Raw genomic sequence first — 143,753 nt, 5'->3', positions numbered from 1 at the left:
GAATGGGCCCATTTTATTATTTGAATAGACACTTACTTTGTGGCACACCATTGGCTTTTTTTTACTTTCTATGTTTTTCCCGTATTCACTACAAACGAAATGATAGCAGATATTGTGTTAAATGATATTTTATTGACAAATTTTAATACTATCATGAGATAAAAAAGTTATTGTCATCATATTTTTTGTTGTTAATTTGTAAAATAAAATAAGAAATTTATACCAAAAGACGTTTAGTTTATTAATTATTTAACATTTTACACATTTAAACTATTCCATTAATGTTAAGTTTAAAACTTAACATTGCATTTAAAAGTTTCAAATAATATCAAATGCCTTGTTGACACATTAATGTTAAGTTTCCTTTGTCATCCATCAGTCATCGGCATTGTGAGAAGCTTTGTGATACCAATAAAGGTTCAAATCCACTTTGGCTATGCATAATAAAGATATGGGCTAAATGAAATGAATTGTATAGTTTTGTTACATCTCAAGTTCGTTTCTTACCATTAAACTACCCAAAAAAAGAGAAAATAAATGGAATTATATACCATATGACTGTTTACCTTTGAACAAGAATGTCACGATCAATCCTAAATATTACATATAAAATCAGGTGGCATACCTCTAGTTACCCAATTTTACATTTGACAGCTTGAGGATACTATGTCATTCTTATACAAAAACAATCATATGGTATGCAACTCAAAGACATTTACCATTTACACATTTTCGCGTATTCAGTTCAAGAGTACAAATGTAAAGTTAATGCTTTGTTTGGGACGAGCTCATTAAGAGTTTGTTTAGGAATAATTAGCTCAATATGTTAGCATCACGGCATGATTCAGTGCCACACAGTATCCTTAACCCTTAAACGTTAATATTTATCACTTAAAATTTGCATGAGAAAATTAGTTTTGGCTTCGAGAAACCCCTAAATATTAGACCCCAAATAAGGAATTTGAAGCTCAAAATATGGTATGGATCTGACAAATTTACGGCCGCTTATAATGAATAACCTATATAATGAATCAAAATGCATACTGTTTTTTGGGGCTTGAAATATGTATTTATTCTCTATCATTCAAGGATAAGACACTGAATTTGGAGAATTTCTAACATCAAAACTACAATTGATTTTACTTTCATTAATTACATAGTCCGGCCATACACTATCAAGAGCTCACATGTATTATTGAACTCGGGGATACGATTGTAATAAACAATTTAATTAAAGGGACTCCTAGAATATACTTTTTTTTAAGAGGAAAAACTTTATAAAAGGTTGCAACCTTAAAATGTAGAATTAAAGGTGCACCTCAAAAATATCATAAAACGTTTTTTAGATGTTGGAAAACCCCTCTAATTGATCATCTTGACTCCAAGATGTATGAATACGAAAAGAAAAAAAGATTTTGAGTCCACATAATAGTGTATCTTGCAACATGTTATCTGGACCGTCAATTTTCAAGATTTTCAAATATTTATAGATCTACTTGATTTTAACTATTTATGGAGTTTCAAAATTTGTAATTAGAGATAAAAATAGATTTGCAAGCCATCCTAAGAATTTTTTATATAAAACTTATATTTTTTATAAAATTTAGAGGTGCACCTTAATTGGATTGTTTAAGGTTGCAACCTTATGCAAACCACACCCTTGTCTATAAAGAGACTATTTATCTTTTTGTGTATGGAGGTCACAATCATTTTTGTCCCTTAAATTTCAAAATGAGTGGTAGCAAGAATTTTGTTGAATAGATCCAAAGTTCCCAAAACCATTAGGAACTTCGTGACTTATCTAAGCCATCCGATTTGACATCTCATGCATGGAAATGACTGTGACATGCACTTCCAAAAGATAAAATGCCTTCTTACTTTTTTAAACCTATCATTTCTCATGAATGTTTATAAATCCTATTTTTTTTAAGGTACATTGTTTGTTGCGTCCAAGCCTACACCTATTACTATGCGGGCTTGAAGATCTACACCATCCACCAAAATCAGGTTCCATAAATAAGGGTGTGGTTTGTATAGAGCCTAAGGATCTAAACAATCAAAATAAAACACACCTTCAAATAATGTCGAGAAATGTGGTTTCAATAGTAGAAATCTTTGTGACAGCCTTAAAATTTACGTTCATCTTTAATTATAAATTTTAAAGTTTAAAAAATAGAGTAGATAAAGTAGATATATGTAAACTTGAAATTTGATGTTCAAAAAATGTGTTACAAGATGCACTATTTAAAAAACTTGAAACTATTTATTTATTTTCTCATATCCATGCATCAAGATGATTAATTTGAAGATATTTGGGCATCAAAACAACCTCAGTGAAATTTTTGAGGTGGGCTCTAATTTGATTATATAGAGCATTGACTCTATATAAACTTTTTCCCATAAATAAAGTCATCCAAAGAGAAAGTAAAATGGTACGGTTTGTATAAAGCCTAGGCCTTAAACAATCAAATTAGAGCCTACCTTCAAATACTATCAAGAAATGTAGTTTCAATACCATAAATCTTTGTAATAGCCTTAAAATATATTTTCATCTTTATTTATAAAGTTTAAAGCTTAAAAAAATAGTGTAGATCGATAGATCTATGGTAACTTTAAAATGTTGAAAATTGATGGTCCAAAAATATGATACAAAATACACTATTTTCAAAACTTGAAATCTATTTTTTTCTCATGTCCATGCGTCTTGATGTCAACAAAATCAATTTGATGATATTTAGGCATCAAAGCAACATCTTATAGTGAAATTTTTTAGGTGGGCTCCAATTCGATTGTTTAGAGCCTCGGCTCTATATAAATTTGAAACCGTAAATTTTTTTTAAGGGAGAAGTTTATATAAGGTTGCAACTTTAAAATGTAGAAGTATAGATGCACCTCAAAAATCCATTGAAAAATGTTGTTTTAATATCGAAAGACCCTTTAATCGATTAATCGATGTTCTCGATATCGAGATGTATGAATGTGTAAAAAAAAAGATTTTGGGTAAAAAAAATAGTGCATCATAGTGCATCTTGTAACATATTATTTAGATCTTCCATTTTCAATATGTTCACATTTTTATCGATTATTTTAATTATTTTTGAAGTTTAAAATTTTATAATTAGATATGAAAATATATTTTTAGATAACCTTAACAAATTTTTAAAAATTTTTTACACCAAAATTACATGATATAATAAAATTGGGTGGTGCGCCTTAATTGGATTGTTTAAGGTTGCAACCTTATGGAAACCGCAACCTTTTTTTAAACCGGGTTGGAGAATTTCTGCAATATTTTGGTGCGAAGGATTCAAAACCCTAATATCTGAAGAGGTCAGGGTTCCTCAGAACAAGGAATCAGAATCCTAAAAACTAAGAGCTAGGGTTTTCCAGAGCTTGAATCTATCGAAAATGGAGAGTGCCCTAGCCAATGCAGCTTGTATATCGGATCAGAGACAGAAGATCGAGCAATACAAGCTCATATTATCATCGGTCCTCTCATCGAACAATGTCTCTCAAGCCAAGGGGTTCATTGATCACAGTAATTCCCATCTCTAACTGCTTTCTCAAGTATCAGATATTCAGTGTTTCTTTGAATTTTGCTATTTTTTTTAGTGTATGCTTATTATTATTTGTTTAATTCACTTTCCCTATTTATGCTACGGGTTGTTGTGCGCTGATTTCATTCAGTGATTTGGGAACAAAGTGTGTCTAGGGTTTTAAAATTAGTTTGCTTGTTGATCACGGTACTTGTCCATGAACTAAATGTTAGTCAACTTTGTTGATCACAGTATTTGTCCATGAACTAAATGTTAGTCGACTTTTTAACTCTTCATAATTAAATTTTACACTGTATTGAACTCCATTCAATGTAAAAGGTGTTTTTTTTTTTTTTTTTTAAAGTTTACTGAATATAAAATAAACTAGGTTTTACTGTGCGAACATGATCTCTGAAATTATTGATGTAATTGTATTTTTCACTGGTTGGTAGGTTTCTAGTGGATTTGTACTCATATTATTAATGTATTATTGTATTTTTTGGAGAAAATCGTTGACTTGATGTGTTATTCATTTTATGCTGGTTATTAATTGCTCATTAATGTCTAATTATATTCCGTCGTTTTTTTGTTAGTTTCTGCAATCAACGTATTATTTTGTTAGTTTTTGAAACCAAATAGCATTTGAATATCTAATATCCGTGTATCATATAGTATACATTTTTTATTGCCCAGTGTTTTAAATATCTGATGATTGGGCAATTTTTCTCTATAATTTATTCTCCTTCTCTAAATAAAAAAATAGTTAAAAGAAAAATTTACTTATAGTTAAAAGAAAAATTTACTTATAGAATTCCATGATTTTTTATAATTTATTCGCCATCTCTAAATAAAAAAATAGTTAAAAGAAAAATTTACTTATAGAATTCCATGATTATTCATGACAAGTTTCTATTTAGGATTTAGTCTGTTTAGTCTACCTCTTATAAGGTGTCCTGCAGCACAAGTTTCTATTGACAATTTTTATCCTACTATTTTGAGCTCTCCCAAATAATGTTTTTATTTTAGGGATTCATGTCTTACTTGGGTTTGTTCAATTGCCTAAAGCTCAGTCATGTAAGTTTTTAATGTTCTTATTTTTTGTCACCAGTGGTTTCGGATGATGTTCCATTGGTGGTCTCAAGGCAGCTGCTACAAGCTTTTGCCCAAGACTTAGGGAGGTTAGAGCCAGAGACTCAGAAGGAGATAGCTCACTATGCCCTTACTCAGATTCAACCTCGGGTTGTCTCGTTTGAAGAACAGGTTTGATCTTATTATTTTTAATGTTTATTGTCAATGTGCTCGTGCCATAATTTATGTTCGTTCTTAAATGAGTAACTTTAATATTGTCATTGATGTTAAATATTATTATACGATCGGCAACATATTCAAATTATATAATATTATGACGTTATTCATTTCATTGTTCGTTAATAGTAATAGAATAATGGCTAATATTATGGTCATGTTTATCATAATAATATTACAAGGTATCATGTTAATGAATAATATTATATTATTGTCATGCTTATCGTAATAACATTGTAAGGTAAGATCGTTAACACTTTCAAAAAGAAAAAATTGTAAGGTAAGATTAATCACGTGCTCTGTGCTATATTCCCTATTATCTATGTATTATACAACTATTTATATTTCTTTGTAATTTATTTCATGTATGCTTTTATTATTTTTCTCTTTGATATCAAGATTAATCCTTTTTTTTTTTTGTGGTTACGCATTACTCTTTTTCGTGTAATGCACGTAAATCTACCAGTTAATACTAATTTGTCAACATTTATCAAAGAAAAAGAATGCCATTTTGAATGTTTGATTTCATCTGATTTCCCATTTTGTCAGTGGAGATCTCCAGTGCTGTTTTTACTCTAACCTATAGCATCAGATATTTTGACAATTGTTGAATTGTAACTAAATTTAATGATCAACACAGGAATATTGCGACTTCATTGTTGTTTGGCACTGCCTTTTGGTGCCAAGGAGATCTCATCTGAGTTATTCGCTTCTGATGTTCTTTCTAGAATAATGTTTTTAATGTGGTCCTTTTTCCCATCTTACTGGGAAGGTTTTCAGGTGTTGATCATCAGAGAAAAGCTTGCTGAGTTGTATGAATCTGAAGAGCAGTGGTCAAAAGCAGCTCAAATGCTCAGTGGCATTGACTTGGACTCTGGAATCAGGTTCAGTACTCAATTATATCAGTTGTGGCACTTTGATGCTTGAGCTAAGTGTATTAGCCATATGTCTAAGGATAATTAATTCCTATCTCTCTATAGTTATATACAAATATGTAAGTTCACCTGATACATCATTTCTCCTTTAGGATGCTTGACGATACATACAAGCTGTCAAAATGCGTCCAAATTGCTCGTCTTTATCTCGAGGTACCGTGTTGCAGTAGCTTTTCATCCCCAGTTATGTGTCCGTGGGTAATGCACTATATATTCATGCACATGTCAACTGTTCTGTTTTATGCCGTGGCAGGATGATGATGCTGTAAACGCAGAATCTTTCATTAACAAAGCTTCTTTCTTAGTGAGCAATAGTGAGCAAGAAGTATTGAATTTACAATACAAGGTGCGGCTTCTGTCTTTTTAATACTATAGTTCTTTTTTAATTTGCAAACATTGTGGAGACTGCATGTTGCATTCTTAGTTACGCTTGCCTTTTTTTTATTGATAGGTGTGCTATGCTAGGATCTTGGATTTAAAGCGGAAGTTTCTGGAAGCTGCACTTCGTTACTATGACATTTCCCAAATTGAGAAGCATGAAATTGGTGATGAGTATGTCTTTTTCTATGCTTGGAAATTTCTGAACTTTATTTTAAGTTTTTTCATATTACATGTGCACGAGATTCCTGAATGAAGTTATTTGAGATGTATTGCACTTGAACTCAGTGAGTGATCAATGAAGTTACATCTTGTGTGTTGTGCTTTCTGATTTGTCTTACGGCTTGAGCATGAAAAATCTATTTGTTGGTCGTACATGCTGGAAATATTGATGCTTTTCTTGGCCTGACGGATTGATCCATTTGTTGTAAGTTCATTAATGGTAATAGTACAGAGATTTATGACTGAAGCTTGGGAATGGTTGTATGTGGTCTTGTTTGGAAGAAATTTGTGGGGCTGTAAGGGAGTTAGTTGTAGTCTAGACTCCAGAGACTCTAGACAGAGAACATTTTATGGGTTCATTGTGACCTGTTCGCAGGTTGGTTAGGAAAGTTCTTTCTTTCCTGGTGTTGGTTACGTTTCTTGAAGGGACCAGTTCAGTGGGAAGTCGGTCTCTAATATATGTAAGGGCGGATGATTCCCAAATGTATCACTAAGAAGCTTAAGGCATTTGAGAGCTTTAATGTTTTTCTTTCTCTGGTGTTGGTTAGGCACAAGGATTTTGGAGGGATCTTACTGAATGTGATGTGTTCCTCTAAAATTGGGGAAGGGCATATGAGGCTGGGCCAGTTGGGATTATGGGATTCTGAGGATACAAGGGTGGGTGCTGCCATAATCGTTAAAACATGTTTTTGTTTTGGAACGAGGTCGTTCATCCTTTAGGGCCTATTTTGATGAGAATTAATTCTATCACCAATATATTGTTTAATCTAATATTAGTACATTCTGCATAATTATACTTAGTTAGTTGTTTGGTAGGTATTCACATACCCAATTATATCTGCATATGACATTTTATATTGTTTGATTAGGTCACCTTGATACCAAATTGGTACCAATTCTTTCTCTTGTGCAGTTTCTTTCTTCCTTTTTAACTGATTCTAGAGCATTGTTTTAGGGAGAATGTTTGCTTAGGAACCAAACATTTGTTCAACACCACCAACAAATTCAGGTCGTGGTTTCTCTTCAAATTTCAGAGAGAGAAAAACCGCAGTTGACCATAATTCCATTCTGTCCGGTCCATGATTAATGCTTAATTTTAGAGACATATAAGAGCCAACTAAAATTTATTCACACCCAATGAGATTCGAGTCCAACACCAAAGTGGTTACAATTGAGGACATGGATGCAAAGGATTGTGAGACGTTTGGTACTTAAAGCTCCAGTGGAGATGCTGATGAAAGATGTTTGATGCTTAAAGCTCCAGTGGAGATGCTGATGAAGAGATGTTTGGTACTTAAAGCTCCAGTGGAGATGATGAAGATGGAACAGTAATGAAGATTACGGGGAAGACGATGAGGGATTGTCTTTTCAGTCCCCCATGTCTGATGAATATCGGGAGATGCAGAATGTTGATGCCCTTCTGAGGAATAAGAAGGTTTGAGAGAAAAGAAGAGAAGAGGCGGGGGGGAGTGTTATTTGAAGAAACTGGGGATTTGGGGATTTGATGCGCGACAATGTGGGAAGAGAAAGTGGGGTTTTAGATCAGAAGAAGTGGGGTTTCTGATAAGGGAGAGTGTGTGGTTCTGAAGGAGAGGGTGGTTTTTTTGATGAGGGGGAATGTGGGGTTGTGGATGATAAAGAAATTGGGGTTTTTGACGAGGGTTATGTGGGTTCTAGTTGAGAAAAATAGGTATGGATCTTTACCTATTCCAGAAGTTGAGAGTTGATGGAGCATATTGAGAATGGTACCAATTCTTCCTGCTTCTTTCTTCAAGTTACCATGGACTCCTCAACCAGCTTTACCTTCATATTTTCGAGGCATACGAGCTTCTCTCTGCAAGCTTGAGTCTAAACCAGGGTTATTGATAAGCTCCATGGTTGATTTCAATGGCCTACGGTGGCCAAACCTATGAATGATTTTGGTTTTCTTTAGAGAGATACCTGCTTTGAATTTGTGCAGGTTTGGCTAGATTCTATGTTATTGTGGAGCTGTTTCTGGAAAGCTTGAGGGAGAGTTGCAGAGTGAGAGTAGGCAAAATGGATGAAGGGTGTTTTGGAGAGAGTTGTGATGAGTGAGAAAGCTTTGGGGCCGTCAGATTTGCCAGAAAAGAGAAGTGGATTTTTTTTTTGCCTGGGATTGGGATGTTAAGGTGAGGAAATAGGAGAGGGTCTGAGGCTAGAGATTGATAGAGAAGATTAAGAAAGAGAGAGATTCCTCTGTTGAAAGTGCCCATAAATTAAAGCTGTCTTATTTATTTTAAAGATAAAATCAATATCTTACTTGTGTAGAGTTATATGGTAAAGGGCTTGTGTCTCTGTGCCTGACATTGTCATATGTGCATCACCAAACAGTTTTTGGCTATTCTAGATTAGTGAATGGTTAAATCTTAGTGATATCTGGTGCATCCAAACAAGCCTTTTATTTTCCAAAATAATTTATGCGATTAACTTACCCATACATAAACTGTTGGTTGGTTCTGAATTGCTCTGTTTACCTCTTTTTCCATGAAACCATATGTGCAGGTCCATTAAATGTATGCTTCGTGTATTCAACTCATTTGATTATCATTCTTCAGGGTTATTGATGAGGAAGCCCTTGAGCAAGCTCTGAGTGCGGCCGTGACATGTACAATCCTGGCTGGTGCTGGTCCACAACGATCTCGTGTTCTGGCAACTCTATACAAGGTACGTTTGTTCCTTTAGAGTTGGATATAACCATGCAAATGTTGCCCTTTGACCTTTGGTCTAAATGCTCAAAACCTAGCTTTCTACTTTGGGCTGTCTTTCTTGCTTCATAGTAAAACTATTTTACTTTCTGGCTTAGCTATCTTTGTGAGCGCAATATGGCATGTAAGAAACATTTTTTCTTATTTCTCTGCCATATCTTTGAGTTCGATGTTCAGGATGAGCGGTGTTCAAAGTTGAAGATTTATCCAATATTACAGAAGGTAGAGTGATGATCTTTAGTGGTGGTTATTTTAATTTGATTGTATTTGTATTTGTTACCTATTGACTTTAATGGTATTTGATAGGTCTACCTTGAGAGAATTTTGAGAAAGCCAGAAATCGATGCATTTGCTGAAGAACTCAAACCACACCAGGTTAGACATGATACAGTCCTCTTTTTGTTTTAAATCATCTGTTTCTTTTTGTGTTTTTATTTCATTGGAAAGATCATATCAGTTGTGTTTTTTGAATATTTATTTCAATTTTTTGTTTCAACAGAAAGCTCTTTTACCTGACAATTTTACTGTTCTGGATCGTGCAATGATTGAGCACAATCTTCTAAGTGCAAGCAAACTATATACAAATATTAGGTTTGTATCATGACTTGAATATCTTAGAACTACAAGGGGTCTGCTTTGGTAGTGATATATTTTCAACAATCTTTATGTTCTTTATATGCATTCTTGCAGTTTTGAGGAATTAGGCACCCTGCTTGGTATTCCCCCACAAAAGGCTGAGAAGATAGCTTCACGGATGATCTATGAAGATAGAATGAGGGGATCCATTGATCAGGTATGACTGTTATGATGTATTACTTATATGAGTTTGTTTTTCAAGTTGGGGAAATATGGAATTTTTTGATTTGTTTACATCCATGTTTATTTCAGACTAGGCCTGAGTTTTATTTTCAGGCAAAATAATGCTTTTTCTAGCTTCTATGATGGAGAAAATGGATTGACTTTGAAAGTAACTTATAAAAAATCGCATTGAAATTATAAATGAAAATTTGACTGTTCTTCCATCTGGTCTTATAAGAAGCTAGCCTTTTTTTTTTTCCCCCTTTTGAGGTACATGAGTCACTTAGAATTGATAACAGCTACGCATCTTCTGAGGGGATTCTAATTTCTAACCTGATGAAGTACCCTTTTTTTGTCATTTGACAAAAGGACAATACTTTCTAAACCTGTGGGATGTGATTTTGGCGTAAGAAAGATTATAGAATTGGACTCGCCACTTATTTAGATGTTTCACTGGTTGTTGAATCATAAACTTCCAAATCAATAGTATTATGGCCTCTTCTATTGTAAAAACAAAAGTTCAAGAGCCTGCTTTTTAATGACAAATGAGATTCTTATGACTAATATTTCTCACTGTTAGTTCGGCATTAGATGTCCTTCCCACCCCACAATAATGCCTAATGTGATAAACTGCAGATGATTGCCTCAATAAGAACAGTATAAATTGAGAACCAAAAAATAAATTCCATTTTATTTTTTTTGCAGGTCGAAGCAGTCATACACTTTGAGGATGACACGGAAGAGCTTCAGCGGTGGGATCAACAGGTGCTCTTTTCAGATTCACACATATAACTCATAATTAATTAAACCAATTAACATTTACTGAATAATCATTATTAAAAAATTTATTGAAATGGGTTTCTAATTGCCGTGTATTTAAATTTACAGATAGTGGGCCTCTGTCAAGCTCTCAATGATATCCTGGATAGTATGTCAAAGAAGGGTGTCGCCGTTGCTGTCTGAGCTAATTTCTCAGTAGGATTTATGGAACAGTGAGATTATGGTTTTTGGAGGTGGTACATATTGGCATGGGGTTTTCTTTTGTAGAAAGTGGTTGTATCTAATGAGCATTTGCTTGCTGTTTGGGAAAACGGGGATTGGTTCCTTTTTTGAGTTACATTACATTCTGATTTCTAATTCCCGTGGGGTCGAGTTATCTGTTTCTCTCTAAGGTGAAAGGGTACTGCTGATGGAGGGGAAAAAGAGAACGGAAAGGGATCTCTCTCTAAAAGATCTGCCTTTGTTTTCTCTCTCTCTCTCTCTAAGGTGAAAAGAGCATTACATGAACGTTTTTGGGTAGGATAGAGGGTAAAAAGAGAGTGGAAAAGGATAGAGGGGAAAAAGAGAGTTGGAAAGGGTTCTCTCTATCTAAGGGCACGTTTGTTTGGTGTGGAAATATTTACATATGTAAATATGGTAAGTAAATATAAATATTTACGTATGCATATACTTTATAGGAAAGTTTTTTGAAAAACTTTTTTTTTCTCCGTGTTAACGTGTTTAAAAAGCACTGCTGACGCCGTTTCTGCAGCGGCGATAAACATGGAGAAAAGAGAATACAATACTTTTTACATACAAATTTTTTTCTTTGCATATGCAAATGCTTTTGTCTAGAGCTCATACTCGGGATTGGTCAATCACTGGCCGTTCTTGATTTGGCCCGATTCTAACGGTCCGTTCTTGATTTGGCCCGATTCTAACGGTCATGTATGTAGGATTTTTTTTTTCAGTACACTAATCAGATTAATTAGTCGATTTGTGCACTAATCGGTGATTTGTTTTAAAAATGGGCAGATAAGTGCAATGTCACAGCAAAGTTGTTTATATATATATATATATATATATATATATATATATTTTTTTTTTTTTTCTATGGACATGGTTTTTATACGGTTAGCCTGCATATTATAGAAGGGCTTGGCAATTAATATATTTTTAAAATGAAAAAGTTTATATAAGGATGCTACCTTATAATTTAGAATTACGGATGTCCCTAAAAAATCTATCGGAAAAAGTAGTTTTAATGTTGAAAAACCCTTTGATTGGTCATCTCGACATCGAGATGTATGAACATGAAAAATAAAAAGATTTATAAGTTTCAGAAATAATGTATTTTACAATATATTATTTAAACAGTCCATTTTTCAGGTTTTCATATGTTTATGGATCTATTTCATTTTAATCATTTTTGAAATTTAAAATTTTATAATTAGATATAAAAATAGATTTAGAGATAATCTTAAGAACATTTTACATGAAAATTATATGCCATGATAAAATTTGAAGGTGCACTTTACCTCTACACTTATGGATGCATCTGTATACAAATTGCACCATTTTAAAATATAATTTGATCTTATTTTTGTAAATTATATAATTTTTAATATGGAGATCATGAATATGAAAAAAATAATAACTTGAAAAATAGAAATCATAATTATATTAAAAAAATATTTGGACAGTTAGTTACACTTGTTTTTAGATGGACTACCTATTTGCATCTATTTTTAAGATGGATGCTTTATACGTCTATATCGTCTATATCGCATATTGTAGAAATGCTGTCCAGCCCACATGAAACAATTTTCATTTTTCTATTTTTCTACTGAAAACTTTATATATTATTACACAATGTTTTATTTGCTAATTACAGGGTTTGCCGCTTTGGGTGAGTAGGCTCAAACGCACAAGTGTTGGTCAGACCCGATAGGGTGCCAAGCCTGTAGATCCGGATTTACAATTTATTCGTTGTTCATCTGATTTGATCTTCAATCTAATGCCTACACCACCAATGCCTCGAGGGGCACATAGGCATACACATAGACACAAATAGTGAGATGGAAATCTATCAAAATTGTCATAAATAGACGAACAATTTTATATTTTACCTACATTTTTAATTGAATTAAAAAATACACAAAAAACAAACATGGCCTTGAGTTGAATTATAATAATATTATATCATATTATATTATATATTATGTATTTATTTTATCAATGTAATTTATATTATATACTATATATTGGTTATACATTATATTTAATATATAATATTTATATATATTTATTATATATTAATCACTGAAAAAGTATTGCTTCATGTGCCTATTCATTTTCTCCGAAACCCAATTATGCTTATAATATTTATTTTTTAAATTTTTTTATGTGACAATATAAAGAAACAATACATAAAAATTTTAAACAGTTTTTACACTTTTTTGGGATTTTTTTAACAAAATTGTATTTTTCAAAAAACATCGGGGCACTAATCGGCCAATCTAGTCGGAATTGGTCGGACTAATCGGATTAGGCTAGGACCGACTAGTCGACCCCATCCATTGTTTTGAACACTAATTTTAGTACAACTTTTTTTTTCTTGGCAGTTTAATGGTTAGGAACTTAAGATGTGTTGTTCAGTCAGTTGCTAATCACTCAAACCCACACTCAGATACCACATTGTGGAATCTATTCCTACAGTTGACAACCCCCAATTAACACTCTTAAATGTAACTCCCTAATCTATTGAAAAAAATGAGTAGAGCTTAAATTACAAAAAAAAAAAAAAATCACTCAAGCCCATGCTGAATTCCTATTTTAATACAATATTGTCCTACATGTGGCGCTTTTTACTGCATGTAGTCATTTTTTCCCACATGCATGTTATTCTACCTTTGCAAATCTGAAGAGAGGAACAACAGCTAAATCTAAAGAAGACATCATATACATTTGTGAAAAAAGTTTGGCGTGCATCATGTGGATGTTGTGCACTGCTGCCTTTTCAACCGTTCAGATTGCATCCGGGCTGATTCGAATTTTATTTTTGCATTTCAATTTTTTATTTACAAATTTTATTATATAAAAATTGGGATGTACATTCATTTTTAGATGTTATACAATAACAAAAATCATTCATGTAAAACTTGATTAAAAAATTCCAAAATTATGCATAACTCATCATCATCATAACTATTTTGTCTAATTTTTTCATTGATTTTTTTTTTGAATATGCGCTTACTGTACTTGAATCAGTATTTCAAGCAACAGTAAAAAGCCCAGTCAATTGTTATTGCTACCACTGCAAGTGCAAAAAGATATCAGAAAAGAGGGTTTGGGTGAGACCTGGGTACTTAGCAAAACAATTCCTAACTCAAATCCGTCGGTTCTCAACTTTGGTATTTTGAATCAACTTATAGGTATGGGGAAGGCCGAATTGAAGTAATCCTGAAGAGCTATTGAAATACCAAAATATATAAAACCACTGAAATACCGAAAGTGAGCAACTATTCAGTTTGAGTATATAGAGGTTACAATTATTCTCAACTTTTAATATGATATAAAACTATTACAATGTTTGAAAAATTCTATTATGTACTTTGTGTCGAGACACATACCATCGGAGCTTTTTTCTAACTATTTTAAAACGGTTAATAATGATATGCCCTTCTGCTCTATCAAGAGATTACTTCCTGACTAACTCTTATTCGTTTCTAACGGCACCAAAGTTTCCCCAACCACATCCAATAGTGAATATGATGATTATGACCTTCTTACATCACAAATAAATAATTTTATTACTTACATTTCAATGTTTAAAGTCTCAAAATTGTATTATTTCCTTTCATGTTTGAGAGTAGGATAAAATGATAGCAAGCAGGAAACAAGTGTATCGTATGCTCCTGCAGGAGCACCCTGTGCAGGTCATATTTTAATTTCGAACGTGCATGTCACTTGCTGACTTGCCTGAGGGAGTGAAATTGGGTCTTTCTGTTCCCGCGAGAGCATAGATACAGGGCTTTAAAATTTATCCTTTTTCAGGTGAAATTTCTGGGGAAAATTGGAACTCAAAAGCGAGCCCTCTGATTCTTCTATACCAGGTGCGCTGATCCATCATTCTCTCTTTTGGTCTTGGTCTTTTGTTTCTCTCTCTATAATTTCTGAGAGCTCAGCCTCTTGTCTTGGTCTTGGTCTTTTGTTTCTCTCTCTAAAATATTTGAGAGCTCAGCCCTTATTGAATCTTCAGATGGGTCTGAGTCTCTCTCTAGAACTTTGAGATTATTTTGGTCTGTCTCTCGACATTTTGGTTGGAGGTTTCATTCTCTCTCTAGAACTTTAACAAGGTTTTGCTGTTAATGTTGGTTTTGCTATAGAGAATCCCCAAATCTAATAGGTTTTCTTGTTAAAGAGATTACACGGAATATCAATACCCAATTTTAACAGGGTCAAGTTGGTTTATTCTACTCATTTAGTTTCTTATTTTTTTCTTCAAATTTTCTGCATTTTTGGTATTTTTACCATTAATGGTATGTTCATACTGCGCTGTGATCATTCGCGGATTATTTGCCTTTTTTGAGGTGCGATTCTATTTCTAATAAATTTTTGAGGTGGAATTTGATCATGTTCTGGTGTTATCTGATTCTGGTTTTTCATGATCTGCTAATAGTTGGCGACTTCGATGATCTGAACTGTGATGATGTTTATTTGTGTTTTATTGCATAATTCTGGTAACTGAATTAAGATTGTGTGTGCTGCAGAAATCCTTGTTGTTTTTTATCCACTTATTTCTTTGCTATTTCTAGGGTTTTATTCATATGTTATTCATATGTTATTCATCTGTTTATTGTTTGATTTCTTTGCTATTTCTGTAATTTTTCACATTTTAGGGTTCTTCCATCAATTTTTTTTTTCAGTTTATCCATGAATTATTCATCATTAGTGCTCATTTTTTCTTATGCTCATTTTTCTGAAATTTCTGCCCGAGATAAGTTGAGATTAGCCAATTATTTTGTTCCACAATTTTGTTGCTAATTATTGCTATTATTATGTAGAATTGCTATGGCTCGACTCTGTGCTTCAAATGACTTGTTGGATTGGAATTTGTTCTGCTTTCTTTTGGTTTTCTGGGAGAAATTATTCTGTTAATTTCATTCTTTGGATATAGTCTATGTTTTGGTTGAGTTTATTCTTGGTTTTTGGTCGTGTTTATTCTCAATGATCTATGTTGGATTAAGGAATTTTCTCGAGTAATTCAGTCAGGTAATTTGTGTACAATTTCTAGCTAATTTCAAAGTTAAGTTCTGTTTCTATCGTATACAAGGGCTTCTACTCCTTCTCTGTTAAATTTTGAATTTTGGCATGTAACATTTATGTAATTCTCTATTGAGCTTCCTGAGATTATTAGTGTGATCTCTGCCTCTCTCATCAGCAGTTTTGCTACCTCTTATGAGTCCATCGACTCTCATTTCATCTCAGAGACAGTGAGAACACGATGTAAGTTGAATTGGGTGTGAGAATTGTGTTTCTAGTTGTAGATATGCTCTGCTTGTTTTTTAGCATCTAAATGTTCAGTGAGCATTGCATGATATAAGAACAAACTTCAATCTCAACCATTACATTTTGTAAGATATGCATTAAATGGTTTGTACTAAGAAATCATATTCAAAATATACATTTTACACCTCAAATCAATGGAATACATAATGAATGGTCAAGACAGACAGTTTCAAGCTTTCACAATACCAAATAGGTGAAAATAACAACACCACAATTTATCAAATAGGTTTCCTAGCTTTCAGGCTACCAAATTTCACTTTCCTCCCTTATTCTAGGAAAATCAATGACTGTGGTTTTACTGGAGAAACTACAGATAAAGTTATCAAACGCAGCACCCTAAAAGGCCAGAGAGGTCACATTTTATGGTATTTGGAAATCGTCTCCTTTATCATTTCAACAAATCCATTTTCAGGTAAATTTGTTTTACCCTACTCTCTGAGACATTTCAGTGTTCCTTTTCTACATAGCCTGGATTGTATTTATATATTCCTTACTTCTACCTTTCTGGCATTTCGATTTTTTTTTAATAGTTTTTCTCTGTTTCATTTGCACAATCTTTGTCTGAGTTAAATATATTATCCATCAATCTGTTGATCTTCTTTTGGCACGGTTTTTACCCTAAACCATGAAGTATCTCTCTCTCTCTCTCTATCTTTTTTCTGTTTTGCATTTTGCCCTAAATCATTAGTCTCTTGCTCTCTCTCACTATCGTTTTACTAGTTTAATTTTTTCCCTATATTATGAAGCATCTCTCTCTCTGATCTAAAACCCTGCCTTTTTGCTCATGAGCTTTATTTATCACTTATTTATCATCAGGTTTTCTACTTTAATCTTTGAATTAGAGCAATTGAATCTTTCATTGCTTAAAAAAAAACTTGAATCCTTCATCGAATTTTCCCTGAATTATGAAATAGATCTCTCTCTCTATCTATCTATAACTAGAAATGTGAGATCCTCTCTCACTAGCTTATTTATCAAGGGTTTTTTTTCTATAAAATCCGTAGACCAAAATGGATACATTTTCATGCTCTCTCTCTCTTTCTAAGTTGAAGTGTTAGATTCTTATTTTCTAGATTACTTTTCATTCAAGTTGTTGTCGCCTTTTAGTTGTATCCTTAGGCTGAGATGGGTTTATTTTCCATAAATTTTTCCCTGAACCATGAAATAGGTTATTCTACCTCTAACGGGAAACTAGATCTCTTTATTTACCATATATATTTATTAGAAGTTCGTCATTGTGGGTTTTGTTTTTATAGATCAACTCAATGGATCAATCTTCTGTGAATTCTACGAAGATCAAGAAGACGGCAAAGAAAAGTGGAATCATTAACTGGGTCAATAGGTGGATTTACCTCTATAATGTCACCTTTGGGCTCTACATGCTTGATTGGTGGGAGCGCTGCCTTTTTAGTATCCTTTTAACTTCTAGAGTTTGATGGATTTGCATAAGGTTAAATTCGGTCAATATCATACAATTTGGCCACAAGTTTTGGTTGTTTTTTAAGCTTTTACAAGTTAAATTATGCCTTATTGTTGTTCATTTTTTAGATCACACAGTTTGGTTACGTGTTATGATTGGTTCTTTACTTTTTGCAAGTTACATTATGTGTGATTGTTGTTCATTTTGATTTTGATAGTTTTTTCTCTTTTTCTTGTTTTGTGTGTTGTGAATTTCTTAACTTTTTTAGACTTGCTGCTGTTTTTCTTACTGTGGTCTTGCTACAATGGGTCGGTTCGTGTAGGATCATATCTTTTAAGCAGGTAAATTTGATTTTTGTTGCTACTTTACTTAGATAGATAGATTAAATTTTATTATGACTTTATGAATAGGAAAGATTTTGGAGACTCAATAATGTCTTGTTCTTGGTGTTGATTCGAATCTTGAACATATAACTGACGTGAATCTCATGTAATTGTTGCACTATCTATCATTATAATCTTTGGGTTCTTTGATTAATTAGTTTTTGTTTGCTAGATAGTGGTTGTGAGTTTGAAGTTTGAGATCTGCTTACCTATCAAAAGGGGAAACAGATAGAAATTTGTCATTTGAAATATTGAGTGATTTTCATGACTTTTGCTTCATGCATGCTACACTGTGAATAGAGAGTTCTTTTATAGGTGGGGTAGCAGGATATTCCATCTACTTTGCTGTACTTGACTTAAGCTGTCTTAGAGGCCAAGCCATTGAGCTAACATCTGGCGATGCAAGTCATGCCTATAACATGATTTTGTGAAATACAACCGAGGGTTTTCTCTTGTTGTTGCTTAAATGGTTCACTGTTTATCTTTAAGTGTCTCATGTGAAAGCTGATTGTTTCGACTTTAATGTTATTTCCCCACCGTTTAGAAGTGACCTTGAGATGTCCTAGGCTGGTTAGACAGTTTTGCTTGAGTGGCACATCGGTTCAGCAGTTTACAAGTTATTTTATCTCTCAAGGGAATTAACAACAATTTGGATTATGAAAGACTTATTTGTTCATGAAATATAGAATTTTTTGAATCAGTTCATAGTTGTAAATTTGCATGCATGCCATTGCATTATTACTCGTTGTAAACTAACATGAAGAATGTCAATCATTCCCATAGATGAGGTCCAAACTTATACATTGGTTGCTTATGAGGACTCATGCTGGTCCTTGACAGAAAAAAAACCTGTAACAGTCGTCGCTCGTGTGAATGTTTGTCTTGAATTATGGCTCTGAGTTGTTAATGTGCCTCTGAGTCAGCGTCCCAATACCAGGCACACAAGAAATTGCTGTAAGACTGTTTCATGAATATTCTCCAGAAAGTACCGACATCTATGATAGAAACACACCAATTGCTAATTATTTATATTAGAAGCACATTATAACTAAAATTAGACTTGGGTTCCTATTAATTTGGAGAGACCTATTCACTTGGTGCAAAGCAGTGGATTGGAGATAAGCTGCTGCTTTTTTATGGTCATGTTACTTTTTCGGGTGTCTCCACATGGTTTCTCACATGCACAAAGAGAGAGACATTGGTGAAGAAATCTGGTTATGTGTATGCCTTTCTAATGTTCAGTCAATTTTTTTTTAAGAAACCCAGACTGAGGGAGTGAGAGATGTATAGGCCCGATTGACAATGCAGAATTGTACCTAAAAAAAATGTATTGCTGGCATGAAAACCATGCTGTCCTTTAGAATTGTACTTTTCCAATTCTTAACTTATCCAAAACTTCTATGCTTTCTTGTGCTGGTATCATTATGATCATAACTATAATTTGGATATCACATCAGCATTTCTTCTTTATCACATAAGCGGTTCTTCTTTTGCCATGGTATCAAGTGATTAGAATACTTATCAATGTCATAGAGGGATTTGAAGATTTTAGCTTATCTTTGGGGGCTATGTTTATGTACTTTTTGCTTGTGCTTTTTAAAAATATTCATGCAATAACATAATTGTAGTGAATATACATTTTGTCATATTGTGAATTTGTGACTGGATCTTGTTGTTGGATGTAAGGTAATGTCTAATATGTCTGACATTCATGGGATTAATGTTTCTCATTTACTCAGATTTGTATGATTTATAGAACAGGACCCTTATCGTAATCATAACAAACAACAAGAGTTCTTTTTTGCTTTGCACGTGGCACCTGGATTGATATGCCACTCATTTATTGCTTTGATGTTTCTCTCTCCTCCCTCTGGTAGACCCCACTTACACAAGTAAATAAGTAATTATGAATGCATGCACATGTATGTGTCTGTATCACATTCCAGGAAATGGTCTCATGAATTCTAGAAAAAACCGAACAAACAAAAGAGTATGTGAATAAGAAATAATTTCGTGATTGATTAGTCGATCTCTTATGTGCATTTTGAAAAATCTCCTCGCCAATTTTTTTTTGATTTTCTTAGCATTTTATTCGTAATTTTCCATGAACTTTTGGATGATTGCAGGTACCTACTTTCAAGCACATAAGTTTGAGATTGAAGGCATGAGTGGAGAGAACGTCTTATTCTATCATTTTTTTGAAACTTAAATCCTATCTGGTGCAATTTGGTGGTTTGTGCTAATTTTTTTAATTCTCTTAATCCCGAAAGTATACATGATTTTGGTTTCAATTGCAAAGATAACTTGCTTGAGTTTTCTCTTTTTTCATTGTTCTTTTCAAATTTATCTCTCATCTCTATGATTTGTGTGAGATTTAGGATTTCGGCTTATCTAATTCTGAGCCTGAAAGCATAAGTTGCATTAATACTGTATATTGTATATTTTCCGTACAAGTGGGTTACAATCACTTTTATTTATCGAATGTGAAATTAGGTGACTGGAGGTGTGAGTTACATTGAAGTTTGCAAAAAGTCCGAGAAATCTTTTCCTAAATTATGTATCGAAAAATTACATGTTATCTCGATGGTTAAGGGTAATTTTGACCTGTATATCAAAGTAAACGGTTTTGCAGCGTACAATCCCCTGTTAATAAACCGCTGATTTTAATTTGAAGCAACTAAGTTCTCTATGCTTGAGAGAGAGAGAGAGAGAGAGAGAGAGAGAGAGAGAGAGAGAGTGTTTTGAAGTGAGATTCTGACATTTAGAGAGAGAATGTGTTTTGAGGTGAGTATGGCAGTTGAACAATTTTTTGAGGTCTCTTGCAGCATCTAAGTGATCTAGAGAGAGCATTAGGAGTGGCAATGGCCCAGATCTAGACCCAGACCTGACCGGACCCGAAATCATTAGACCTGAACCCAGACTCGAAAATATAGTGTGGGATCTAGACCCTTAATTAATCCAAAAATGAAAATATCTATATATTTAATTATATTTCATAAATTGGGACCTGAAAATATTACCGAACCCAGACCTAAATAGTGTGGACTTGAACCCAGCCTGTTAGGTTCAATTTTTAGACCCATACCCTGACTCAAATTGGGTCTACCCTTTGGGTACTGGGTCCATTGCCACCCCTGGACATAATTATCGGCTCAAGTGAATGGGCCAGGGAAGACAGCAAGAGAGAAATTATTCTAAGTGGCCCGGTGTCCGGGAGAGGGTCAGCATTTGAAGGGGCCCAGAGAGAGACTATTGCAGATGGCCCGAAAGAGAGTCAGCAAGAGAGGGAGAAACGGTGTACCCAGAGGGGGTCACCGAGAGAAGACAGAGGGGGAGTCGCTATTCAAGGTGTACCCATGAAGCCCACTGGGGCCTCTACAATCCCTAGCCTCAAGTGGCTGCAATGGTCTAGAGAGAGAGAGAGAGAGAGAGAGAGAGAGAGAGTCTCCATCCCCATTGGGCCTCTACAATCCTCTTGAGGGAGAGACGTGGCGTGGTAGTCCACGAAATGTCTTTTCATTCTTTTAGGGGCCTTGCCCTCCTCCTGGGCCATCAAGACAAATTTACCATGTGTAAGTTTACTCTCAAAATTTAACAGCTCGTATACTATGCTCCTGCGGGAGTGTATGCATACCTGCTCAGTCATGTCGAAGCTCTACCTGGAAATTTCTTTTTTCTTTACCGAATTCCTCTGGTAGAAGATCTACTTAGGACTTTTTTGTTTATTTTAAATTTTGGAAATTACCTAAGAACTATTTTTTAAATGAAATTTTTGAATTTTCTACTACTTAGATCTCGTCTTTCAAAAATTGGATGGTTTTTGTTCAATCTTGAGATATTATTTTTTCAAATATATAGAGTGGAATTTGAAAAAATAATTGGTTGAGATTACTCTATGGCTTGATATATTACATCGTTAAATCTGGGGTCCTAAAATTACCTCTAGATTAAGTTTTAGCCGAGGGAGGGAGTAAATGAACAATATCCTCTTGTGAAAGTATGAAATCTTTTGGCCGTACTTAACTCATCCAATTGGCCAAAACTCTAAAAAAATAAAAAAAAAAGAACATAGAGCCTATTTGGATGCGTTGCCATCATGCATAATGTCACTATTTTAATAAAATTAATCTGGTTAATAAATTATCATGAAAGTATCCATTTAATCCAAGATAAATCTATTGGGACTTTTGTACATAAGTCGATCATTTTGAAAAGATGTTTTCAAAATTTGCTGAAAACTATAGGAGTAAGGTTTGAAACTTACTCCACGTTTGAAACCTCTTTGGTGATGTTGGCAAGTCACCTAGAAATTTTGGGGTGTTGTTAGTGTGAGTTTGCCGCTTCACAAATTTGAAAATATGCATCTGAAAACCCCCGCAGGAAAATGCCATTTCGGCACATAAAACCTTCATGGTGGCTTGAAAATCTATCTTCACCCTCGATGAAATTTGAAACTTCAAAAATGGTGTACAATTCACATATTTGGCATAAGAAAACTTACGATTGCTTGAAAATCTATTTCTATCGTTGAGAAACTAACGATTCCTTGAAAATCTATTTCTACAATTGAGAAATTAACGATTGCTTGAAAATCTATTTCTACCGTCGAGAAATTAAATTTGAAGCTTAAAAAATGATGCAAACGCTAATCTCAACTCCCAAACACTCGAGCCTATTCTTGATTCCTAGTGTGATACTTCTTGTTCAACAATAACAACAAAATTTGATTTCAATGAACTTTTGAGACTAGTAAATGCAAGTAATCAAATACCAAACCAAGATTGATTTCTTATCAAGTTTAACGAACATGGCAAATTAAAACTGATTGAACAAGTACTAAACGAGCAAGTATTAAGAGAAATCTAGAGAAACATAGAAAAAATAGATTAAAAATTGATCTAAAAAATATTACACTGTGGAAAAGGCCAGCACTCTGATAAATTAGTCAGACAGTCGCATTGAACTACTCATGGGCGGGCAAAGAGGGAAGAAAAGAGAAAAAGGAAGATTAAACGCATGGAGGGGGGAAAAGATTCGGTGGTTGAGAGAGAGAGATTCAAGGATGTCAAGTAGAAGGCAAAATTAAGAAACTTAGGGGGATTTTTTAAATAATATTATTTAACTTTGAAATTACAATATGTGATAGAGAGAGATAATTAATGATGTACAAGCTGTTAGATGTGAAATTGTATACATTTCCTTTGTTTAATTAACATCGTAAAGTTAATATCATAAAATCTGATCGGATAGCAATGATTGTAAACTCTTTGTACCAAAGCAAATAGCTTATTGTAAACATGGGATCATATAAAATGAGACAATTTACCTTTGATACAAAGTGATCACAATTTTTTACTTGACGTGAAATTTGATAGCTTCGATGTGTCACAAAGTTTGAAAAATTATCTTTTGAAGTTTGAACTTGATTAATGGAATAATTACAACCCTAATTCCATATCCAATAGTCAAGATTATTGTGACCATTATGACTACCTTATATCAAAGGTAAATGATCTCATTATGTACTTTCGCATATATTAATATGTCAAAAAGGTTTTATGCTTTTGTAAGGGTATACTTTCCATTTACTCAAGTAAAACCCAATCTAAGAGTTATTTTAGATTCTAAAGTCAGGAATGTAACCTCTTCGACCCATACTCGTCAGATTAAAAAAATTCCCAAAACTACTCGTTTTTTACGTAAAAATGGATGTATCATGACTGAATAGATACGATCTAATATTTGGAGGCTGAGATCTAAAAAAAATTAGACTTGAAATTTATTATTTTAAAAATAATCATCTAATAATTCTTAAGTAGTTTCCAAAATTTTAGGTTGAAAAATCATCGTAAGCTATTATTATGTGTGAGGGAATAAGTGTATGATAGTTTACCTAGGAAGAAAGTAAGTGTACAATACGCTCCAGCGGGAGCATATCATAAGCGCTAATGATATAATTTGGGCTCTCAAAATCCCATTTCCCTGAAACTGAATGGGTTTACCATTGCAGCTATGGAGAATGCAGGTGAGCGTCATCTCCATTAATTTCGAGGTTTTAGTTCTAGGGTTTATGGCTTTTCATTCTCCAATGGTGCTTTTGTCTTAGTTGCTCTCCGTATCAGTGCCTTCTCTGGATCATTGAGGGTTTTCCATGACCTGGAAAATATTTTCTTTCTATGAAATTTGTTCTCAAAACCCTAAAATTGTTTCCATTTCTTATTTAACTGCTCCGCATCTTACACTGAATGGACCATGAGTGGATTCCGCGTGATTGTTTGTCCAATGAGCAGTTGCATGAATCGTGAAATGTATGGTTTCTGCTATTTTATTTGATGTATTTATTTGGTTGATTGCCACGAATCCTGAATTCAAGGGTTATTTTTCTCCTTCCAATGCAATGCATCTGCTCGTGCTTTTGTGTTTTGGTTGTCTCATCTTTGATCCTTTAAGGCTTTAACTATATTACATTCTCCTGCAGTCCATATTGAGTTAAATCATTAAATCATAGATAAAGTGCAGATAGTGAGGTAAGTTGATCTTGATGCTGCTTGCATATGGTTTAGGAGTCCAGTATTCTGTTTTATTGTTTGCTTGATGAGTAGGAACTGTGAAAAAAAAGAAAAAGAAAAAACGAATGCTAGGTTAGCATGTTTTGGCTTTTAGGATAAGCTTCAAAAGGTGGAAAACTTGACGTACTTTACCTTAACTGATACGTCTATGCTAATACAAAGCCTAAGTGACTGAGTGGGAGTCGTGGCTCCCAATTATTTTCCTTTTTTCTTTTGAAATAACTTTTGATGTATTAGACTGTTTCAATTATTCAGTTCGATTTTGTCACCTAGGCATTTGTTTGTCAAGTAACTTATTTCTCTTCTAATCTGTATCCTAGCTTGAAATCTATGAGTAGTTTCTGCCTGTATTTGTGAAGACTATTTTCCATTAGAAGTCAAGAGGAAAGGTATAAATATAGTGGCACATATGATGAAAATACAGAGGGCTTAATGATAAAAGTGTCAAAAGAATGAGATATTGTCCCAGTGAAAGGGTTCTTGCTACCCACTTCTCCCCTAGCATTGGAGTCAGTCCCACTGGTGTTTAAAACTGAAATTAAATTGCTATTGACTTCGTTCTATCCACTGTTTTAAGTGTTATTCCATATTCTTTGAAAACAAAGAGCCCAAAATCAATGTTGCACTAAGAGCAAGCCATTAAGAGTGGCAAATATCTTGCACCATATATAAAATTGTTTCATGCGGGCTGGACCGCATTTCTACGTATGCGGTCCAGAAAGCATAAGGCATCCATCTTATATATGGATGCAAGTAGGTGTTCCATCTAAAACCAATGGAAACTAATGATCCAAATATTTTCTTACTAGAATTAGTATTTTTAGTTTTTAAAAATTATTTATTTTTTCACATTTATGATCTCCATATTAGAGATTACATGTCCTTAAAAATTAAATCTTAAAATCCATCTCAAAAATAATTTTATTAGGAGGCCCGCATTTCTACATATGCGGGCTTCGCCGCATGGAAACCAGGTCCATATAAAAGTCGTCATGCACCTCCATGTTTTATAGCCACGACTTGCTCATATTGATGATCCCAACTGTACATTGTGTCAATGAAAACTACGTTGTTTTATAGAGTGTCAATTGTACAAAAGCATGAGTCATACTGTCAGTGGTAACCTACTTTCAGATGATAAATAGTGGTAATTATGTACTTAATTACAGGAGACAGTGGGCAATATAAATGATTTGTTTTATTTCCTTAAACATGTTTTTTTTTTAACTATAAAAAAGACCCATGGTTTTAAGAAGAAAGTATTCTTTGTTGCTGATGCAATATATTGTCACCTCATTTGCAGAGAACATTTGTGCCCCACCTGTGGAAGGCGTCGCTGGAGGAGGGACCGGTTATGGATGGAATGAGGGCAGTTTGCGTTCTTCAACTTCTCTCAGTAAAGTAATTGACCCAACAGTTGTGCCAACATCTGATTTACTTCACGTGTGGTGTTTACCAAGCACTGCAAATGTTGGACATCAAGAAATTCCTAGACATCTTGAGGCTGTAAGCTGGCGCTTATTTATTTCCGTTGTTGGTGATAACCTATTGCCTTCCATAATCTTCCAGTTTTATTTGCTTGAGTTTGCTCATATTATTGTTAAACCAATGGACTTTCATGGTCTTCCATTAATGTTTAGGCATGATGCCACTTGTATGGAAATTACTGATGCTAATGATAGGGAAATTCATCTATTTATTGTATTATATGATTGATGAGTTGAAATGGAGTTTTACACTCTATGAGGTTTTTCATTTGATCTGGGAAACTTGTCTATGCTCAATTAGATGTTTATTGCGTTTTACTTGCTGTATGTTCATTTCACTCGTGGTTGGCTACTAAATGACCTTTTAAGGTCTTGTATTGACATTAGTGTTTCAAAACTCGGTTGAGTTGATTCAAACTTGGCTAAGTAACTCGGAAGTTGGCACCCTGCCGAGGCAATTTTTTTAGACAAACTCGGGTTTCTTAAATTTACTTAAAAATCAAAATTTGTTAATAAACCACCAATAAATGATTGAAAAATATGTTTCTCTATAATTTATACGTTTTTATGATGCTTTGACTTATTATATGATCTAATTTTCTATTTTTCCCTTTTTTTTTGGATTTTTCTGAAATGTTTCGAGCTATAAATCAAATTTTTCATAAAATCCATCTTCTATATACTTTTTTCCATCTTTTATATTAATTAGGTTTATAACTTATTTTGCTTTTTTACTTTTTTTAATTTTTAGTAATTTTTTGCATTTTTTCTTTTAGATATTTTGAGCCCTTTTTGGGCTCGTGTTGGACTCGGAAGAGTCCACTCAGACTCGCTCGAGTTACTTGGTTCGGGAACGGCCGAGCCCCAAGCATGAGCCGAGTTTTTGAACATTGGTTGACATTCTCTGAGGTAACAGGCTTGTCCTGCTCTGTTGAATTTGAATTGGGCTGTAATCATTCTGAACCATTTGATCCTGTATTCTTTGTTTTGTTTTCTTGAACATAGGATTGAGTTGTTAAAATAGGCTGGATTGTCACTAGTGTGCTTGATGTGTGTTATAGGTAGACCATAGTTAGTGTTTGGGTACTCCTTTTAAATCCACTCTTTTTAATTTCATGCTAATTATTCTCTTTTTTGATCTTCTGATGTCAAGTGGATAAAGAACTTCTATTTTATATGATGTGTTGCTATTCCTCTGAGGACATTCTTGTGCTTTATTGACTCACAATCTTATAGTTCTGAAATACATATACGTAGTTTTAACTGTATACCATGTTCATTCTGTTCATCGTTGGAAGAAAAGGCAAATGGCCGCCCATCATGTGCTGGTTTCTGAGTGTTTGCTTCTTGCATCGCAGATCTCTATGCTCATTGCAAGAAATGAGAGAGAAAGTGCACAGGTCGCTTTAAGGCCAAAAGTCACATGGAGTGGTTCTGGTATTGCTGGGGTTGTCCAAGTTCAGTGTAATGACCTATGCTCTAGTTCTGGAGAAAGGTTTGTCAGCAGCTATACTTCATTGCACGTCCAGTTATTCTCTTACATTGTTGTGATAGCACTTTTTTTTAAAGACAAAGGACTAAATGTATATGAAAACATTTTCAATATAATGTTTATTGGCAGGTTGGCAGTTGGACAATCATTGACATTGCGACGTGTGGTGCCTATCTTAGGTGTGCCTGATGCTCTTGTACCTATTGATCTACCAGTCAGTCGAATAACCGTATTTCCTGGGTACTGTTCATCTGAAAAATATTAAGCATGCATTTCTTGTAGTATACTGGTATGAGGTTGACTATTCAGCAATTGGATGAAATCTTCCTTTTTTGCGACTTTAGTAACAGGGTGGTTTTTTTTTTTTTTTTCCTTTTCTTCTTTTTTTTTTTTTTTTTTCCACTTTTTTGGCATTTTCTTTGTTTCACAGGGATACATCGGCCCTTTGGGTTTCAATAGATGTTCCTGTCGATCAACCTCCTGGACAATATGAGGGGAATATATTCATCACTGCTCTCAAGGATGACACAGAGTGATAATCTAGCCTTCTTTTTCAACTTTAACATTAGGTTATTTTGTGTTTGGTTTATGCTATGAATATTCTTTATCTGACCCTTTTTACTTTGGATCCAAATTTTGCCATAGTTTTAATAGGTCTAAGGCTTTATTTTTTTTGGTTTTTTAGTACTACAATATATTGTTTTGATATATGTTTCTTTCTAAATGCAGTGGATTTAAAGGACTTGCTAAAACCGAGAAGCATCAGATTCTAAAAGATCTTCAAACTTGTGTTGAAATGGTTGAGGCATTGGATGGAAAGCCCTTGAATGAAGTGGTGGGTTCGGGGAACATTTCCCTTTTTTTTCTTTGTGTGTATTTTTGTGTAAGTGATATATTCTTGAGGTGATTTGTTGTCCTTGTTTTTGTAGTCAGAAAAGATTAAAACAGCATCTGCAACCTTGAGAGGGGTTCTTCACTCACAGTCGTTCCCTCAGTTTGCCCTGGATAATGAGTCAGGGGACATGATGGATGAAGATACTCGAACAGATTTATCTGTGCGAATCAAATTAAGTGTCACAGTGTGGGACTTTGTTTTACCCTTGACACCTTCTCTTCCAGCTGTATTTGGTGTATCCTCAATTTTTTATCTGTTTTGCTGTTTTTGGTTTTGCCCTTTTAATCTATTTTTTGAGCGGTAGTTTAGATTGTACAGATGTGATCTCCGTTTGCACTTGTAAGCTCAATTTAAGATGTTGGTTTCATAATTCAACACTTATTTATTGCTATTACTATTGTGTTCATTTTAAAGATTAACCTTGTTATATTGGAGTTTGATGCAGACATATCAGGATCTGGGGCATAGTTTTTATTATATATTAATTATCTGACTCTATATTTATATGAAGTGTCCTGGTTAAGCACCAAATTGTCACCTTAAGCTGGGTGTCACCTGATGTGATATTGAATTCATGTGCTAGTTTGTCTGGAGTTATAATTCATCAATTTTCTGGACATGAAGAAAAGCTTGGATATAAGTGGTCTATAACGAAGAAATATGCTTTTCTTAATATTGATACTGGTTGCCATATCAAAGTCATACTCAATATTTATGCTACTCTTTGTGGTGTCATTGATTTCCATACTATGTGACATAGTGCCAGTAAAATTTATATGATATATGGCGTTGATATTTTTCTAAATGTTGCTTCAGGAAATTTTCCCATACCTGAAGCCTATTCTCGTTTCTTCTTTATTTTACATTAGATTTACTAACTGATAAAATCCCTTAATATGAGTTTCTTGGGTTAGTTGCATGGCCATGCACATGGTTATTGTTCATGGTAACCCAGATCACGTGATGATTATGTAATTCTAGGTAGTAACTAATTAGAATGCTGCATCCAATAAGCTTAAGCCTTTTTTGCACAAAAGTTATGCCTGGTTCTTAACTGCTAGTTAGATATCTGAGACTGTAATTGAGGATCGGTTTGGTGTCGAACATGGCAGTGCGGACTGGTATGATGCATTAAACATGCACTTTAAGTGGCTCCTTCAATACAGAATCAGTCCATTCTTTTGCAGATGGGGCAACCATATGCGTGTTCTAACTTATACCTGCCCTTGGCCTGGTAATTTAGAACTTCATATACTGTTTTTTCGGTAAATTTTTAAGTACAGTTTGACATTTATTTCTTGAAAAGAAATACAAAAAAGGTTTATGGTACACGTCAATTAAGTTTGTTGCTTAGCTTATTGATAATTATGAGGGTAGCTTCATGTTTACTGGTACGTTCCATGAAAGTTATTTACCCAATTTGTTTGAGTATGTAATGCAAATGATTGATTCTATTGTAATATTTAGATGGCATTACTCCCTGTTGGTGATGCTGACATTGTTTTCCAGCCGATAACCACAAGTCGGAAGAATACTATTCAGATCCAAGATTAGCGGCGTATGCTGTACCTTATACCCCAATTCTCTCTTGGTAAACCTTCACTGGTACTTGTGCATCTTTTTTCTGCTTGTCTTGAGTATCTTGCACTTGGCCAACCACTTCGTACAATGGAACAGTGATGATGCAGCAAAAGATGCCTTGAGGAAAGAAGTTGAAACATTGAAGATGAAGCCGCACTGGAAAAAGTCTTACTTCTACTTGTGGGATGAGGTATGGTCCTGTTGTATAGAAAGCAACTCTGCCCACTTCCATATTGGACATGTATATATTGCTTGGGAAAGTATGCTATGATATAATGGACTGTGGTTTTCCATGGTCTAATAGGTGCAGTAGTAAACTTTCATATTTTTTTTGAACTTTACAATTAGCTTCATTGATTTTCTTAGTTTACCATTAGGCACATTTTTGCACGGGATTTGAACCTTTTAGGTGTACCCCCCAGCCAACCTTACATAGAATGATATCCATGATGTGCAGTTGGGTTGGTCAGGGATAGAGGGCTAACTATCGCAATATTTTGTGCTCTCTCTCAGCCTTTGAACTCAGAGCATTACGATGCCATTCGCTCCATGGCCAGTGAGATACGCACATATGCACCTGATGCCCGTGTTCTTACTACATATTATTGTGGTATGCTTTTTTTCTCTTATAAGAAGGATCATGTGTCATGCTCATCTGATGTTTCCTTTCTTTTGCAATTTCAGTACTCTGGCTCCCATATCTACAGTTTCATGTGGTTTGTAACTTCTCATGTCCCAAACAAAATTTCATATCGTTGCTTGGGGTTAATTTGAGCAATTTTTTTTGGCATACTATTTCTTTCATATTGTATTTCCTATGACTCATTTCTGGTACTCAATTCTGTAGAGAATACATATATCCTGGAGTGGAAGCTTTATTGCGTCCTGTTGTTTCTTGGAACTATTTCTCTGAAAAAATGGTGTTCATGCAAAACATGGAGGCTATACTTTGTGTACTATTTTACTTTGTAGAGACGACTGATGTTTAAGGGAATGTCATTCATGGAGACTTTGGATTGCATATTCTTCTAAAATGTAAAAGCACCATTGTCTAATATTCCGATCTTCATACTAGAGTTTCTTTTGTTGTTCCTTCAGCTGGATCTTGTTTATCATGCAGGCCCAAGCGATACAACACTGGCACCCAGCACTTTTGAGGCATTTGTTAATGTCCCAAAACTTCTACGACCTCATACTCAAATATTCTGTACAAGGTATCCATAGTTCAATGTTTCAGAAATTCAATTAGGTTCCTTGCATGAATGACATGGGGAACCTGCTTAATCAATTCTAACTCTTTATCTATTTATTTGTATTATTTGTTAATGTTCCTGGGCCTGAAAAAGATCAAGTGGTGACATTGTGGAAACTGGCTGCTTAGATTGAGTTGAATCTCATAGTAAATTGAAACTGCTGCTACAACAATGGTATTCTGTTGTTCATGTGCTTTTGACAAACCTGGTGTTTATCATGTTGATATATTTGGACATAGATTTTCAATCCGCTAGTCATATAATGCTAGTTTCTTCACCCACCTAATCTGTCCCATATTTTATCGTATACATATATGCTTGATTTTCATTCTTAGCAAACAAAAAGAAATGGTGAAATGCCAAGTGAGACTATAGTCTTGCAGACCCTAAGACATATGATGCCATTGTCAAAATTTTATACCAGTTGGAAAATTTGAGGAAACACTGATTACTTTAATTGTTGTTATTGAAATTATACAGTGAGTGGGTATTAGGCAATCGAGAAGATTTAGTTAAGGACATCATGGCAGAACTACAGCCTGAAATTGGTGAGGTAGGTTTCTGTGAAGGTGGCTGTCATCATTTGCAGATACAGTTTTTGTTGAATCTATGATATATCTATAATTTCCTGAGTCAACAAAACATCCCTATATTAGGGTTTGTATTTCTTTATTAAACCAAGAAGAGAAAAGAAAGAAAAGCCTTAAATAGTTACTTTGCAAACGTTACCCTTATGGCTGGATCTAGTTATGCACATGAGTGCACATACTTAAGGAGGGCACTTGTGAAAAGAAGTGTTCCATATTGTAGGGTGAGAAAGAAATGTGGTCCCCCCACCTCTTCCAAGAGCATTGGGATGCCAATCCCATATACACATGCATGCAACATGCATATGTAACCTTGCAACACCATAAGGGACTCCCTTGAGATTATGCTTGTTGAAATTTCCGCCTTTGGTTGGCGTGTTTGGATTTTCATACTTGGGCGTATGTATCTATGTATGTGTATATGCATAACTGCATGGCTGAATATTTCTATCATGCAGGAATGGTGGACCTATGTATGCATGGGGCCTTCAGATCCTCATCCAAACTGGCACCTTGGAATGCGAGGTACACAACATCGTGCAGTTATGTGGCGGGTATGGAAGGAGGGAGGAACTGGTTTCCTTTATTGGGGAGTGAACTGTTATGAGAAGGCCGTTGTCCCTAGTGCTGAGGTATTCCTTTAGTTCATGTTGCCTTTTATATATGGAAAAGTATGCTATTAATTGATTGGAGCAATTAAAGATACTATTATCTAATGGACTTTCGTTTTTCATTGACCATTGAATTATTGTATTATCTGTATACTTCCCCATTATCGTCTCATGAATCTAATAGTGCTACTGATGACCGACAACTAGTAGCGGTCATCAAGAACTCTTCAAGTTATTACAGTAAAACTTCAAGGTATCAAGTTATTTAAAACGACCAGATTACACCTAATAAGAACTGACTTACTCTTATTGGTTAATGAGAGAGAGGTTAACAAAATGTTCTAAAGGTAAGCCCTTGAGCTCACGAGTGTTTTAAAATGGAAAATATTCATCACATTGGAACGTTTATCTCAGTAAAAAACAATTTGATTAAACTCTCTTTAAATTAGGTTGACAGGTTTATGTATTTCTTATAAGCTTACAAGAGCATCTAGTAACTTACTCAATTTGCATTCTCTTGTTTTGCTAGATTTCATTCTCCAATAAAAAATAATAATTTCATTTTTATAATTTTAGTGCTTATACAAGAATGTATTTGTTGGCGCTATGCTGTCTGTTTATCCGAATTATTTCATGGAATAAGAATTTCCCAAGATTTTTTTTTGAAAAATTTCCCAAGCTATTAGCTGCTGAAAATTTCCGAAATGCAAAAACATGTGATTGGGAAAAGGATTCTCATGTTACGCTGTCGAACAACTCATCAACCACTATGAATCTTAGAGATGTCGGGTTCGTATTTCCAAAAATATACTGTTATTCTAAGATTTTCACCCATTTGGCCATTTGATTAAAAAACTCGAACCACTTGCAGATAAGGTTTCGGAATGGCCTTCCTCCTGGTGACGGCGTCCTGTTCTATCCTGGTGAAGTGTTCTCTTCTTCCCATGAGCCAGTTGCCTCCGCTAGGCTGGAGCGCATTCTCAGTGGCTTGCAGGTGTGTAATCTTAACTATTTGTGCATTTTGTATCCCTAAATCTTCTATCATATTTGTTTATACCCTTGGCTGATGCTTAATTCAATATTGCTTCATGGTACTTGGATACCTCCATTTTTTTCACTCTTGACATAGACATCCTTTAAAACCAAACTCCATCTTTAGCAGGACACGGTTTTGGTGAGTAAGCTGACTCACCTATTACCGTATCTAACGTCCATCTCTAAGATGGATGTCAAAAAATGTTACATCCACTAAAATTTAAAATAGCCAGTGAAGAAAGGAATTAAAAAAATAACATTTGCATTTTTTTAAACAAAGAAAAAATCCAAATTTAGATCATTGTCATGGTTGAGATTATTGAACTCTAAAATTTTGGATTGAAAATACATATTTGAGATAAATTTTTTAGGAAGACCGCACAAGAATAGTGTGAGTTGGCCGAAGCACCAAATTCTTCTCCTTAACAGTATTTCCGGTTTTTAGTTATTTTTACGGGTTAATTTGTTTGTGTTTGTATGTTGAATGAAAGGGATGACCTTATGAGAACATGCTGGCTATAGTTTCCAACACTTCATAGGCTAGCCATAATATGAGACCTGCAACTTGCGTGCTTTATCATCCAATTCTTTTCACACACACACAAATGGAAATGCAAATGGGTCTACATTCTTAGGATTATTCCTCTGATTAGAGCACTGTATTTGCAATGCCCGCTTCCTTGGGTGTGTCTGTGTATATGAGACTTTCTTTTTCTTCTTTTTTGTGCACGCGCAAGCGTAGAATTTATAAAAGCTCATTCTTATAATGCCTTTTGAGTTGTCAGGACATAGAGTATCTCCGACTTTTTACTTCTCGATATGGCCGGAATGAAGGGCTTGCACTCTTGGAGAAAACGGGGGTTTATTTAGGGCCCGAGCGCTATACCCTCGATCACATGCCCATTGATGTCATGAGAGCTGAGATTTTTCGCCTATGTCAGTCATGAGTTCCACTCAATGCTCCCTGCCAGGTGCCCTATTTTTTCTTGGTTTGATTCCTTTGTGTAGAATTAGAGTGCTATTTTGTGGATTGCATGTAACTGGGGCATTTGTAAAAACGAAACATGGCTGCATCCTAACAAGTCAATCACAGAGAAGAGAAATGAGAATATATTTGATTTATGATCCTCCTTTAATACGGGCCTAACACATTATAAGATAGATTTATTGAAAATATCGGTTCACAAATGTGTTGATTCACTTTTATTTGAATAGATCAATTCACATATATATCTGCCTACTTTTATCATAATGTTCTGAAGTTTATTATGAATTTTCTTGATGAAATCATGAGATGGACTCACCTATTTTGTCAATTTTAATTGGATTTGAGCCTCTTTCTGCCTAACTCGTTTGTGGTCGACGATTAATTCCTAGTAAATTTTCAGTAGGTCCATGCTTGGATAAAATTAAAGGCTTTTATTGCTGGAGGCATCCGTGATTTTCATCTCTCTCTCACACACGCACACTCTTATTCTCGCTCTCGCTCTGCCTGCTCTATGCTCTTAAAAAATGCGAGCTTTTTTATTTGGTTGAGTCATCCTTAATTTTGGGGTCTCTCTCATCCTTGATTTTGGTCTCTCTAAATATTTGGGAAATGTGGAACTTAATTAATAGTCATTTATGTATTATTCAAGGCGTATTATTCAAGGCTTCAAGTTCTGAAATTTATACATGTTTTGTTTTGCTGACTCGCCTATACGAGTCAAGAAGTTACTTTTGTGACCCGAGAAAGTACATTCAAGTTAGGCAAGGCGTTATTTCCTGATTGAAAACTGCTGAATAAATATATAATGAACTTTTCATGACTGTAAAAAAAAAAAAGAATAAGAAAATATAATAAAATGGGCAAAGTCAATGAGATCAATAAATCAACTAATTTACTAATAAAACTGAAACCATTTAAAAAGCGTTCTATTCAGGTACCTATTCAACCATCTTGTAAGAAAATGCCTATATGTGTTGTTTTAGGGTTGTAACTCTAAAGCAAGTGATGGTATTTTGGTAATTTGGCCGCTTAAGTTGCTCGAGCCAAATTACTTAATACCGTGCACGTTTTGTGGAACGTTTTTATAATTGAAACATCATGTTGCTAGCCAAAGTGTTTATGTTCTTTTAGCTTGGGTGAACTCGAGGCTTAACTATCAAAATCCCCCCATTATTTCGGGTTCCAAAATTAAGACATAACTTATAAATGGAAAATATATTTGGGGTTGATGCCATTTGACTTTTTTGCGTTCAAGTTTACAAACTTTGATTTAGAGCAATTTGGATATTATTTATTTAAGAGAATGGATATTTAGGAAGCCCATTGTTTTGTTGGAAAGATTCTTGATTTGATCAACTTCTTAATAAATTCTTGATTTATTTACCTTGTTCATTTTTTTTGAGGTGGTTTGACCATTTACATGATATTTTTTCAAAAATAAAAAAAGGGCTAACCTATTGAGTAGGGAATTTATAGGAATTACAAGGGGACCATTTATGAAATATTTATAAGAGAAAATATTCAATATGTTACACATTTGCAACTATGTATTTTATAGGTATTTTGAAATTAAATCAAAAGATATTGATAACGAGGACACGACCAATCCTAGCGCCATCAAATGTCAAATTTGATAGTTAAAGAGTAAGTAAAGTTTTAGATTTTTTTTTTATTAACTTTGAGGTGTACAGAGTGCCGTGTACTTTCAAATCTAACCATAATTGATTGTAACCACCTTCTAGAGAAAGTAAATGATTTTATTGTATACATTTGTAGTATTAAATTGGACATCTTTTAAAGTATTTTGATACACTTATGTAGTTCCCACATATTTTGAACGTGCTTCAGTTTTTAAAGTCTTTTATCATATTTTGAACGTGCTTCAGTTTTTAAAGTCTTTTATACGGAAATGCTATGATATTTTTTAAAAGGATTGTTTACAAAGCGATCATTTATCTTTTGTGTATAGAGGTCATAACCATTGTGTTGGGTCATAAAGTTTAAAATCTTTTTTTTTTTAACTTTGTCTATTTTTGATATTTTTTAAAATTTAAAGGACAAAAACAATCGTAACTTGAACAAAAGATCAATGACGTCTTCATAAGCCGCACCTTTTTTAAAGGGTAGCATGGAAATTAGTAATTAATTTTATGTCCCTCTTTTAACTTAGCACCTTCTTCATACAAGATGTCAAATTTTCAATTATACATATCCAAAAGAAAAATGGTCGATTCCTACAAAAACAAAAGAGAAAAAAGAACACGTTATGGGAGACCAAAATGCCCTTTCGTTCAAGGAAAGAAATTATGATTTGCTTGAAAAAACATCCTGGTGGGAGGCACAATTATCCATGAGATGTACAGGGGAGATTCCTTCTGCATATTTTTAAGTATTTATTCATGGCCATGGTTTTTATAAGTCTTTGGACTTATATATAGATATGCATCCCCTCTTAGGAAAGGGGCGGGTCGTGGTGGAAGCACCCCATAGTTATTCTATCGTGGTTTTTTATCTTGCTGACATCACCCAAATAACACCTAAAAAAACAAAAAAAAGCTAACTCCCGCATCTATCTGAAAAAATGGGTAGGGGTCGGTTTCCGCACTGAATTACCTAAAAAAAATGTATGTGTATGGCTGTCTTTATGATCCATATTTGAGGTGGATTTTGGATTTTAATTTTTAGGTATATATAATCTTTAGTATGGAGATTATTAATCTGTATAAATAAATAAATTTTAAAAATTAAAAATAATAATTTTTTGAAAAATATTTTTTAGAAGGTTGCCTTTTTTTTTGGTGGGACCACTAATCTACATCCATCTTTAAAATGAATTTGTGATGCCTCAGGCAAACATAATGTAGTCATGTGTACGCGTAAAGCACTTTTTCTTCATTTAAAGGTTCTCATCCACAATGTAAATGGATTAGAAAGTGTGTTTATTTTAAGAAAATAATAGTAAATTGAAAATAAATAGTAGTACTCAATTATGGGATTTTCCTTGGAGAGTCCTTGCATTTGTAGGACCTTGTTTATTTTATTTGAACTTATTTATCAAAGAAAATGTATACAGTAAGACTATTTTTTTTTTTTGATGTAGGGATGTCCCGGTCATTATTGACTTTTAGACATGAAACTGAGTGGTTGGGGTTGTACCATCGATTGAGGACATAGTTCAAATTGAAATTTTTTGAAAGTTTTGATATGCTTTAATTTGTGGGATTAAACATTTAATGGTTAATAATGATTGTGATATCCTTATACTAAAAATGAATGATATCTCCCTTAAGGTATATTTTAGATCCGAAGTCTTTGGAAGACCAAATGGGTTTATGTGTCCGAGGGTGCAAAATTGACTTTTCCTTATATTTGAGTAAGTGGAAATTTGTTTAATGCTTGAGGGTTGAAATCGCGTACTTTTATTATTGCATGGCCATGGTGAAATTACTCATCATTTTCAAGTATATGATCCTTTTATGCTACGAAAAGCAGTTTTTATGTTGCAATGTATTTCCACATTTGTGTCCCCCGAGGCATAAACCATCCATCTAAAGATGCATGGAAGTGATTGTCCTTCCAAGAAAAGGGTAAAATCAATGGCTTAAACATTTATTTTTAAAAAAATATATGAGAAAATATATAATGAAACTATTTACTTATGGTACAAGGTCGTCACAATTAATCTTGACCATGGGATATGAAATTGGGTGGCTACATTTATTTCATTGACCAAATCCAAAATTCAAAATTAAAAAGAATTTTTTTCGAACTTTATGACACACCCAAGCCATCAGATTTCACATCAGATGGTTGCAAATAATTGTGACCTCCCTATACCAAAAATAAATGGTCTCATTGTATACAATCCCAAAAAATATATTTTCTTTTAGCTTTTATTTTTATTTTTGCACATTAATGATCTCCATTTTAGGAATTGCATTTCCTTAAAAAATCAAGGCCTAAATTTATTTAAAAAATAAAGTCCTAAATTTATTTAAAAAATCAAGGCCTAAATTTCTGAGTTTGGGGACTCATAGAAACTATGTCCTTTATAGTAACTATATCGTTGAATACCATAGACATAAGCTTTCGATGTGTCTCTACTCCTTAAATATAAATTATATTTATCTGAAAAGATCAAACTATCAAATCAAGATAAAGTAAGTGAAAGTAAGTCAATAATAACAAATACAGTTGGTAATAAGGTAAGAAGAATGTACTTAGCACACTCAAAGATGTGAGTTGAGAAGAGAATGGTTTCCGTGTATCAAAAATATAGGTGAGGAGTTTTCTTTTCTTAGTTTCCCTTCAATTTTAATTTTTGGTGGGTGGTTGGATGGAGATATTGTAGCCATTGATTGTGATTCGATTCTCTGTGACATCCTGAAAAAGTGAAAAGCCAGTGGTTGTAGAAGTTTATATCTACATTTATTAGAGTTTTACATTGACACCATCCTGTGTATTGGCGAGAGGGAGAGAGAGAGAGAAGGAAAGGGGGGGTACAAATGAGATAATAATTGAACATTGAGAGAGAGAGAGAGAGAGTAAAGGGAACCATAGAGAGAATAATTGAATATTGAGAGTACATGAGAGACAAAACTGAATATGACAGAGAGAGAAACTGTATATTCCATAGAGAGAGAGAGACTGTATATTCTCCATAGGACACTACAATGTCTTGTGAACAACTTGCTTCTCAACCTTAGAGAGAGAGAGAGAGCGTGTGTATTCTCCATATGACACTACAATGTCTTGTTAACAACTTGCCTCTCAACCTTAGAGAGAGAAAGAGAGATGGGGGAGAGAGAGTGTGTGTGTATTCTCCACAGGAAGCTACATCTATGTCTTGTTAACTACTTGCCTCTCAACCTTTCATCGATGGAATGGTCCCTTTGGAATGGTCCCTTTGGGCTTAGGAATGCCTCATTAGAGAGAAAGAGAGAGAGAGTGAATATTATTTTTGGTATTTCTCAAAGTTAGGTTCAGGGGGGACACATACCGAGGCATGTACTTATGCATTGACTATTAACAAATTGATCATAATTTTCAAGGCAGCATGGGTCCCTCAGGGCTTATCATACATAATAACAAGGAAAGAAACTCTCGAAAGTAAATGAGTACATGATGAGTAAGATTTGATGGCCTTCATGATTAAGAAAGGAAACAAAGTTTTTATGAGAGAGAGAAAGGATGAGGAGATCCAAGGAGAAGGCCCTCACCATAAAAACTTCAAAACCATATAAAGAAAGGGGGCCACACATGCTTTTAGCCTTCTACCCATACTTTTGGGAAATTCTTTAAAAAGAATTTATGAAATGTTTAAAACTTTACTCATTTTGGTTTAATGTCAAAAACCCATCAAAGTGAACTAATCATGAGTAACATTAGTTTGATATTCTACGTATATATTGATACATTTCTTTATCTTACCATGTAACTTTTAAGGGTTTCACCAGTTTGACTGAATACATCTTATTAGAAACAATCTTGGAGGTGGATTTTGAATTCAAAATTTTATCATTTAGATCACCACAACCATGAATTTGAAAAAATAAAAATTTGATCCTCAAACATAGTTTATTTATACCGCGTTGGACTTTTTAGTTTAACTTTTCAAAAATCACCAAATTTGCATGGTTTATGGAGCTTTAAATTTGGTGATTTGGGATGTGCATGGAGTCCTGAATCCCTTAAACACCATAGCAGATACATGACTAGGCCAAGCCACTTACGATATATATATATAAGGATTGTATACTATGAAACCATTTACTTTTGATACAAGAAGGTCATAGTCATTCTTGACCATTAGATGTAATATTGAAAGGACTGAAATGCATCGACATTGTGCCTAGTCAATAAAACAACCCCAATCACCATATTTCATATCTAATAGTCAATAATAATTGTGATCTTCTTGTACCAAAAGTAAATAGCCTTATTGCATGTATATATAATATACAATTCATAGCTCTTAAAATTATAAAGGTTAATAGTATAATGAGTTGTGAATGATAGATTTACTAAATATAAGATGCTTTTTTTAAAAAAAAATTTATTTTTGTGATTTATTATTTATCAAGTAAATATGCTTGTATAAATATTACTAAAAGACAATGTGTATTTTTGTAATTTTTATAAAAGTTAAAATTGAAATTCTCACTAAAAAACAATGATATTCTACAAATAAAATTTCAAAGCACTAACTTCCAAAATATCATTATATTTTTATAAAAAATTTAATCTAACTTTACTCAATAATTAAATTACCTATTAAAATAATTTTCTAAATAAAAAATGATAATTTTTTTAATAAATTCACCCATCACATTTCATTCTAACATTAACCGTCAAACCTTTGCTTTGTTCCCACCATATGGGCACCAATTCATCTCTTGGCGTCAGTGAAAAATATGAACGGTAGATGTTAGAATCAGGTGCCGGAGCCGGATGCCGGTATCTCGGCCAACAATTATTATCCTTTTATGAGTAACCTTTGCATTAATAGTAAATATGGTCCCATCAAGCTGAGCATAAGGGAACCCATTGATCACATCCTAGAAATTGGGCATGCTGGCATTTAGAAGAAGAAACATCCATGAGTGGTACCCACCCTACAAAAGTTTAGGGGTAGTTTAGTTAATCTTTAGCCCTAGTTGGGGCTAAAGATGAGTTGGTGCCCATATTATAGTCACCCCTAGTTTTGAAGGAGAACAATTGTGTGTCAAGGAAAATATGGAGCATAATATATGGTCCAAACCATTAGAGACCTCGACAAGCATATTGGTCATGTTTATTCATGGGTAGTAGGTGATCAGTTGTTTAGTATAAATATATGTAGAAGCATAAATAATGGATGTTTGGTAAAAAATACCCAATACTATTGTTATTGAAGTACATTGATCACATTGAAACTATAGAAATATCTTTTTTTTTTTTTTTTTTTTTGGAGTTTATGTACAATAACCACCTTGAAGGGACTATAAGAACATAACCATATCAACTACATGCCGGATGATCACATTTAAAATTTGGGTTGATTTATTACCGGTTCAATTTCCATAAGGTGACAACTTTGCTTGTACAAATAAGATTATGTTTTTTTATACCGTCCATTGTAAGTTTATGAATTTTCATACCGACTATTTTAGTTGGATAATAGAAATTTAACATGTCATTTAAAATAATGTAAAAAAGTGGTATGTCTTTCAAAAGGGTGCGGTTTGTAAAAAGATGAGGCTCTAAACAATCAAAGTAAAGTATACCTTCAAATAATGTCAAAAAATATGGTTTCAATACTGGAAATCTTTGTGATATCCTTAAATTATATTTTCATCTATAATTATGAAATTTAAAGCTTTAAAAATAGTGTAAATCCAGCAGATCTATAAAAACTTGAAATCTTGAAAATTGATGGTCAAAAAATGTATAACAAGATGTATAATTTTTAAAACTTAAAATCTATTTTTTTCTCATGTCCATGGATCTTGATGTCGAGATGATAAATTTGAAGATATTTGAGTGTCAAAACAACATTTTGTAGTAATTGTTTAGAGCCTGACACTTATATAAATTTAAAATAGCATCAAACTTACACCGTCTAAATAAGATGGACGTATTGCAACTTTATGTAAACTTTTTTCTTTTGTCTTTTCTTACGGTTATCTTTCTATCAAGTAGATGAGACAGGGTCCTTATCCATGAATATATCTTGGATCAAATATTGTATTTTTTCACTTATGAATGGATACAGGAGTGAATGGAATTATTCTTTTAATAAAGTGCCCCTCCAAAGAGGACCCTGATTTCCTCTACTCCTTATCAAACCCTCTTCTTCGAAATTTCTAATAACTTGGAAAAGGGTCACCAATACTTAAGTGAATGCATTACTTGTTCATCCCCCTCTCTCTCAAAAAAAAAAAAAAACAAAAAAACAAAAAAACAAAAAAAACAAAAAAAAAACAAATATTACATCAAACCATTTTGGCCATTTAAAAAAAATGGATTCTTCTTAATTATCAACCTAAGGATCTAATGTTTTGGGGTGTCTGGCCCGACCGACATGGCAGGGTTTGGGTAGCTAGGCCTTTATTTATGGCCCCTCAACTTAATGGGGCCCAAGCCTGTACCTCAGCATCAAGGTTAAATGGAGTCTAATTATATAAACTTTTAGGTCAAGATGGTGCAAACGGGCCCCGGCTACGCTATGAAGGCCTTACCAGACATAGGGTTCGGGCTTGGGTCCTTCATATAACCATCGGAGACCAGGCCTGAATTTAAAGCCCGTCAACTTAACGGACGGGGCCTGGGTCTGCATAGGCCAACCCGCGTACACCTGTACTAAGGTTTTTCGAATTTCCACAAAATGTATGATTTTCGTCTTCATGGCAAAACTCAAGGGCATAGATTTTTCTATGAGCTTTCAATTCTCTTTGAATTTTTCATTTACCAAACTAATTTGTCGTGTTTATAGCAGTGATTGGAGAATCACAATCATGCCTTGGATCCCCAGGCATCTGAGTATGATATGTCCATTTGAGTCCGGTAATTCTCGAGCTGAATCGAGCTATAAGTATCAAAGAAATTAAAAAAGAACTGGATATTCTTTTGGGGTTTCTCGAACTGATATCCTCCACCTCCCCATCCCAGTCCAAAATGAGCGAATCTGAGTCAAACGGGTCATATCAAACCCTAGTTTTTAGAACTCCCCAATGGTGATTGTATAAGGGGCAGTGTTCGCAAGATCAAACCGGACCGGTCAACCGCCTATGGGCTGTTGGAACTTGGTCAGTTTGGTAGGGTAGAATTTTTTTTTTTTTCCCAAATCGATAAAAAAACTCCCCCCTCCCCCCCAAAAAAAATTAAATAAAAAAATATGGATTTCATGTATACAATCTAAAGGCTCAAATTTTTACCGAGAAATAATAATAAAAAAGGTCAAAATTGATCGTTGGGCTGAAATTTTTCAATTTATAGACAAAAAAACTGAGTCCCAATCCTAAACTCTAACAATCAAGCACCAAAAAGGCTCTTTTCGACCTAATTAGGATTGAAACCTTGTGAGCAATCCTCTGATCTATAAAAGGCCCAAGTTTTGACTGAGAAATAAAAAAAAGAGCCTAAAATCGATCATTGGGATGAACTTTTTCAATACTATGAAGAACGACAAAAAAACAAGCTCAAAATTTTGATTTTTTTTTTTAATGTTTTTTTCAATTGCAAATTATTTGATTTATACATTAAGTTCAATTTTTTCAGTCAATAATTGACTATAAAAGACTGAAAAAAATTGTAAAAATAAGAAAACCGAATAAAAATCGAGCCCGTGAGTCACGGGTCCATTTCTACATCAAATAACAGCCTCCTTTGTCATAATGCCCGTTTTTTATGTTATTACACCTGATAGTTCAGAAACCGATCCGGTTGGCCATAAACCGTCCGACCAGTAAGAATTTCAACCTTGGTTCGGGCATTTGGGTGGGGGTCCTACCTCAGCTCCCCCAAAACTGGGGTTAATCAGGATCGGAAGGGTCTCACTTCTGATCCAATCTACTGGTTCCAATTCGAATCGGTCGATTTGTCGAACAATGATAATGCGAAACTTGAATTACATTATTTGCTTTCCTTTTCATGTTGCCCCTCCTATTTTTCTTGGTTGGGATGTTTCTTTCTCAACCATGCTAAATAGATTCCTTGAAAGTGATAATGCTATATAGGATAGGAATGAGAACTCCAATTCTTATTGTTTTTTTTGCACGTTATTTTCATCCCATTGCATGCTTCTCTCTCTCTACCACATCGAAGTCATCATTTACCAAATAATTTGTGTTGTCTTTAGGTCTTTAAAAGTGATTAGGAAGTATATTTTAGGGTTTAGAAACAGCAATTCTCATAGTTTGTTTTTTTGGCTTTATGTCAATGCGTGTCTCTCTCTACCTCCTAAAAGTTTTAAAATGTATGTTTCTCTCTCTATTCCCCCAAAAGTGAGACTTGCTGAGCACAAGGAGGCCTGAATTGAGTTCATTGGAATGCTAAAGGATAAGGAGGTTGATTTTTCCCTTTTATGGGGGCTAGGGTTTGGATGAGTGGCATCATTTTTTATTTTTTTTGGATTAAGGTTTTGATGAATAATTTAGCATCACTAGTAATTTTTTTATTAAGTCTTTGATGGGTTGGTTTGACAAGTACCTACAAAAAGGAAAATGGTATAATAAGGAATACCAAACTTCAAATGTTAGGCTTGGTCAATGAGTGTAATGATGGGATATGGAGGAAAAACATGCCTTACTTTTTGGTTGTATTCAGCCTCCCACCACCATAGCTATCATCACTCTGCCCTCTTTCTTGCATGGTCACATTAAACCCTAACCCTAATTTTTCAAAATCCCTAAAAATGACTATATTGCCCTTATCTCCTTAACAATGGCCTCTATCTTTTTTTGGGTTTGAATGGGCTACGGACACGGTGTTTTTGAGTTTTGTTGATTGGGTTCGACTCGGGCCAGTTATGGATTGAGTGATTTTTAGATGGATAAACGGGGTTTTTCAGGAGCCAACTTGTGGGAGTTTTGGAAGTTTGGCTTTTAAAATTGTTGGGTGTCTAATCAAAACTGACTTCAACGAGTTTTAAAAAAATTAAATGATTTAAAAAATTGAGTTGAAATTTGAGAAAAAAAAATAAAAACTCGATTGATTATACGATACGAGAAATACCACACATAACACGAATATAATGTAAGTGCTGTAATACCTCTTATTAATAAAATGCTTAAAAGAAATATAAGTATTTAAAAATATGAAACATGGCTCAATGTCTCGTATTCGTCCTAAGTTGGCTCATCTGAGTGTCAAGATCATACTTCTTAGAGAACACTCCCTAGGGTTTTTAAAGACTCGGACAAACTCGGGTATGCTCGGGTAGACTTGTGTGGAATCGAGCAAGACTAAGATGAGTCGAATTTGGCTCTTTCAAAACTCTTCTAGAAACTGACTTGGTGCCTGTTTTGCCAATCTCTGGTGTGTCTAACTAGCGACCTACGAATTTTTAGAAGAATGCAATTAACTAGCAAAAATGCTTCAATTTCTAGGGAAATAGCTCACGAGCACACTGTTTGATTCTTTTATTAAAAGTGTGACTCATGTACTGAATGATTATTTAACTTTAGGATGAGGAGGTTGCAATAACTCTTATTAACTATCAGAAATGAAATTTGACAACTTGGGATGGATCACAAAGTCGGACAATTTTTTTTTAAAACCCCGAGGACCATCAATGGCATAATTCCAATTGCCCGATTTCACGTCCATATATAAAATAGTTACCTCCTTATACAAAAAATAAATAGTGTTATATTTTAGGGGTGAGGTTTGTAGAAAGTATCAATCTTATACTATTGGAATAAACTACACCTCAAAACCATAATGCAAAAGTAATTTTGGTGATGCAAAGCCTTGCGATGGTATAAAAAAACTATTGTCGCCCCAATTATTAAATTTAAAGTTCTAGAAACAGTTACAATCAACCAAATCCATAAATACTTGAAAATGGACGGTCCAGATAGTATGTTAAAAAATGAGATTAGAATATGCTTTGTTTCCTATCTAAGAATCCCCAGGTTGAGATGATGGATTTAAGGGTTTTCCAAAACAACCTTCTCTGCATGGTTTTTTAAATGAACCTTACTTCTTCTATATATGGAGTCAACTTAATATAAATTTTTTTTATATATATATATTCTTTAAAATTCAGAAACGGCTCTCTCGTTTTGGGGCACTTATGAAATATTCTATGAGATTTGACCCTAAATTAGAGGGATTCAACAGCCAACACATTACACATGACAAATTTGCCTTTTCAAAAAAATGGAGCCATGGGCAAAGACGACATTTTCGAGAAAAGACGGCGCATTTGTCTTTTTCGAATTGACTAAGGGTAGTTTAGGAAATTACTACTTCTAGATTAAAAATAAAAAATTAAAATCCCGGATAAAAAGCAACCCGGTCGGCCCCACACGTGGCAAGGAGCAGGATCCGTGTTCAAATTTTTATTTTATTGTTTTGAATTCTCATTTTCCTGATTTTTTATTTTATTCCCATTTTTATATTTTAAATAAAAAGTTTATTTTTATTTTATATTTTAAAACTTATTTTTAATTTTTCGCTACACGACAAAGAGGAACCTCTAAGCCCGCCATCGTCCGACAAATGCCGCGAGCTCGAGAGGGGCCCTGAGGTTGCCACGTGGAAGGATGAGATCTTACACGATTAACTGAGATGGGATTAACCAGGGTTAAGAAGTGGCTAACCATGGTCGGTGACTTGGCGTCTTTGTGTTGAGTTTCGGCCTTTAATTATTTCCTTTCAAAAGGGGGTCCCCTTTGCCATAAAGCCGACTCAAAAATTTACACTTGCGTTACTTTCTCTCTCTAGCCCCTCTTTCTCTCTCTAAACCACATTTACAGTCCTTTTTTCTCCATCTAATGCATCTCTCTCTCTCTCTCTCTACATTGCCTTGCTTTTTTTACTCTATCGACCCTACACCTGCCTCTCTCTCTACATTACACTTGCCTTCGTCATTTCCTTACAGGGCGGGCACTAGGCTTCCTTACTTTCTCTCCCCTCTCCCCCTCCTTTCTCTCTCTAAAAACCCACCCAAATCCGCATTTTCTCTCTCCCCGCTCTTTTTAAACACATCCAGATTTCTCTCTCTAGCTGTCTCCAATGTAATATGAGAAAAGTTTGTATTTTTCTCTCTAGCTCTCTCATATGTATTATAAGTAAAGTTTATATAGCGCTCATGCTCTAAACAATTAAATTAGAGATCATCTTTAAAATTTTATTAAAAAAAATGGCATTGATGTTCAAATATTTTCAAATTAGTCATCTAGACATCAATATGTATAGACATAAAAAAAATATATATATTTCAAGTCTTAAAAATAATGTATCTTGTAACATATTTTTGAACTTCAAATTTTTTTTAAATTTTCAAATTTTTATAAATCTGCTTTATTTAAACTATTTTTAAAGCTTTAAGTTTTACAATTAAAAACAAAAATATATTTTAAAACTATTATAAAAATTTTTAATATTAAAAATATATTTTTAAATATTTTTTATTTTGATTATATAAACCACACCATGACGTCAAAAATCTTTTTCCAACCAATTAAAGCATGAGTTCTCCAATGCCATGGTTCGTGTCCTCGATAACTCTATTTCAAAATATTTTCTCTCTCTAACATAGAGACTATGAGATAAATCCTCTCTCTAACCTGTCTCTCTCGACTCTCCCCAAATTGGCATGCTTTCTATCTCTAGATTCTAAAGTAATGCGTTTTCTCTCCAGTCTTTATCTCCATACGAACTACATCTTTCTCTCTCTAAAACCTAACCCCTCTCTCTCTCTCTAGAGATACACTTCCACAAGGGGCCCCTTTACCCGCCCCTCAGCAAAGCATACTCAAAATTACGCTCCCCGCCCTTTCTCTCTCTAAACCTCTTCCATAACGGGTGCTGATTCTCTCTCTGGATTCCAAACTCCACAGCTCTCAAATCTCTGTTCTCTCTCTTCAATTTCTCTCTTCCATTTCCAGGAATTTTCCTCTATTAAAAGCCGCGGCCGCCTCTCTCTTCGTGGACTGGTCAGTAGTCTCTCTTTTGCCTGTTCGAGAGTACTTTCTCTCTCTAGACTTGCTGGTGCTCGCTCATAAACTCTTCCCTCCCTCTCTCTCTCTCTATGATATTATACCTGGAGGAGGAGCCTTATACCTAATCCTTCTGCTTTCTCAGAAAACCTTCACACCTTCGAGCTTCATACGCGATTCCTTAGCTTTTGAGCACAAGCTTTACAGAGCAGTTTTTTTATTGGTGGAAATGCCGGAATATACAACCCATGCCGGAATTTCAGAATTTTCCGGTCACAGCCATGCCAAAACCTGAAAGCTCTCTCTCTCTCTCTCTCTCTCCCCTTTTGAGTGCGAAAGTTCAGATCAGAGAGCATGATAAATGTGAAGGGCTGTAAACCCTTTCAGTTTTATCAGGTGGCCGGAATTTGATCTCAGGCTTGCAGGAAATTGCATTGTTTTGCATTTTGCGGTGAGCTGAACTGGTATTTGGAGCTTCAGAGCCGGATTGTAGAGGTAGGTGTTGTATCTTCTGTCGACTGAGATTGCCGGAATTTTAAGGATCTCTGGTAAATCTCGCTGGAGAATTGAGACCCGAGATTACTTTATAGCTACAGTGAATATAGCTTTTAAAGAGCGATACACAATTGGTATATACCAGTTATCACCGGGAATGTAGCCCTATCAAGCTTTTTTGAACTGCTTCTTTTAATGATGGCCTGAAAAGAGTGAAAGCTATATTAAAAGCTACTTTTCCAGCGAGCTTGGCTGGGAAATCGTCTGAAAATTGATCGTTCCTTATCTTTGGGCATTTGAAAAGCTAGGTTCTTTCGCCGGGAACTTTTTCCGGTGACTGAGAGAGGAGAGTAGTGATGCTTGTTTATGCAACAGAACTAGCCGAGAATTCATCCACCATGACGGTTTCGAATATTACATCGGCTTCAGGAGAAGCCAGTGTTTCTTCAGGTGCCAGATCTCAGCAAAACCAGAACCAGACCATGGTGGCCGCTACCACGAAGAAGAAGCGAAACCTACCTGGAATGCCTGGTACTTGTCTCTCTCTCTCTCTCTCTAAAAACCTGAGAAAAAATCTCTGTTCTTCTCTCTCTAGGTTACCTGTTACACTTGGTAACGATATTGAGCTCTCTAAAATCCCAAATCACACACATTCGCCTTCAATATTTGCTCTTCGTCTATCTCTAATATCCCAAAAATGCCTAATGGCAGCCTTCCCTTTTCTGAAACCCTAACATCCCCACATTCTGCTTTAGATGAACACTCTTGACTCCCCCATCGTAACATATTTCTTTTGTTTTGAGAGATTCCTTTTTATTTTTTAACCTTTTTTTTTACTTTTTCTTGGAATAAGCAGATTTATGCCCTCAAATTGGACCGTTCTCTTTTGCTTTTTGATTTTTTTTAATGTTTAATTTGTTGTATCTGCTTCAATTAATCTTTGTTTTCTTGTTCTGCAATTTTTTACTGGAAAACTTTTAGGGAGAAACCTAGTTATATTGCCCCCAAATTCATGCCCTAGTACACCACTTTTTTCTGTTTAAATTACATTTCTTCCTGGTCTTTTATAGAACTAATTTGTTTTAAGCTTTTTTTCCCCCTTGTAACCATGAAAAGAAAAAGTTGTTTTTTTTGTTAAATCTTTGTAACCATGAAAAAAAAGTCTTGAATAGATTCTCAAACTTGAAGAATGGGCAAGAAGTTCACACTGGAAAAGGAGAGCTGAGAAGAACATATCAATATGTAAACCATTTTCTCGAATTTTCATGATTATACCCATATCCTCAGATAGACTTACACAAGCAATCAAACCAGAGAGAACGCCTTTCTTTTTTTATTTTATGTGGTATTTTTGCTCTAATTTTTGTTGCCTTTTTTTCAGTGTGCATATCATTTTTACTGCAATTGCTTTACCAAATCGACCACCTTTTTTGAAAATTTTACACTTAATGTAACTGTATTTGATCAGACCCAGAAGCTGAAGTGATCGCGCTTTCGCCGAAAACCCTAATGGCAACCAACAGGTTTGTATGTGAAATATGTAACAAGGGTTTCCAAAGGGATCAAAACTTGCAGCTTCACAGGAGAGGCCATAACCTTCCATGGAAGCTAAGGCAAAGGACCAGTAAGGAAGTGAGGAAACGAGTGTACATATGTCCCGAGGTCTCTTGTGTACACCATGACCCATCTCGAGCTCTTGGGGACCTCACAGGGATTAAGAAACACTTTTGCAGAAAGCATGGAGAGAAGAAATTTAAGTGTGATAAGTGTTCTAAGCGCTATGCTGTTCAATCTGATTGGAAGGCACACTCCAAGACCTGTGGCACCCGAGAGTATCGCTGTGACTGTGGAACCCTCTTCTCCAGGTCTGGCTCTCTTTCTTCATTGTTGCCTTAGTTTTGAAGCCTGAAACCTTAGGTCGAGATATAGCTTCATGCTACTAGTCCATGGCTTAGATATATATTGTTAGCTGTAAATTGAAAGTTTTAGTGAGTTTAGGAAATTTGGGTCGTTTGGTTATAGTCCTTTGTTGGTCATTGTCGTTTACCCTTTTTTGTTGGGTTATCCTGAACTTATTTCTGAGCATCTTTGCTGTTATTTATATGCTCATTGCAATCTTTGATGGTATGCTATGCGAATCAGGAACAATCATCTCACTGAAAATTATTTATTACCTTTGCTTAAAAAAAAAAAAAAATCTGTAAAATTTATGTTTTCCTACCAGTTAATTTGCATTTGTTATCTTGAAATTGTTGTGAAGTAGGTTGCTATTTTGGGTGGGTTTGAGGAACCCAGAAGGAGGTTTCATATTCTTGTCAGTGTGAAATTTACTTCTGATGTCTGTCTAATTTGGTTTTAAAATCTGGTTGTCCTCCACCTTATGCCTATGTAGTTACTGTTTCTTGTTTATCATTTATGGCATAATTCTAGTTATTTTCTCTATTAAAACATGGAATCCCCATTATTTTGGCACTTATTTAGGTTTTCTACCCTAATTTTTTTCTCAGAAATAGTGTACTTACTTTTGTTTTTTTGTTCTTTACTCTTGAATTCAAGTTTGTAGAGCTTGGTCATTAAGGCACCTTTCTGATTCCCTTGATAATTTATGTTCCTAATTTTTCTTCTCATCCTAAAATAATATTTCCTTTCTAGATATTTGCTTTTATTTGGGGAGTTCTCTGAAATCCTCAAAAACAACACAAGGACACTATTTTCTTCCACCCCTGATTCTGTCAAAATTCTGTGCTTCCCATTGAAGAAAGGGACAATATATATTTAGAAAACCAAAAACAATCCATGGATGCTAGTGTTTTGTGATGATCATATTCCTTCTTCTTGTATTTGATATTACCTCACTTCCTTTTGTGGCTTTTTGTCAGGCGCGATAGCTTCGTAAGCCATCGAGCATTCTGTGATGCGCTTGCAGAGGAGAGTGCGAAGGCTCAGGCAGTGGTGGCTGCTGACTCTGCCGTGGCTTCCGGCCCTGCAAATTCTTCATCGGATGATGATCCCAAGAACAAAGTGGCTTCTACTCCTCTCTCTACTTCTCCTCCTAATGTGCCTGCCCCCTCTTCGCAGCAAGGTTAGTGTCCATGTCTTCTTTCATATTATTGAACACATAGCTTGTCATTATATGAAAAAGAAGAGATGGAACGAAAATTTTCCAGACTCCATCCTAGTGAGAGAAAATACCACGACCATTGATTGCCACCAACCACCCATTCATGGCTTACAAGAACTTATTCTATGATGGATTATTGTTGGCATTCTGGCTTCATTACTTTTCCTCTCTCTCTTTCTCTTTCACACGTGTTGATGGTTCTCTTGTTTTCTGCTATCTAAGTTCTCTCTCTCTCTCTCTCTCTCTCTCTCTCTCTCTCTCTCTCTCTCTTTCTTTCTCTGTTACTTGAAAGGTTCAGATTTACAGACTTCCATTCATTGATTTATGATTCTCGTTAAAGCCTTCATAATGTAGGCGATATGCTGTTTTCTCTTTCGTAACTTTGCCTTCTGGCGATTCAGATACCCTTGGTTGACTGGAAAAAGAGGGCTTTTCACTGATTTGGAAAAAGAAGGAAAAGAGGGGGCAAAAAAAAAAGTTGGTTTTTTCCTTGATCCTCTTTTATCTTTTGCCTACTCTCCAATTGCCTCAAAAGTATGTGGTAGGAACTGCACCAACCTTTTCAAAGTTGGGACTCCATACTGTGATTGGAGAGAGAGAGAGAGGGGGGGAGAGAGAGAGAGAGAGAGTTATCATTACTTCGCCTTTAAGCCTATGTTTTTCCTTTCCTTTCCCCACCCTTTTTGAGTAAGAGAGAGAGAGGAGGGTGGGTTTGTAAAATCAGCCTTCATTGCTGGGAGCTTGGTATCTTCATGGAAAATGATTAAAACACTCTCAAAAACTTTTTCTTAGGGATTGGAATATGCATATCCCACTTCAAATCTTGTCTGAAATCCCCATCATATCCTCTCTTTTTGGCCACCTATCTTTATGGATTCTTTTATACATCCTATATCTATAGTCCTAACGAGACTAGCATGTAGTATACACCTTACACTTAGCACTCTGTGGTTAGGGTATGCCATGGGGGCATCAATTGTGCATTCCCTTCAAGGTGAAGGTGCCTCATGAGGGGAGCTAATGTTGATCTCCAGGGCTGGCAGCAGGCTAGGTGTGGGCTTGGGCCCAGTGCCGTCTCATGGGCCGGGCCAAATACAATCTGGGGGGGGGGGGAAGGAGGAAGAATTATTTTTTTGGTTTTTTCGCGATCTTGACCTTGGCTTGGCCCAGCGGCCCTGCCCTAGGGCCACATCTTTTGGCCCCAGACCTTGTTTTTTAAGGTGGGCTGCCTAGCCCATTGCTTCCTCTATTCATCTCCACCCTCTGCATGCATGTGAGGGTATTTTTGTAAACTTTAACTCCTTAAAATGAATAAATGTTTGTGTAAATGTTAACTGAAACAAACTTGTAGTAAAATGCCCTTACTATGCAACAAGTCTTAATGTTTTGAGTCTACATTGCGGTTGCTTTTGTTGTAACGCCTGTGTTTGTCACTCTCTTGCCTTCAAGGTTTTCAAAATCGGAAACCTTTCTACCCGTCTCCCTATATATGTGGTCATATAATTGATATGTGTATGGATATCCACATACGTATGAACATGATCTGATGACTAGAGTGATGAGAACTAGCTCTTTTGTTAGGTTATAATTAATATGCGATATTGTTGTCCGCTCACTTCTAGTTGTCTAGAGATAGTTGGATTTCCAAACATATATAATAATGTGCTAGCTATTTTAGAAAGACATTATTATCTTGCTCATATGGGCATTGTAACAGTAAACATGTGTGTGGTTGTCTCATAAAGGATTTTCCAATCCTTTTTTACAGAAGAAAAAATACTTTTGAATATGGCCCACCAATTCACTGCTCGGGCCCAGGGCACTCACAGTTTTGATCCAAATTGACAGACACCATTTCGCTCTTATCATATTCTCAGTGATTCTTTTCTTGTTTGATTCTAAACTTCGGAATGAAATTAAATTTTGGTGTTTTATAGAAACCAGTCTCCCTCTCATCAAATTCTCTGTTATTCCTTTTTTATTTTGTTCTCAACTTCTCTATAATTAAAATTTTGATTTTTTGTGCATACGAGCTGATATCTCATTCAACTGCTTTCAGAGTCGGAGGGCTCTGCAGGGTTCATGCAGCCGTCACTCACTACCCCTGCCTCTTGTGGCCCGACTAGCACCAATAGCAGCAGTATGTTCGCAAGCCTCTTCGCATCTGCCGGCGGCCTTCAAAATGCTGCCTTCACCGACCTCATAGGTGCCATGACCCGTCCTGACCCCACCCCACCACCTGTATCCACTACCACCACCACTCCCGCCATTGCCCTTGCCCTCGGCCCATCATCACCATCGATCTCCGCACTCTTCTCCCAAAAACCATCATCATTGGAGCCAAACCCCCATCTCCATTATACCAGTACGACACCGGCCCATATGTCAGCAACTGCATTATTGCAGAAAGCTGCACAGATGGGAGCCACTGCGAGCTCAAACTCCTCGTTTATGAGAGGCCTCGGTTTATTGCCTCAGACTCATCAAGATCAACATCACCATCAGAATCAGAATCATCACCACCCACAGGAGAATTGGACCCACCATACTGGATTGGGTCTGGGCCTTTTGCCGCCAGAGTATGGTGTTTTGCCAAGAGAGGAGGGGGTGGTTAGCATGCAGGAGTTGATGAGCGCGCCCTTGTTTGGGCCTGGAGGTGCATTGGGCTCAGGCTTCAAGGGGGAGGAGATGGGGTGCAAGCCCACAACAGTGGACTTCTTGGGCCTGGGAAGCGGGGCTAGTGGGCCTGGGGGCCTCTCAGCACTCATAACCTCGATCGGGCGTGGGCTTGACATGGCGGCAGCACTGGGGGGTGTCGGGGGCGGGGCTGGTGCGTCTCCGGGCAGGCCTGGTTGGGATGGGAGCTGAGATGCTGTCTATATCTTCTTCTCACTCTGGATCAGGGTAAGAAAGAATTTTCATCTCTGCTCTCACACTAGAATCTAGATTTAGTTGTAACTTTCCTCTCTCTCTATATATATATTTATCTTTATATCCATAGATTTTTGGTGCAGTTTTCTTTCTTGATGTAGTGGTGTATATTTGATAATTTGTGCTTGTAATTGCTCCGGCTGATATGAATCTCTTTGCAAAGAGGTGAGCTGTGTACATAACAACGTATATTCCAAACTCTAAATTTTTGTTTGTTTCTTGCATGCTGAGGTTTTATGAAAGAATTAGAGAAACTGAGACTAAGTAGTTTAAATTTTGGAGTGATCTGGATTGGTATAGTCGGTGGGTGATCCATGACTGGAATCCGAGTTTTAAAATATTGGTTTTTGGCGTGTCTCTCTTCATGTAATGTGCGTTATGTCGTACGACCAATTCAACAGATCAAAAACGGGAAAGTCTTGTGCAATCACGGTGTTAAGACCAACTACTGTTTATAAATGGGGAGGGGTCTCCCATCGGCTCGTTGAAGCTTAGGCCCAAAATACTTTTGTTTGTTTTGTTGGTTGTAAGTCGCCCCGATTCAACTTGAATGAACTTGGTTAGGTGAGGTCCACTTTGAGAAACAAATTATGTACTATCAAAGTATTAATATTTAATATAAGGTTACAATCACTCTTGGCTGTCAGAAGAAAAAAGATCGATATTTAAAAGTATATCACAAAGTTCAAGATATTGTTTTGGAACTTCTAGAATAAAGGTCATTAAGTTTTTACATTTTTAAGGTATTTAAGTTTTTACATTTAATAATTAAATATTCACTGTGATCATGTGATCAAGGTAAAATGATCTTATTGTATATTTTTTTAGAAAAATATATAAAAGTAATTAGAAAAATATAATCTTAGCCGTGATAAAATATTGTAAGCCAGGTAGTTATTAAAGATTTATTATGATACTAGATGATTCTCTTGGGGCATACGACCTCACTTAAGTGCACTAGCAATGATCATATACAGGTGATAATGAAAAGAACGAAAACATGCCGCCTATGTTGGCTTAGACTTGCTGTGGTGATTCAACCTTGGTTGTCGGATTGATAGCTAACGAAAATTTCTCTTTATAGTAGATTACATGTTGCATATTTTGTAATCCGGGTTGTCAAATTTGAACCATGACCCGACCTGTCAGACCCTGAACTGGTTTCATTGGGAGATCTTGACTGAGACCCCGGTTGAGAGCTGCCAATGGCTCGAGTCGAACTTATTACCATCAGCTGGTAAACCATGGTAATCCACTCATTTGTGGGATGGTGATAAAATGCATGATATATATACATGTGACCAAAAACGTCAGAATTTTTATTTATAAATTTAGTAAAAAGCTTATGATTTATATAAGGCGGTACCCTTGTAAAAGCAAGGTCACAATATTTTTTAATTTTATTTAGAGTAATGGTCTTATGAAATTCTCTCACACCCATGTGAGTAGGATTCCAAATAATCACCATCAAATTTTATACAGATACGTAGAAAAGTCAAGTCTTACATCCATGTGATAGTTTTTTTAGAAGTTTGTATGAAATTTATTGATCATCTTTTGGGATCTTATTCATATGGGTACGAGAGGGTCTCATAGTATCATTTCTCTTATATTTAAGATATAGATTTGATATATTATTTGAAATAAATAAAATAAATAGTGTAGATTATTTATATACGTGAAGCAAGTTCCTTGAGGCCTATGGTTTATGAAAGCAAAGCCTCACATGACATCTTCATTCATAAAGCACTTTGGGTATTGGAAAACTCCATGATGACTCAAAAATGAGTTTTTGACATCAATTATGTGGATATGTGAATATTTATTTTTATGGTGAAATAGATGTTTTAGATAACATCTTACAATATACATTATTTTTGAGGTTTTAAATTTTAATTTTCTTCTACCACCATCAGGTAGATGATCAATTTGAAAGTTTTTTTGATGTCAAAACTAAAAGTTCACTTATTTTGATAGAGATACAACTCATTCAGAACATCTCTTTGGATGTTTAATTATATATTACTTCTAGAAGTGACTTTATATAAAAATTTTGATAAATAAAATTAAGGTGAGAACGATTAGTATCACCAACTAATTTTCTTAGCCTTTGCCGAATTGGTTCAATGCAACTGTGAATTTCGGCCTGGTATTTCGAGATGCTAATGTATAAACATTTGTCATTTCTCATAGCCCTCGTGGCCTTTTCTGACCATCTAGTAGAAGTAGAGGGGCAGTTTGGTCTATTATTTTTTGTGAATGGTTAAAGGTGTCGGGATGGGATCAAATGGGACGTGCTTTCTGCATTGGCCACCGACTTTCCTAAAAAGGGGTTTTTGATTGGATATTCTCTCTCTACTTTTCTCCCCTATATCGACTACCTTTCTCTCTCTACTTGATTACACCCTTTTTCTCTGCTTCATTTCTCATCCTTTCCTTTTGTGAACTTTGCTCCATATTAATTTTGGGGAGCCTCTCATTGCATCATTTTAGAGAGAGAGAGAGAGGACGGATTCACCCATCATCTCATTTTAGAGAGAGAAAGAGGAGAATGATTCACTCATTGAAATGTAAGTTGTCTATCTCTCATGGGACCCACTTTGGATGGTGGGCCACTATTTATCTTGATATCAAAAAGATTTTTCTATTTCTCATCTGTTTGATGGATGAGGGGATGCTTTCTCTAGATATGACTTTTTTTTAATTTTGTAGATTGTTAGTGGTTCATGGTGAAATGTGGTGTATTTAAATTATCTACAATCAAAATTCCAAGGGATGAAGTTTTTTATAAGGCCTACGCTTTATGAAAATAAAATGAAGCCTCATGTCAAATTTTTATCTGCAAATCACTTTCAATAGTAAAAATATCTATGATGGTTCTAAAATCAATTTTTAATACTGATAATAAAATTTAAAACTCAACAAATATTATAGATCTGGTGGATTTGTGAACACTTATTTTTAAGACGAAATGGACGGTCAGATGATTTGTTTCAATGTATACTGCTTTTAAAAATTGAAATACTATTTTTTTTTTTACAATCATAATGTTCAAGGAAATATGATCGATTTAAAGGTTTATCGAACGCTTGAATTACATTTTTCGATAAGTTATGAGATGTGGCTTTACTTATTTTGATAGAGCTGCGGTCCTACCAAACAATTTCCCAATTCTATGCCGGGATGCATGCGTTTGGAATGCTTGAAATTCCAATATGGATTTGTTGACGTCAAATAAAACAAATTTTCTTGGTTGAGGTGTCTATATGGGGTCGAGTTAGTAGGCTTGGGCCCTTTAGTTGGAAGTCCAACTTGAGTGTCTTTAAAAATAGTAATATATATAAATATATATAGAGGCAAGCTTTCTATGCTTCCTCTACAGCATAGAAGTTTTATCCTCCCTTTATCCAACTATCCGTTCTGAATTGGGGGTTAAGATTGTCTCGATCACAATGTCATGTCTCTACACTATATTATTTTAAAATTTTTTTCTATAAACTATTTTGATACCAAATTTTGGACGTTCATTCCTCTATTAAACTCGCACTAGCGAAAAATATATAAAAGAAATATTTTCAATAAAATAAAACGACCAAAATGCTCTTGAAAATTTCAAAGGGTATTTTTGCCATTATATTTTATCAAAAAGATATTAATAATATTTTTTATAGGTACGCCCCAATAAGAAGATGACACATATTAAATTTCATATTCATACAATTTATATTAAAAAAAACTAAAAATAAAATATTTTGGGACATCGAATCTAAGATCAAACGGTGAGTGGCTCTCGTTATCAAAATTGGATGGCTGGATGGTAGGGGGAGGATAGAACTTCTATGTTGTGGGGTAAGCATAAAAACCTGCCTATCTATATATATATATATATATATATATATATATATATATATATATATATATATATATATATATATATATATATATATATATAGGAAGCATATACAAAACGTCTATAGGTGAAGTACACCTTATCACCTACACCTTATCACCATTCAAAGTTTATCATACAATTATAGTTGTCCGGTAGTAGTTGAATTTTTATAATTATTGTACTAATCATATTTATCGATTTGGGGCGTGTGTACATATGACCAAGACACAACAAAAATAAAATAAAATGATGAAATTACCCTTGAAACTTTATAGAGGTATTTTGTATAATTTTTATCATTCAAATTCTTTGTTTTATATTTTATTCATGTGCATCTCACTAATGCGTACACACTTACAAAATTTCATATAATTATGATTTGTAAAAAATATATTAAAATTCAAACATTATTAGACATCTGTGACTGGGAGATAAACATTGAACGGTGATAAAGCAATAGGTCAAGTATTGTAAAACTTTACCTATAGGTATTTTGTAGTGTTTTCCATATATATATATATATATATATATATATATATATATATATATATATATATAAAGTAAACCTTACAATAGCTAGGTAGTTATAATACATATCACTATATAAATTTTAATATATATTTTTTTGAAATTGGATCATAATGAAATTTTAGACGAGTGTACTAAAAAATAGGGTGTACAATTAAAAAATATAAAAAAAATAATTTATAAAATATAAAATGACCAAAACATTCTTGAAAATGACGAGGTAATTTGGTCATTTAAATTGTTAAAAAAATGGTTTTATATTTTTATATGATGTGCAATAGTTTTAGATACATACACCCAAAATTTCATCTTAATCAGATTTACAGAAAAAAGAATTAAAATTTATATGATGATATGCATTTTAAATCACATGATGAAGATCTGATAGCTGGGATTTTATCTATATTACTATTCATTATTGTTGTTTATAGCTGCCCGACTATTGTTAGTTTTTTCCATATATATATATATATATATATATATATACAATGAAACTATTTACCTTTTGTACAGGGAGGTCACAATTATTTATAACCTTCCAATGTGAAATCTAATCTTTTCTTTCTTTAGAGAAGAATTCCAAATAAAATATTAAATCGAGGCCCCCGTTTTATGACATATTTCAACTTACCCTCTATTTTTGTGCCTTTAATAAGCCTATTTTTTTATGGACTTCAAACTTTAGCTTTAACCTTGTAAAGGGTCCTACATTATTGGATTGGTTGATAGAGAATCAAAGTGAATTTACCAATGAGTCACGAAATGCTATAGTTCCTACATATGATTTTTAGCTTAGGTGTGTCAAAAAGTTCGAGAAAAAATATTTTGAACTTTGAGCTTGGTTAATGAAATAAATGCAAACATCCAATGGTCAAGATTAATTGTAACCACTTTGTATGAAACATAAATTGTCTCATTATATATATATATATATATATATATATATAGGGTTTGACTAGAGTTAACAACCCCTCAAAATACAAAAGGTTCAAGTTAGAAAGAGTTGTGATGGGTGTATTTATCAAAACAATCATTATTTTTTTATTATAAAATTATTTAGCCCTTGTTTTTTAGTTAAAATTTCAATTTTACTCCTTATGGAGATGATAAAAATACCCTTTTGTCTTGTAGTAATATTTACAAATTTACCCCACAAAGTAACTTTTTTTAAAAAATAAATAATAAAATTAATAAATCCACCCTTTACAACTCTCACTATCTTGATCCTTTGTAATTTGAAAGGTTGTAAAATTTAAAATATCCTATATATATATATATATATATATATATATATATATATATTCGTGTGTGTTAGAAATCTCACATTATGGAGTAGTTTATTATTGTACTTAATAAATTTTGGACATTTATATACATTTGTTTTGTATATAAAGTTTTTTTTAGTAAGAGTATTTTTTGTCATTAAGAGGGGTATGACATCGTCTACATGTAGTGTGACATCACCCATATTGAGTATTAAATGACACTTATGTACTCTATATGGGTGACATCACACTCTCATAATGAACAAAAATACCTTTATTAAAAAAATGTTACATGTACAAAACAAATGTATACAAATGTTCAAAATTTATTGAGTACAATGATAATTACTCAATATTGTGAGCATCATAATATATATATATATATATATATACACACGTCAAAAAGCTTGAAATATTACCCTTATGCTCTGCTCTGGCAGTGGGAACACTAGTTGGTAAGGGTGTGTTTGATAACAAGAAGTTAAGGGAAGGAAGAAGGAATTTCTCTATTACTGTATAAGTTATGTGCTTGATGCACAAAAGTTTTAAAGAAGTTCCCATAATTTCTCTACTCCCTTGTGTTTATGAAAAAAAAGTTCCATCTAAGATTAAAGTAGAAACTTCGCCTCTCTTCTTATGATTATATTTAGGGAAATTATCGCTTGTATACCTTAATTTTAAGAAAATTGTAAAAATACCCCAACTTCTCAAAACCTCGCTCACACCATTTTCTCCAACTTTCGGCATTTTCTGAACAAAAATATTGTTTACGATAGTAATGCATTGCGACCATTACGGTAAAAAAGTGAACATCTATTACGGCACTTTAATTAAGTAATAATGTAGTATTATGATAATAAAAATACTGTAATACCTTAAAGTAGTATTACGGTAATTTAATTACCATAATAGTGCCCAAGCCTCATAGTAAAGGATTTTATACTCTCATGAGTCTACTATTTATTTGCTTCCTCGACAAAAATCCATGCTAATTGTATTTTTCAAATCTCAAATTTTTAGGATATAATATCTACTTAATTTTTATATGATTCTCAAAATTTTAGAATAAAAACACTCTTAAAAAGGTGTTTTTGAGAGAGGAAGTAGATCCACATCGTGCTCCCATGGGAACATGAATTTTTTTTAAAAAGAGAGGGGTAGCCCTGATATTAACTTTGGTTTGAAGCTTTTAAAGTATTACTGTAATAAGAATACCGTAAATCAAAATTATTACGGTAACAAGAATACCGTAATACTTTAAAAGCTTCAAACCAAAGCTAATATCAGGGCTACCCTTTTATCTTTTAAAAAAATTCATGCTTCCATGGGAGCACAATGTGGATCTACTCCCTCGCTAAAAAATACGTATTTAAGAGTATTTTTGTTCTAAAATTTGAGATCCATATAAAAATTAAGTAGAGATTATATCCTAAAATTTTGAGATTTAAAAAATACAGCTAGAATGGATTTTGTCGAGGGAGTAAATAGATAGTAGACTCGAGAGAGTAGAAAATCTTTTGCTATGAGAATTGGGCACTATTACCGTAATTAAATTATCGTAATACTACTTTTAAGATATTATCGTATTTTAATTACCGTAATACTCTATATTATTACGGTAATTAAAGTACTGTAATAGATGTTTTTATATATTTTTTATATTTCTATTTCTATTAAATTATTTATATATAAAATATGTTAATTATATAATATATAATATTTATGTTTTATATTATAATAAATATTATATTACATACATATAAAAATATGTATATATTCATGTTCATCATCGAATAGATTGTCAATCCTTAAAATTTTTGAATCGAAAATGCATTACTAAAACGGAGTTTGGAGGGAGGAGTAAATGGATGCGTCGGCCTTTTATATATCAAAAAAAAATGGTATTTGTATAGAGCCGAGGCTCTAAACAATCAAAGTGAAGCGTGCCTTCAAATAGTGTTGAGAAATGTGATTTCAATATTGGAAATCTTTATGATAGCGTTAAAATATATTTTCACTCGTAATTATAAAATTTAAAGCTTCAAAAATAGTATAGATCGAGAAGATCTAAAAAAACATGAAAATTTTGAAAATTGACGGTCAAAAAATGCGTTTCAAGATGCTCTATTTTTCATAATTTGGAATCCATTTTTTTCTCGTTTCCGTACATCTTGATGCCGACATGATCGATTTGAGGATATTTGGGCACTAAAACAACTTCTTCTAATGAATATTTTAATGTAGGCTCTAATTTAATTGTTTAGGGCCTTGGCTCCATATAAACTTTTCCTTTCAAAAAATGTAGTGGCCATCTATGTGAACAGTAAAGCGAAAGTCCAAGATATAATACATTAATAGGTTATGCATAGAGACAAATATAACCCTTTTAAGGGCCTCCACTTTAAAAAGCATATTTAGGTGACCAAAATGCCTTTTATCAAAAAAAAAAAAATACTGCAAGGGTGATGATATTGCATCGGGCCCCAACCATTATCAGTTCATGCCCAAATTGTGGGGCCTTCACCCTACTTGTAGGGCCTGTGAGAGAGAGACAACCCATGGCATGTAATCATAAAATTTGGTTTTGGGTGAAGTACTGATGCAAATACCATGATAGAAACATTAAATAAGTTGAGAAAAAGATTAATATCCCCCTCTTAAATTATGACACCAAAAAAACCCTTCCCCTAAAAAAAATCTTTAAACGTCGCAGGTTAGAAACAAAAAGGCCTTTAAGCCCTTCCTTATCATTTTTATTGTCTAAATGACAATATTTATTTATTTTTAATCACCATATAATGTAAACTTTGGAAAAGCTCTCATTTCCTCATCCATGAACCCATACCTCCCTATCCCTGTAGTAACCTTTCATGAAAACTTATCTCTTTATCTCATCTTGTGAATCTCACAAATACGTTAAAAGAGGCATTACAAATTCCATTTACATGACAAGACTACTAAAAAAGAAAAGAACAACTAGAAAAGAAAAGAACAGGTAAATGCAGTAAGGAAAAGTCTTCCCAATAATTTCGCCTACTTTCATCGTCCAAAGTTCATCGCACGTTCATGATTGTCTGGTAGTGTTTCATTTTTCATTTTTTTTTTCTACAAATTGGAATGATCTGAAATTTGGAATGTGCGTACATCTTAGCAATGCATACCTAATAAAAATATTTGAATTTTTTTTGACCAAAATACCCCTAAAACTTTTCGGGGGTTTTTTGATTAATTTATTTCATGTAAAATATTTTTTTGATATTTTTTATAGACCTGCCTATTTTTAATGAACACACGCTCCATATTTCAGATCATTCCGATTTGTAAAAAAAAAAAAATCGAAAAATGAAACACTACTAAACAATCGTGATCGTACGATGAACTTTGGACAGTGATGAAAGTAGGTAAAACTACTATTCATTTCCACCTATTAGAATTTTGTAGTATCTTTTTCTTTTAACTTAGTAGAGTTTCATGGGTTTTTAATGGGCTCGGAAGTGGACGATATGAAGAGGGCGGTGTAGGTCTTTTTCCCAATGATTTCAACTTTCGCTATATTTAGGACGATGTAGCTAAATGATCCCCAATTTTTTTTTTAAGTTTTGGTTTATTTTATTTTATGTTTTATTTGTACTTCATAATGACAGGGCGTGAGTGGGCACAACGGGCAATGGATTGGGTGGCCCGACTCGAAAAAAAACTGTTCCAAACTACATAATTTAACCCAAAGACCGGGCCTTCGCCCATCAAGCTTGGGGCCATGGCCCAGCCTGAACTACCCCTCTTTTTTTTGTTTTTGTTTTTTTTTCATCTTATCTAGATAATCAATTTTCTTGTGTGTATTCTCTTCCCATCCATTAGTATTAAACATTTTAATGGGTCATACAATATTATTAATTTAAGCGAAAAGTTTATATAAGGTTGCAACTTTAAAATATAGAATTACATATGCACCTCAAAAATCTATCGGAAAGTTTGTTTTAATATTGAAAAACTCTTTTGTTGATCATCTCGATATCAAGATGTATGAATATGAAAAAAAAGAAATTTTTGATTCATAGAAATAGTGCATCTTGCAACACATTATCTAGACCATCTATTTTCAAGATTTTCATATGTATATAGATCTACTTGATTTTAGCCATATTTGGAATTTAAAATTTTCTAATTAGATATGAAAATAGATTTTAAGATAATTTTAAGAATTTTTTACAACAAAATTACATATTATGATAAAATTTGGAGGTGCACCTTAATTGGATTGTTTAATGTTGTAACCTTATAGAAACCACACCCTTAATTTAATATTTATAATTCATTTGTTTATAAGTTTAAGTATTGGGAAAAGGACGCGGTTTCTATGCGGCCAGCCCGCATATTGTAGAAATGCGGGCCTGGCAATAAATACATTTTTTAAATATAATTCGATCCTAATTTTTAAAGAATATATAATTTTAACGTGGAGATCATGAATATGAAAAGAGAAAGGAATTTTGAAAACTAAAAACAATAATTATATTAAAAAAACATTTTGACCGTCAATTATAATTGTTTTTAGATGGACCACCTATTTGCATCCATCTTTAAGATGGATACTTTAAATCATTGGATCACGTGTTGTAGAAATGCAGTCGCCCACATGAAACAATTTTCCTAGGGAAAGATTACTAAAACTTCCCCTTGACTGAACTTTCGTAACATTCTCCCCCAACAACTTTTTAAAACACTACAAAAACTCCATAACCCCATTTACAGTTTGTTTTGCGACTACACTTGAACTTAAAAATGTACTTTTTTGGACTAAAATATCTTCATTTGACCCACGTTTATAACACTTTTTTTTTTTTTTGGTACCGTATTGAAAAATGAGCCATCATGTCAGTCTGGCAAAAAAACAAAAATGTGCCAAACCGGTTCGGCATATTGATTTCATAGTGCCGGTTTGCTAGCTTGACCGAAAAATGAGCTTGTCCAATAATGTTTTCTTTCAGATCAGTATTATGAAAACATGGATACAAGGCGGAGAGGTATTTTGGTCAAATTTTATTGACATTTTTATTGGAGGAAAGTGCAAAAGAAAACAACAATATCATTTTTTAGTACTTTAACAAGTGGTTGGGGGAAGATGTTAACAAAGTTAAGACATGGGGATTTTAGTAATTTTATTTAGTTATTAAATTATGAATAGACAACAACTCTTTACACTTAGCCACGTTCACTATACACACTCGGTCACAATAAATTAGTACTCCTAAAAGATTTCATGTTCCCGAGGGAGCATACTGTCCTTTGAATCCCTCAAGTAAAACCCAATCTGGAAGTATATTTGAGACCCCAATTTTAGGAATGAAAACTCTTCCATCCATATGCTATACTAAGATTTTTTTTGAAATTGTATCCTATATAGGCTTGAAAAAATATAATGCCTCATTATTGAATAAAAATCGTATGATTTTTTAAATGTGAGATCTAAGTGTCAGAAAATTTAAAATTTGATTTTTTTTTTCTTTGCTTCCAATCATCCAGTGATTTTCACATCATTCCCAAATTTAGATAAAAAAAATCTTCCCAAATTAGTCTTCTGCCCAAGGGAGTAACTGTACAATATGTGCTCCCGTGGGCACATAGCATCTGCACTAACTAGTTTTTCTTTTTTTTTCTTTGTTTCTTTATGCATGCATATCATCGGCTCATGGTCCAACCACTGAAGCCAAATCCTGATTTATGTAATACTAGTAGCATGCACATCCGTTGGAGGTGTATTAAAATGTTATGCATGTAATATTTTTTAAATGCTATTTTATAAGTAAAATATATTTATAAAATTTAAAATAAAAATATAAAATAAAATAAAATTTAAAATAAATTTCACAATAAAAAAAATAATAGTTTCTCACACATATAGGGAGGAAGCAAAATAGAAATAAAATACTTCTCATAGCGAAAGACGGATGAAATACTTTTCATGAATAAACAACAATGATTAAAATACTATTTGATTGAATCGACATACTTTAGCGAAATGAATAAATTATTTATACGTTATACTAAATAAAACATAAAATTTTAATATATCAAATTAACTAACATAAAAAGGATATTATTATGATTATTAATTTAATTATAGCAATATTTATTACCTATAAAAATAAATTTATATTATAGAATTATTCATATGTTATTAAAATATATTGATATGCAAAACCCGGAACAATAGATTAATATTATTTAATTAAAATTATAGTTGTATAACGTAATTATTGTATTTATAACTGTTCAAACTATATTTAATATTGTTATACCAAATGAATTATATTATTCATGTACATATACTAATCACATTTATAATGTCAACCAAGCGTTTATTCGAGAACAAAAAAATTAATGTGGAATATATTTGTATAATAATATTATTATTAATATATAATTATATGTATAATAATACAATCTATAGCTGCAATTATTTGTGTAATAAATATAATATTCAATAAAATATTACAATTATACTCTTGTTATTTATAATAATAATTATAATTATTTTATTGTGAAAATTAAAATAGTGATGAATTATAATTAATATAATCAAAATGATTAATTATCACCATGTTAATTATTATTGACAAATATTATTAACGGATATAAAAGACGTAAAAATTGAAATTTTTTATTTATTATCAATAAATTTATGCAAGTATAATTTATTGATAATACAACTTAATTATCATGATATCCACTAATAAAATTATAAATTTTTAAATAAATTGAAAATATTATAAAGTTTCAATAATTATGTAAGTGTCATTATACTATTGTAGTTAATTATTATTATTAAATTAATATTCTGCTAATTGATTAATTAAAATATATAATTGTCATAATTGTATACAACACTATAGTTATGAAAATAAACACAACAATTAGAGAACACTAGTATCATTATTCAAATTACTCAAGCCAAACGATATTTTTCTTTATTTATGAGTTACACAATAAATTAAATTTATAAATTTAATAAATAAAACATAATTAGGTTAAATGGAAAACAACGCAAATAAATATAGTACCAAACTACAATCAGTAAAAGAAATTCATTTTGTTACCTAACATTTTAAAAAGGTGTTCAAAATTGGACAGCGTCAAGAGATCTATGATTAATTGTCATAAAACCACAACAATGAGAAAATACTATTATTATTATTCAAATTACTCAACCACAATTGCTCAAGTCAAATGATATTTTTATTTTTATTTATTTATTTACACAATAAATTAAATTTATATATTTAGTCAATAAAATATAATTAGGTTAAATGGCATACGACAGAAATAAGTAGAGTATCATACTACAATCAATAAAAGAAATTCACTTTATTACCTAAGCTTTGAAAAGGGTGTTCAAAATTTGATAGCGTCCAGATATCTATAATTGATTGGTATATTGATTGTAAATCACAATTAGGCCGAAATTAGAATGAAAAAAAGTTAGAGACTCGCTTAACGTATAGTAGATAGATATTGACTCATTTTTGGTATGAAGACTATAGTTACCATTCTGGTTCCTTGTTAGACTTTGCAAGCTTTTTATCCGAGTAAGTTTCCTCTCTCCCTAAAAATTAGGGAAAGTTTCCCCTCTCTCTTTAAAAGCTACGGCCTAAGCCACAAAATGTGACCCAAGGGCAGGTATAGGGGGGCATACACAACTTGAGGGTAGGGTCCGGCCGGGTGTGGGTCAAGGCCGGCCCGGCCTGGCCTGTCCTGTCCCAACCCTCTTTTTGGTAAAATTTTATTTTTGTTTTTTTTCACTTTATTTGGGCCAGGGATAGGCTTAGGCTAGGGCCTTGTTGGTCCGATTTAGTCTGGGATAGGCTTAGGCTAGGGCCTCGTTGGTCCGATTTAGTCCGGGATAGGCTTAGGCTAGGGCCTCGTTGGTCCGATTTAGTCCGGGCAGGGCCTGCCCATTAGGTAGAAGGGCCAGCGCAGCCCGGGTCTAATCTGGGCAGGGCCTGCCCATTAGGTACCAGGCCACGGGAGGCCCGCCCAAGTGCAGGCCTGTATCAGCCCTGCAATAGTTTTACTTGGTCCTCTCTGTTGACTTCATTGAAACCTTATTGAAAACCATTTTAATAAGAAATGAAAAATAGTGCATTCTTGTCCATTTTTCTTCCTCTTTTCACACTTTATTTACTCACTCTTAATATCAAAGTCCCGTTGTGATGGCATTTATCTTGTTGCAGAGTGTGAGCCCAAAATCCAATTTTAAACTCCTAATTCTCTTCCCTCTTTCCCTCTCTATAAAACTCATCCTCACTCACTACCATTCTCTCTTCAAATCCATACAAAGGGGTTTTTTGATCTTTGCAAGTGCGCACCTCAACTCTACTTTTGGACTCCTGCCCCTCTTTCTCCATCTCTCTTTCTAAAATTCTTTCCCTCACTCTTTGTACCATTTTCGCTTCATATCTCTACAGTGGTTTCTGTAATATGCCATGGTTCTTGTAATATTTGATTTCTCTTTCTAAAAGCCCTCTCCTATTCAAGTTTCCACAATGGTTTTTGTAATATTTGCTTTGCTTTTTCTCTCTCGTCTATAACCAGAACTTCCCTCAAAAGGTTTTTGTAATGTTTAATTAACCCTCTCTCTCTCTCTTTAAACCCCTTTCTCTCTCTAGTTTCTACAATTTTTTTTTTTGTACTCTCTTCAAGTAGTTTTTGTACTACTTGCTTTGTCCCCCCCCCCCCCCCCCCCCCCCCTCTCTCTCTCTCTCTCAAAAATGGTGTTTGTAATCTTGGCTTTGCTTCTCTCTCTCTTCTCTCTCACTATAATAATCAAATGTATATACGTTTATCTCTGGTGTCCTTTTAAGCTCGAATCCGAGTTTAGAAGGCAAGGGATCTCAGGGCCTGGTTATAGGCCACCCTTTGGAAACGCCCCCCAAATTGTTAAATTTTACAAGGATGCCGAATCCCACCCCATCTCTTTCTCTCACCACATTCTCCCAATGGTTGCGCCTCAATATCACCACTGGTCCCCTGTTTATGGTAAGAGACAGAGAAGGGGGATTCAAAGTGGGTTTTGGTGAGAGAAACAGAGTAAGAGAGAGAGAGGGTTTTGAGAGACTAGGTTTCAGGCAAAGCCCAAGTCATTTTGTAACTGAAACTCTCGAGTTCAATAAAATGGCTTGTGTTCTTATGGAATCTAGGGTTTTACCAAATCCCAATGAAATTTTGGTTTCAGAAAAACCCTAAGCCATTTCACAGATGAAATTTTAGGGTTCTGAATAAATGAACATGGCTTTTGTTGATAAAGTTCGGGTTTCTTATGACAGGGAAAACCTTTCTGTACTGGTTTGGGTCCAAGCCAAGGCTGGCCATTGGAGAGCCAGAGCTTGTAAGAGAGGTTCTCTTAAAAACAGGGGGTCCTTTTGAAAAGCTCGATTTTAGCCCTTTGTCAAGGCATTTGGTGGGCCAAGGGCTTGTGGGCTTGAAGGGGCAAAAATGGAGTTTGCACAGAAAGATGATAAATCCTGCTTTTCACATGGATCAAGTCAAGGTATTTCTTGCTCTTTCAATTTATTTCAGTTTCTCTTTTACCCTTTTGTGCATGATGTATTTTACCATGGAAGCATTGTCAAAATAATTAAGGAAAAGTTCTTTATGCATTGGGGGATTCATTACTACATTTGCGCCTCCTGGGGCATCACATATCCACTTTAAAGATGGATGGCGAGCGGTAGTCCCCCTCCAAAAAAGATAAAAACCAATGGCCTGAATTTTTTTTCCCCAAAAATTGTAAATTTATTATTTTACATATAGAAAAAGTTTATATAAGGTTGCAACCTTAAAATGTGGAATTAGAGATGCGCCTAAAAACTCCATTGGAAAATGTTGTTTTAATGTTGAAAAACCCTCTTAATTGATCATTTCGACATCCAGATGTAGGAATATGAAAAAAAAAAAGATTTTGAGTCTAAAAAATAGTCTTCTCGCAACACATTATCTGGACGGTCTATTTTCAAAATTTTCATATGTTTATAGCTCTACTTGATTTTAACAATTTTTAGAGTTTAAAATTTTATAAATAGATATGAAAATAGATTTTCAGATAATCCTAAGAATTTTTTGTACCAAAATTACGTGTTATGATAAAATTTGGAGGTGTGCCTTAATTGGATTGTTTAAAGTTGCAACCTTATAGAAACCACACCTTTTACATATTAAATTACTAGTGATCTCCATAGATTATATATACCTAAAACATTACGTACAAAATCCTTCTGAAAAATAGATCATGAAGTGGCGATACATATCTACATATGAATCCTAGAGACCTAGACTCATAGAAGCCTTGTCCAATAATTAATAATTAAGGGGGTCAAATCATCTGATTTCACATTAGAATTATCACTTTATAATTTGAACAATTGTTTCATGTGGGCTGCACATTTTACAGAATGCTGTCCAGATATATAAAGCATCCATCTTAAAGATGGATACAAATAGGTGGTTCATCTAAAAACAATTGTAAGTAACTGTTCAAATTTTTTCTTAATATAATTATTATTTTTAGTGTTCAAAATTTATTTATTTTTCATATTCATGATCTCCATGTTTAAGATCATATATTATCTAAAAATTAGGATCAAATTATATTTAAAAATATATTTATTGCCAAGCCCGCATTTCTACAATATGCGGGCTGGCCACATGCTAACCGCCTCCTTATAATTTTTATTAATTTCTTATAAACTTCTATATTTAAAAGTACTCAAATTATGTTTTTCTATTATCGAAGCCTAAACAAGGATGGGCATTTCAATAATTTGGCCGACCCATAAGATGGGGAATTAGAACTCAAAACCAGGGTTTCCAGTGAAAGACAATGAGTTTCATCCCTGAACAAAGAGGGGCTAATTGTGCTCAGGCCCCTTAACTAAATTATCCCTTGTTTATAGTTAGTAACCAAAACATGCATATCCAATAAAAGGACGAGTTCCTGGTTCCCAAGTCTTAACCGTAGTTAGCAAGTCTCCATTTAAAACACAATGTTTTCAAAAATCTCTGATTCTTGAAATTCGTTAAGTACTCCGAGTTTTTCAAAAGATCTTCAAAAAATCATGTGTAATGGAACTGATGTAAATCTGTATTTTTATCATTTTTCACAAAACTTTTTGAAAAAAACTTCTTCCCTATTACTTCATTTCTTCATTAACTTAATATTATTAAATTTTGGTTTAATGAGAAGCACATTAATGGTGGGGAGTAAATTAAGAATCTTGATTTAACAAAAAATTTCACCAATAAGTTTCCTTAAAAAAAGTGTATGAAAAAATACAAGCCATATATTCCCCAAAAGATAACATATAGTGAACGAAAATTCAGATGCCTTGGGCGGCTTTTTTCTAAACCGCCTAGTCGTGGGCAAGGCGGCATGCTTTGGGCGGATCCATCTGGTCGCCTGCCTAGGCGGCGTAAAAGGCGGGCGCCTAGGCATCCCCTTGACCAACACCCTCATTTAGCTGAATTAATACCAAACCAAAAATAGTATTAATTCAATTTTAATTAATATATGGAAGGATTAGACTTTTTATGCCAGTTGTTGAAAAGGCTTTTTACAAGTAACAATAACCATGAGTAGATATATTAATTTATTGGTAAATAAAAAATAGTATTAGTTCAGTTTCAATTAATATATGGAAGGATTAGACTTTTTATGCCACTTGTCGTAAAAGCTTTTTGCATGTAAGTATCTTAGTTTTTGGGGAATATATGCTTGTATTTTTCATACACTTTTTTTAAGGTCATCATATGGTCACAATTGTTTGATGGTGTTTGAATATTAGCAAATTTTCTACAAATCTGAGTCATCTGAGATTTGTAGTGTGTACACATTTAACCAACTCGCACTTAAATAAAATATTAATAAGTCTCAAAAAATAGAATAACAAAAAGGCCCCTGAAATATTTATAGGGTAATTTGTTCATTTTTATTATTTTATATATTTTATTTAGGCATGCCTCACTAAGGTGCAAATACCCACAAAATTTCCGGTTAATCTACGTTGTAGAAAAATTATTAAAATTCAAATACTATCAGTCAATTGTGATCGTCTGATGGATTTTGGATGGTGATGAGCCATGAGCGAAATGTTCTAGGAATTCGCTCAGAGTGTTTTTAGGTGTTTTCTATACACACACCCATAAATATCATGTGGACCTGTGTCAGGGCAGGCCCAACCCCTTTGCACCAGCCTCTACTAATGGATGAGTGGAATTGGCTGCTTTCAAAATATTCGAATTGTGATATGGGATGGAAGTATTATTTTGTAGATGGGGCTTTATGGGTTTATTGAGAAACCAAGTTGATTGTCTAGGTGACTCCTTCCCTTCCTGATCTACGTAAGGCAATGCAAGAACTTTATCATGGGTTTGTTTTTGAGGCAATGATAAAGTAGGTAAATCTAAAACTGCGACATGTTTGGGATGAATTCACACTTTATTTGATCTCAAAAAGGAAAAAAAAAAGAATTTGCACTTTACTTTGAAGTGGGTGTCGAACACTATCCAAGAACATCTTGCCTAGTTGCTTCACCTGAATGCAACTCGAATATTTCAGTCATTTGCTCAAGATGGCAACAGCTATTAAGCGATCCACTGAATCCTACATTGCTTCCATTAAATTATGAACATATTGAAAGATTACTTATTTGGTTCACAACATTGATTCCGACATAGCTGTATTCATGTTGCAGCAAATCTTATATTTCATCTGGGACAGTCCACACAGAAATCTATGACCATTTGGTTTCTGTATATTTGAGGGTTTAAAAAGCACTGATTTCTTCGTTTCTTTTATACTCTGCTTACCTGATATTTTGTGGTCTTTATAGTTTTCAGTTAGTTGAAGTTTCTATGTTTCTTAATTTATTTTCTATAAATATTTAGAACTCTTTTTTGGGACTTTTTGTTCAGGCAATGGTCCCGACGATAGTCGCAAGTACCACAAACATGTTAAAAGGATGGGAGCAAGTTGTTGGGGGCCATGAATGTGAGATAGAAATATACAAAGAGCTTCATAGGCTAACAGCTGATGTCATCTCAAGAACAGCATTTGGTAGCAGCTATGAAGAGGGCAAAAACATCTTCAAAATGCAAGAGGAACAAATGCTCTTGGTTTCTGAAGGTCTACGCAGTGTATATATCCCCGGATTCAGGTATCTTTTCTAGAAAACTATATTTTGACTGATATTCTTTTCACTATTGTCGAGATGGTGTTGTTTTCTTTTTCTTTTTTTATTTTCTTAGAGGGAGAGAAGGGGGGAATGTATTGCTTCTGTATGAGTGTTTTATGACATGAATTGAATAGTGATATTATGAGGTCTTAAACAAAACCAACATACAGGTTTGTGCCAACTAAGAAGAATAGGAGGAGATGGAAAGTGGAAAGTGATATAAGATCAGCACTGCGACAACTGATCAGCAACAAAGGAGGCAAGAGAGAAAATTGTGGAACTCTATTGGGCCTTATGTTATCTGCGAATCATGATCAAGGGAGTGAAGATCAAAGGATGGGACTTGAAGACATCGTGGATGAATGCAAGACATTTTACTTTGCTGGAAAGGACACCACTGCGAATCTTTTGACATGGGCTGTCATCCTTCTTTCTGTACACACAGAATGGCAAACCAAAGCCCGTGACGAAGTGCTCAATGTTTGTGGTGAAAGTCCAGTCGGAGAGAGCTTAAACAACCTCAAAATTGTAAGTATAAAATTGAAATTTTGGTCTTTAAGATAAAGTATCCCACAACTAAGTTATGGAGGCTACTCCCCTTACGAAATGTTTCCTTAACCTACTCAACATTCATCGAGAGACACAGCAATCAACTGACCAAAATCTAATTTTGACTGTAGTGGAAAAAATATATTAGCTTAACAGTTCTTTTTTTAGTGGTGTTCCTGGTAACAATTAGCTCTGTTTTTTTATTTGGAATATTAGTCTAATAAATTACTATAGAATTGTCCATGTATTTATCTCAATAATTTCTTTTCATTGTGTTATTTTAAGCTGATCCATTGTCATCACAAATATATGATTTTTGTTAATAAAGCCTCTGGAGAATCGATACAAGGAAACCCCAATTTCCCATCGACGGTAAAATTTAAACAAGTACTATTGAAATATTAGTGATTAAATTTAATGTTAATTATTATAATATACTTAGAGCTCTTATGATTTTGAAAACTTGTGAAATTTAAGCTCTTTATCTTTTGCTCCGTCTTTTTTTAAGATCTATACTTTTTGGCCAATAATAAATTGACATTGTATATAATCCAAAAGCTCTCCCTAATAACATCCGTATATAATTATATTTTATTTTCCAATAAAAAAAGAAAAAATATCACTCAAATGGTCAAACCACTGGAAAAAACGAAGAGTCAAAGGTGTTCAAATCGACCAATTTATCAACAAAGTGGTCAATACTGAAGAAGCCTTTGTTTTGGATTTGGGATCATGAGACAAGTTGGAGTTTTTATGTCATTTGGCACAAGTGACTCGAGCCAAATGACAAAATTGCTACTGCTTGTTTCAGGTTCTAAACTTGGAGCACGTGGTTTTTTGTTAAAATCTCTTGTTTTAGGTTTGCAATCCAAAACAAACAGGGCATTTTGGTAATTCTCCCCTATTTTATTTACAAGATAAATTACCAAAATATCCAGCCTATTCACGATTCATCATCATTATCAGAACCTTTTTCTAACTATTTGGGGTTAGTTACATAAATCTTGATCCGTCGTTCTGCTCTATCAAGAGCTATACCCTCAATGAGGCTAAAGGTCCCTATTTTTTTTCTCATTATTTTCAACCATGTAGATTCATAATACATAGAAAGTTTTGACGAAGTTTTACGTCGGCTATCTACTTAACACAACCTACCTCATTTACCCAATTTGTTTATGATTTTAAGTTCTAGATAGGGGTGTTTTGGGCATTTTTTAATGAAATATTTGAAGATTTACTGAAGTAATATGATCTTAACAAGTAATCACTTTGTTAATAAATTGGTTGATTTGACCACCTTATTGATTATGTATGATTGTTTAACCACTTCAATGCTATTTTCCCTGAAAGAACGGTCACCCTAACAATGTCCCCATAAGATTCGTTGTTGAGACTAACTTGGTGACCATAATTGTGATTAATCTAGTGGTCACCATCATTATATACAGGTGGGTATGATCTTGAATGAAACCTTGCGACTCTATCCTCCTGCCGCTTTGGTCCTTCGCCAGACTGCTGAAGACTTGAAACTCGGGCAATTTCACTTGCCTAAATCTACACAACTATACTTGCCTATAGCCGCCCTTCATCATGATCCTGAGCTCTGGGGTGATGATACTGACACCTTCAATCCTGACCGCTTCTCAGAGGGACCATCCGCTGCTCGAAAACATCCTGCAGCCTTTATACCATTTGGGTTCGGGCCTCGAACATGTATAGGCCAAAGCTTGGCTATCGTTGAAGCCAAAGTTGTTCTTGCCATGCTCTTGGGTTGCTTTGCCTTTGAGGTCTCTCCGTCCTATGTTCATGCACCCATGCTGCTCCTCACAGTGCAGCCGCGGTATGGAGCACAGATTGTCTTGCGCAGGTTGCGAGGATGAAGGAAAAGGAGGTGTTCCGTGTTCCAGTGGAGTGCAGTTTATGGTACCCCAAAGGGCCATTCACACTCCATTGTGATGTTTTACGGTTGGGATTATCGGCAGTTGTGTAACTGTCTTGTGAACTGCATGTGGTATTAATGTTGCAGACCCATGCGAGTCCTTAGAGTACGTGTCCTTAAAATGAAGTGGGTTTTTTGGGCTCTTTGCCCTGATGTAAAATTGTTAAGTTGGGGAAGATAATCTTGTTCTTTTGGCATGTAAATATGTGAGATTTGATTGGAAGTGGAAATATCAAGTGGGTATCGCAGGCTCTCTTGCCCACTAAAAGCTAAGTGTGGTATTAGTTAAGATGTCATAGAAATGTGGTTTTATGCTCGTTAACTTTAACTTTCAAGCAATTCCCCCCCCCCCCGTCTCTCTTATTGGGGGAAAACTTCGTCTTTGGATGATCTTGATCGGGATGACTGAAAGTGAACTTGGAGTAATGTCACAGGCATTAACGGTTCTAAGAAGGTTTGTATTGTTGCAGGTTTATACTCAGTTATTTGATCAAAGTTAAGATAGCTACCCATTCACAAATGCATACTAAATATATTTGTAAGGAGAGATAAAGTTACTCCCATTTGCAAGTGGTTACTATCAATTTTGAATGGTCTGCGTTTTGAATGGGCTGTGTTTGCTTCTCTAACGGGTGGTTTGGATACTTGGAAATATATTATCTTTGAAATATATTACAGGTATAATTCATTATTGCGTAATATATTATCTGCAAATGGATTATAATTAAACGTTGGTTTCAACATGATAAGTCATTGGAATAACATGATTTTATTGTGATATGCTTTATTTTTACTTATTTTTTATAAAATCTTTCAAATGCCTCTTTATATGTAATTTCAAATAAACAATAAATTTATGATATCAAAATCAAAATCTTTATGGTATAAGTTAAATAATGCGAAGAACTTTGATCAGTAAACTAGAAAGTTTGGTAATCGCAATAGAAAATTTTGAAGTATTGGATGAGACTAAAGAGATATCTTATTGCAATTGAGCTTTTACTAATTTCTTATGAGGATTATGTACTTTTTATTATGATTGTGTTGTGTAATTTCTTATCGATTACCAATTGTTATTTTTATTAATTTTGTTTTTATACTAGAGTTGATGGCGGGCTACAACCCAAATTGGGGATAGAGGAAGTAGAATTTTTTTTATTTATCCCATATACAACTGTTCAAATCAATTTAGATTTCCCCCATTTTTACTTATCAATTATTAAAAAATTTTGTTTTTATAAAAGAGTCAGATGAGATGAGGGGTATAACCTAAATTGAGGATAAAAGAATATAGAAATTTAATGTTATGATTGGAATAGAAAATTGTCGTCTAGATTCTCGTTTTCATATCCTCTACTTTCACTTTTTACTTCCCTTAATAATTATGCAATATACTTGAGAGGAAAATATTTTTAAGCGAGATAGAGCAGAGAGACTAATTATACAATAAAGCGTATATGTGAGAGAGGAAAATGTTTAATGTTTTTTAACCGGATAGAGCGGGATAGAGATGCAAGCTAAATTTTTTCCAAAGATTGCTCGTCAACTTCGTAATAGATTTTTCACCCATCACCGTGTGTAATGAATTTAATGATTTTAACCTCGTAATAGATTTTTCACCCATCACCACGCATGATGCATTTAGTGCTTTTTACGAAAACGTAATAGATTTTTCATCCACGCCTAATGGATTTCGTGATTTTTTTTGAAATCTCGAGTAATTTTGTTTAGTGTATTTCTATTTCCTTACTATTAAAGTGTACCCAAACAATATAAATGTCATATTTCTACATTTTTTTACTATTAAAATGTATCCAAACAATGTAAATATCGTTTTTCTTATAATCTATTGCCACTCGTAATAGATTTCTATGTACCCAACGGCGCAAGTAACTTCAATCTAAATATCTCCTCGTACAAAATATATCTGATTTGATATATTGATGGGAATAAGCTTAGTTTATTCTCCACAACACCATGTGACATTTTCTTAGTTTCCTTCCACCTTTTTACCCAATAGCGCTTGTCACAATTTTGGTCTCAAGAGATGAAAATAAAGATTTCTCTTCATTATTTGCCTAAAAAAAGATATCTCTACATTATTTTAGTGAAGCTGGCGCTCTTTTATGTGAAGCCATGAATGAAATATGTGATTCAATTATTTTACAACATGATTCTAATAGATATAATCTAACCCATGTAGGTTTGTGCCAACTAAAAAGAATCGGAGGAGGTGGAAACTAGAAAGAGAAATAAGATCAGCATTTCGAAAACTCATCCAAAAGAAGGAAGGAGAAAGAGAAAACTGTGGAAATCTACTTGGCCTTCTACTAACTACAAATAAAGTCCAAGAGAGAGAAGATCAAAAACTGGATCTCGAAGAAATTGTGGATGAGTGCGAAACATATTACTTTGCAGGGAAGGAGACCACGGCAAATCTGTTGACATGGGTTGTCGTCCTTCTTGCGGTACACACTGAGTGGCAAAACCAGTGTTTAAAAAAACGTCGAGTCGAACCGGACTCGCCCGGTTCGACTCGAGAATCGCAATGGGGGGATCGAATCGATTAAAAAAATGGGAATCGTCCGGTTCTAGAGAGAACCGGACGATTATGCACAGTGACTCGCCGATTCACTGTACGGAATCGGCGAGTCCGTGAAGAACACGGGTTGCACAGTGTTCTTCACGGGATTCTTCAAAATTTGTCATTTTTTGATCATTTTTCCTTTTTTTTTTGGCATGTGATCTAATTTGCAGGCTGTAAACAACTTTATAAAGCTTTTACACGGATTAAATGGTTGAAAAATTTGGTGTTTTTGGATCACGAAACTTGCATTTTTAGGGTTTTCGCCTTTCCTTGTGTTTCATGCCAAATAGGGCATGAATCTTTCAAAATTTGTAGGCATTTTGATCGTAAAGTTTTGCATCAAAACCTTTTGTTACTAATTTGTGATAATCGTTGAGAAAAACAGAGTTTTTTGGAGATTGAAAGCTTCGGTTCACAAAACTAGGTAAGAAGTTTGGGTTTTTTTTTTTTCCGCCATATGATTTATTTCACGGCATATTCTGAAGATAATGAATTCAATTTGTAGGGTTTTTAATCTTTATTGTATCTATTATGATTTAAAATTTTCAATTTTATGTAATTTGGTCAATTACAGCATGAAATTTGAGATGAACACAAAGATGTCTGCGGAACCAAAATTCTGCTGTTTTTTTTTTTTTTTTTTTTTTTTCCGCCTTTTGATTTTTTTTTCATGATATATTAGAAATAATATGTTAAAAATTTAGGGTTTTGATTCCTTATATTATTTTTTATCAGAAAATCTACTCAATTGGATGTAATTTATTCACTTAGAGGTGGATTTTTTAGTTAAAATGGCTTATGTAAAATGGCTCTGTGAAGAACATAATTTTTTTTTTTTTGTTTGTAATCCATGATCGAATGTTTTGTAATACTTGATCGATTTTTTTGTAATCCATGATCGAATTGTTTTTTTTTTTTTTTTTTGTAATCCATGATCAAAATTTTTTTTTTTTTTTTGTAACCCATGATAGAATTTTTTGTAATCCATGATCGAATTTTTTGTTTTATTTTTATTTTTTGTAACCCATGATAGAATTTTTTGTAATCCATGATCGAATGTTTTGTAATCCATGATCGAAATGTTTGTTTTTTTTTCTTGTAATCCATGATCGAATTTTTTGTTTTATTTTTATTTTTTGTAACCCATGATAGAATTTTTTGTAATCCATGATCGAATGTTTTGTAATCCATGATCGAAATGTTTTTTTTTTTTTTTTGTAATCCATGATCGAAATGATCGACTTTTATGTAATCCATGATCGAATTTTTTGTAATCCATGATTGTATTTTTTGAAAATTTGTGATTTTTTTTTTTAATCCATGATCAAATTTTTTTTTGTAATCCATGATCGAATTTTTTGAAAATTTGTGATATTTTTTTTTAATCCATGATCGAACTTTTTGAAAATTTGTTAATTTTTTTTTTTAATCCATGATCGAATTTTTTTTTGTAATCCATGATCGAATTTTTTGAAAATATGCTGTACTTTTTTTTTTTAATTTCTTTTTATCCATGATCGAATTTTTTGAAAAATGATGATTTTTCGAAAAGATGTGAAAATCGTGATAAGGTTTTGATTATCATGATGTATTAAACCCAATTTTTAATTTTTATTGTTTGAGTTTGCTGTACTTTTTTTTTTTTTTTTTTCCATGATCGAATTTTTTGAAAAATGATGATTTTCTGAAAAGATGTGAAAATCGTGACAAGGTTTTAATTATCATGAGGTATTAAACCATATTTTAAATTTTTATAGTTAAAGTTTTTGTTGAAAAAATTGTATGTTGATAGATTATTTATGGAAAAAAATGCATGTTATTATATTTTTAATGCAAAACTGTATTTTTTTTATCTGTTGTTCATGGATTTTTTAGTTGGAATGACTGATGTTAGCTGGCTCTGTGAAGAATTGTTTTTATTATTAATTTTTTAATGCAAAAAATGTATGTTCTTGATAATTGTGTTGTAGCCATGTTTGGAGCTTGCATTTTGTATTATATTATCCTGAATGTTTGTAATTGATATGTACGAAAATATTATTGTCAATAAAGGTATTTTGCTATAACAAATAACAACAAATATGACTACATGAACTACCGCAACATATTATCACTGTACATGGTGATTATTTTTCTTTTTGAACTGTCAGGTTAATTTTATACTTTTTACATCTTAAAACAGTTTAATCATATCAAGATCTGCAGAAGACCCTGCATGTCAACATGGGGTCAGACTTGATCCCAACAAGAAAGACAAAATTATTTATAATTACTGTCAAAGAGTGATAAGTAGTGGGGTACATAGGTTCAAGCAACACTTGGCAGGGGTTAAGGGAGAAGTTTCTGCATGCACTAGTGTCCCTAGTAATGTAAAAAAACAGATGGCGGCAATTCTTAATGCTAACAAAGGTAAAAAAATTGCCAAACATAGGATGAATGAGGAGATAGCTAGTTTATATACACCATCAAGCAGGAATGATACAGAAGAGCAATATAATAATGACCTAAAAGAGTAATATAATAATGAGCTAGACATGGCCACAAGATTGAGTTTATATGAACAATATCAGATGAAACGTGGGTTTAGAATGCCCGGTGGGTCTAGCTCAGACATGCATGGTGGGCCTAGCTCAGATATGCATGGTAAGCCTAGCTCAGATATACATGGTGGGCCTAGCTCAGATATGCATGGCGGGCCCAACTCGAGTATGTATGGCGGGCCCAACTCAAATATGTATGGAGGGGTTGGTGGCAATATATATCAAAGAGAATCAGTTGTTGAATAAATTGTTTCTAGGTTACCTAGGAGTGCCAGTATTGCAGGTCATGGTCGTAAAGACCCATTTTTCTCAAAGCCTATGTCACAACAGATGACCTTCAAAGGCATAGTTAAAGGTACAAGAAACCTGTTAGGGAGATATATTGGTAAATGGTTCTACGATAAAGGGATTCCCTTCGTTGCAGCCAATAACCCATATTTTCTACCTATGGTCAGTGCAATCCAGAGAGTCGGGCCCGGGGTGAAACCCCCGACAACATATGAGCTCAGTGGGCCAATATTAGATGAAGATGTGGAGGAAGTTAAAAAGTGGATTGAAGAATATAAACAGAGTTGGCCAAGGACAGACATTACTCTCATGAGTGTGGTTGGTTGAATAAAGTTAGCAAAAAGGAGTTTTTAAACTTCTTGGCCTATTCCCCCAAAGGTACAGCTTTTTTGTCTAGCAAAGGCGTATCAGGGACGAAGAAGGATGCAAACTTCTACGTACGACTATATGATCAGATAGTGGAGGAGGTGGGAGATAAGCATGTAGTCCAGTTTATTACGGACAATGCGCGTGCATGTGTTTCTACGGGCAGCAAGTTGATGGATAAGAGGAAGCATCTAGTATGGATCCCGTATGCTGCACACAACATCGATCTTATGTTAGAGGAGATCGGTGAGACCAAATTTGTGAAGGAGACTCTACAGGAAGCAAGGTTGGTGTCGAGATTTACATACAACAACTCTAAAATTTTATTTCTGTTTAGAGAACACTCTAAGAAAAAAGAGATAATCAGGCCTGCTATAACCCGCTTTGCGATCGTTTACTTAGCTGTGGACTCCATTCGAAAATCTGAAGGTGCATTAAAGAGATTGTTTACCTGTGAAAAGTGGTTAAATGACCGCCTCTCGAAGTCCAGTACCGATATAAAAGTGGACAACATAGTCTCAAATAGGCGGTTCTGGTTTCGATGTTCCAGTGTTGTAGAGGCCACTGCCCCTTTGGTCACGGTGTTAAGAATGGTAGATGCTGACAAGAAAGCTACAATGGGTATCCTTTATGAAGGTATTGAGAGGGCGAAATCAACTATTGGGGAGAAGTGTAATTTTGCTAACAAAGTGATCGAGATTATAGAAAGGAGGTGAAACACCAAATTTGGACTCCAATTCATTATGTTGGTAAATATATATTTATATCATTACAATGTTTCAGTTTAAATCATTTTTTTATGAAATTGTAAATGGCATTTTTCTACTTATATATTTTTTAGGTTACTACTTCAATCCAAAATTTTTCTATTTGACACCTGAACAGCCCCACAAGATTATGGAAGGGGTCAAATACATTATTGCAAGGTTGGAGAGAAGCCATCGAAACCATGTAGCAGCAATACAAGAGGTATTATTTAATGTTTGGGTAAGAACTTCATTGAGTTGTTATATTTGTGAGGAATAATGCACTAAAACGTAATATATTTGTTTTAGCTTGCTATGTATAGGGATGCTATAGAATCCTTCGGAACTAGACTTGCTAGAAATTTTCGAACTATGATGGATCCAGGTTATCCCCTCGCTAATATTTTGTTTATTCATATATTTAATCTTATGAATTGTTCTTGCCCTTACAATGCTTTTTGCATTTTAATCCAACTGAATGGTGGGAGATATATGGTACTGATGCACCTCACCTAAAGAGGATAGCAATCAAGGTGCTCTCCCAGACAGATTCTGCTACTGGCTGTGAGCGCAACTGGAGTACGTTTCAATGGTTGCACACTACTAGGAGGAATCGATTCGCTTCTGAGAAGCTTCATAAACTAGTCTACATTCATTATAATTTAAACCTCAGAGAGCGACAAATAAGAAGGAAGCTTGAAGACTATGGGCCGATAGACTTAAGACACAATATTTGTCACAGACACAGCAGACCAATGGGTCGTAGAAGAGGAGGAGCCAGTGTTGCATAAGAGAGAGTTCTTTGAGGCTATCGGTGATGAAGATCTTGAAGAAAGTGATGAGCAGCATGAAAGAGGAAGCAGCTAGCCAACGTATCCATAATTCGTCGGAGATGTCGGTGATATTACACCTAATGAGGGAGAGTGGGAAGGGGGTCTAAGAGAAAATGAGAGAGATGATGATTCTGAGGCCACCCTATCCCAGCCATATTATTCACATATCTAGTCTCAACAGCAACAGTGTAGGGATGAGCACAACAGTGCAGGTGAGCATGAAGGATGGACAAGTTTCGGGGATTTTGGATTGGGAACACAACAAAACACTAACACTCAGGGATTTGGGAATAGCCAGACGCCTACTAATATCGATGATTCGTTTTTAGATCGAATTAATGAATTGTCAAACGTATTCAATCAATGGCACCAGCGTGACCAAGAAGAACAACAACGTCGTCTATCATTTTATTTTTAGATCATATGTTACTAATTTTATCCTTTATTGTAGTCCATGTATGTTGATATACTTATTCCATGATAATTCTATGTTTATCCTTTCGTGTGATGTAAATTAAATGCTGAATGGCGGTTCATGCAGGGAAAGAACATGTCAATATTTGCATATTCATTCAAAAACATGAAAATTCTTAATGGAGTACCCTCATTTCTTATTGAATTCCTAAAAAACAATATTTATAATGAATTTTAATAATTTTTTCGGATATTTTTGAAGCTTTATTCTGACCGATTCACCTTATTCTCGATCTGGATCGTCGATTCGTTGATCAGGATTTGTTTTTTGGGTCCCCGATCCGGGTCACCGATCCGTTTTTTAAACCATTGGGCAAAACAAAACGCGCGAGGAAGTTCTTCGTGTTTGCAAAGAGTTTCCTGATGCAAACAACTTGAATGACCTCAAAATTGTATGTGAAATCTAAACTTTTGGTTCTCTGATTCCTTTCTCCTCCACCACATTTTATCAGTGTTCTCTCTGCATTTCTTCTATAAGACTTTTCTTTAGAGTTTTAATGAAGATAATTACTTTTTTTCTAGGGTCTTGTTTGGACATGCCAAGTTTTTGGATCATGTTCATTTTTTTTCCTATGTTTGTTTAGGAGTGAAAAATGTCGCATCTTGATTCTTTCATGTATTCAAGGACGATGCGCTTTTGTAATTCCGATTATCAATAAATATTGTCAAGACATTTCCGACCTTGAGGTATAGAAACAACTAGGGAAAATATACAACAAAACTTTTAGATCACAATTACCTCTAGCTATTAAATGGTAAATCAGGTTGTTGAGAATATTTCATTGACCAAATTAAAAATACTAAAAAATTTAATTTTTTTATAACTTTATATAGATAAATGACACATTTCTATCCTCCCAATTTCAAATGGGACAGCTAAGGTGATATTGATCGGTTTGTTTCTAAGGTAAGTTCTCTTTTAGTGTATATTCCCTTATATATTCCCCTTATAAATAAGTCCCAAAATTTTGAGTTAACTCTCTAAACATGGCCTAAAAACTAAACTTCTGTGATTACTTGGGCAAATAAATTATATAGTATAGGACCATTTGTTTTCGGTACAAGGAAGTTACACTACCTCTAGTCGTTCAATGTGAAATTTGATATCTTGATATGTCACAAAGTTAGAAATTTTTTCCTTCATACTTTGAGCTTGACTATAACAAACTCCCAACCTCTCGATTTTACATCTAACGATCTAATGACAAAGAGTTGAGTCATCCATGTACAAAAAGATAAGTGGTTTGTTAAGTATATCAAACATATTTCTTGAGCCTTTAATTAGCCAATGTTTTTCTTACATACATGTTAATTCTTGTCTAAAGAAGCTCATATAGGGAAACTACAATATACTATCTTTTGGATGTGCTACAGTTTTCTAACACTCCCTATATTGTCCACTATCAACGTCTAACTAGTGGGAGTGTGTTGTGAATTATTAAGAAATCCAAGTCACTATATTGTTTATGCAGGGATAAAATAGAGAGAAGAAATAATTAAAATATATAAAACCAAAAGATGAGAGAATATACCATCTTTCATGGATTGACAGGGAATTCACCCAAACGAAAAAATATATCTTCTTTTAAGGTCTGCAAGGGAATCCACCCTCAATAAGCTCTTCACAAGATCTCAACACAAATTCTTTCTTCACATATCACTACCGTCTCTAAGGGAGATCTCTTCCTTTTAAATACAAGAATTGAAGTAATTTAATACCCTAGAAAGCTCCTACAAAATCCTAGTCGTCCATTCCATCTAATCCTAACAACCCATTATTGACTTAATATTAAATGACTAACTTTACTCTTAATAAAATAAGAAATAGAAATTAAAATAAAAAGAACTATAATTACTAAACCCTAATAACTTAAAATAGAAGACAAGATAGCTAAAAATAAGCTTTAAAAATCCCCAAAATATAACCCCTAATTAAAATACATGAAAAAACCCAAATCATAATTCCATACCTGTGTCAATCTCCACTGTTTGGAAAAAAAATCGTCCTCGAGTTTTGAAGAGGGTTAAGATGAGATCTACATCATCATTTTTTTGCCTTACCCATTGATTCTAAAAATATGAATGGTTGTGAAAATACCTCAAAGAAAATATCAAAATAAAAAGAGGAATTAATGCACATATCGTGAATTCAACTATCCTTTCATCATTTGTGGGCTTCTGATTGACATTGTCCTCTTCCAAATCCAACGCCTTGTCTGAGATAGGATTTTCTACATAATTTTCAACATGGATAGGAGGCTTTTCCATATAATTATCCACATGGAGATGAAGCTTGATCTCAGGAATATCATTTTGATAGGAACAAGATGAAAGTCACCTCCTTTACCATCATTGCCTTGATCTCCATTGCTAGTCTCCACGTTCCTTTCACGTTGAAGCTGAGCAGCCTTTTGCTTGAGCCCTTCTACTCTATCAGTGAAAGGAATGAGTTTTTCTACTCTCTCTAAATTAAAATAGAGATAGAGGGGGTTTATTCTCTTGTTGGGGTGGATTCCCTTGTAGACCCTGAGAGAGATTATAAATTAAAACAAAGAATGAGATAATATAATCTCTCTCAAGGTCTGCAAGGGAATCCACCCCAACAAGAGAAAAAACCCCTTCTCAAGGTCTATAAGGGTATCCACCCAAATGATCTCTTCACAAGATCTCAACACAAATTCTTTCTTCACATATCACCATCGTCTCCAAGAGGGAGGTACTCATTTTAAATACAAGAATTGAAGTAACTTAAAACCCTAGAAAGCTCCTACAAAATCCCAATCGTCCATTCCATCTAATCCTGACCACCCATTATTGACTTAAAATTAAATGAATAACTCTACCCCTAATAAAATAAGAAATAACAATAAAAATAAAAATAACCATAATTACTAAATCCCGATAACCTAAAATAGAAAATGGCTAAAAGTAAGCCCAAAAAATCCCCAAAATATAACCCTTAAATAAAATACATTAAAAAATCCAAATCACTTCATTCCATGACTGCGTCAATTGTATGCAAACCCTGAAGTAAATTGTTGGTAGATTCACTTAATGCAATGTACTAATATACCTAATTTATCCAATATTCATCCAATTGTTCTAAGCACTTCCTTTGATCCTATTTTTCATATCTACATGATTTGTGTGAACCATGTACCATTTGACATTTTCTCACAAGCATTTTTTGGAAAGTCAAAATGAGCATCTAACTGGGAAGGGTCCTCGCCCGAGTCTCCATTGTTGAACCAGGCAATTTCTAATTGAAAATTTTAAAATTATTGGGGAGTCAGGGAAATTGGGCATTTTTTAGCTCGGAATTGTCCGATTTTTTAAACATTTCAATCATGAGAGAAAACCTCAAATACTGGTTCGTTCTCGACTTTATCTACACGTACAGGTGGTGGACATGAAACACTTAGGCTCTATGCCCCTGCCCCAATTCTCACAAGAGTTTTTAGACTCTCAAGGATTGGGGGATATTACTTGCCCTCAGGCACAAAACTAGAACTCCATCCACCATTATACCTACCAGTCTTTGGGGGTGAGGATGCAGAGGACTTCAATCCCCAAAGGTTCATTGGTGGTCCCTCGGTTGCACGAAAACACATGGCAGCTTTTGTACCATTTGGATTGGCTCCTACAATATGTGTAGGCCAAAAAACTTGGCACTCATTCATTCAGACCAAAGTTGTGTTGGCCATGCTTTTGCAACGGTTCTCCTTTGTCATCTCTCCCACTTATGTTCATGCTCCTATGATTTACCTCACTGTGCACCCCCAGTATGGAGCACAGATACTCCTCCGCAAATTATGAGAGAGAGAGCGAGGGGTTTGTAAGATATATATATTTTGTTGTGCATGTTATGCTCAATGTCCTGGTTTTTGTCATTTGTGATCTCTCCTACTTGTGTTTATGCTTCTATGTTGGACCTCATTGTGCACCCTCAGTATGCATCACAAATGGTCTTAGGTGATTTGAGAGAAGAGGGGATGGGAACTGAGTGTTTGTAAGCCTATTTCGTTGTGCATGTTATGCTTAATGCCCTAGTTCTTCACAGGTTTTTGTGTGCGTTTTTTGGGATTTGATTATCTCTATTATGTACATTTAAAGTTAGGTTTTATACATAATGTATGTGTGACAATTAGATTGAAATGTCACACATACAATATGTAGAGATCACAAAATCTTATGCCTATAACACAGTCTAACTTGTGACATATGTTAGTATCTAATGCAGATACAAGTGCTATAAACGTCAATCTAAAAATTGGCAACTCAGTACGAGTTCTCTTTACTTTCTCCTGCAATATATTTGGGATAAAATTATTAGATTGACTCTCAAAAAATATTATTTTATGATCCTTTGAGAGTATTCTCTCCATTCACTCTCATAAAATCCAATCTAAGAGCAATTTTAGGCCCCCAATTTTTAAAGAAGTAACCATTTGAACCTAACAACCAGTCTAAAAAGAACGAAAAAAAGTATTCAAATACTCTCTATGTGCTTGAAAACCAAATAGAGACCTTCCATTCTTAGATGATCAGATTACAGGTTTTAGTATCTTAAAATCTAATTACTTTATTTGAAACTAATGATAATGCAATACTTAGGTAGGTCCAAAAATTTTAAATTGCAAAAATTGTCCTCAGTACCTCTTTCGCTTGAGAAGGTAAATGTGCAGTGTGCTCCCACAAGAGTAATCTATACACACACTCAAAATATTTATAATTCCGCAGACATAGATATCGATATGTTAATATTTAGCACAGACATGATGACGGTCATAATAATATAGGAAGTTGGTGTTCCAATATGGCGGTGAGACTATAAGCAATATTTAAAGGGTGTGGTTTGTATAAGGCCGAGGGCCTAGCCAATCCAAGTAGGGTGTACTTTCAAATAGTGTTGAAATATGTTGTTTCAGTATCATAATATTTGTAATAGCTTGGAATTCTTTTTTTTATTTATCTCTAATTATAAAATTTTATGTTAAAAAATAGTGTAGGTCGAACAAATCTATGAATACTTGAAAACTTTTAAAATTGACAGTCTAGATAATATATTACAAGATGCACTATTTCCAATACATGAAATCTATTTTTCCTCATCTGCATACATCTTGAGGTTGAGATGATCAAATTGAGGATTTTTCAGCATGAAAAACAACATTCTCTACTGAATTTTGAGGTGCGCCTTAATTTGATTGTTTAGGGCCTCACCCTTACGTAAACTTTACCGATATTTAAATACTCTCAAGATAATAAACAATATTTAAAGGAAAATTGTTTGGTGCCTCCAAGCCGGCACTTGTTACTATGCGGGCTTAGAGATATGCACTTGTTACTATGCAGGCTTAGAGATCTACACCCTCTACCAAAACTGGGTCCCATATATAACAGTCCTCCAAAAAAAAAATGTAAAATCAATAGTTCAAATATTTTTTCCAAAAAATATCATTTTCAGTTTTAAAAATTTATTTATTTTTTACACATTAACAATCTCCATGTTAAAGATTATATATTCCTTGAAAAATGGATCAAATTCTATTAATCAAATATTATTAGGGGCCCGCATTTCTTCGGTGGAGTCATGGAAACCGTGTCCATTTTTACATACTCTCCTAATGTTACCATATTTACAGGGTTTTTCGAACCAGAATGGCTTCAGTGGCTGGGGAATTTAGGGTTTCTTATGAAACAATAAATCACATTAGTATCTGTTACTGAAAACTCAGGTTTCTTATGAGACTTGAGGGCCCAAGTCATCCTGTAACTGAAATTCTAGGGTTTCAATAAAATGGCTTGCGTTCCTATGGAATCTTGGGATCTCCCAAATCCCAATGAAATTTTTGGTTTCAGAAAAACCCTAAGCCATTCTCAATTGAAATTCTAGGGTTTTGAATAAATAAAAATGGCTTTTGTTGATATAATCAGGGTTTCTCATGACAGGGAAAACCTTTCTTTACTGGTTTAGGCCCAAGGCAAGGTTTGCCATTGCGGAGCCAGAAACCTGTAAGAGAGGTTCTCTTAAACACAGGGGGTCGTTTTGAAAAGGTCGATTTTAGCACTTTGTCAAGGCATTTGATGGGCTAAGGGCTTGTGGGCTTGAAGGGCAAAAATGGAACTGGCATAGAAACATGATAAATCCTGCTTGTAGATATTTAATTTTTTGGTCATTCAATTTAATTCCTTTACTAAGGGCACTTTTGGTTTGTAAATATTTACATAAGCAAACACTTTGCAGAAAAATATTTTGCAAAACTTTGCTTTCGCCATGTTTGTTAACCCGTTTTAAAAGCAAATGTTTGTTCGATAACTTCTTAGGTATTTAAATAAATTTTATAAATATATTAAATCTATGCATGTAATAGTTAAATATTATAAATAAAAATATATACTTATATTTATTTAAATAGTAATAAAGTATTATTAAAATATTATATATTAAAAATTATTTTTGTATTAAATATAAAATATTATAATATATATTATATTGTAAACATCTATTACAAGTAATATTTTATAAGATATTCATAGTGTTTGACATAAATTAAAATATCTTTCACTATCATCTGTCTTTGAAAATTATGTCAAATCAGCTCTATATAAACTTTTCCCTTACATAAGAGTTTTTGAAATGATAAAAGAAAGTCATAATCACCAAGAGCTTGATGTAAGGGATGTACTATTGACACATAAACCACCCATTCCAATGATTTTCGCATTTGATGGTTGTGAGTAATTCTGTCCTGCTTCTACCAAAGGTATATGGTCATATAGTATAAACTCTTTCATATTTTTTTATAACAATACAAAAATACACAGATCCTATATTCCTTTCGTAGTCATGCCCTCGTGGGACCACACTATTTACTTGAGATATAATTGGGAGGATTGTATTGGTACGAAATTTTGGGATCCGTTTCATAATCGCAAAAGGAGTCTTTCTTTAGAAAAAAAGGAATTTAAGATTTTGAGTTCTAAATGTTGACCATCCAAAAGTTAGATGGTCTTTCTTCACTCTTTGGATGCTATTTTCTTCATGCAAAAATAAGGCATGGATCGATTTTTTCGCATTTTTTTTGGATCCATTCAGGTTTGAGGAACCCCATATACGACCTGATCCTCCTGATTATTAGCTTCTTATTTTTTTTTCAATTTATTTGTTTATACGTTGATCCGACTAGGGATGGCAGAAAGCTAGAATTATTCCGAGCCAGCCCTGATCCCCAGAGGGCCAAACAGAGTTCGGCCCCATACTGATTGGGCCGTGAGACCTTGGGATAGGCTTGGCCATCTGGCCAACCTATTATATGCCCGGCCCGGCCCATTCCGAGAGCCATGATGGCTCAGCTCTTAAGCCATAAGCGATATTTTATTTTGTGGCCCACTCCCTAATTTTTCAACGGATTCAAATAATTAAAACGTTACCCACATGGCTCGGCGGTTAAAGCCATATTTTGTGGCCAAGGCACTAATTTTTAAATAGATTCCAATTATTAAAACCTTACGAAGAAGTACCCAAGGCATATTTTGGCTTAATGAAACCTTGTAATTAAATTATCAGCTGATATGTACCTTGACAACTATCTCATTAAGTAAATGGACAACACCCTTGGGCTAAGCAACCATCTCTCTCTCTCTAGATTTTCTTCTCCCACCTCTCACTCATTCTCTCTCTCTCTCTCTATAAATTCTCTTCTCTCACCCATTTTCAGATCTCTCTCTCTCTCTCTACTTTTTCAGGTCTGCAATGGTTTTGGTTGTGCTTTTCTCTCTCATCTTTATCTTTATCTTCATCAAATGCATATACGAGTTTGTGTGGTCTCCTCTCAAACTCCAGTCCCACTTTAGGAGGCAAGGCATCTCAGGACCTCCCTACAGACTACTCTTTGGAAATCTCCCCCAACTCGTCAAAATTTTCAATGATGCCCATTCCAAAACCTTCCCCCTCTCTCACAAAACTCTCTGCAGGGTCATAGCTCATTACCACCACTGGTCCCCTATTTACGGTAATATAATACTCTGCCCCATATATATACACACAGATTTGCTTTATGCTTAAGAGATACTAATCACTAATCTGCTCACCCTTAGAGAAACTCGCGCTTTACTTTGTGCTTGAGAGATTATCACCCTTAAAGAGAATGACATATGCTTTTTGCGAGATATATATATATATATATATTCTTTTGCTTTGTGCTTAAGAGAGCACAATCCTTAAGAAGCGAGGGTCATGCTTTGCTTGTGTTTAAGAGAGAGATTATCCTTACAGTAGGGGTGCGAATGGATTTGGACCCAAACAAGCACTTGAGGGGTAAACTCGATTTGGGTCCCGTTATTGGACCCGGTGGGTCGGATCCGGGTTTAAATCTTGGACCCAAATACTATTCGGGTCTGAAAATGGGTCTAATCGAGTTCGGTCAAGTATAGATCTGGCTCCCATATCATATTTTTAAGGTCCAGGTCTGTGTCCTGCTGGAACCGACCTGACCAATTGCTGCCCCCACCTTAGAGAGGGTGTCTCTATGCTTTTTGCTTTGTGCTTCGGACTTTTGATTGTTTCAAAAAATGGGAATGGGGCCTGGATTGTCTGGGTCCAAAATCCAAATCCGACCAGTCCTACTTAGGCGATTGACAGATTGGATCGGGTTATTGACAGGACTTAAAACAAATAATATAAAAAAGCGAAGCTAAAAACTGGAGAATAACAATTCTGGATTCCCAAATCCAAATACTGACTAGCTAATAATCCTGATCCAAATCTAGGTTGGATCAGCGATTTTTCGATCATTGTTTAATAAGAGTATTACCTTTTTGGATTGTAGCTTTGGAAGGAGGGTAAACTTTGCCATTTAGAATTTCAGTAACCCACCCACATCATAAAGTCGTTACATTTAATTGGTGATTTTAAGTGTTGTGATTAATGACCTAAATCCATCACTTAGGGAACATGAAGGTTGTGGGCGCGTGATCACTAAACACATGGGAAAAACCAATTAAAAGAGCCATAGTACTTTTTATTTGAATTTTAGGCTAGAACATCGCTTACTTTAATGTTTACAAAATTTTGAGGCCCCAGTTCATTTTATAGGTGAATTAGGGGGTTTCAAATTAGGTCGGGTTTCCTGTGTATTTTAGTGATATTAGTCACTTTCAGTTGTTCGATGAAAGAAGAAAGAGTTGAGAATAAATCGATAAAAATTATATGCATGAATTATGGCTGAATAATATGCAAATAAACTGTTATGTTGTTTTTTATTCACTCTCAACTATTCAATCTTGATCAACTAACTTACTATAAATTTTTACAAACATAATTTATATTTACAAAGAGGCACAAAGCTCTTCAATTTATAAATTTCTCTTTTTTTTCCACTAAAATTTTGAAACTTTTGATGACAGGGAAAACATTTGTTTATTGGTTTGGGCCCAAGCCTAGGGTTGCCATTGGGGAGCCGGATCTTATGAGAGAAGTCTTCTTAAACGTCTGGGGATGCTTTGATAGGATCGATCTTGACCCTCTTTCTAAGCCTTTGGTTGGTCAAGGGCTATTAGGCTTGAAGGGCCAAAAATGGACTTTGCATAGAAGAGTTATAAACCCAGCTTTCCACATGGAGCCAACGAAGGTAGATATCTATCCTTTCAATCGGTGTTGTAAAAATCGGATTGGGTTTCAAGGGCATATTCCGATTTAAATGTGCGATTCTCGATTTGGATTAGTTAGATTTTGACTTCGCTGGGTCCACTTGGACTTGGACTCGATTGATTGTGTTACTTGGACTCCGCCCCTTACTGAGTGGAGTCAAAACTTAGGGTATCTAAAAAGAAAATGATTTGATGTCAATGTATAATTATTTTTTATATAATTTGGATGTATTTTTTTGTAAGGAAAAGTTTATATAGAGCCTACCTCAAAATTTTCATTAAAAGAAGTTGTTTTGATGCTCAATATCCTCAAATTGATCATCTCGACATCAAGATGCATGGACATAATAAAAAAATGGATCTTAAGTTTTGGAAATAGTGTATTTTGTTATGTATTTTTAGACTGTCAATTTTAAAGATTTTCAAGTTTTCATAGATTTCTTGACCTACACTATTTTTTAAGCTTTAAACTTTATAAATGAAGATGAAAATATATTTTAAGGTTATCACAAAGATTTCCAATATTGAAACCACATTTCTCAAGCGGGCTCGAATTTGATTGTTTAGAGCGTAGGCCCTATACAAACCACAACTTTTTTACAATGATTGATTAGTTTTTCTCGTCATATGTCCTATTTTTTTAATTTTATTTCTAAATGTCGCCAAATATAAATCAATGTTTTCTAAATCTATGTTATATATATATATATTTCAGCTTGGATTTTCTATATTATTTTTTGTTTTGTTTAACTTTTACTATGTTTATGTTTATTCAATAGATTTTCAGTTTTTATTTTTATTTTTAGGAATTTTTGGGCCATACTCACTGCTCAAAGAAATCCACTCGGACTTGTCTAAATAACTCAGCGCGCCACGACCAAGTCTATTCCTTGAGCTGATTTTCCAAACATTGAGCTCAGTGAACCGAACATAATTATAAAAAAAAAATATTGAAAGTCGGGGGAATCAAGCAATCCCGATCTAGTCTAGACTCGGATCATTGGCTTCTAGTTGCGGGTCCAACCGGTCAATTCCAATTCAGCCCACCGATTTTTGTAATACTACCTTAAGTTCAATTTTCTTCACTACTCTTTCTCCCTAATAAAGAACACTAGTCCATCTCCATCATCCTCTTATGACGATGAACGGTAGATGCAATTTTGTGATGATTTAATTGCGCAAAATATGTATTACGTATGTCTTTTTATTTGTATATAATAGAAGTGGAAAAAAATGACTTGTTGTAATACTTATGTTTGATCCCATCATCTGCCACCCAGATGGACGGTAGATACAAGTGCACCTTTTTCCTGTTTTTTAATAATGCTTGATTGTTCTTCCAAGTTTTGTGTCGTCTTTTTAGATAAAAGAAAGCGTACTTTGGTACATAAAGGGCATAATCTCCTCTAGTTATCAATGTGAAATCTGACGGTTGGGGGTACATGATTGATTGTGCTCGATGTCTGAGAAATTTTTTCTCAAATCTATATGTGTAGGACTAACATACTCCATGAGTCTGATTTTACATTTGATAACTTGAGGTGTCTGGGATCTTTACACTCCAAATGTTATATTGTATACAAATCCAAAGATATTAGATATTTCTTATTACATATGTTTCTTTAATGAGCCTATATACCATGCTCCCGAAGGAGTATTATACGCCTATTCCCTCATGCAGATGACCTATTTAAGAGGATTTTTTCATTTTCAATTTCAAAAAACTGCATAAGAATTACTAGATGATTATTTTCAAAAGAAAAAATTTACATTTTAGGTTTTCTATCACTTAAAACTCACCCTCAAAAAATTAGAAGGTTTTTGTTCAATCTTGTGACATTATCTTTTTCATATGCACAAAAGAGTACTATTCGGATTTTTTTTTATGAGATTATTCTATGGGTTGTGTTGGTTATATCCCAAAAATTTGGGGTCCCATAGTCACACCAAGATAGAGTTTTACTCAAGACAGTAAATGGCGATATACTCCCAAAAGAGCATAAATCTTTTAGGTTATTTAATTTGTATTCATGTACACATTTAACTGTTGATCTGCAGGCCATGGTACCAGCTATGGTTGCGAGTACAACACAAATGTTGGAAAAGTGGGAGAAAATTGTAGGGGATTGTGAATATGAGATGGAAGTGAACAAAGAGCTTCATAAGCTAACAGCTGATCTCATATCCAGAACAGCATTTGGGAGCAATTATGAAGAGGGAAACCACATTGTAAAAATGCAAGAGGAGCAAATGATATATGTTTCTGAATCTTTACGCAGTGTATACATCCCAGGCTTCAGGTATTTTTTGCCATTAACATGTGAGTGCACATTGATGATCTGCATGAGTCAGTAAACGAGAGGTTTCATTGTTGGACAAGCTTCCTATGTATCCCTATTCACTTATAATTTATATTTATTTGGGGTTAGAGAATTGTATAATCTTGATGGACTATTATTAGCTAGTTAACATAAAAAATATTATGCATTAATTTATAGCTTGATAAAAACGAGCACAAGTCTATGACATTATTGTCGGTTTGTTGCCAATATATATAACTTGTAAAGAAATTTACATTTTTTGTTTTATGTTCTTACCCATTATCTCTACCTTTTCACAGTTTTTTGAAAATGCCCCTATTTCCAATGTGGCCAATAAATATTGATTTTGTATCTTAAAGATCCAAAGTGAAGTTAAAAGTTTTGACCTTGGATCTTCAACATCTGAAGTCTGAACTAATAACAAAATTCTTTAATGCGGGTATTCATGATTTGAATTCAAGTCTTAAAATTCTTTAACTTAGGACCTTAAAAGCCTAAAGTCAAGATCAAAAGTTCACCTTAGAACTTGAAGATCCGAAGTCGGAGTAAAATAATTCTTCATGATTTCAATCTGAAGTTGTCACGAACTTAGGTGAATATAGGAAAAAAAAAGAAAAATGGGTATGAATGCAAAATACAAAACTCCGAGAGGAATATTGTAATTACAACTATATATGGTGATGTGAGCATAAATTTCTCTAAATTCTATGTATATGACGAATCATAAAAGGTTTTTCTTTTTAAAAAAATAAAATATTATTTGAAACTTTTCATTGCTAATCATTCACAGCCTATACATGTGCATATTGTCATAGGTCTATAGTGTGAAAAGAAAGTACATATTGTGTACTAGGTTAATATGGAAAGTATATATATTGTATTATATTTGGGAAGGGTATAGTCTAGGATATATTTATACTATTGTCATCTGTAATTTGTCTATATAAAACAAGTTTGTACATTCATATAAATTAATGGATACTGAGTTTTTTCTAAGAAACCTGAGACTCTTCACATGGTATTAGAGCCAGGTTCATATTCGTTATGTCCATTCCTTGTCCATGAAGCATTGTTACTTATTTTTAAGACAAGCTTGTTGTTCACCCAATCGGTGTAACTTTTGTCGAGTCATATTTTGATTTTCTGATCTGTCCTCTTTGCTGAGTCTTATTTCGGCTCTTTGATCTATCTGTCTACCTAGTCTTTTTCGACTATTTGATCAAAGCCCTTCTGTCGAGTTGTGTTTCGACTCTTTGCAAACCAGCCACCAAAATCATGACGACCCATCTACTGTATGATTGTGTCCTCTATGTTGTCTTTCTCTCTCTAGAATGCCTGTATTGAGAAAGCACATTTAAAGCCTAGACAAGATGAAGCATCCGTGTGGACTTGATTTGGCATTGGTGTATTCGTCTCAGTATACACAGTCATATTCCAGCAAAGGAAGACCGCCTCTGCTTGATCTGTCGCTATCTTTCAATGGATGAAATAACCGTGTATATTGCATAGTTATTTCCGTCATTTGTTATGGATCTAGCTCTGTAACTTTCGTCGAATTTGTTTCTTTAGACATTCTGATTTTTGTAGAGATCAATGATGGTCAAATTACTATAGAGATGTTAGTTGGTCAAGTTACTTGCATCCGATGAACTCCTTCCAAGGCCTCTTTAAGGTGCAAAGCTCCCACATTATTACTCCGAGGCTAACACATCGCACTTCTCTGTAAAGGACTTGTTGCGATTAAGTTCAGGAGCCATCCATTCTTGGGTGCCTTTAGCAGCTGATCTTGTATACTATATACTGATGTTGTTGTGAGTTGTTGGCTCAGCCTTTTTTTTTTGAGACGTATAGCCAGATTTGAAACCTGCTTCTAAATCTACCTCTTCAAAATGGCATCCGAAAAAAACTGATTTGCCCTATCTAAAAACCTGCCCTTCCATCTTTTTTTTTTTTCCTTTGGATATTGGTCTCAAGGTACAGATCCGTCTGAAATCTCTAATATGATATTGTCATTGATCTTATGAAACCCTTCAAAAAAAAACCAGCCCCCCACTCACCCCCCCCCCCCCCCCCCCCCCCCACCCCCCCCAAAAAAAAAAAAACCTCATGCATTATTCTAATTTTTTCTTTGCTCGGTCTCTTCTTGTTAGTAAGATCGAGTATTTTACTCTATTATTTGATCCTATTCTTTGACCATCTGAAACTCGACCTAAAAAAAAAAAACTCTCCGAAAATTTGTTGTATAATCGAGTTTGTTTGTTCTATTACTCGATCATGTTTGCTCCAATCAACGAGTTGCTAAATCTTTTGGCTCTTCCATGTGTCATTTTGTTTTTATCTGTTGTTTCGACTGTTTTTCTGTCTCCGGTGAAGACTTGAAGTTTTTGTTTACTGCTGAACTCTGATTTATTGCTTTGGTCTTGCCTTCTGCTCCTGTTGATCCGTCGTTGCTCTGCTACTTATTTTGTGCTTGTTGATCAAGTAATATGAGTATGCACCTGAAGATTTAACTGCTCGTTCCGCAACCAGTGTTCAAACTCTAACTACTCTCACTCATAGCATCTTGACCTTGAGGGGGAGTGACAAAGAAAAATGTATATTGTGTACTAGGTTAATATGGAAAGTATATATATTGTATATTGTGTACTAGGTTAATATAGAAAGTATATATATTATATATTGTGTACTAGGTTAATATGGAAAGTATATATATTGCAATATATGTGGGAAGGGTAGGTATAATATCTGTATTTTATGGTAAGTCTGGGTATGATTTAGATGTTTGTGATTTAGTTTCTATATTGTCATATGTATTTATCTATACAAGATAAGCTTGTACCTTCATATTAATTTATGAACACTGAGTCTCTTCGAAAAAACCTAAAACTCTTTACATATAGCCCTTTCATAAATAAGAAATAAAGATCTTACAAAAATGTGTCATGAATCAAACTTGGTGACTATCAATTCTAAATGGGTAACTCCTTGCTTGGCCAAATCATCTCTCTCCATGGTTGTTCTCTAAGTAACATAGTATCTAAATATCTCCTTCTCCTAAAATATTTCTGGTCTCATATATTAATAGGAATAACCCTAGCTTATTCTCTACTCCACCTTGTGACATTTTCTGAGTCTCCTTCTACCTTTTTACCCAATAGTGCTTGTCCCAATTTTGGTCTCAAGAGATGAAAATAATGATTTCTCTTCATTATTTGCCTGAAAAAAGATATCTTCACAATTTTTTAGTGAAGCTGGCACTCTTTTATGTGAAGCCACGAATGAAATATATGATTCAATTATTTTACAACATGATTCTAATAGATATAATCTAACCCATGTAGGTTTGTGCCAACTAAAAAGAATAGGAAGAGATGGAAACTAGAAAGAGAAATAAGATCAGCATTTCGAAAACTCATCCAAAAGAAGGAAGGAGAGAGAGAAAACTGTGGAAATCTACTTGGCCTTCTACTAACTACAAATAAAGTCCAAGAGGGAGAAGATCAAAAAATGGATCTCGAAGAAATTGTGGATGAGTGCAAAACATTTTACTTTGCAGGGAAGGAGACCACTGCAAATCTGTTGACATGGGTTGTCGTCCTTCTTGCGGTACACACTGAGTGGCAAAACAAAGCGCGCGAGGAAGTCCTTCGTGTTTGCAAAGAGTTTCCTGATGCAGACAACTTGAATGACCTCAAAATTGTATGTGAAATCTGAACTTTTGGTTCTCTGATTCTTTTTCCTCTTCACCACATTGATCAATCTTCTCTCGGCATTTCTTCTTTAAGATTTTTCTTTAGATTTTTCATGTAGATAATTATATTTTTTCTAGGGTCCCATTTGAGCCTGCAAAGTTTTTGGGTCACATTCATTTTTTTCTTATGATTCTTTAGGAGTAAAAAAATGTCCCATCTTGGTTCTTTCTAGTATTTAAGGACGATGCCCTTTTGTAATCCAGATATATTGTTAAAATATTTATGACCTTGAGGTATAAAAACATGTAGGGAATATATACAATAGAACTTTTAAATCATAATCAACCCTAGCTATTAGATATTAAATCAGGCCATTGGGAGTATTCCATTCACCAAATTAAAAATGTGAGAAATTTTTTTATGACTTCATAAAAATAAATGATACACTTCTATCCTCCCAATTTCATGTGTGACAGCTAAAGTGATTGTGATCGTTTTGTTTCGAAGGGTAAGTTTTCTTTCAGTATATATTCCCTTCATAAATAAGTCCCAATTTTGAGTTCTTCATAAATAAGTCCCAATTTTCAGTATATATTCCCTTCATAAATAAGTCCCAATTTTGAGTTCTTCAACCCTCTAAACATGGCCTAAAAACTAGACTTCTGTGACAAATAGATTATATACAATAGGATCATTTATTTTTGATACAAGGAGGTTACAACTACCTCTTGCCATTCAATGTGAAATTTGTTATCTTGATCTATGTCACTAAGTGGGGAAATTTTTCCTTCATACTTTGAGTTCGTCTATAACAAACTCCCAGCCTCTCAATTTCACATCTAACGACAAAAAGTGAATGAGTCATCCTTGGACAAAAGACAAGTGGTCCTCTTAAATATATCAAACATATTTCTTGAGCCTTTAATTGGCCAATTTTTACTTATATACAAGTTTTTTCTGCTATCTCATATAGAGAAACTACAATATACTGTCTTTTGGATGTGCTACAGCTTCCTAACACTCCCTCTATTGTCTAGTATCAACATCCAACGGTTGGGAGAGTGTTATGAATCATTAGGAAATCCAAGTCACTGTATTGTATGCAAACCCTAAAGTACATTCTTTATAGATTTACTTAATGCATTTTATTAAAATACCTAATTTATCCCATATTCATCCAATTGTTCTAAGCACTTCCTCTTATCCTAGTTTTCATACCTACATGATCTATGTGTCCCACGCACCATTTGACATTTTCTCACAAGCATTTTTTGAAAATCCGATTCAGCCTCTGACTCGGGATCGGTACTTGCCCGATTCTCCCTGATCGAACGTGGCTAATTGAAATTTTAAAAATTATTGAAATGGGAGTAAGGGAATTTCAGCATTTTTTAGCCCGGAATGTCCTGATCTTTTTAAACATTTCAATCTTGAGAGAAAACCTCATACTTATATTGTGGTGCTTGATTTTATTTACACATACAGGTGGAAATGATTGTAAATGAAACACTTAGGCTCTATTCCCCTGCCCCATTTCTCCAAAGAGAGACTAACAAGGATGTCAAACTTGGGCGATATTACCTGCCCTCAGGCACACAGCTAGACTTGCCCATATCAGCCATCCACCATGATACTAGTCTTTGGGGTGAGGATGCTGAGGACTTCAATCCCCAAAGGTTCATTGGTGGTCCCTCAGTTGCAAGAAAACACATGGCAGCTTTTGTACCATTTGGGTTGGGCCCTAGAATATGTGTAGGCCAAAACTTAGCACTCATTGAGACCAAAGTTGTGTTGGCTATGCTTTTGCAGCGGTTCTCCTTTGTGATCTCTCCTACTTATGTTCATGCTCCTATGTTGGACATCACTGTGCAGCCTCAGTATGGAGCACATATAGTCCTGCGCAAATTATGAGAGAGAGAGAGATAGAGAGAGAGGGGGGGAGATGGTGTTGTATCATATTTTGTTGTGCATGTTATGCTCAATGTCCTAGTTTTAAAGAAGTAACCATTTGAACCTCAGTAGCTCTTGCACTTGAAAAGTAAATGTACAGTATGATCTCATAAGAGTAAACTATACACGCTCAAAATACAATTATAATTCCATAGACATAGATACGTGTGTTAATATTTGACACAGACATGACAGTCATACTAATATAGGAATTTAGTGTTCAATATGACAAAGAGACTATAAGAAATATTTAAATACTTTCATAGTGAGATTTTGAGAAAGGAAGGTAAGGAAATGTCCAAGTTTCTGATGCATATGTTTTAAAAAGCAGATCAGGTGGCCAACTCGGTAACCCGTTGGGCCAATTTGATTTGGTGATTCTAACTCTAAGGAATAAAGAAAAAATGATATGAGGAAAACATAAATGGTGGGAATCAGCCTAAAGGCTTAATCCCCATATATCGATCCTGATTTGGATTGGATGATTCGAATCTAAGTCAGCATCTTTTTAAAGCTCTGATTTAAATACATCGTTTACTATGAACGAGAGAGATGAATTGGCCGAAGCACTGAACGAATGCAAAATAATGTATGACGGAGAGTGTATGCGTGAGAGATGCGAAAGAAGATATGGAATATGCATACTGTAAATGCTGACATTCGCCATTGTTATTGGGAGGCTAATGCAAAAGCCAACTCTCTCGTTAAGGGAGATGTCCACCAATTATCGTTGGCGATCACATCCTTCTGGTGAATATTATTTGTACCACCTGTAGTTTTGATTTTTTTAATGAAAGTTTTTATGTTAATGGCTAAAAAAAAAAAGATAAAAAAAAAAGAGATACGGACGAAGAGAAAGTATTTTGTAGGTCCTCGATTTTATAAAGCCACACCTCGAATCTTGCAAAAAAACATAGTTTTGTGTAAGAAAACTTTCAAATCAATCATTTCAATCCGAAGAGCTTGGCTAAAAGAAGGATTCCAAGCTAAAAATGGTTTTTCCCACATCTTTCTAATCCATTTTTAAGGTATTTATTGCAAGATTTGCCTCCTCTTCATAGCTTCAAATTAGTCGAGCATATTGGTTGATTTACATGACATTGTAAGAGTAGTGCTTGAATTGTACTTTCTTACAAAGTTTTGACATGGGACTTCACCAAATATTACAAAGCTGCAGCCCTACAAAAACTACACCCACAAGTGTATCCGGTCAAAAGTCTCGGGTTCCAAAAATGTGGTGAAATATAGAAGTTGCCCCTTAGCATCAGCCTTTATGGGGCCAGCCTGAGTCAGGCCCTGGCCTTGTCTAGGCAGGGCCAACCCTTTCATGGCTCTAGCCCCGGTCTGGATTGGCCCGACCTTGAGGCTGTAATGGCTTGGCCTTGGCCCAACCCTCGAGCTATATCTTTGTGATTTAGCCTTAGTTTTTTTTTAGGGCCGGGCTGACTGGTCAAAGTTGGTCATGTGGCCATTACCACGCCTAAGGATGGTTTAAACTTCATATTACACAAAGTTTAAATGAAGAGAAGCAACAAAGAGAAGGACTTTCATACCCGTCATGGACTTGAGATGTTCGAGGTTTCGGCTTTTGAAGCTGAAACTTATGCCAAACAAACGTGCTCTAAGTGATGATGATAGAGAACGAGAGTGGGAGCATGCCTCATAGAGGAGATCGAATAGAGAGAGATAAAATGCGCATTTTTTTGGTGAGTGGCCAACCGGGTCTGTGTCGGGTTCGTATTTTGGACCCTGTGGATCCTTAGACTCGACCCAGGTCCGGATTTGGATTGGAACCCTCTTGGTACCTGCTATAAAATACATGAAATTTAAATTAATAAATAATACATAAAATATGTTTTATTTTTTATAAACCTGAGTCCAGGTCCAAATCACTTAGACCCAACCTGGATCACGGTTGGGTCCAGGTCTGGGTAAAGTCTAATTGGGTCGGGTTGAACCGGGCCTCAACCGTTGCCACCCCTACTCACTGCCCACAAGGGGTCACTTGGGCCTCTAAAACGGCCTAGGCGTAATATCGAAATTTCTAATGATATTCTGGAATTTTTCGTCATTCATAACTTTCTATATATACAGGTGAGTTCTTGAGTTTTCCACGCTTGTATTGCGGTCTTTGGTCATCAAATCAAATAGAAGGATACATGAAGAGGAGAAAGCAAAACCCACTCCCAAAAAATAGGGCTAGGGTTTTGGCCTTCCACACCAGGTATTCACTCTTCGCCTTCAATGGCTTCTCTGCAACTATATCGCATGATATTTCTGATAAGCTCTTTGTTTCATGTGCTCTAGTTTTGATTTGTATTTGATGTCACTATTGGGGTTTTTACCTGATTCGATGGTGGTTTGCTGAATCTAGTTCGACATTATGTTTGGGGTTCCTGATTTGTTTGTGGTGTAGTTTGTGTGGGTCGAGGTTTATTTGGAATGGTTTGCGACTTTAAGGGAGTTGTTTGAGTTTGTGGGGGCTTTGCTTCTAGTTTTGATATGGTTTTGGGAGTGATTCATCTTGGGGTTTGAATTTGGAATTGGTGAAGGCGGTACCATGCCTTGGGGGTTTGGATTTAGGGTTTTGAAGGAAAGAGTTTTTTTTTCATATGTTAATTTCTTTATTTCTGTTGTAAGTCTTTTCACAAATCATTGTATTTTTTTATTCTCCGGCTTTAATTTTCTGCGATTTTACTTTCTACGTGGACCTCACCCCCTAGCCCCCCCCCCCCCTTCCCCCTCTAAAAAAAAGGGAAAAAAACGTCATCAACCTGTTACTGAGTAATAATTTTCCCTATTAAAAATTTTTGTAATTTTCTGTGTTTTTCTATATATTCCTTGGCGTGATATTTACCTCGTTAATATTTGTTTTGATCAGGTATCTGAATCTATTTATCTTGGAAAACATAATTCGTTTAACTTAAGCCTTGCTAGAATTGATGATGAGGTGTTGAGATCATATGATTGATAGAACCTGATGTAGGAGAGAGAATTTCATGTGGAGCACTGAAAGTTGGAATTGTGATTTGGTTACTTTGTTTCTTGGGTTACGATGCCATCTACTTCTTCCACTCTGAGATTGAAGATTGCGCTCCTTTTACCTAGTTGGAATCCACTTCAAGACCAAACTCTTCGAAGTTTCATTGGGTCCCCATTTCGACGAGGATTTCGTGTTGCCAATTCTTGGTTTTCTTGCCCTCACCCAGTTTTTGCTCTTTCTAAATGGCCTGCAATCTCACCATCAGGATTACATGTTGCTAGATCGGACCATTGTTCACCTTTGATCATCTTGCAAAATCTTCTGCAGAGTAATATAGTGAACAAAGCATCTAAGCAGGCATCTAACCAAGGGAACACACTCTCCATTGCTGGGACCCTTTCTCGAACTTTTGCAGTGCCCTCAGTTTCTGGGCCCTCATGTCAGATATGCGAGTATCATGTTAGCTGCGCATTCTCAGACTCCAAGTGTATTTCTACGAGCAAGCCTATTGTGTTTATGCTAATGTCGTGCTCTGGTGCTTTTACTATTGGAGCGCGGTTGGTTCCTCGACAATTAGCACTTGGGGTAAAGGCCGTTCAGGGGTCAAATGCTCGTGCTTTTTACAGTGTCAAATGTGGTGAGTACTGTAGAATAGTGAGAGGGAGTATGAAAAATAGGGAACCAGCTGGGTCGAATATTGCTTGTGGTCCTTTCTTGTTTGATCTTTCTGGCTTGGGAAGTAGGTCCAGTTCATTATTGACTCCGAAGGCCAATGATTTTCATGGCTCCTCTTCCATGCCATACTCTGCTGGTGCGGCTCCTGATATGTCATTTGATGGATCCTCAAGAGATGAGCAAGTTGAGAATAGCCAGGTTGCTTCTGATCAGTAAGTTTCTGATGCTTCTCCTTAGGTATTTATTGTTATGATTCTATCCATGTATTAACCAAATTTATTGCTATGATCATTATATTGATTGTGCTTGCCTTAGAGATGTTCAGGGAAACTGAATATTCCACCCCAAACCATAACCAGCCCTACAAGAAACCCCAAGCCTTTTTGGTGGCAACAATTCCAACCATTTTCTTTCTTCTCAACAAACTCCACATGCTTTTTCTAAAGTATTTTTTTACCAAATTACTCCTGCTTGTTAATTGTTAAAAGATAAGAAAAGGAACAAACATTATCCAGTCCTCTGCTCCTGTTATACACAATCCCTTGCTCCCCCTGCCATGCACTCTTTGCCCTCCGCCCAAGCTTGCTTCTGAGATCCTCATTTTATAGAACATACAGAACCTTCATTTCACATTTAAATGACAAAGCGTATCCACTCATAATCAAAGAAAAACATACAAGACTTAATTTCCCAACAAAAAGAAAAATAACAAGTAAAGAAATAGATAGTTCAATGAAGAAATCTAGTAAACAGAAACAAGAACAGAGTTCCCTTAAATCTGAAACCCAATTCAATATGATGACAAATGCATGAATCAGATTACAAAATCCAGAAATTCTTTTGAATGAACAATCTTTTGCACCCAAGAAGGAAAATGAATTTATACACCTATTATAACAGTTTGCATAAAACTGTGAAATTACACAATCCAAGTATTTAATCGAATGAAGACAATCAGACTCCTAGAAGAATGAAAGGTCCCTCTTTTCAATTCTTCACCAATCCATTGAAGCGTTGCCAATCCCAAAATTCAAGTAGGATTCAATCCAACCATGTTCATACAACAAAAAAGAACAATAAATTCATCATCGCCATTGAAGCAAGAACTACGAAACCTGCACAAAAATGCTCCTCTAGAAGTACTAGTTAATAAATCTTGTGCATTTTGTGACACTTAAATTGTCCCTTGCCTCCAACCTATTATCTCAATGGATCTCTTTGCTTCATTGAGGGTATGACCCTTACCAGAGAAGAATGGCAGACCAGGATTTGTGTAGCCGGCCCCAATTAGTTGGGAAAAGGCTTCGATGATGATGATGGATCTCTCTGCTTCAGTTTCTATATGGAAAAGACATGCAGAGGATGAACTGTTCCTCCATGTAATTTCTGTTGCAAAGGGCGCTGCTCTTTCTACAACTCCTCAAGCCCCTTTTCTTCGGAAGCCAACTTCTTGTTCAAACTCTTGCTTGAATCTCTGTGACCAAGGGTGTTTCCAAAGAAAATTGGTGAACCAGGCTTTGAGAGACTTCTGAAAACCAAAACATTTCTTTCATTGAAATTTGAAAAACCCAATCTTTACTTCTTTTGAGTTCTTCTAGGAAACCATTATCCAACCCAAAATTGATATTAGGTAATCGGTGCATGTGAGCCCTAAAAATATCCAAAACAAGAGAGCTTAGGGAACATGTTTGGTTCAATGGAAATCTTTCTCAAGGATAGGCATTTCCCATTTGTAACCCCAACATCGATAAATCTTGTTAATAAGTTCAGCACCTGTAACCGTGGATGATCTTGGCCTCCAATCTGTCCTCTTGAAGGATTTCAGTCGTCAATTTTAGGATTGCAAAGGGGCACGAGTTTTGGGAGAGAGGGAGGGAGGGAGTGAGAGAGGGAGGGAGCGATGAAGCAATGGAGGGAGGGAGTTGTTGTGCAGAGGTATTTTGAATCAAAAGAGATTGTAAAAAGCATGTGGGTTTGTTTGCTACGACCAAAAAGGCTGTTCATAAATTCTAGGTAGCATGATGTCAACACTTGATCAATCAGATTTACTCTCTTTCCTGACATTTGCTGATCATATTATTTTTAGGAGCCACGTTACTTGAATAATATCAAGCTACATGTCATCATCCTCATCCATACCTTATCCCAATTAATTAGGTCGACTACATGAATTCTTGTTCCTCCATTCCTCAGGGCCCTAACCTCAGTAAGACCATGTAGAACATCAAAATGTGCTAGAGTGTGACAAGGAAAGACTCAAGCATGTTATTATAAATGCCAAGTTTTTGCTTCCATGCCAAGTTTTTGCTTTGGTTGATCTTTGGCCTGGATATCGTATTTATGTTTATTATAAATGGTAATTCCAGAATTCCGTCTTTGTGTAGAGCTCTAGAACTTATGTTTGTCATTGATATTGTATTAAATAGGCGATCTGCCAGTGCTCCCTTTATTATTTACAGAAAATTTTAGTTACCAATAAAGACTGAACAAGACTTTCTAGAGATTTTTTTTCTTTGAACAGTGTCAAATCCCTTATTTTTTCATATTATGGCATGCAAACTTAAAAACTAAACTTCAACGTTGGCATCTGATTCTGGATTCCAATGCAATGGCCATTAGCAGCGACTAAATTTTTTTTTACTAATCCTTTCATATGAAATGTATTAGATTGAGGAACTTGCATATTTTTTCTTATTGTTTGTCACCATATCACAGGAAGGCATTGGGAGACCAAACCCTGAAGCTTTTGTCAGGGTCATGTTATTTGCCACACCCTGATAAAGGGGAAACTGGCGGAGAAGATGCTCACTTTATATGTGTGGATGAGCAAGCCATTGGAGTTGCTGATGGTGTAGGTGGTTGGGCGGAGCTAGGGGTTGATGCTGGGCAATATGCAAGGGAGCTCATGTCACACTCTGTTAAAGCTATTGAGGAGGAACCCAAAGGCTACGTTGATCCAGCTAGGGTTTTGGAGAAAGCTTATACTAGTACAAAAGCTCGGGGATCCTCGACAGCTTGCATTGTTGCACTTACAGACAAGGTGCTTCCCTTGTTGTTTGTTCTTATTGCATCCAGGAAAAGTTCCCTTTTATTGGACTTTCTACATTGTGATTTGTGCATGCAAGTAGTTCCTAAATAAATCAAGATGTTGGTTTTAGTTCCTGAATAAATCAAGATGTTGGTTTTCTGAAAATGACAATACGGTCATTATTGGGAATGCTTTGTTCCCCTGACATATATAGTTTGCCAAGAATATTTGGAAGATGATCCGAATGCCCGAGATGGTCTTTAGTACCGTACTCCATGTAACGGGAACATCGATGTCTATAAGGTTTTTGGTGCTTGTCAACACACTAGGATGTGACACTTGTCTTACAATTTAGAAACCTAGATGGCTTTTGTTGGCCTTTCTTGTTGAAATCTCAATATAGTAGTATTTTAATTTAACCTAAAATCCTACCCACCACTTTTATCTAAATGGTGTATGGGTGTGTTGTGTCCGAAAGGCGAATTTTTAGGTTGGCTTTTCTGACGCTCGTATATCTTTGTCACACACTGATACACACATCAGTGTCTTTTTAACTTGGACCATAACTTTCCGCTCTCCTTCATTTTAAATGTCAAAGAAGCAGTGCCACACACAATTTATCGGATCAAAGCTTTCTGTTTGGTGTGCTTTTAATGATAATCATGAAGATATCTGTTCAGTAAATAAGGCATTAATTGTTAGAAACAAGGAATGCGGAAGGAATTCTTTTTGGTATTCTGCATTCTTACACTGAAGAGCATTTTCTGTTTATAACTTTTTTAGCATAAAATTTCTTTTATTTATGAATGGTATAGTGTATAATGAATGCTAATGTTGAAAAAAAATGTTCATCCTCCTCAGGGCTTACATGCAGTCAACCTTGGGGATAGTGGGTTCATTGTGGTTAGGGACGGTTGCACCATTTTCCGTTCCCCTGTTCAGCAACACAATTTCAACTTCACATACCAACTTGAGAGTGGAAATGGCAGTGATCTACCCAGCTCTGCTCAGGTTAGGCAAATGTAAACTATCTTTGATATTGCTTTTGCTGTGTGTTTTGAATGAGTTCAGGGGAAATATTGTTGTTTTTACATGCCTTCCGTGCTTTAACTCTTTCGCCCCTAGTTCTTTCCTCTATTCTGCGTAGAGGAAAGGTAAAAAGAAAGAAACAGAGAAAACTGCTTTCGCATCTTAGGAGTGTCAATGGGTCAAGTCAACAACAACCTGGTCACCTGGACCTAACCTGGCAGGGTCCAGAGCAGACCTGGATCCAGACCCTGCTCTGGCCCCCAATGGATTGTCTTTGGACCTGGCTGCTGGGTCCATTTTGCTGGTCCAGACCTGGATCTGGTTCTAATCAGCCTGGTGGATTTGCACCCCGATTTGCATGTATGTTTTCCGAGATACACTTCACCACTTGCATGTACTTGGTTTATACTGGATTAGCGAGGAAAGTCTGCGTTCTCAATTTTTATATTGGCATTTCTCCATTATGTTTTTTCTATTGGCATTTCTCCATTATGTTATAGGTCAATGCAATTTTCTGGAATCTATCTTGGCTTGAAGTCCAGTTGTTTGCTTGGATTGACAGGTGAACAGAGTTGTCTAAATTGTATTATATTGTTTTCTGTCTAATTAGCATATACTGGGTTCTTCACAGATATTCCATAGGCACTCCATGAAATTCACTGCAATGCAAATAATCATTTTTTATGAACTGTTCTTTTTTTACCCTATTTTTTAGTGTCCTGTCTTGTACATTATCAGTAAACACATGCCTTCTTATCACGAGTTTCTTATATTCGTAATTTTCCTCCTGTGAAAAACAAAAACAACAGATATTTTCGATTCCTGTTGCACCTGGTGATGTAATGATAGCAGGAACAGATGGGCTCTTTGATAACCTTTACAATAGCGAGGTGACTGCTGTTGTGGTCCATGCTGTTAGAGCAGGTCTGAGCCCTCAAGTTACTGCCCAAAAGATTGCGGCCCTTGCTAGGCAGCGAGCTCAAGACCAGCACCGCCAAACTCCGTTCTCTACTGCTGCCCAAGATGCAGGTTTCCGTTACTATGGTGGCAAGCTTGATGACATTACAGTTGTGGTCTCGTACATTACAAGATCCATTTCATAGATTCTCCTTCTTAACCCCCTCCCATTTTCTTCTTTCTCTCTTTCTACTTATAGGCCACGAGATCCGATAGATATTAAGTATTGGAGCAGCATTGTAGATGAGCAGGTTAGGAAGTGTGGGGTGCTAAGCAGCCTGCTTTATATGGGCATTTTTTTATGCACTCTGATGCGATATATATATATATATATATATGTGTGTGTGTGTGTGCGCGCTACTGCTTATTTATTGAATATATTACATGAGTATTTTGTTGAATTGTTACGCATATGCTTGGTTCTAGGTCTGCTATGCATTTTATTTAGGTCGAGGTTTTGACACAGCATATGGCCCTACTTCAAAACCTCTCCAGGAAAATCAGATCCGTCGACTTCATGAGCTTGGCTCTATGTTGGTTATAATTTAGGCTAAGATTTTGGCATAGTTTTGTTTTCTGTAAATAACCTCTCCGAATAAATCAGATCCAGCACCTTCAGTCACAAACTTGTTTCTTGAGTATTTTGTTGAATTGCTGCTCCCATGGACTTGGCTCGGTGTCGGCTATGTAATGTGGCCCAATACCTTTCCAAAAAATTCAGATCTGCCGCCTTTGGCCACAGACTTGTTGCTTTGAGTATATTTTTACTGCTCTCTTTGACTTGGCTGCAAGTTGGCTAGGCATTTTATTCTGGTTGGGGATTCGGCACGACTGCGGCTGTATATCGCTTTGCCCAAAACCTTGATGGAAAAAATTAAATCCAGCTCAAGAACTCCACTGGATGACTCAACAACTCCATTTTAGTTCCGTCATGTAGAATTTGGCCTGAGAAAGTGGTGCAGAAGCTTGTTGAGAATCTTATCAATACTTAAAATGTACCATTTGTACAAAGGAAGGATGGACCGTTTATGGGGCTTGAGATTCATCTCGACTTTTGTATTCATAATCATGGATGTGGAGATGTGATTTTTCCGAGTTTTTCATATGGGATTATACTTTTTTTGAGATTTTTTGTTGGGATTGGTAAAAAAAAAGATGGGGATTTATGGTCTCACTAAAAATGTGCCTTTTAATAAAGCATAATAGCATATTAGGATTCATGTAGTCAATTTCATTTAGTTGGAAAAAAGCTTTGATGATGAAAAATTGTCGAGATGGAAAGAAATTTTTTATTTTAGGTTACGCAGGAAATACAACTTCCCTTTCCCCCTGCACGTCTTTTTATTTTGCCTTCTTTTTTGTTGAGAATTTGGTGGATTTGAAGTTTAAACTTAAGTCCACCCAATAATGGAGGAGCGTATATCCTGTACACCCTTGGAGTACCAATCTGGTAAACCACAATTGTATTCACCATTGTTTTCTGTGACGGACAACGGATATTAGTTGCTAGTGGGCGTCGTTAGTTAAAAGTGAGGGATATTTTTTAGGGAGATTGTGCACGTTAATGCGCCTTAAATCAGTGAAAAGGAGGAGAAAAATAGACCATTATATGGATTCATAAGGTGCCATTTTTAAATGTGGTGCACCAAATTTTACTGGAAGATGTAATTTGGGCATCAGAAATTGTTCGAATAGACAATGTATTTTTTTATTTTTAATTATGAAATTTAAAACTCTGGAAATAGTGTACATTAAACGAATCTATAAATGCTTGAAAATCATAAAAATTGATGGTCTACATTTATAAGATGTGATATAGATATAGAAAAATAAATAAATAAATTTCTAATCTGATGTGATATGGATTAGAAATTTCTTTTCTTTTTTTTCTATATCCATATCTCAAGGTTGAGATTGTCAATTACGTGGTTTTTCAGAGTCATCACATATAAATTTAGTAAATTTTGAGATGTGTCAAAACAATTCTAATGCTCTTGTGTGAGCATTCCCACTATTCATTCGCTCGGGTAAAATCCAATTTAAGAGTATCCTAAGGATTTAATTTTTGGGTTCCATTCTCTTTAACCTGATAACCAACCTCCAAACAATAAATAAATAAATTCAGCGCACTTTACACTAACCTCATAAGATTAACAAAGAAACCCGCAATTGAACTGTCAAATTTAAGTGTTTGACATGCTATACATGGCTTAATAATTATCATATATGCATTAAATAGCTATCATATATACATTAGAAGACCATAATTATTATTTGTTAGAGAAAAATTTATTATTACTTCTTCGTTAAACCCCGAATCCTTTCCTCAAGGATCATCTGTCCCCAAAAGGCAACCCAAGTATTCATTGAATGGCAACTTCGTTTATTTATGTAACAAGTTAAATTCGTTTCGCTTCGGCCGAAGAGGTCAAAACTTTCGGATTTAGGCCTAAACCAAAGTAAAGTGAATTTATTTAAAATTTTAAAATTTGGTCGAAGTAAAGAAATATCTATATAATTTTTTAAAGAAAATATTTTTTTTATATATTTTTTTATTTAAAAATATCAAATTTATTTATATTAGTTTTTTAAAAAAAATCCGAAGTTTTCATTTGAATTGGCCGAAGCATTGAATTGCTTCGTTTGTCTCACCAAACCGAAAAAGATTCCAAAACGAATATGACAACATTGCTCTGACCCATACATTGAAACAAATCCTTTTACAACAAGTAATAGAAAAATAAGGAAAGCATAAAAGCAGTGCCAAAAAAAGAAAAGAAAAGCTCAAAACTAGCCAAGCACTTGTCCAAAGTGACCTATCTGAGGCCACAAATTGATTTGGTTTCTATTTTATATTTTTCTTTTACAAATTTTATTCACATGAATGGTTGGGGCACACATTATGCATCTTTAGAGGATGCATTCACTAAAAATTTAGAAAATAATAATTCAAATGAAATATTTAACCAAAATACACTTAAAATAGTCATAAGTATTTTTATCAATTTTTATTTAAAATGCTTTTCATTTTTATTACATGAATGCCCTAATTTTCATGTGAATAAATTCGTAAAAGGAGAACAAAATTTGCAAACAGAAAGAACTAATCAATATGTGGCCCGTATATATGGCCCATATATTGTGTATAAACCATTGAATGATGCTGAGAGAGAGAGATGCAATGGTTGAGAGAGAGAGATGCAACGGTTGAAACTTCAAAGTTAGAGGAGAGAGAGAGAGAGATGCAATGGTTGAAACTTCGGAGTTAGAGACAGAGAAACAAAGAGATGCGATGGAAGAAACTTCAGACTTAGAGAGAGAGACACAATGGTTCAAAATTCGAACCTAAAAACCTACTGACCAAAATCCATCACAGAGAAGAAAACCTATTTTTGAAGTTCAAAACCTTGGAGAGTGATGAATACAACACAGGGAGTTCTCTCTCTACTGAAACAATCAGTTTCTCTCTCTAAGAACATGAGATAAAAAAGGAGCAAATATTCAGAAAGAGTCCCTCGAGACCTACGAATTGTAGCAGCAGAGCAATCTCTCATTGGCCACCTTAAGAAGAGGAATCATCAAATGGGTTTTATTCAATTCACAGAGAGAATTGGATTCATGGCTCTCCCTCTCTGCTTTATATTTGCCTAACAATTTGCAAATTAAGACAGAAAAACAATTTTGTTTGTGCTTTTTGGCCTGTATATTAATATCCAATATTAAGCCTTTTTGTTTTTTGGGACTGAGGTTAAACTCTTTGTCATAAGAAATTGCATATTATCCTTTTCTTTGTGGTCAAAAAAAGAATTGGATATTGTCATTTTCTTTTTTCTTTATTTGAACTGAAACTCATTGAAAAAGAATTACAGTTTGATTAATGGGCAGAAGGTAATCAATGAGCCTTGGCCAATCTTTGTGACTTCTTTCCGCGCAGAAACGGCTACGAAATCTCTCTCTCTCTCTAACTCTATGTCTCTCTCAGGATTAATCTCTCCACCAGCAAACAGGGTGTAGAGTCTTTATAAAGAGACCTCTCTCTAGAATCTCTAAGAGACCCTTTTCACAGACTAGATTCTCTAAGAGAACCCTATTGAAAGAAAGAATTATGTAATTTTTTATCGGGAAATATATATATATATATATATATATATATTTTTTTCACCTTAATTTTTTTTGAAAAAATATTACTTACATGTGGTCTCTATTATAATGAGATAAATTTCAAAATAAAATCAACATAATAATAAAACCAAGATCTTAATAGCTTGATGACATTGAAACAACTATGCACTATGCTTGAGAAAAAAAATAAGATCGCAAAAAATAAAAGAAAGAATGCCGAAGATTACCTCAACTAGGCTTATTACACCCCACATCGAATCACTACCATCTGATGACGCAGGATCAACGGTCTAGCTTCAATCTCGTACTGAGAAAGCAAATTTTGGTCAAGTCGCACCAATGGAACATGAACCCTTTTTATCACAAATTCAAACTCTAGATGAATTCTCTTAGCAACCTAGTATGAGAGAGATGGATTCTCTTTTTGTTAAACCCTAAAACCCTTAACCATAAATCCATATTTGAGAGATATGAGAGAAGAACTTCATAAAAACTTCATAAACTAAACATCTCTCACAATTTAGGAGAGAGAGATCAAACATGAGAGAGAGAAAATTTCTTAAGAGGGAGATAAAAAGATAAGATGTAAAGATTTTTTGATATAGACAATCCCTTTTTATAGGCATTGAATAAGGTTAGGGTTTTTTAGGGTTTTTTTTAGCTTGCATCTTTTTGTGAGATTGATTATAAACCGTCGATCAAAGGCGATTTGTGGGGTGAGAGATCTGAGCCATCCATTCATAGATGAGCCATCAATATTAAGGAATGTGTATGAATCATTATCCCCCTTTCCTAAACCATTTTAAAATAAATTAAATTTAATTAAAATATTCTGCATATCATAAAATAGCCCCAGTCTACCCAATTTTTCTACAAAATCTTTCAAAGATATATCAAGTCAATATTTAATCAATATCTTCCAACCATTTGGCCACATGACATATCACCAAAAATAATAGGAACGAGAATAAGGGTGGGGCGTGCCACCCAAGGGAGGCACTTATGGGCCCCACCTTCTAAAAATATGGTGGTCCCATGTGCACAATGGGCCCCCATGATATTTTTATATATTTAAATTAATAAAAGAATTTTAGAATAGTATTTGAATATTTAAACAATTGAAAAATCAATATCTTAATTTTATAAATCCAAAAATTATAAATAAAATATCCATAGGTTCATAAAACTTCGAATAATAATCTTAAAATAATTTTTATCATAAAACAAACACAATTAAATTAATTTGATGGGAAAATGATCCATATGGTTTAGGAATCAACAATCATGGGGACTACAAACCACACTTCCTTTATCAGACCGACCCAGTGTTTTCCATAACCCACAGTCCAAGCAGGGGCTGTGGATTTCAGGTCCCTCCCTAGAGACGAGTCAATGTCACCTAGACCTGATGCGACCATAGCTCCTATGGTGCGTAGGGGTATCTCTCACACATGCATACACTTCACCCTAAAAGGTGGATTTCTGACTTTTTCGAACGATCTATCGATATGCGTGTCATGTGATGGTACATGGATGAGGCTTTGGCCCCAGTCTCTGTAGGTCACCATCATACACAAGGGTCACACAGACAAGGGTCACATAGTCCCACGGCTCACTCATCCGAGCATATTCTCCGACCTTATGAAAGGCTAACCCATTAGAACCCTTCTCGGATTTGTTTTTTATGCCCATGTAACATGGGTTTTTTCCAACCGGGTCCTAGATCGTCAGTCCGGTATCTGCAAACATTGTTTGCTTAGTATGGCCCACGAGGGACCATACTCCCACTGAGTTTATGTTCCACTCTATCATTTCCTTTTACAAGCATTCATAAGTCTTTTAAAGACCACGTAAACCCAACACCTCTCCCTCCCCCCTCACATCAGGTTAACAGAATTTAATTACATACCTGTAAGACCTCTCTCTCTGAAGTTCTGTGTTCTCTGTGTCTGGAATGAACTTTTGTGTTCTCTGTGTTTGGCTATTACTAGGATTCTGAGATATAATCAATTGCTAATTTTCTGAATAAACGGACGACAGTGCTGACTCTTTCATAACCGTCAAGAACTAAATCTTGATCAAATAGTTGCAATGTCAGGACGCTTATAATTTTCTCAAAAGCACGAACTGTCCATTTACAAACGAACGCAACGGAACCCATTTTCAGACACTATAATCCTTGGCAAAGTAGTGTGCGTATGTGAGAGAGACTGCAGCGCAAACCGGCACTAAAAAGTGTAGATCCAAAGCCGATTGCATAATAATCGGCTTCCTCGATCTCGATCAACGGAGTGAAGAAAACGGGAGTTTTACCCTCCAATTCTTGCCACTACACTAAGCAGATGGCCTTCCACTTCAAGGTTCTCTAGGTACAGGGAACTCTTTACAGCAAGTAGGAGGAAGAACTGACCAGCTATTACAACAATCTCTCCTATATAAAAATCTAGAGTTAGAACTTTAATAAAATACCCCTAACAAAATATAAAAATAACTAGATGGAAACTCTTTACGGCAAGTAGGAGGAAGAACTGACTAGCTATTACAACAATGTCCCATATATAAAAACCTAGAGTTAGAAATTGAACAAAATACCCCTAACAAAATATAAAAATAACTAGACTACCTTTATCTCATTTCCCATACTTTGACATGCTTCTGTGCAACCTCCATGCAGCCAAGTTCCCATGCATTGAAACTACACATCTTTTACTTTCGGGGTCATAGAAACTTTCACACGATAAACTACTTGTCCCTGGAGCTTGACAAAGTCAAGGACATATCTAATAAACAAAGAGACAAGACAAACATGTCGCGAGTCCAAAATAAAGAGACAATGACGAACAAGTCCCAAGGATTAACTCCTAGAAATGACAAATACATCCTGGTGACCAAAAAGATCTTGAAAATGATGAATACATCATAGGATCCAAAAGCTCCCGGATGCAATTTCCATTAGAGGGATGCAATTGTCCAAGTACTTTCTTTGGGGCAGAAAACTGAACCAATTCCTGAATGTGCAATTTCCTAATCTTCCTAGATTGAGAGAGAGAGAGAGAGAGAGAAGGCACAGAAACCAAAAACCCAGTTTCTGAGTAATCAAAATCCTGATATTCCAAAATTTTATTCAGGTCCAAAGGAGAATGTACACTCAATTGTAAATTTGGACCCAGAAGCTATATCATGTGAAGCCTGCCTACAAAACCTTTCTGTGAATCGGCTTCTTAACCACTCATCAAGCATTATAATAGTTTGTTGGCGATGCTTTGATGAATGGAATCAATTGCAAACAAAAGAATTTGCGAGCAACAGGCAAAAAAATACAGTCCTAACTGGATTGGACCCCAAAACCCTTTTCACTTCATTCATTACATTAATTTCTCTTTTACCATTTCATTTGATTTTTAACAGACCAACCCTAAGGAGCCCCTATACACGTCTGTACATTTCAAGTGGCCCCGAGATGAATGCTGCATTTTTCTGTGATGCAGGGTAAGTAACACAGGTAACATACCGAGAAAATTAGGGGCTTTCTGTATTTAATGGGTCCTGACTTTGAGATAAAATCAGGGGGTATCTGTATTTTATGGGTCCTGACTTTGAGATGGGGATGAACATTTTGAACAATCCCTTCCGCTTTGTAAGAGTACATCGTAGTTTATCGATGCCAACTGTGATAAATTCTGCAAGACAGAGAACAAGGATCAGCAGTTGATCAAGATATGGATGAGAACTATAAAAAGAAGACATTATATGCACAAAATAAAAAACTATAAAAAGAAGACATTATATGCACAAAATAAAACTTTTGCAAGAATGATGAGAATCAAATTAAATCCCACTCGGTTTTTGTGATATTTAATTAACCAATCCCATAAAGGAAACTGAAATGTGATATCCCAAGCAATGAAAAGCCAATTAGATCTGAACGATTTTCTAGTCTGAAGTAAATGCAAGAAGCATGGAGAATTTGGAAAATAATATAATGAACCACCAACTACAAAAGGGTAGGATTTTGGGCGCACCCCTAGATGCACCTATTATAGTGCGTTCACTTTCCAAAATCCATCTTAAACACAATGACCAGGAATCTGAATAAAAAAAATGAATTTTAACTTTAAACAGTCTATCTTGTACTCTTTTTTTGGACCATTCATTTGAATTATTTAAAGAACAACAGATTTACACTATTTTTGACGCTTCAAATTCATAGATCTGAAGAGGAAATTGATTTGCAGTGACTTGGCATTAGGATGTGTTTCAGGTCCTAAAATCCTTGAAAACCCTGGTAGACACGAGTCAACGGAATCACAAAAAAAATTCTTTGGTTACAAACAGGGAAATGAGTCACATTTCAATTCGGTAAATTAATGAAGCTTATTTTACAGACAGAGAGAAACATGGGCTCGCCTTGAAAGAGAAATTGTTGAAAGGATAATCCACCGATGAGAAGCCAAACCCAGTCGAGTCATCACACTCATCTACCTGAATTCAAGAAGAAACTAAAATGTAAGGGAAAATTAAGGTACTTTATCAAAGGGAAACTCACCAACAAAACAACAGGTTTCAGGCCTGAATGCCATCTTAGCTAACAATCAAAATCTTAATAGAAAAATCAGATTGATACGAACAAAGCAAACATGGTAGTAAAAAATGTACTCGGCAAGTGCACTAACTTTTTAGAAAGGCGAGGTTTGTAAAAGACATCAACATTTTTTTTCTCTTCTTTTAGCAAGATTTAGAGGTGCACCCTACTTAAACAATCAAAGTAGGGTGCACCTCTAAATCTTGCTAAAAGATGTAGTTCCAGTGGCAAAAACCCTGATGATGGCTTAAGAATCTATCTTCACTGCTAATTATGAAATTTAAAGTTCAAAAAATATTGTAGATCAAGCAAATCTATAAAAACCTAAATTTTTGAAAATGAACGGTCTTGATAGTATTACAAAATGCACTATTTTTGGAACTTGAAATTATTTTTTTCGTATACATACATCTCGAGGTCAAGATGATCAATTGTAGGGCTTTTTGACATCAGAACAACTTTTTTGAGTGGATATTTGACGAGCACTTTACTTTTACAATATCAAGTTGACACCTTTTATAAACTTTTTCTTTTCAAAATGTTTATATTCATGAGCTTAACAGGTTACACTGTTGAAGCGTCCAATTGCAGACACTAATCATGTTTGTCATTACTTTTACAATATCAAGTTGACACCTTTTATAAACTTTTTTCTTTTCAAAATGTTTATATTCATGAGCTTAGCAGGTTACATTGTTGAAGCGTCCAATTGCAGACACTAATCATATTTGTCATAGGAAAACCTTAAAACACACAATCTTTCTTTCTTGGGTTGTCAATAAGAAATGGATAAAACCAATATATTTGATGTTATACTCTTGAACCAATAACAGCAAAGTGAGTAAAATTTAAATTTATTAGATGTAAAATTAAGAAAATAATAATAATTGTATATGCAACAAAAACACCATTCACAAAGATTCTCTTATCAGATATGAAGAGTTGCCATAGTATACATACACTTCCTTCAGGGCCACCTTCCAAAGAATTATCACTACTTCTATCTGAGGAACAATCGCTTGAGTCTGCACCTGTTGGTAATGAGTGTTGAGAATAACGAGATACAAAGTAGCTTGTGTCATCTGCATGCTCTGTTTGTGGAACAAAGGCAGCCTATGAACAGAAATTGAAATATTACAGTCATCAACTTAATGAGATATATGATGAACGTAAGTGTACAATCATGGAGAGCAATACAGCAACTGATTTCAATATGGAAAGAAAATGCTAAATCCAAAGGATACACATTGCAAAAGAAAGCAAAGTATTAACATGTGATCAGGAGAAAATGTAATAGAATAATGCACTTATTATTATCATTATCATCCGAGCCTTATCCCCATTTTGGTTAAATGAGTCTTGTTCCTCCATTCTGCTCTATCGCGGGTCATACCCTCAATTAAACTATAAGTCACCACACCTTTTCTCACTAGTTCTATTTATGTCCTTTGGAGTCTTCTCCTTGCCCTTTTAGAGCTTTCTACTTAAACCAAATCACCCCTCCAAACTGGTGTTGTTCTAGGTCGACACTGCACATGACCAAACCACCTTAGTCTAGTTTCCTCATTTTATCACCTATTGGAGCTATCCCTTGAATACATTTATTTCAAATCCCAATGTTCCAAAAAACGCCAGGCGGCACCTAGGTGGCCGGGGGGTCCAGGCTGCCCAGCGCCTACGCACGCGCCGAGTAGAATAAAAAGTTGTTTTAAGGTTAGATTTTGTGTAAAAAATTAAAATATACATATTTGAGAAATAGTTTAGTCCATAGGCATTTCAAATTCAAAAATCAAACTTTAAAGAAGACATCTCAAAATAATACAAGCAATCTAAAAAATAAAAGTTTTCACTAACTTTGATTGTTCAATCTCCAAACTTCCACCTTTGAGATAGTTTTCTAATCTCAAAATATTCTAAAAAACCCTCTAATAGACCTATAAAATCGCCCAATCTAAATCTAATCTCAATAGATGATGTTTAAATCGATTTCTCGTAACTTTGAAAAACCCTTCGATCCTATGAAAATCACAAAACTCTAATTTTTTGAGGTTTCTATCTCTATATAATGGGCCCTAATGGGGCTTAGGTTTGAAATGAACCTAACACCATAGTTGTTGAGATCGGAAGCAGGAATGGTACTGGGATCGGGAGCAAGGAATCGTGAAATGCTAGGAGATCCCTATGGTTGGGAACGCCGAGCATACAATGCACATATTACGGATCGAAATCCCTAAATATTAGGCATCGAGATTCCAACCTTTTGGGGATCTTGATCCCGACCTTTGGGATCTTGATCCCAACGTTTGGGGGATCTTGTTACCAACCTTAAAGTATATGATAATCAAGGATTATGTATACTCTTTAAAGTAGGGATCTCATTATTTATAGCAAGCAAGCAATATTTGTGTTGCTAGTTGGCTATAAATAAAGAATATCATCAGTTTGGTTATTGTCTTAGTCTTTAAGGTTGGGATCGAGATCCCTAACAGCAAGAATCGGGATGCTTATCTTTGGGGTATGAGATCCCAAAATTTAAAATTCGAGATCCCTTAAAGATCCGTCCCGGGAGCGACAGAATCGAGATTCTAGAAGGGATCGACTACCAAAGTAGGAGATCCCGGTAACTATGCCTAAAACCTACCTTTTCCCCTCTTTTATAAAAGATCCCAAAAATGCCCCTAGAATAGGGGCATTTTCGCCCCTGAGCGGGTGCCCAGGCGCCTAAGTGGCTGCCCAGGGGCAGGCCGCCTATTTTTACTGCCTAAGCCTGGGCAAGGCACCCTCGCTCTTGGACTGCCTAGGCGCTAAGCGGTTTGCCTTTTGGAACAATGCCAAATCCTAAGCAATTTAGGCAATATATTCAACTCCTAACATTTTCAATGATTGTACATAGTTCAAAAAAGGCAAAGATGACTTAAAAGTGTGATATAGATATGTTGATCAGGATTTTCATATTATTCCTTTTGAAATGAATACGAACACCAAGGAGAAAAACCGATCGTCAAAACAAAAAATAAAATAAAAAACTTAACATAAAATAAAGAAATAAGAGAAGAAAAATGCTCAACTTAGATTCATCATTATGATGTACAATACTTTTTTTTGATAAGTTCGAAAGGCTACGTCAGCTTGTTTGGGACAAATTTCAAGGGTTCAAACCCTTGACCTCCCTCATCCAAATTGTTGCATCTATCACTAAGCCCAAGCATTATGCATCATGCATAATGGTCATCATTATGTAGAATGCATACTGCATTCCCCATACAACTAGTTGCTTATTGTTTTCAGCACTAGTTTGCAATGTTTCAAAAAACGGTCCGCCTGACGCCTAGGCACATGCCTAGGCATCCTGGACCAAAACACCGTATGCCCAGACCCAGGCGGCCCAACACGGGCGGATGTACCTGGGCGAGCCAGGTGGGCGCCCAGGGATGTGGGCTTGTTTTTATTTTTTACTTTTTTTTTAAGATACCCAAAAGAGAAAATGGGGTAATTTTAACCCCCAAAAAAGGTTTAAATAGGTTATGGGGATTATTTTTAAATCCTAAAGTTAAAAGAACAATTCCATAAACTCTTAATGTCTTAGCTATACCTATTTCTGATAATCAAAAGTATTTTTTGTGGGGAGTTGTAGACTATTACTAATACATATCCTATTAAACTTTTAAATTTTGTATGGTTTGAAGAAGCTTCCTAAACATTTTCACTTATTATGTAATATGGGGAGTTGGACACTATTACTAATACATATCCTATTAAACTTTTAAATTTTGTATGCTTTGAATTTTAAAATTTTGAACTAGTTTATTCTCAACATGCGATATGTCATATGTTTGTATATAACAAATATTTTACAATAATATAACATTTTCAAATGCAAGAAATTACAAAGTTGAAACAAATATATATATATATATATATATATATATATATATATATATATATAACTTGTACTATAGGTTTTGGGCGCCCGCTTAGGCGCCCGCCTAGGCGCCCGCTTGAGCACTGGGCGCCAGGCCAGCCGCCTAGGGGCTTCCTAGCGTTTTTTGAAACCTTGCTAGTTTGTAGACTCAATTAAGTACATAAGGACTCAGCCAAATGAACTCAACCAGACAATGTCTTTAGGTGACCAAAGAATCAGTGGACTTCCAGTCAATGCGGTTGCATAATTTGGTAAAGAGAGTGTGTTTTTCTTTATCATCTGCAGTAAAGATCTTTACCATCTGGCATCTGCAAAACAGAGCCAGCAGGTGATCTGTCAAGTCAATATATTTATCTATTCCAGTAACAATAAATAACAAGGATTTCAGGGATCACCTTAGACAATTTGATTTATGCATCTCACACCTTTAAAATGTTTAACTAGTTATTGAAGTGCACAAGTAAATATAAATTTTCAAAAAAAAGTGTAGAACAAAATATAAATTCCACTGATTCTGAAAGCTGTGTAGGTGGTCCATGATCACATTGCACACCCAATTTAGCGATGAAAACATTCATGCAGGAATTTATTGCCAGACTCCATCAAAAGAGCAAGTTATAATCACTGTAAACATGCTACACATACAAGTTGATAGGAAAATCAGCTCGATTAATTAAAAAAAAAATCTAATTGCAAATTTATAAACCAAAATGTCGTGATAAACCTTCATTTTCTGTTTTCAATATTATTAGATAAGACTGCAAATCTCACCTTTTGCAAGGCTAAAGTGTCCCAATTAACTTCATTGAAAAAAGGATGTGCCTTCACCTTCAAAGAATTAAAAAAACCAGCTATATGTTAGGTTTTCAAAAATCAAAATTTGTCGACTAGGTGGTATAGTTTGAGAGCAAACCTCACATGCTCCTTTTGCTCCGAGCCGTTGGTTTGGATCATTATCGAGAAGTCTGCAAACATTATCAATTTAGAGAGGGCCGAACACAAGTTCCAAGATAGTCACTCTTATATTGCATGATGACGTAGATAATATGGGCCACCCAGAAATAATTGAAATAAAATTAGAAAAAAATGAACATATCTATACATAGAACTCAAGGCTGTACCAGAAGCAATAGCCATGAAAAGTATTTACAGTGCATACACACACGCATGCACACGAACATACACATGAACCAAAATATTAGCATAAAGTACACAAATGAGGTTAAAGATTATATGGAGCAAGGTCATAATGTAAATCTTTATCAAATAAACATTTAGATAAATCTTATCTATGCTATTATTAAGCCAGAGTTACAGGTTGGACCCATGTTGCGAAAATAAAAAGGGACCCTAATGCTATAGACATTGTAAGATAGGTACCTATCTTTATGGGGGAGAGGAGAGACGGAGAGAAGAAAGTTGTATGTACCTGTTTTAGGGGGAGAAAGAAGAAATTTACCTATACATATCTCTCTCACACACACATGATCATTTAATTTTTGGAATTTGACTTTTTTATAGGGAATATTTCTTGGGAAATACATTGTCAAGAAAATTGTTTTTGGGGAAGTAGGTAATTTTTTATGAACACTTAGTTATTTTGGAAATCAATAAAGATAATCACAAGTATTTTGTTTAGCATTTTATATGGAAGTTTCAAAAGATAGTGTGGGATCACATAGCCTATAGAATTGATCCTAGATACAAAGTTATCATTCAGCGGTCTTGATCTAATCGTAAATTTAGTACGTTATCTTCTCAATAGATTTTAAAAATTTCAAATGAATAAGAGGAAGGTTTAAAATACTTTGAATATGGGAATAAGGAATTTTTTTGAGGAAGTATTTTGAAAACATAAAAGAGCATTTTTAACAAATTTTTAATGTAGACTCCTAAATTTAAAAGAGATAGAAAAGATATGTTACGGAGAGAGAGAGGGCGTGTCAGGGACGGGGGTAGAGAGAGAGGGCACGTGAGGGAAGAGAGGGGGTAGAGAGAGGGCATGTGAGGGAAGGGGGTAGACAGAGAGGGTATAAGAGGGAAGGGGGTATGTGGGCAGAGAGAGAGAGAGGGAGGGGGTATGGAGAGAGGGGGTAAGGGAGAGAGAGAGAGAGTGAGGGTGTGTGACATAGAGAAAGAGTTACGTCCGTGGATAGAGCGAGAGGGAGTTTCCTTTATTAAAACATCTCCTTTTTCCAAAAATCATATCAATTACTTTAATAAGAAACTAAATATCTCATTGAAAGCTCTCTATCTCTCAATGGAATTGCATCCACTCTCTCTCACAATCCTTCCTCTTTCATACACATTTTTTTCTTTTTTAGAATATTCTTTGTTGACTCTTTAATTTTCATATATTGTTCTCTTATATATCAAAACTTTTATGATAATATTTACAAAAAAAAACAAAACATTTTCGATAATACAAAGTTTGTAGTTTGCACAAGTATCCCATCCATTTAATGATATGCTTGATTAAGTTCAAATGGCTTATAAAGGTATGCAAAGTTTTTCTTTTATTATTTTATAATTTTTTTGCTTAAAATAACAGAGAATATGCATAGAATACTTTATAAATATATTAATTTTCGTAGTTAGATTGATAATTTTTTGCCTTGACTGATTTTCTTAGGGGGTTCAGTCTTAAGAATGTTTAAGAAATTTTATATTTGTTATTACAAAATTTCATGCTTTTAAAAATTTTTATATATATTTACAATTGTAAGGGATAAATAGTATTACTATTTCACAAATTAAGAAAAAATTTCTATTAGTTAAATTAACATAAGTATTATTATTTTATGTTTTTATATTACATTTCTGTATTTAAAAAAGTTTACGTTTTCTCATTTTATAGTCAACGCTTTTCAATCATGTGCAAAGCACTGCTTCTTACTAGTTATATACTATACGTAGGAAATATCAGACTTTAGATACGGATATACCACACAATCAGATAAAAAGGGTCCAACCCACTACATGTAATCTAGCCAAATTAGCCAACAGATTTTTCACAATATGTCATCACAAGAGAACCATTTTAAGAACTAAGAAAATCTAAATTCATTTTCTTACTGGTAAGAAATGCAAATTAAAGAACAAAAGAATAGCACTACTTAACCTATCAATCAAGTCTTTTGCTGTATATGACATATCATCAGGAATACGTGGCCATGGGATTTTGCGGTTCAAAATATTATCGAATATTGCCTGGACAAAAACAAGTTATGAGGGAGATAAAAAAGCTTTAATATTTCATATAAAAACATAAAAAGATCATGTAACTATTAATAAAATTAATACTGCCGAATGGAATACAGGTAAACTTAGAGAATATAGACATGCATGTTAGACTTACCAATAAGCATGCTAGTAGCATTGCATTAGACTTACCAATAAGCATGCTAGTAGCATTGCTTCCAAGTTAGACCTCAGGATATAATAGTCTTCAAGATTCAAATGCAGAACTTTTGGACTGAATTATTGAAAAATATTTTGCGGAATTACAGAATTACAGTTTTCTTAAAAAATATCCTGCCTCCACTCATCCACAAGAGGACCTGAAATACTTCACAACTCTACCCGGTTGACACCCTCATCTTTTGTGACGCCTCCTTCGAGCAGTTAGACTCACTATGGCTCTTCCTCCACTATTTTGAGATTTCCTCTGGTATGAAGATGAACATGAGAAAGACAAAAATCATGGGAGTTGGTTGGAGTTCCCTGGATACCTCAGACCTAGCACGTTGGCTAGGATATGGAGTGGAACCATTGCCCTCCAACTGCATGGGTCTAAGCCTATGCATTGGAAAAAACCTTGCAAGCACCTGTGGAACCCACTTGTGGAAAACTTTCAGCGTAATCTTGCTGCCTAAGAGGGGTAGATTTCTATCTATAGAGGGGTTTTCTACTTTGAGTAAACCTACCTCGGCAAATATAACTATCTTCCAAATGTCACCTGTTCCACATGCCCACATTATTGAAAACAAACTTGAGAAGCTCATGAGGAACTTCTTTTGGTCCAGTGCAAATGGTCACCAAAAAATATACTTAATTGCATGGAATAAAGTTTGTTTACCAAAAAAAGGATGGTGCGGAATTGGCATAAGGAAATTACGGAAATATAACCTTGCCCTCATCAGCAAACGGTGGTGGCGCTTTGCATCACAAGACAACTAACTGTCACAGCAGGTGATCTGGGAGATATACCCCCCACCATGCATTGGAGTATGGAAAAATGTAGGCCAAAGCCGCTTCTCATTCAAGAGATTCATAAGATATAGGGCCTAAAAGGGTACCCGTCCGCTTTTGGAAGAACCTTTGGTTAGCGGACAGTCCCTTAGGAATGCAATGACCAAACCTCATAAGATCACTGCAGATCAAGATAGGGTATATCTAAAGTCTTAGGGGGAAACGCTGTGTGGACCCCTACCTTTTGTAGGGCACTAGGTAACTGAGAATTTGTCGAGCTTGTTGCTACAATTAGTTCCCTTCTATGGCTCCTTCCCCAGAGGTATTTTCTGTCTCCTCTTTCCTTTTGGGCATAACACTAACCAAGAAGCTCCCTCCATTCAAACAAGGTTTGGGGTTTCCCTACTCCCCACGAGATTCACACTTTCACTTGGATAGTTCTTACACTAACTTTGGACCAGCTACAGTGCCAAGGCTTCCAGATGCCCAACAGACATGTCATGTGCTTACACTGCAAGGTTGCCTCCAGCCTCTGATCTGCCCACTTGCAATATTTTTGCTAGTTTTGGTTAACTCCAACAATTGATCAAACAGCTCTTCCAATTTTACCCCCACCCCCAAAAAAAAATTTAAATTAAATTAAAATACCCTGAGGCAGGCCATCTCATGTGGAAAGCCTCTATCCTGTCCATAGTTATAGAGATTGCCCAACCCAGGTGGCTTTGGCACTCCAGAAGAGGGATCTTCAAGGGATCTTGATTTTTAAATTGTTGGATCTTGATCCCAACTGTTAGGGATCTAGGTCCCAAAAGGTTGGCAGCAATCCCAAACTTTTGAAGATTACACTTTTTAATTTTTACAAAACTTAAAACAGTTTATTTCATAAGATTACACTGTTTAATTTTAGTTCTCAATGGAAATTGTAAAATTAGATAATGTAGTCTTAATTTTTTGCGTGTTCCCAAAAGGTTAGGAGAATGATCCCCAAGAGGTTGGGATCAAGATCCCCAAAAGGTGGGATCGAGATCCCTAAAATATTCATTGTATGGACAGTGCTCCCTACCAAAGAGATCTTCTAGTCTTTCATGATCCCTAAATTGCATCAGATCCCACTTGCTATTCCAAGAACTGTGATCCTGTCCACCTCGTGACCCATTTAGAGAGAGAGAGATTCCCAGATCATCATCATCAGAGAAACTCCCAGATCTTCAATGGTAAATCCTCCAGAGTCCAATCCAATCACACTTGCATTAAAACATCCACTAAATTTTGGGACAATGCTTTCAGATGACTGCACACTTTTTCAATATCAGATTTCATGAACAACTGGAAGGTAATCTTGGCTTCCTGCCCACCATAAACCCAAGATCGAATGTGTGGTTCCTCCATAGCCAGAGTTACTCAAGCTAAATATAGACAGTTCCTCCCTTGGCAACCTGCTTCCAGTTGGGTTTGGGGGCATTTGAAGTGGTGGTATTCTCATCCTCTCCTATGACTTTACATTGGTGGTCTCAACAATGGACCAAAAGCATTGCCCTCCTTGAAGGTTTAAGAACCATCCAATTTGGCTTTCAAGATCACAGGCTATTAGTGGAAGGGGACTCTCGAGATCACAGACTGACACCTTATTTTGACCACATCTTCTCTCTATGCAGGGACATCCAGGTGTCATTCAACCACGTGTGGACGGAGGCGAACCAAACTGCTCATTCCCTGGCCAAAGAAGAAGCAGCCAGTAGCCCTGACAACCTTTTCTAGCTCAGCCTCATAGAAGAAGTTAATGTTTTTCTCTCTAGCCTAACCCCCTCTATCTTCTCCATACAGTTCCTCTCTCTTTCTCTCTCTCTTATATGTTCCCACTTTTTGATGTATAGCTCTCTAGAATGCAAGGAAAACTGTCTCCATATTTTGATTAAGGGGCATGAATATATCCTCATTTTGTTAGTACTATTACAGAGCACATGACGTGTGGGCTGCCATTCTTTCACTGTATCTTGATGTAACACGATATCTTTACTAATACTGTTACAAACTTCCCCCCCCAAAAAAAAAAAAAAAAAGTATTCCAGAATAATAAAAACGTAAATCAGAAATACAAATTCCTAACTTGTTCACTCGCCATGTAACAAAGAGAAATATCAGTAGAGATAAAATATTTAAAACTAGAATCACCAGATTCAGATTTTGCAAATTACCTCTGGAAGACGTGCTGCAAAAGGTGGAATTCCTGTTATCAACTCAAATAAAATAATCCCCACGGACCACCAGTCAGCAGTATAACCTGGATACAGTTTTCAGAAATGTAAGCCCTTAAATTTTTTGAAGATAAGAATAAGACCCTGTTGAAGATAACTAGAAATCTATCAAACAGAAAAAAGGGGGTGAATTCTTTATGTTCCTATTATTTTGAAGCAAATCCCAGCTCCAAAGTTTTTCTTTTTACTTTTTAATTGAGGAAATTGTTTTTGGAGTGGTGCCTCCGAATACGACTTAATTAGGAAATCCAAAAGGCTACAAATCCCTTAAATCTAGAGCCCATAAAATTGGGATGGCCCAGATCTATCTGATTTTTGGGTGGTAGTAGATTTGGAGCACTTTTGGAGCTACGAATCACTTTTTAGAACATTGTTTGCAAAACGGAGAGAGACTGATCTGGAACTTTTGAGACCCTCACCCGCCTCAAAAGTGGTTTTTGAGGCGGGGGAGCAACATCTTTTAATGCTCTGTAGGACACTAACAGCTTTCCCCAAAACAGATCCCCTTTTAGGTGATGAGCTAACCATGTTCTGTTCCAAGAAGAATCTCAGGAGCCAAATAATCAGGGGTTCCAACTGCCACCCGCTGATTTCCTTTCTCTCTATGAGAAGCTTCCTCAAATGAGGTCCCCAAGTGGTGGTCTTCTGACAAGAAAGAAATACTCCCCATATTTCCTCCCAGTTCTTCAGTGCTATTTATTAGACCAATTTTCGACAAGCCAAAATCTGTAAGCTGACAACAACACAAAACAAAACAGTAATTAGTTTGGAATGGATGTTACAGTCATAATCATGGTGAGTCATAACACAAATACCAAAACTTTTAACTAAATTCAATTGAAAGAATTCTATGGTGCACGCACCGCTAAGTCAGGAACAATATCTACATAGGACTCTGGGAGACATGTTATGTTAGAGATTTTTAAACCTTGATGTGACCATCATGTGCCACCAATATGTTGTCTGGCTTTAAATCACGATGCACAATTCCCAGAGAATGGAGATACTCCAAAGCAAGAACCTAAAACGATCAAAATCATACGAGTTATGCAATTGAATAACCAAACATCTATGCATGAGCTGGGTTTGGGACCAACCAGTTCAGCAACATATATACGAGCCACAGATTCCTCTAAGCAACCAACATTCCTAAGCAAGGAGTATATATCACCTCCATTTAAGTATTCCATAACCAAATAGAGGTTATCTCTGCATGTAAATGAATAAAAGAACCGTACCTGCAGAAAGACATATGCTAGAATGAGGAATGCCTATCACATGTTGAATTGTAGATATTCTCCAAAGGCATCCATAGTTATATAAGAAATGGATAGAGAGTATGCCAATTTATGTAAAACAGAAACTGAAAATTCATGTAGTATAACATATATGTACCCACTTGTATGCTGAATAAGTAAAACATCCATACAGGCAATCATATTTGAATGTGAAATAGATATCTAGAACACAATCCATCACATTGTATGCCAATATTTCAAGATTCAGCAAATTTAACAGAATGGAAGCAGAAAGGGCTTGCCAAGAGTGATCTCTCTTACACCCTCTAGAACAAGTAAATTTTGACACTGTGAGTGACAGAAAAACACATATAGACACCCTCTAGAACAAGTAAATTATGACACTGTGAGCGACAAAGAAAAACACAAATAGACACCTTCTAGAACAAGTAAATTATGAGTTATGACACTGTGAGTGACAAAGAAAAACACATATAGACATCTAGTGATTTAGAAAGACAAATTGTTACATGGACAACTATGCTGCTATGACAAATTAACATGAACATTACAATATCTGTCACCAGCAAGCAGCGAACCAAGCAATGAGCATCATTAAAGCATCATATAATTATGATTTTTGTGATGCCGGCTATGGTTCAAGTACTATCATGCATAGTTACCAGAATTGTCCACACTAAGTAGCTATTCCAGTTCAGACTCGCAATTCCGCATTTCCGGGAAGGAATTGCCACAGATCCCAGCTCCTGGAAGTTAGGAATCACAAGTCCACATTTTTTTAATCTCGTTCTGATGTCCTTAGAACCTAGATTCCTTAGATTCCACTTCACCAAATTTTGCAATTTACAGTTGCATAGGACAGTGATTCAACCAATATGAGCACTCCCAATTTCAAATATATTCGGAAGTATATTTGTAGTTGTAAGCTTTTATGTTTTGTACGCACACACAAAGATTCCCTGATGGGCTCTAACAAATCACATGAAGTCTGTTAACATGCTTTAACAAGTCAGGTGGTACAGTGATTGCCAAAGTTTTACGGAATGCCTGAAATTTTTAAAATAAAATTTATCAATAATTAATATACGATGGGTATCTAAAAACTCTATGCATGTCAACAAACTCTAGTTTACATCATTCCAAAATTTTGACAAGTTGCAATAAATGTCTTATTTTTTAAAGGTACATTATTAGTAAATTTCGAGAAATTGTAATAAATGTCTTATTTTTTAAAGATGCATTATTAGTAAATAAAGAGCTTTTATTTTCTTTATTCAATCTAAAATTTAGTTAATGGTATATTTGAAGAGAATCGTGATGAAGGGCAGATTCCAAAAAAAAAAATTGCAGGGGGGGGGGAGGGGCACTATCAAAGACATCAATTCCAATAGCATGGGAGCCTGGGAAAGCAAACTCAATATATGAAGCCCAACACTAAGCAACCCTTCCTTATAGATAATCTAAAAAATCTTGTCTTTTGGGACTTGTTTGTTGATAATTTCTAGCCTGGTTCCAAGTGGTTTGATGCACGATACCTGTAAATCAGGAGATGGGAACATAATTCCAAAAAGGTAGGAAATGTGGTTGCTATTGGATCTGATTACAATTCCCAAATGGTACGAATCCCGCTTCATGTGATTTGCATTGTATGGACAACAATTCCGACTATTGGAATCATTTGGCCACTTGCAATTCCGTAATTCTGATTCTTGGAACGACTCGGAATTGTGGGTGTTCCAACAACCATACATCAAAGATAGTTTCATGTGTTGCATCATTTCTATGGGAGTCAAGGACATTATACGCTCATCTATCATGGTTTGTTCAAGTAAGATCACTCATATGGACCAATAGCCAAGGGCAAATTTCCATCCCACACCAAGTGTGTCCCTTGCAGTAGAGAAGCTCATTATCCAAAGGACTTTCAGCTTATGATAGTTATTGTAATTTGTCACTCTTGATGGGTATATCCCAGCGCTAGAAATAATGATATTCATGAAATTGAATGATTGGACGTAATTTTCCCTCATATTACATAGCGAATCAGCATACTTCTTGCAAAACACAGAGGTGGAAGAATCAAACAAAGGAATTTTTTTTTTTTTTCTTTCTTACAAGTAAAAAAGGCAAATACTCCTACAACACATTATTCAATATCCTATTTCCTTAAACACTTTCCAGACATAAGCAATAAGAAAAAGCATGGCGTGAGCTACTATCAGGTTCTATCAGGAATGAAGAGCCAAAAGAACATTTCCAATAATGATATTCAAGATATTGAATGATTGGATGTGATTTTCCCTCACATTACATAGCAAATCAGGACACTTCTTGCAAAGCACAGAGATGGAAGAATCAAAAAAATGATCTTTTTTTTTTCTTTCTAACAAGTAAAAAAAGCAAATACTCCTACAACACATTATTCAATATCGTAGTTCCTTAAACACTTTCCAGACATAAGCAACTAGAAAAAGCATGGCGTGAGCTACTTTCAGGTTCTATCAGGAATGAATACCAAAAGAACATTTCCAATAAAAGTATGGTCCAAACTTCTCTAAAATTGGCCACCCAAAAGTATGATCAGGAAAGAGATTTAGAAAGATACCACAAACGGGTTTCTGACAGTAATTAATATGTTCCGCTCAGCTAGGATACTTTCCACATCATTTTTCCGTATCATATCCATTTTCTTAAGTACCTGCATAAACTACATGAGTCATGTTAACAGTACCATCCGCATCAATTTTCCATGTCATACCATTCAAGATTGCTTACATGTAATTCAATAACAGAGTCATCAACAAAAAAATGCACAATACTTTTATGTATAAAGAACAAAACTAACAGAATTCAACTTAAGAAGCAGATATGCAGTCCAAATGCCATAAATGGATAATAGCATCTTCACTCTCTACCTCTTATTTATATGGTTACATATTCTCTCATCATTAGCTATAGTAATGCCTAGAAACTGTAACTTTGGATGTTCAAGATGACATTAAGATGTCACAAAGGAACTCCATATATATGCTCAAAGCAAAATGTCAACAACTAAAAGAATTTGCAAGAACGAGTAGAATCTGAATTGAGAAAAAGTATTGTCGTTCCTATTTAAAAGAACAAATGAGATATACAAAATTATACAAATTATCAAAAGATCAAACTTATGAGCCACACTATAAAGCTATGGGAGAGTGATTAAGCAACGACTGAGACATGAAACGAGTGTATCAGAAAATCAATTCGCTTTGATGCCAAGGAGGTCACCAATGGAGGCTATTTTCCTACATAGGCAATTGATTGAATTAGGGAAAAGAGAAAAGACATTCACATGGTCTTATTGATCTAAAGAAATCATATGATAGGGCACCTATAGAGTTAATTTGGTGGGTGTTGGGACAAAAAAGGAGTCTCTATAGGACTTATTGACATGATGAGAGATTTGTACAAGGGAGCGCTAACTAGTGTGAGGACAACTAGTGGAGAGACAAGTGAGTTTCAATGACAGTTGACCTACATCAAGGGTCAACATTGAGCCCATGTCTCCTTGTTTTAGTTATGGACAAAGTCAACTAGGCATCTACAGATGAGGTACCATGGTGTATATTGTTCGCATATGACATAGTTTTGATTGGTGAGATTAAAGGTGCCATCAACAAAAACTCAGAACTTTGAAGAGATGATCTAGAATCCAAAGTTCTTAAAATTAGTTGGACTAAGAAAAAATATATGGAATTCAAGTTTAGTAATAATAAAAATAAAAACGAGGTAGTAGTTAATATTGATAGCTAAGAAGTACCTAAAAGAAAGTATTTTTGATATCTTGGGTCGATAATCCATGAGAACAGAGAGATTGAGGAAGATATCGTACACAAAGTTAGAGCTGGGTGAGCGAAGTAGAGATGTGCTTCTGGAGTTTTATGTGATCGCTACATACTAATGAAACTGAAGGATAAGTTCTATAGGACGGTCGTAGACCAACCATGTTTTATGGAACGGAATCTTAGGCAGTCAAGAAAACAACATGTCCAAAGAATAAGTGTAGTTGAGATGAAGATGTTAAAATAGAAAAGTGACAAGATAAGAAATGATAGAATTCAAAATAAGTGCATTTGAAGGAACATAGGGGTGGCTCCAATACGCAATACGATGAAGGAAAGTAGACTTAGGCGGGCTGGTCATGTGCAGCGTCGACTAGAACAGCACCAGTTAGGAGGGGCAACTCAGTTCATGTGGAAGACCCTAAAAGAACAAAGAGAGGCCCAGAAGGACATGGATGGAAGCAGTGAGAAGAGATATGGTGACTTATGGTCTGACCGAAGGTGTCGCCTTTGATAGAGCGAAATGGCGAAATAGGATTCATATGGACGAACCCAAATAGTTGGGATAAGGCTCAGATGATGATGATGATTAGGATGATGATTTTATTAGTTGCCAATCATAATGAGCCTGTAATATTAGAGACATGGTAAACATATTCAAGTATAGAATAATTCACTTTGTTGCAATACGGACCTTGATTGCGAAAAGATCGCCGGTGGTTCGCTTTCGAGCAAGAAAGACTTTACCATAGGCACCTTTGCTTATGGGTTTAATAATTTCAAAGTCTTCAATGCTTATGCGGTCCTTATGATGAAGAGCAATTGGCATCATATACTGAGAAGCATCATTGGAAGATCCATTGGCTTCAGCATGTATGGAAGCCTCCTTCGCATTTTCCTGATTCAGTGGCTCACGAGCTAGCAGATATTTCTCCCTGCAAATTTTCATCAGGTATAAAATAAGAATAGCACAACCAGCCGAGAGTCACTGGACAATAAAGTACTCCAGAAAATAGTCAAACAGCACATTCCATGAGAAGAACAAGAAAAGGATACCTCAACAATTTTTCTATATGACTTCCAAAAGTATCAACTATTAGAGCCCTTAGCTTACTATGCTGCAGAATATCATGTAAATCATGCATGCATGCAACCAAATATTCAGAGACCCCTTCCTCCATAAGGTCCATGCTGGCCACACAGCGAGCTATGTCAGCAAGCTCCACCATCTGCAAAAGAAACTCCAGTTAGCAGTGTGGTAAATTGCATCCGAGGTGCACTCTAAAATCGTAGACTTTGGTAAAATAGAAATTAGGCTAATAACTAAGACTAAAACTGACAAAAGAAATCAAAAATATAAGAAGTTATTACATTTAAAATAGACCTTATTCGTGATGACAGGAGCAAGTGCCATAGGCATATTCATTTCTATGTATAAAAAGTTACAACCTCCACTCTGTTAAGAACTCAAATTCAAAATGTTCATACAGAAATAGGTCACATTTCATGTCCATCATCAGTTCCTTGGGAGAAACATAGTGGAGAACCATGCAGCATGGCCTCATAATATTCTCTTCCATCACAAATTATACTAACCATAAGATCTCAAGCTATTACCTTAGCTTAAAGGGAGACAGTCTGTAGCTTGGTCAGTATGTTATAAACAAATGAGTTTAAAAATAAAAAAAGCAACCAATTTTTAGCCAGTGCGATCAGAAAAGGTGTGTTCCAAACATTTAAATAACCATCTGAATCCAAAATGTAAAGCATTTTACATATGATGACCTAACGGGGCGTAGCATAACAACAATTGTAAAATCAAATGAAAGACCTAAATATTTATTTTCTTGTAATTATGAAAACCAAAAATAATTTCAATTACCAAAAAAAAAACATTGTCAATTGGTACAAAGTATAAATAGTTATATAAATAATTCTAACCTGTGAGACATCCTCTGGTACTGAGGGATAGTTGTGCTCTAACCAATATAAATCGAAGTGACTGGACCTTGGGGTATTTGTGGAGGAAGCTGGACTCATACTTCCATTGGTGGAAGATGCAAGACTATGTTCAAGCTTTGCAACCAAGTGGCCCTTCAAATTACTGGAAGCCATGGGTGGACAATCATCTATACATGAGGTGTCCATCTCATGAATATCTGCAAACATTCCTTCCACACCTTTATTATGCCACTCACTAACCTTAGGGGACAGACCTTCAAACGCAACTAAAGCATTTGCATTTTCCATTCGCAAAGTCTCTGAGCCACCAAAAGATGGACGAAAACTTTGGGGTGTATAAAACTCTATAATTTGTTCAATCACTTCTGCTAGTTTCAGAAGGCGAACATCTACATCAGTGCCTTTCACATCACACTTGTCAGCATACGCACAGATATAGGAATGAGATTCTACGTAACATATAGGTACCATTTCCTCACATATCCTACAGATGACAAAATCAGACCCTTCAGAGCTTAACTTTTGTGGTGAATCATCAATTGTTTCATGACTCGGTTGGGTGTGACCTTCATTGCCACAAGGCAGCCCCCTACTACACTCACATACAGTAAAATCATAACCTCTGGATTCTACGTTGTAACTTCTTGAATGGGTATCACATGGTGATAAATTAAATAGAGAATTTTCCTTTGAAGCAATGGAAGTGCTATCTTTCTCGTGAAGACATAGTTTAGGCAAAGAGGAACTTATCATTGGCTCTGACTGTGCAACATCTTCCTTTGAAGAGACTCTCTCACTGCTCACATGGGTCTCCTTCCCACTATTGTCATTGGGCTTTCTTGACTTAGTTTTCTTAGGCACCAATCGCATAGGGATTGATGGAACGCTTTCCAAGCACTGTTTGAACTTATGAATAGAATCTTCATGGTTTGGCTCACTCCATTTTTGCACCTGCAATAGCCTGGTGCATCGTGTCAAGATGAAAAGCATCCTTGTGACCAGCTGTTTAAGTAAGCCTATTTGAATATTTTGTCTCTTCTCAACTAGTTCTTGCACTATCTCTTCACACTTATTGCGAAACTCTAAGGAGGACATGCCCATGCATCCTCGCACAAGATTCAAGAGATCCGCAATCCTTTGCTTCATTTCAGAAGACAAGGATTCCTTACTCTCAAGAACCTCCTCAACGTCTCCCAAACAAGCAGCAAGATCAGCATTAACGGCATCCTTCACAGCATCAAACCTTGTATGGAATGATTCCAAGAGTTCCTGAATATCAACACAAGCAAACAACAATCATGAGAGGGAGTAAGCTCAGTTGGCAAAAGAAATGAACAAGAATTACACTAATATAGTCATTTGATAGCTCAGATGATCTGCTTAATAGAGCTTTATAACTTTGTGTCAGATACATCATAGATATGCAACCCGTTTATACCTTCAAGTCATTATAACTGTGTGCGCGTTGGTAGACAGGCCTAATACCACCCTTGGGACCCAATTCATAGGAGAAACTTTTGAAGCTCTTTGGTATCTCTCTTGACAGTTGTGGTCCTAATATATCCATCATTTCCTGGGGTTTTAATCCAACAAAACTTTGTCAATAATATTATACTTGAAGCATAAGCATCTCACATTCCAAATAATGCTAAGTTCAACAAAATTAATTTATAAAAAGTAAACCATCAACATCTATTTACCCCAGCAATTCTATGACCAACCCGTTTTGCTCGCCTAGAGCAGACCTCACCTTGGAGTTAGCAAACTTGTCTCCTAAAGCCCTCTTAGAATCCCTTTCAACAAGAGATGCAGAAAAGCGAGCAATCTTCTTCTCCTTGCTAAGTCCTTATTCAAAACAAGCAATATTGGATTTTTAGGGAACTGTACTTGCCCTACATTCAAGGCAAATGAGCCATTGCTAAAACTGTAGAGCGAAATGCTAGATTATTACCATCATAAAGAAGTTCCCCTAGAACCCGAAAAGTACCAGAATTCATGAAACACACAAGCATCTTGCAATTTGTTCATTAACATGACAAGGAAAAGAACTGTTGACACCTTATTCACAAATTTGTAAGCTCTAAAGAAAAATAAGACCATGTGAATTATCTTTAAAAACATGATAATTGGAAAACTTTTTATGCTAGTAGCCAATAAAACATAGCATATATTAGAAATGAATATATATAGACACTGTACCACAAAGTATAACAGGGGCAACACGATAAGTTAGTATATGGTGAAACACGGAGACAGACGATGCTGATAAGTACTTAATTTGTTCACAACTAGTAGGACTGAAGATGTAAAACTCCAGTTGTAGATCATGTTTAACTAGATGGAATTTTAATTACTGCACCATTCACAAAAAAGAAACCATGGATCCAGGGGATACATTAACTGGGATAATCTTGAAATAAGCATGTTAGGTCTTACATTGTTTTCTTCTTTTCATGAGCAAGGACATGTTAACATTATGGTTAGTTATTATGGCAGACATGAGTACTCTAGTAACTTCCATTCTTCAATTATCATCATCGTCGTCGTCAAAACCTTTTCCCAACTAATTGGGGTCTAATACACGAACTATGGTCCGCCATTCTGCTCTATTAAGGGTCATACCCTCAATATGAGGTCATAAGTCCCGATATCTTTTCTCGCTACTTCCAACCATGTCCTTTTGGGCTTACCTCCTACCCTTTTTTTGAACCTTCTACTTGAACTAACTCAAACCTCCTAACAGGTGTTGTACTAGGTCTGCATCACACATGGCCAGCCCACTTAAATCTATTCTCTCTCATCTTATCGCCTATTGGTGCCACACCTAAATTTTTTAATGCATTTATTTTTTAATTCTATCCCTTATTGTCTTGCCACTCATCCATCTCAACATCTTCATCTCCGCTACACTCATTCTATGGGTATATTACTTTTTGACCGCCCAATATTCCGCCCCATAGAGAAAAGCCGGTCTCACAGTTGTCCTGTAGAACTTGCACTTCAACTTCATTGTTATGAAGCGATCACATAAAATTCAGGTTGCACATCTCCACTTCGACCACACAGCTCTAATTCTATGTGCGATATCTTCCTCAATCTCTCCACTTTATAGGATTATCGACCCAAGATATCAAAAGTGCACTCTTTATTATATTTTCTGGTTGTAAATCTTAACTACTTCCTGATCTCTACTCCTATTATTATTAAATTTGCATTTCATATACTCTGTCTCAATCTGGCTAATTTAATAACCTTTAGATTCTAGAGCATCCCTCCAAAGTTCTAACTTTGTGTCAACGCCGTTTTGAGTCTCATTGATCAAAACCATCCATGAACAACATGCACCACGGTACCACATCTTGTAGGTGCCTAATTAAATCATCCAGAACTAAGATAAAGAGATATGGGCTTAATGCTGACCCCTGATGTAGACCTATTGTCACTGAAAACTCACTCGTCTCTCCACTAGTTATTCACACACTAGTTAATGCTCTATCGTACATGTCTCTCACCAAGCCGATGTAGTGTTTGGAGACTCATTTCTTTTCCAACACCCACCAAATCAAATCTCGAGGTACTCTATCATAAGCTTTCTCTAGATTAATAAAGATTGTGGAGGTCTTCTCCCTTCACCCTAAACTTTTCAATCAGTTGCCTAAGTAGGAAAATAGCCGTGGTTGTTAACCTCCCTAGCATAAAACTGAATTCGTTTTCTAATACACTCGTTTCATGCCTTAGTCGTTCCTCAATCACTCTCTCCCAGAGCTTCATAGTATGGGTCATAAGTTTTATCCCTCGGTAGTTTGCACAATTATGTATGACTCCTTTGATTTGGTAAATAGGTACTATAACATTTTTCCTCCATTTGTCTAGCATTTTTTCTGTTCTTAACACCCTGTTAAACAGCTTAGTCGGCCAATCGATGACAATCTCCCCCATGTACTTCCAAACCTCTAATGGGATACCATTTGGTCCTAAAACCTTTCATAACTTCACCGTTTTCGAAGTTTCTTTCACTTCCAATATTCTAGTCCCACGAATGTATCTATGACCTCCGCCTTAATTTATGCCAACGGTTCTATGTTCCCATTGTGTTTATTATTTAATAATTTTAAAAAATAAATTCTCCACCTTCGTTGACATCTTCATCCTTCACCAGGAGCCTTTGATCCTCACTCTTAATGCATTTAATATAGTCTAGATCCATACAATTTTTCTCTCTCATTTTTACTAATTTGAAGACATATTTTTCACCTTTTCTTGTTCCTAGTTTATTATATAACTTATCATATACCTTAAGTTTAGCCTTACTTACTATTTGTTTGGTGTTTTTCTTAGCATTTTTATATTCTTTTAAGTTTTGATCATTTCTATTACACTGGCAAGTTTTATAACATGATCATTTTTTGCTAATGACCTTCTGAACCTCATCACTCCTCCCCCAAGTTTTCTTATCAGAATTTTTTTTCCCTCTAGATGCTTGTAAAACTTCTTTTGCCACTTTCTTAATACAGTCAGCCATCTCATTTCACATAACATCGACTTCATGTTCGAAGTTTCATTTTTCTTCTTTAACCAATTTATCTCTAAATAAGTGTAGTTTTTTTATTTTTAAAATTCCACCACCTAGTTCTTAAACACCTATTAATTTCACCCCTTCTCTTCCATGTCTTTATATAGATGTCCATAACCACGAGCCTATGTTGGGTAGTCAAACTCTCTCCCGAGATAACCTTGCAGTCTTTACATGATGGTGGATCTACCTTCTTAACTAGGAAGAAGTCTATGGGTTTTATATGCTCCACTTTTATAGGTTGTCAAATGTTCATCTTGCCTTTTAAAGTAAGTGTTTGCTATTGTTAGGTCATAGGCTATAGAAAAATCTAGAATAGCATCACTCATCTCATTTTTTTCCCCAAACCCATATCCCCCATATACCCCTTCACATCCACTATTATCCTTCACGACATGACCATTTAAGTCCCCTCCTAAAAATTTCCATTCTTCAATGAAACTCCAAACTTTCAAGGAAATAATATAATAGCAAATAATAATGAAGATGATGACAACCAGATAATGATGTGCCCAACAAGTGGAATCTCAAAATAGGTTAATCAAATAGCTAGAAATATAGACCAAAATCACAAAGCACATGTCTCACAAACTCATAAAATACCATCTACAATCTGATGCAGCAAGTTAGTGTCTAAAGTTATTTTGTTTCCTAGTAATTCAAATTTCAATTGAAATAGAAATTGATTGCAAATTATGGCACTAATGTACGAAAAAGTCAAATTCAAAACGGATAAATAAAATAAGTAGAATTATATTGCGAATTCACAAAGCAGAGGTATCACTAACCAATATTATTGTGATCATTCCAATCCAATGAAATAAATAACTGAAATTCTTCCTGTTCTCAGTAGTTTTAAATTCAAAACTAGCAACAGAGAGAGAAATATACAGCAATTTTCTTAGTTACCAGCATACAGAAGAGACATGCACTCTATCCAATCAATTTTGTCGCTAAAGTTCCTGTGTTTTCTCCATTCTTTTGTTTTTCATTAGACTTTAATTTCTTTCCTTCTTTTTCTTGTCATTAGAGTTCGAGAATAATTCCCCCCTTTTCCAGTCATCAGATTTCATGTAATTTCTCCATTCAACGCGATTAAGTTCCTTTCCTGACTATTTACAGGCTCCAATTCCCCTAATCTTTAAACTCTCTACTAATGAAAGCAAAAGTCAGAGAACCAGAAAATTCCAGAAACTGATGAATCAAATACCTAATATTTAAACTCTCTACTAATTGAAGAAAAAGTAAGAGAAGAACCCGAAAATCACTGGAACTGATGAATCAAAAATTCACAAAAGGTACCTTCTCGGGAACCAGTCCCAGAACCACACTTTTCATTCAAAAAAGGCTGGACATTGCCCGAATTCGATGATCCAAGGTCCATCGATTCTTCCTCTTTTCCTTTTGACCGTTTCCTCAACTTACGTAACTTTGTCTTGATTCGATCGAGGCCAGAGGGTATAACCATTTTCGCCTGGTTTTCACCTCCTTCTCGACTCATTCCAGCCATGGAAAACACCAAACCCCTCAAGTTCAATTGTAACGAGTCCAAAATAGAGCCCTAATCCTAACCGTCTTCCTCGGATTGATATGAAGCTCAGCAACTTGTGCTATGCAAAAGCCCTGCATATTAGGTTTTAATGTGCACGAAAAGTAAGTGTTGCGGATATTAAGTTATAAGAGAGAGAAAGAAAGTTCTGTTACGGAAAGAGAGACAGAAAGCAGAGAGAGAGAGGGTCAATGGAAAAGAGAATGAATGAGAGAGAGAGAGAAAAGAGAAACAGAGAAAATTGGAATGAGGAATCAGAGAGAGGGAGAGAGAGTCCAAAGAGGTAGAGGAGGAGAATCTGTGGTTTTAAAGTTTTAATGGAGGACGTTGAAGGTGGAGGAGTCACTTTCAGTTGGTCATAATTGTTAGCTGCATTTTGGTTTTTGAACTGAAACTCCGTTTCAGTGACGAAAGCGGGAAAGAATCGTTCATGGGAGGCGTGTACGCGGAACTTACTATTTTGAGAGAGTCGTTCAATTGGATAGAAAGAAAGATAGAGTGATCGTAATCGACACGTGAAAATGTGAGTAATTGTTAGAGAGAGAGAGAGAGCGGGTGAAATAGGTAGAGAGAATATGAAATGGATAAATAGAAGATGAAGTTTCTATAAGGCCTAGGGTTTATGAAAATAAAGCATTACCTCAAATCATCGTCACAAAAGCACTTTTGGCGATTGAAATACCTATAGTGGCTTTAAAATCAATTCTCAATAGAGACCGTCAAATTTGAAACTAAAAAAATGATTCAAATCTAGTTGAAATACCTGTAGTGGCTTTAAAATCAATTCTCAATAGAGACCGTCAAATTTGAAACTAAAAAAATGATTCAAATCTAGCAGATTTGTGAACACCTTTTTTTACGATGAAATGGGCAGTATAGATAATTTATTACAATATACACTATTTTTAGAGTTTGAAAGTCTAATTTTTTTCACAACCATGACGTTCAAGCGGAGATGATCAATGTAAAAGTTTTTCGATACTTGAATTGTAATTTTGGATGAGTTATATCAAACCGTATTCCTAAATAAATACGTGAAAATTCGAGTGAAAAGTCGAGAAAGGAAAAATTGACAAAAAGAGGAAATGAATAAATAAATACTTGAAAGTATGAGTGAAAAGCCGGACAGAGGAGAAATCGGTAGAAAGAAAGATGAAATGAAAAAAATGAGAGAGATGAAATATCTTTTAATCGATCATCTTCACTTGAACATTACAATTGTGTAAACAAATTAGGATTTCATATTTTAAAAATAGTGTATATTACAACAAACC

At 34.9% G+C, this 143,753-nt stretch overlaps 9 protein-coding genes and 1 long non-coding RNA gene across 58 annotated transcripts; 8 read left to right on the top strand and 2 right to left on the bottom strand.

The window, feature by feature from the left end:
- Nucleotides 1-3,356: 3,356 nt before the first annotated feature.
- COP8 (Proteasome component (PCI) domain protein) lies at nt 3,357-11,037 on the top strand. Its single transcript, XM_006856004.4, has 13 exons — nt 3,357-3,538; nt 4,645-4,796; nt 5,622-5,725; nt 5,869-5,929; nt 6,030-6,122; nt 6,228-6,328; nt 8,953-9,061; nt 9,280-9,324; nt 9,409-9,477; nt 9,602-9,693; nt 9,793-9,895; nt 10,606-10,665; nt 10,789-11,037. Exons 1-13 carry the CDS (start codon nt 3,409-3,411, stop codon nt 10,861-10,863), a joined length of 1,194 nt encoding a protein of 397 aa, XP_006856066.1. The 5' UTR covers nt 3,357-3,408; the 3' UTR covers nt 10,864-11,037.
- Nucleotides 11,038-14,847: 3,810 nt separating this feature from the next.
- LOC18445879 (uncharacterized) lies at nt 14,848-20,530 on the top strand. The gene is made up of 4 exons (XM_006856005.4): nt 14,848-15,251; nt 17,487-17,640; nt 17,919-17,991; nt 20,160-20,530. Exons 1-4 carry the CDS (start codon nt 15,198-15,200, stop codon nt 20,179-20,181), a joined length of 303 nt encoding a protein of 100 aa, XP_006856067.2. The 5' UTR covers nt 14,848-15,197; the 3' UTR covers nt 20,182-20,530.
- Nucleotides 20,531-23,893: 3,363 nt separating this feature from the next.
- LOC18445880 (alpha-1,6-mannosyl-glycoprotein 2-beta-N-acetylglucosaminyltransferase) lies at nt 23,894-34,731 on the top strand. 8 transcript variants are annotated; one of them, XM_006856006.4, is made up of 16 exons: nt 23,894-24,058; nt 25,906-26,108; nt 27,448-27,584; nt 27,711-27,821; nt 28,012-28,113; nt 28,311-28,416; nt 28,511-28,711; nt 29,542-29,710; nt 29,986-30,067; nt 30,154-30,247; nt 30,571-30,667; nt 31,178-31,271; nt 31,791-31,863; nt 32,356-32,529; nt 33,380-33,502; nt 34,329-34,731. In XM_006856006.4, exons 1-16 carry the CDS (start codon nt 24,046-24,048, stop codon nt 34,488-34,490), a joined length of 1,941 nt encoding a protein of 646 aa, XP_006856068.2. In that variant the 5' UTR covers nt 23,894-24,045; the 3' UTR covers nt 34,491-34,731. The 8 variants fall into 8 exon arrangements, 4 of the variants coding, with proteins under 4 accessions (XP_006856068.2, XP_020530317.2, XP_088713027.1 ...); XR_016048515.1 differs by having other exon boundaries at nt 23,895-24,058; nt 29,944-30,067; XM_020674658.2 differs by having other exon boundaries at nt 24,010-24,058; nt 25,906-26,139.
- A 13,437-nt stretch (nt 34,732-48,168) lies between these two features.
- On the top strand, nt 48,169-54,948 carry LOC18445881 (zinc finger protein GAI-ASSOCIATED FACTOR 1). Of its 2 annotated transcripts, XM_020674605.2 has the most exons (5): nt 48,169-48,672; nt 49,048-49,203; nt 50,141-50,537; nt 51,552-51,754; nt 53,853-54,948. In XM_020674605.2, exons 2-5 carry the CDS (start codon nt 49,071-49,073, stop codon nt 54,659-54,661), a joined length of 1,542 nt encoding a protein of 513 aa, XP_020530264.1. In that variant the 5' UTR covers nt 48,169-48,672; nt 49,048-49,070; the 3' UTR covers nt 54,662-54,948. The 2 variants fall into 2 exon arrangements, with proteins under 2 accessions (XP_020530264.1, XP_006856069.1); XM_006856007.4 differs by having other exon boundaries at nt 48,169-49,203.
- A 2,217-nt stretch (nt 54,949-57,165) lies between these two features.
- Nucleotides 57,166-76,439, top strand: LOC18445882 (cytochrome P450 734A1). 3 transcript variants are annotated; one of them, XM_088856900.1, is made up of 5 exons: nt 57,166-57,294; nt 69,733-69,956; nt 73,376-73,617; nt 73,806-74,163; nt 75,633-76,439. In XM_088856900.1, exons 1-5 carry the CDS (start codon nt 57,276-57,278, stop codon nt 76,062-76,064), a joined length of 1,275 nt encoding a protein of 424 aa, XP_088713026.1. In that variant the 5' UTR covers nt 57,166-57,275; the 3' UTR covers nt 76,065-76,439. The 3 variants fall into 3 exon arrangements, with proteins under 3 accessions (XP_088713026.1, XP_020530386.2, XP_011627757.3); XM_020674727.2 differs by lacking the exon at nt 57,166-57,294 and adding an exon at nt 68,617-68,767; XM_011629455.3 differs by lacking the exon at nt 57,166-57,294 and adding an exon at nt 68,617-69,445.
- Nucleotides 76,440-76,524: 85 nt separating this feature from the next.
- LOC148779329 (cytochrome P450 CYP72A616-like) lies at nt 76,525-87,931 on the top strand. Its single transcript, XM_088856634.1, has 4 exons — nt 76,525-76,577; nt 78,327-78,614; nt 80,893-81,107; nt 87,367-87,931. Exons 1-4 carry the CDS (start codon nt 76,525-76,527, stop codon nt 87,771-87,773), a joined length of 963 nt encoding a protein of 320 aa, XP_088712760.1. The 3' UTR covers nt 87,774-87,931.
- Nucleotides 87,932-90,637: 2,706 nt separating this feature from the next.
- LOC105421571 (cytochrome P450 734A1-like) lies at nt 90,638-101,618 on the top strand. 2 transcript variants are annotated; one of them, XM_020674686.2, is made up of 5 exons: nt 90,638-90,724; nt 93,366-93,589; nt 95,667-95,908; nt 99,271-99,628; nt 101,107-101,618. In XM_020674686.2, exons 2-5 carry the CDS (start codon nt 93,428-93,430, stop codon nt 101,530-101,532), a joined length of 1,188 nt encoding a protein of 395 aa, XP_020530345.2. In that variant the 5' UTR covers nt 90,638-90,724; nt 93,366-93,427; the 3' UTR covers nt 101,533-101,618. The 2 variants fall into 2 exon arrangements, with proteins under 2 accessions (XP_020530345.2, XP_088713025.1); XM_088856899.1 differs by lacking the exon at nt 90,638-90,724 and adding an exon at nt 91,656-91,972.
- Nucleotides 101,619-103,684: 2,066 nt separating this feature from the next.
- Nucleotides 103,685-110,644, top strand: LOC18445886 (putative protein phosphatase 2C 55). Of its 3 annotated transcripts, XM_020674637.2 has the most exons (6): nt 103,685-103,795; nt 104,453-105,441; nt 107,945-108,269; nt 109,119-109,268; nt 109,787-109,848; nt 110,096-110,644. In XM_020674637.2, exons 2-6 carry the CDS (start codon nt 104,627-104,629, stop codon nt 110,127-110,129), a joined length of 1,386 nt encoding a protein of 461 aa, XP_020530296.2. In that variant the 5' UTR covers nt 103,685-103,795; nt 104,453-104,626; the 3' UTR covers nt 110,130-110,644. The 3 variants fall into 3 exon arrangements, with proteins under 3 accessions (XP_020530296.2, XP_006856074.2, XP_088713024.1); XM_006856012.4 differs by lacking the exon at nt 109,787-109,848; XM_088856898.1 differs by lacking the exons at nt 104,453-105,441; nt 109,787-109,848.
- A 5,532-nt stretch (nt 110,645-116,176) lies between these two features.
- On the bottom strand, nt 116,177-117,117 carry LOC148779328 (uncharacterized). Its single transcript, XR_016048512.1, has 2 exons — nt 116,989-117,117; nt 116,177-116,796 (listed from the first exon to the last, which is right to left on the bottom strand). It is a non-coding gene; the product is annotated as an uncharacterized LOC148779328 (long non-coding RNA).
- Nucleotides 117,118-117,450: 333 nt separating this feature from the next.
- On the bottom strand, nt 117,451-142,578 carry LOC18445887 (Protein kinase superfamily protein). Of its 36 annotated transcripts, none has more exons than XR_016048508.1 (17): nt 142,233-142,578; nt 138,108-138,202; nt 137,796-137,930; nt 136,337-137,626; nt 135,452-135,624; nt 135,090-135,330; nt 133,180-133,281; nt 130,413-130,553; nt 130,179-130,336; nt 129,841-130,048; nt 129,256-129,341; nt 125,991-126,079; nt 123,783-123,834; nt 123,641-123,697; nt 119,908-120,060; nt 118,773-118,847; nt 117,451-118,045 (listed from the first exon to the last, which is right to left on the bottom strand). XR_016048508.1 is itself a non-coding variant. In XM_020674618.2 (17 exons), exons 1-17 carry the CDS (start codon nt 142,438-142,440, stop codon nt 117,947-117,949), a joined length of 3,297 nt encoding a protein of 1,098 aa, XP_020530277.1. In that variant the 5' UTR covers nt 142,441-142,578; the 3' UTR covers nt 117,451-117,946. The 36 variants fall into 36 exon arrangements, 7 of the variants coding, with proteins under 7 accessions (XP_020530277.1, XP_006856075.2, XP_088713021.1 ...); XR_016048509.1 differs by having other exon boundaries at nt 123,788-123,834; XR_016048500.1 differs by having other exon boundaries at nt 129,735-130,048; nt 130,244-130,336.
- Nucleotides 142,579-143,753: the final 1,175 nt, after the last annotated feature.

Source organism: Amborella trichopoda, chromosome 13 (genome assembly GCF_054954075.1).
Source record: "Amborella trichopoda isolate Santa Cruz 75 chromosome 13, AtrichopodaSantaCruz75HAP2 v2.0, whole genome shotgun sequence".
NCBI classification, from domain to species: Eukaryota; Viridiplantae; Streptophyta; class Magnoliopsida; order Amborellales; family Amborellaceae; genus Amborella; species Amborella trichopoda.
The sequence above is the reverse complement of the archived record's forward strand: the minus strand, read 5'-3'. Positions and strand labels throughout refer to the sequence as shown.

Excerpts from the sequence above, each read along its gene's own strand:
- LOC18445880 (XM_006856006.4), top strand. Across the intron at positions 31,864-32,355 it reads TACAGCCTGAAATTGGTGAG|GAATGGTGGACCTATGTATG; the intron begins GTAGGTTTCTGT and ends TCTATCATGCAG. Across the intron at positions 32,530-33,379 it reads CCGTTGTCCCTAGTGCTGAG|ATAAGGTTTCGGAATGGCCT; the intron begins GTATTCCTTTAG and ends AACCACTTGCAG.
- LOC18445887 (XM_020674618.2), bottom strand. The coding sequence starts at position 142,440 with ATGGCTGGAATGAGTCGAGAAGGAGGTGAAAACCAGGCGAAAATGGTT. Across the intron at positions 137,931-138,107 it reads ACAAGTTTGCTAACTCCAAG|GAAATGATGGATATATTAGG; the intron begins GTGAGGTCTGCT and ends TTAAAACCCCAG. Across the intron at positions 133,282-135,089 it reads GCGATCTTTTCGCAATCAAG|TTTATGCAGGTACTTAAGAA; the intron begins GTCCGTATTGCA and ends TGACTCATGTAG.
- LOC148779329 (XM_088856634.1), top strand. The coding sequence starts at position 76,525 with ATGACTGAAAGTGAACTTGGAGTAATGTCACAGGCATTAACGGTTCTA. Across the intron at positions 76,578-78,326 it reads GCATTAACGGTTCTAAGAAG|GTTTGTGCCAACTAAAAAGA; the intron begins GTTTGTATTGTT and ends TAACCCATGTAG. Across the intron at positions 78,615-80,892 it reads CACACTGAGTGGCAAAACCA|TTTAATCATATCAAGATCTG; the intron begins GTGTTTAAAAAA and ends ATCTTAAAACAG.
- LOC18445881 (XM_006856007.4), top strand. The coding sequence starts at position 49,029 with ATGCTTGTTTATGCAACAGAACTAGCCGAGAATTCATCCACCATGACG. Across the intron at positions 50,538-51,551 it reads TGTGGAACCCTCTTCTCCAG|GCGCGATAGCTTCGTAAGCC; the intron begins GTCTGGCTCTCT and ends GCTTTTTGTCAG. Across the intron at positions 51,755-53,852 it reads TGCCCCCTCTTCGCAGCAAG|AGTCGGAGGGCTCTGCAGGG; the intron begins GTTAGTGTCCAT and ends AACTGCTTTCAG.
- COP8 (XM_006856004.4), top strand. The coding sequence starts at position 3,409 with ATGGAGAGTGCCCTAGCCAATGCAGCTTGTATATCGGATCAGAGACAG. Across the intron at positions 5,930-6,029 it reads TTGCTCGTCTTTATCTCGAG|GATGATGATGCTGTAAACGC; the intron begins GTACCGTGTTGC and ends ATGCCGTGGCAG. Across the intron at positions 9,062-9,279 it reads TTCTGGCAACTCTATACAAG|GATGAGCGGTGTTCAAAGTT; the intron begins GTACGTTTGTTC and ends TTCGATGTTCAG.
- LOC18445879 (XM_006856005.4), top strand. The coding sequence starts at position 15,198 with ATGGTATGTTCATACTGCGCTGTGATCATTCGCGGATTATTTGCCTTT. Across the intron at positions 15,252-17,486 it reads GATTATTTGCCTTTTTTGAG|ATCAACTCAATGGATCAATC; the intron begins GTGCGATTCTAT and ends TTGTTTTTATAG. Across the intron at positions 17,992-20,159 it reads GGATCATATCTTTTAAGCAG|GTACCTACTTTCAAGCACAT; the intron begins GTAAATTTGATT and ends GGATGATTGCAG.
- LOC105421571 (XM_088856899.1), top strand. The coding sequence starts at position 91,714 with ATGGTTTTGGTTGTGCTTTTCTCTCTCATCTTTATCTTTATCTTCATC. Across the intron at positions 95,909-99,270 it reads GTATACATCCCAGGCTTCAG|GTTTGTGCCAACTAAAAAGA; the intron begins GTATTTTTTGCC and ends TAACCCATGTAG. Across the intron at positions 99,629-101,106 it reads ACTTGAATGACCTCAAAATT|GTGGAAATGATTGTAAATGA; the intron begins GTATGTGAAATC and ends TTACACATACAG.
- LOC18445886 (XM_006856012.4), top strand. The coding sequence starts at position 104,627 with ATGCCATCTACTTCTTCCACTCTGAGATTGAAGATTGCGCTCCTTTTA. Across the intron at positions 105,442-107,944 it reads AGCCAGGTTGCTTCTGATCA|GAAGGCATTGGGAGACCAAA; the intron begins GTAAGTTTCTGA and ends ACCATATCACAG. Across the intron at positions 109,269-110,095 it reads ATCTACCCAGCTCTGCTCAG|ATATTTTCGATTCCTGTTGC; the intron begins GTTAGGCAAATG and ends CAAAAACAACAG.
- LOC18445882 (XM_011629455.3), top strand. The coding sequence starts at position 69,178 with ATGGTGTTTGTAATCTTGGCTTTGCTTCTCTCTCTCTTCTCTCTCACT. Across the intron at positions 69,957-73,375 it reads TTCACATGGATCAAGTCAAG|GCAATGGTCCCGACGATAGT; the intron begins GTATTTCTTGCT and ends CTTTTTGTTCAG. Across the intron at positions 73,618-73,805 it reads GTATATATCCCCGGATTCAG|GTTTGTGCCAACTAAGAAGA; the intron begins GTATCTTTTCTA and ends ACCAACATACAG.